We start from the raw sequence: 130215 nt of genomic DNA on the forward strand, positions 1-130215 counted from the left end.
TCAGCCCCTCTGTTTCTAGCCCTCTGTTCCAGCCCCTCTGTTTCAGCCCCTCTGTTTCAGCCCCTCTCTTTCTCGCGCTCTGTTTCAGCCCCTCTGTTTCTCGCCATCTGTTTCAGCCCATCTGTTTCTCGCCCTCTGTTTCAGCCTCTCTGTTTCTCGCCCTCTGTTTCAGCCCCTCTGTTTCAGCCACTCTGTTTCTCGCCCTCTGTTTCAGCCCCTCTGTTTCTCGCCCTCTGTTTCAGCCCCTCTGATTCAGCCCCTCTCTTTCAGCCCCTCTGATTCAGCCCCTCTGTTTCAGCCCCTCTGTTTCAGCCCCTCTGTTTCAGCCCGTCTGTTTTTCGCCCTCTGTTTCAGCCCCTCTGTTTCTCGCCCTCTGTTTCAGGCTCTCTGTTTCAGCCCGTCTGTTTCAGCCCCTCTGTTTCTCGCCCTCTGTTTCAGCCCCTCTGTTTCTCGCCCTCTGTTTCAGCCCCTGTGTTTAAACCCCTCTGTTTCGGTCCCTCTTTTTCTCGCCCTCTGTTTCTCGCCCTCTGTTTCAGCCCCTCTGTTTCTCGCCCTCTGTTTCAGCCCCTCTGATTCAGCCCCTCTGTTTCAGCCCCTCTCTTTCTCGCCCTCTGTTTCAGCCCCTCTGTTTCTCGCCCTCTGTTTCAGCCCATCTGTTTCTCGCCCTCTGTTTCAGCCTCTCTGTTTCTCGCCCTCTGTTTCAGCCCCTCTGTTTCAGCCCCTCTGTTTCTCGCCCTCTGTTTCAGCCCCTCTGTTTCTCGCCCTCTGTTTCAGCCCCTCTGATTCAGCCCCTCTCTTTCAGCCTCTCTAATTCAGCCCCTCTGTTTCAGCCCCTCTGTTTCAGAACCTCTGTTTCAGCCCCTCTGTTTCAGCCCATCTGTTTCTTGCCCTCTGTTTCAGCCCCTCTGTTTCTCGCCCTCTGTTTCAGGCTCTCTGTTTCAGCCCCTCTGTTTCTGCCCCTCTGTTTCAGCCCCTCTGTTTCTCGCCCTCTTATTCTCGCCCGCTGTTTCTGCCCGTTTGTTTCTCGCCCTCTGTTTCAGCCCCTCTGTTTCTCGTCCTCTGTTTCAGCCCCTCTGTTTCAGCCCCTCTGTTTCAGCCCCTCTTTTTCTCGCCCTCTGTTTCAGCCCCACTGTTTCTCGGCCTCTGTTTCAGCCCCTCTGTTTCTCGCCCTATGTTTCAGCCCCTCTGTTTCAGCCCCTCTGTTTCAGCTCCTCTGTTTGTCGCCCTCTGTTTCAGCCCCTCTGTTTCTCGCCCTCTGTTTCAGCCCCTCTGTTTCAGCCCCTCTGTTTGAGCCCCTCTGTTTCTCGCCCTCTGTTTCAGCCCCTGTGTTTCAGCCCCTCTGTTTCAGTCCATCTGTTTCTCGCCCTCTGTTTCTCGGCCTCTGTTTCAGCCCCTCTGTTTCTCGCCCTCTGTTTCAGCCCCTCTGTTTCTCGCCCTCTGTTTCAGCCCCTCTGTTTCTCGCCCTCTGTTTCAGCCCCTCTGTTTCTCGCCCTCCGTTTCAGCCTCTCTGTTTCTCGCCCTCTGTTTCAGCCCCTCTGTTTCAGCCCCTCTGTTTCTCGCCCTCTGTTTCAGCCCCTCTGTTTCTCGCCCTCTGTTTCAGCCCCTCTGTATCTCGCCCTCTGTTTCAGCCCCTCTGATTTAGCCCCTCTGTTTCTCCCCCTCTGTTTCAGCCCCTCTGTTTCTCGCCCTCTGTGTCTCGCCGTCTGTTTCAGCCCCTCTGTTCCTCGCCCTCTGTTTCAGCCCCTCTGTTTCTCGCCCTCTGTTTCAGACCCTCTGTATCTCGCCCTCTGTTTCAGCCCCTCTGATTCAGCCCCTCTGTTTCTCCCCCTCTGTTTCAGCCCCTCTGTTTCTCGCCCTCTGTTTCTCGCCGTCTGTTTCAGCCCCTCTGTTTCTCGCCCTCTGTTTCAGCCACTCTGTTTCAGCCCCTCTGTTTCTCGCCCTCTGTTTCAGCCCCTCTGTATCTCGCCCTCTGTTTCAGCCCCTCTGTATCTCGCCCTCTGTTTCAGCCCCTCTGATTCAGCCCCTCTGTTTCTCCCCCTCTGTTTCAGCCCCTCTGTTTCACGCCCTCTGTTTCAGCCCCTCTGTTTCAGCCCCTCTGTTTCAGCCCCTCTGTTTCTCGCCCTCTGTTTCAGCCCCTCTGTTTCTCGCCCTCTGTTTCAGCCCCTCTGTTTCTCGCCCTCTGTTTCAGCCCCTCTATTTCTCGCCCTCTGTTTCAGCCCCTCTGTTTCAGCCCCTCTGTTTCAGCCCCTCTCTTTCTCGCGCTCTGTTTCAGCCCCTCTGTTTCTCGCCATCTGTTTCAGCCCATCTGTTTCTCGCCCTCTGTTTCAGCCTCTCTGTTTCTCGCCCTCTGTTTCAGACCCTCTGTTTCAGCCACTCTGTTTCTCGCCCTCTGTTTCAGCCCCTCTGTTTCTCGCCCTCTGTTTCAGCCCCTCTGATTCAGCCCCTCTCTTTCAGCCCCTCTGATTCAGCCCCTCTGTTTCAGCCCCTCTGTTTCAGCCCCTCTGTTTCAGCCCCTCTGTTTTTCGCCCTCTGTTTCAGCCCCTCTGTTTCTCGCCCTCTGTTTCAGGCTCTCTGTTTCAGCCCGTCTGTTTCAGCAACTCTGTTTCTCGCCCTCTGTTTCAGCCCCTCTGTTTCTCGCCCTCTGTTTCAGCCCCTCTGTTTAAACCCCTCTGTTTCGGTCCCTCTTTTTCTCGCCCTCTGTTTCTCGCCCTCTGTTTCAGCCCCTCTGTTTCTCGCCCTCTGTTTCAGCCCCTCTGTTTCTCGCCCTCTGTTTCTCGCCGTCTGTTTCAGCCCCTCTGTTTCTCGCCCTCTGTTTCAGCCCCTCTGTTTCTCGCCCTCTGTTTCAGCCCATCTGTTTCTCGCCCTCTGTTTCAGCCTCTCTGTTTCTCGCCCTCTGTTTCAGCCCCTCTGTTTCAGCCCCTCTGTTTCTCGCCCTCTGTTTCAGCCCCTCTGTTTCTCGCCCTCTGTTTCAGCCCCTCTGATTCAGCCCCTCTCTTTCAGCCTCTCTAATTCAGCCCCTCTGTTTCAGCCCCTCTGTTTCAGAACCTCTGTTTCAGCCCCTCTGTTTCAGCCCATCTGTTTCTCGCCCTCTGTTTCAGCCCCTCTGTTTCTCGCCCTCTGTTTCAGGCTCTCTGTTTCAGCCTCTCTGTTTCAGCCCCTCTGTTTCAGCCCCTCTGTTTCTCGCCCTCTTATTCTCGCCCGCTGTTTCTGCCCGTTTGTTTCTCGCCCACTGTTTCAGCCCCTCTGTTTCTCGTCCTCTGTTTCAGCCCCTCTGTTTCAGCCCCTCTGTTTCAGCCCCTCTGTTTCTCGCCCTCTGTTTCAGCCCCACTGTTTCTCGGCCTCTGTTTCAGCCCCTCTGTTTCTCGCCCTATGTTTCAGCCCCTCTGTTTCAGCCCCTCTGTTTCAGCTCCTCTGTTTGTCGCCCTCTGTTTCAGCCCCTCTGTTTCTCGCCCTCTGTTTCAGCCCCTCTGTTTCAGCCCCTCTGTTTGAGCCCCTCTGTTTCTCGCCCTCTGTTTCAGCCCCTGTGTTTCAGCCCCTCTGTTTCAGTCCATCTGTTTCTCGACCTCTGTTTCTCGGCCTCTGTTTCAGCCCCTCTGTTTCTCGCCCTCTGTTTCAGCCCCTCTGTTTCTCGCCCTCTGTTTCAGCCCCTCTGTTTCTCGCCCTCTGTTTCAGCCCCTCTGTTTCTCGCCCTCCGTTTCAGCCCCTCTGTTTCAGCCCCTCTGTTTCTCGCCCTCTGTTTCAGCCCCTCTGTTTCTCGCCCTCTGTTTCAGCCCCTCTGTATCTCGCCCTCTGTTTCAGCCCCTCTGATTCAGCCCCTCTGTTTCTCCCCCTCTGTTTCAGCCCCTCTGTTTCTCGCCCTCTGTGTCTCGCCGTCTGTTTCAGCCCCTCTGTTCCTCGCCCTCTGTTTCAGCCCCTCTGTTTCTCGCCCTCTGTTTCAGCCCCTCTGTATCTCGCCCTCTGTTTCAGCCCCTCTGATTCAGCCCCTCTGTTTCTCCCCCTCTGTTTCAGCCCCTCTGTTTCTCGCCCTCTGTTTCTCGCCGTCTGTTTCAGCCCCTCTGTTTCTCGCCCTCTGTTTCAGCCCCTCTGTTTCTCGCCCTCCGTTTCAGCCTCTCTGTTTCTCGCCCTCTGTTTCAGCCACTCTGTTTCAGCCCCTCTGTTTCTCGCCCTCTGTTTCAGCCCCTCTGTATCTCGCCCTCTGTTTCAGCCCCTCTGTATCTCGCCCTCTGTTTCAGCCGCTCTGATTCAGCCCCTCTGTTTCTCCCCCTCTGTTTCAGCCCCTCTGTTTCACGCCCTCTGTTTCAGCCCCTCTGTTTCAGCCCCTCTGTTTCTCGCCCTCTGTTTCAGCCCCTCTGTTTCTCGCCCTCTGTTTCAGCCACTCTGTTTCTCGCCCTCTGTTTCAGCCCCTCTGTTTCTCGCCCTCTGTTTCAGCCCCTCTGATTCAGCCCCTCTCTTTCAGCCCCTCTGATTCAGCCCCTCTGTTTCAGCCCCTCTGTTTCAGCCCCTCTGTTTCAGCCCGTCTGTTTTTCGCCCTCTGTTTCAGCCCCTCTGTTTCTCGCCCTCTGTTTCAGGCTCTCTGTTTCAGCCCGTCTGTTTCAGCCCCTCTGTTTCTCGCCCTCTGTTTCAGCCCCTCTGTTTCTCGCCCTCTGTTTCAGCCCCTCTGTTTCTCGCCCTCTGTTTCAGCCCCTGTGTTTAAACCACTCTGTTTCGGTCCCTCTTTTTCTCGCCCTCTGTTTCTCGCCCTCTGTTTCAGCCCCTCTGTTTCTCGCCCTCTGTTTCAGCCCCTCTGTTTCAGCCCCTCTGTTTCAGCCCCTCTGTTTCAGCCCCTCTCTTTCTCGCCCTCTGTTTCAGCCCCTCTGTTTCTCGCCCTCTGTTTCAGCCCATCTGTTTCTCGCCCTCTGTTTCAGCCTCTCTGTTTCTCGCCCTCTGTTTCAGCCCCTCTGTTTCAGCCCCTCTGTTTCTCGCCCTCCGTTTCAGCCCCTCTGTTTCTCGCCCTCTGTTTCAGCCCCTCTGATTCAGCCCCTCTCTTTCAGCCTCTCTAATTCAGCCCCTCTGTTTCAGCCCCTCTGTTTCAGAACCTCTGTTTCAGCCCCTCTGTTTCAGCCCATCTGTTTCTCGCCCTCTGTTTCAGCCCCTCTGTTTCTCGCCCTCTGTTTCAGGCTCTCTGTTTCAGCCCCTCTGTTTCAGCCCCTCTGTTTCAGCCCCTCTGCTTCTCGCCCTCTTATTCTCGCCCGCTGTTTCTGCCCGTTTGTTTCTCGCCCTCTGTTTCAGCCCCTCTGTTTCTCGTCCTCTGTTTCAGCCCCTCTGTTTCAGCCCCTCTGTTTCAGCCCCTCTGTTTCTCGCCCTCTGTTTCAGCCCCACTGTTTCTCGGCCTCTGTTTCAGCCCCTCTGTTTCTCGCCCTATGTTTCAGCCCCTCTGTTTCAGCCCCTCTGTTTCAGCTCCTCTGTTTCTCGCCCTCTGTTTCAGCCCCTCTGTTTCTCGCCCTCTGTTTCAGCCCCTCTGTTTCAGCCCCTCTGTTTCAGCCCCACTGTTTCTCACCCTCTGTTTCAGTCCATCTGTTTCTCGCCCTCTGTTTCTCGGCCTCTGTTTCAGCCCCTCTGTTTCTCGCCCTCTGTTTCATCCCCTCTGTTTCTCGCCCTCTGTTTCAGCGCCTCTGTTTCTCGCCTTCTGTTTCAGCCCCTCTGATTCAGCCCCTCTGTTTCAGCCCTTCTGATTCTGCCCCTCTGTTTCAGCCCCTCTGTTTCAGCCCCTCTGTTTCAGCCCCTCTGTTTCATCCCCTCTGTTTCTCGCGCTCTGTTTCTCACCCTCTGTTTCTCGCCCTCTGTTTCAGCCCCTCTGTTTTTCGCCCTCTGTTTCAGCCCCTCTGTTTCAGCCCCTCTGTTTCTCGCCCTCTGTTTCTGCCCCGCTGTTTCTCGCCCTCTGTTTCAGCCCCTCTGTTTCTCGCAATCTGTTTCAGCCCCTCTGTTTCAGCCCCTCTGTTTCTCGCCCTCTGTTTCAGCCCCTTTGTTTCAGCCCTTCTGTTTCAGCCCCTCTGTTTCTCGCCCTCTGTTTTAGCCCCTCTGTTTCTCGCCCTCTGTTTCAGCCCCTCTTTTTCTCGCCCTCTGTTTCAGCCCCTTTGTTTCAGCCCCTCTGTTTCAGCCCCTCTGTTTCTCGCCCTCTGTTTCATCCCCACTGTTTCTCGCCCTCTGTATCAGCCCCTCTGTTTCTCGCCCTCTGTTACATCCCCTCTGTTTCAGCCACTCTGTTTCAGCCCCACTGTTTCTCGCCCTCTGTTTCTCGCCCTCTGTTTCTCGCCCTCTGTTTCAGCCCCTCTGTTTCTCGCCCTCTGTTTCAGCCCCTCTGTTACAGCCCCTCTGTTTCAGCCCCTCTGTTTCTCGCCCTCTGTTTCAGCCCCTCTGTTTCTCGCCCGCTGTTTTAGCCCCTCTGATTCAGTCCCTCTGATTCAGCCCCTCTGTTTCAGCCAATCTGTTTCAGTCCCTCTGTTTCTCGCCCTATGTTTCTCGCCCTCTGTTTTTCGCTCTCTGTTTCAGGCCCTCCGTTTCTCGCCCTCTATTTCTGCCACTCTGTTTCAGCCCCTCTGTTTCTCGCCCTCTGTTTCAGACCCTCTGTTTCTCGCCCTCTGTTTCAGCCCCTCTGTTTCAGCCCCTCTGTTTCTCGCCCTCTGTTTCAGCCACTCTGTTTCAGCCCCTCTGTTTCAGCCCCTCTGTTTCTCGCCCTCTGTTTCAGCCCCTCTGTTTCTCGCCCTCTGTTTCAGCCCCTCTTTTTCTCGTCCTCTGTTTCAGCACCTCTGTTTCAGCCCCTTTGTTTCAGCCCCTCTGTTTCAGCCCCTCTGTTTCTCGCCCTCTGTTTCAGCCCCACTGTTTCTCGCCCTCTGTATCAGCCCCTCTGTTTCTCACCCTCTGTTTCATCCCCTCTGTTTCAGCCACTCTGTTTCAGCCCCACTGTTTCTCGCCCTCTGTTTCAGCCCCTCTGTTTTTCGCCCTCTGTTTCAGCCCCTCTGTTTCTCGCCCTCTGTTTCAGCCCCTCTTTTCAGCCCCTCTGTTTCAGTCCCTCTGTTTCAGCCCCTATGTTTCAGCCCCTCTGTTTCAGCCCCACTGTTTCTCGCCCTCTGTTTCAGCCCCTGTATTTCACGCCCTCTGTTTCAGCCCCTCTGTTTCAGCCCCTCTGTTTCAGCCCCTCTGTTTCTCGCCCTCTGTTTCAGCCCCTCTGTTTCTTGCCCTCTGTTTCTCGCCCTCTGTTTCAGCCCCTCTGTTTCAGCCCCTCTGTTTCTCGCCCTCTGTTTCAGCCCCTCTGTTTCTCGCCCGCTGTTTTAGCCCCCCTGATTCAGTCCCTCTGATTCAGCCCCTCTGTTTCAGCCAATCTGTTTCAGTCCCTCTGTTTCTCGCCCTATGTTTCTCGCCCTCTGTTTTTCGCCCCCTGTTTCAGGCCCTCTGTTTCTCGCCCTCTATTTCTGCCACTCTGTTTCAGCCCCTCTGTTTCTCGCCCTCTGTTTCAGCCCCTCTGTTTCTCGCCCTCTGTTTCAGCCCCTCTGTTTCAGCCCCTCTGTTTCTCGCCCTCTGTTTCAGCCCCTCTGTTTCAGCCCCTCTGTTTCAGCCCCTCTGTTTCTCGCCCTCTGTTTTAGCCCCTCTGTTTCTCGCCCTCTGTTTCAGCCCCTCTTTTTCTCGCCCTCTGTTTCAGCCCCTCTGTTTCAGCCCCTTTGTTTCAGCCCCTCTGTTTCAGCCCCTCTGTTTCTCGCCCTCTGTTTCATCCCCACTGTTTCTCGCCCTCTGTATCAGCCCCTCTGTTTCTCGCCCTCTGTTTCATCCCCTCTGTTTCAGCCACTCTGTTTCAGCCCCACTGTTTCTCGACCTCTGTTTCAGCCCCTCTGTTTCTCGCCCTCTGTTTCAGCCCCTCTGTTTCTCGCCCTCTGTTTCAGCCCCTCTGTAACAGCCCCTCTGTTTCAGCCCCTCTGTTTCTCGCCCTCTGTTTCAGCCCCTCTGTTTCTCGCCCGCTGTTTTAGCCCCTCTGATTCAGTCCCTCTGATTCAGCCCCTCTGTTTCAGCCAATCTGTTTCAGTCCCTCTGTTTCTCGCCCTATGTTTCTCGCCCTCTGTTTTTCGCTCTCTGTTTCAGGCCCTCCGTTTCTCGCCCTCTGTTTCTGCCACTCTGATTCAGCCCCTCTGTTTCAGACCCTCTGTTCCTCGCCCTCTGTTTCAGCCCCTCTGTTTCAGCCCCTCTGTTTCTCGCCCTCTGTTTCAGCCCCTCTGTTTCTGCCCCTCTGTTTCAGCCCCTCTGTTTCTCGCCCTCTGTTTCAGCCCCTCTGTTTCTCGCCCTCTGTTTCAGCCCCTCTTTTTCTCGCCCTCTGTTTCAGCACCTCTGTTTCAGCCCCTTTGTTTCAGCCCCTCTGTTTCAGCCCCTCTGTTTCTCGCCCTCTGTTTCAGCCCCACTGTTTCTCGCCCTCTGTATCAGCCCCTCTGTTTCTCACCCTCTGTTTCATCCCCTCTGTTTCAGCCACTCTGTTTCAGCCCCACTGTTTCTCGCCCTCTGTTTCAGCCCCTCTGTTTTTCGCCCTCTGTTTCAGCCCCTCTGTTTCTCGCCCTCTGTTTCAGCCCCTCTTTTCAGCCCCTCTGTTTCAGCCCCTCTGTTTCAGCCCCTATGTTTCAGCCCCTCTGTTTCAGCCCCACTGTTTCTCGCCCTCTGGTTCAGCCCATCTGTTTCTCGCCATCTGTTTCAGCCTCTCTGTTTCTCGCCCTGTGTTTCAGCCCCTCTGTTTCAGCCCCTCTGTTTCTCGCCCTCTGTTTCAGCTCCTCTGTTTCTCGCCCTCTGTTTCAGCCTCTCTGATTCAGCCCCTCTCTTTCAGCCTCTCTAATTCAGCCCCTCTGTTTCAGCCCCTCTGTTTCAGAACCTCTGTTTCAGCCCCTCTGTTTCAGCCCATCTGTTTCTCGCCCTCTGTTTCAGCCCCTCTGTTTCTCGCCCTCTGTTTCAGGCTCTCTGTTTCAGCCCCTCTGTTTCAGCCCCTCTGTTTCAGCCCCTCTGTTTCTCGCCCTCTTATTCTCGCCCGCTGTTTCTGCCCATTTGTTTCTCGCCCTCTGTTTCAGCCCCTCTGTTTCTCGTCCTCTGTTTCAGCCCCTCTGTTTCAGCCCCTCTGTTTCAGCCCCTCTGTTTCTCGCCCTCTGTTTCAGCCCCACTGTTTCTCGGCCTCTGTTTCAGCCCCTCTGTTTCTCGCCCTATGTTTCAGCCCCTCTGTTTCAGCCCCTCTGTTTCAGCTCCTCTGTTTCTCGCCCTCTGTTTCAGCCCCTCTGTTTCTCGCCCTCTGTTTCAGCCCCTCTGTTTCAGCCCCTCTGTTTCAGCCCCACTGTTTCTCGCCCTCTGTTTCAGTCCATCTGTTTCTCGCCCTCTGTTTCTCGGCCTCTGTTTCAGCCCCTCTGTTTCTCGCCCTCTGTTTCATCCCCTCTGTTTCTCGCCCTCTGTTTCAGCGCCTCTGTTTCTCGCCTTCTGTTTCAGCCCCTCTGATTCAGCCCCTCTGTTTCAGCCCTTCTGATTCTGCCCCTCTGTTTCAGCCCCTCTGTTTCAGCCCCTCTGTTTCAGCCCCTCTGTTTCATCCCCTCTGTTTCTCGCCCTCTGTTTCTCACCCTCTGTTTCTCGCCCTCTGTTTCAGCCCCTCTGTTTTTCGCCCTCTGTTTCAGCCCCTCTGTTTCAGCCCCTCTGTTTCTCGCCCTCTCTTTCTGCCCCGCTGTTTCTCGCCCTCTGTTTCAGCCCCTCTGTTTCTCGCCTTCTGTTTCAGCCCCTCTGTTTCAGCCCCTCTGTTTCTCGCCCTCTGTTTCAGCCCCTCTGTTTCAGCCCCTCTGTTTCAGCCCCTCTGTTTCTCGCCCTCTGTTTTAGCCCCTCTGTTTCTCGCCCTCTGTTTCAGCCCCTCTTTTTCTCGCCCTCTGTTTCAGCCCCTCTGTTTCAGCCCCTTTGTTTCAGCCCCTCTGTTTCAGCCCCTCTGTTTCTCGCCCTCTGTTTCATCCCCACTGTTTCTCGCCCTCTGTATCAGCCCCTCTGTTTCTCGCCCTCTGTTTCATCCCCTCTGTTTCAGCCACTCTGTTTCAGCCCCACTGTTTCTCGACCTCTGTTTCAGCCCCTCTGTTTCTCGCCCTCTGTTTCAGCCCCTCTGTTTCTCGCCCTCTGTTTCAGCCCCTCTGTTACAGCCCCTCTGTTTCAGCCCCTCTGTTTCTCGCCCTCTGTTTCAGCCCCTCTGTTTCTCGCCCGCTGTTTTAGCCCCTCTGATTCAGTCCCTCTGATTCAGCCCCTCTGTTTCAGCCAATCTGTTTCAGTCCCTCTGTTTCTCGCCCTATGTTTCTCGCCCTCTGTTTTTCGCTCTCTGTTTCAGGCCCTCCGTTTCTCGCCCTCTATTTCTGCCACTCTGTTTCAGCCCCTCTGTTTCTCGCCCTCTGTTTCAGACCCTCTGTTTCTCGCCCTCTGTTTCAGCCCCTCTGTTTCAGCCCCTCTGTTTCTCGCCCTCTGTTTCAGCCCCTCTGTTTCAGCCCCTCTGTTTCAGCCCCTCTGTTTCTCGCCCTCTGTTTCAGCCCCTCTGTTTCTCGCCCTCTGTTTCAGCCCCTCTTTTTCTCGCCCTCTGTTTCAGCACCTCTGTTTCAGCCCCTTTGTTTCAGCCCCTCTGTTTCAGCCCCTCTGTTTCTCGCCCTCTGTTTCAGCCCCACTGTTTCTCGCCCTCTGTATCAGCCCCTCTGTTTCTCACCCTCTGTTTCATCCCCTCTGTTTCAGCCACTCTGTTTCAGCCCCACTGTTTCTCGCCCTCTGTTTCAGCCCCTCTGTTTTTCGCCCTCTGTTTCAGCCCCTCTGTTTCTCGCCCTCTGTTTCAGCCCCTCTTTTCAGCCCCTCTGTTTCAGTCCCTCTGTTTCAGCCCCTATGTTTCAGCCCCTCTGTTTCAGCCCCACTGTTTCTCGCCCTCTGTTTCAGCCCCTGTATTTCACGCCCTCTGTTTCAGCCCCTCTGTTTCAGCCCCTCTGTTTCAGCCCCTCTGTTTCTCGCCCTCTGTTTCAGCCCCTTTGTTTCTCGCCCTCTGTTTCAGCCCCTCTGTTTCATCCCCTCTGTTTCTCGCCCTCTGTTTCAGCCCCTCTGTTTCTCGCCTTCTGTTTCAGACCCTCTGATTCAGCCCCTCTGTTTCAGCCCCTCTGATTCAGCCCCTTTCTTTGAGCCCCTCTGATTCAGCCCCTCTCTTTCAGCCCCTCTGTTTCAGCCCCTCTGTTTCAGCCACTCTGTTTCAGCCACTCTGTTTCTCGCCCTCTGTTTCAGCCCCTCTGTTTCTCGCCCTCTGTTTCAGCCCTTCTGTTTCTCGCCCTCTGTTTCAGCCCCTCTGATTCAGCCCCTCCCTTTCAGCCCGTCTGTTTCAGCCCCTCTGTTTCAGCCCCTCTGTTTCTCGCCCTCTGTTTCAGCTCCTCTGTTTCTCGCCCTCTGTTTCAGGCTCTCTGTTTCAGCCCGTCTGTTTCAGCCCCTCTGTTTCAGCCCCTCTGTTTCTCGCCCTCTGTTTCTGTCCCTCTGATTTAGCCCCTCTGTTTCCGCCCCTCTTTTTCAGCCCCTCTGTTTCTGGCCCTCTGTTTCAGCCCCTCTGTTTCGCGCTCTCTGTTTCAGCCCCTCTGTTTCAGCCACTCTGTTTCTCGCCCTCTGTTTCTGCCCCTCTGTTTCTCGCCCTGTGTTTCAGCCACTCTGTTTCTCGCCCTCTGTTTCAGCCCCTCTGAATCAGCCCCTCTGATTCAGCTCCTCTGATTCTCGCCCTCGGTTTCAGCCCCTCCGTTTCTCGCCCTCTGTTTGAGCCCCTCTGTTTCTCGCCCTCAGTTTCAGCCCCTGGGTTTCAGCCCCTCTGTTTCAGTCCATCTGTTTCTCGCCCTCTGTTTCTCGGCCTCTGTTTCAGCCCCTCTGTTTCTCGCCCTCTGTTTCAGCCCCTCTGTTTCTCGCCCTCTGTTTCAGCCCCTCTGTTTCTCGCCCTCTGTTTCAGCCCCTCTGTTTCTCGCCCTCCGTTTCAGCCTCTCTGTTTCTCGCCCTCTGTTTCAGCCCCTCTGTTTCAGCCCCTCTGTTTCTCGCCCTCTGTTTCAGCCCCTCTGTTTCTCGCCCTCTTTTTCAGCCCCTCTGTATCTCGCCCTCTGTTTCAGCCCCTCTGATTCAGCCCCTCTGTTTCTCCCCCTCTGTTTCAGCCCCTCTGTTTCTCGCCCTCTGTGTCTCGCAGTCTGTTTCAGCCCCTCTGTTCCTCGCCCTCTGTTTCAGCCCCTCTGTTTCTCGCCCTCTGTTTCAGCCCCTCTGTATCTCGCCCTCTGTTTCTGCCCCTCTGATTCAGCCCCTCTGTTTCAGCTCCTCTGTTTCTCGGCCTCTGTTTCAGCCCCTCTGTTTCTCGCCCTCTGTTTCAGCCCCTCTGTTTCTCGCCCTCTGTTTCAGCCCCTCTGTTTCTCGCCCTCTGTTTCAGCCCCTCTGATTCAGCCCCTGTGTTTCAGCCCCTCTGTTTCGCCCCCTCTGTTCCAGCCCCTCTGTTTCTGCCGCTCTCTTTCAGCCACTCTGTTTCAGCCCCTCTGATTCAGCCCCTCTGTTTCTCCCCCTCTGTTTCAGCCCCTCTGTTTCACGCCCTCTGTTTCAGCCCCTCTGTTTCTCGCCCTCTGTTTCAGCCACTCTGTTTCTCGCCCTCTGTTTTAGCCCCTCTGTTTCTCGCCCTCTGTTTCAGCCCCTCTATTTCTCGCTCTCTGTTTCAGCCCCTCTGTTTCAGCCCCTCTGTTTCAGCCCCTCTGTTTCAGCCCCTCTGTTTCTCGCGCTCTGTTTCACCCCCTCTGTTTCTCGCCCTCTGTTTCAGCCCATCTGTTTTTCGCCCTCTGTTTCAGCCCCTGTGTTTAAACCCCTCTGTTTCAGGCCCTCTTTTTCTCGCCCTCTGTTTCAGCCCCCCTGTTTCAGCCCCTCTGTTTCAGCCCCTCTGTTTCTCGCCATCTGTTTCAGCCCATCTGTTTCTCGCCCTCTGTTTCAGCCTCTCTGTATCTCGCCATCTTTTTCAGCCCCTCTGTTTCAGCCACTCTGTTTCTCGCCCTCTGTTTCAGCCCCTCTGTTTCTCGCCCTCTGTTACAGCCCCTCTGATTCAGCCCCTCTCTTTCAGCCCCTCTGATTCAGCCCCTCTGTTTCAGGCCCTCTGTTTCAGCCCCTCTGTTTCAGCCACTCTGTTTCAGCCCGTCTGTTTCTCGCCCTCTGTTTCAGCCCCTCTGTTTCTCGCCCTCTGTTTCAGGCTCTCTGTTTCAGCCCGTCTGTTTCAGCCCCTCTGTTTCTCGCCCTCTGTTTCAGCCCCTCTGTTTCTCGCCCTCTGTTTCAGCCCCTCTGTTTCTCGCCCTCTGTTTCAGGCCCTGTGTTTAAACCCCTCTGTTTCGGTCCCTCTTTTTCTCGCCCTCTGTTTCTCGCCCTCTGTTTCAGCCCCTCTGTTTCTCGCCCTCTGTTTCAGCCCCTCTGTTTCAGCCCCTCTGTTTCAGCCCCTCTGTTTCAGCCCCTCTCTTTCTCGCCCTCTGTTTCAGCCCCTCTGTTTCTCGCCCTCTGTTTCAGCCTCTCTGTTTCTCGCCCTCTGTTTCAGCCCCTCTGTTTCAGCCCCTCTGTTTCTCGCCCTCTGTTTCAGCCCCTCTGTTTCTCGCCCTCTGTTTCAGCCCCTCTGATTCAGCCCCTCTCTTTCAGCCTCTCTAATTCAGCCCCTCTGTTTCAGCCCCTCTGTTTCAGCCCCTCGGTTTCAGCCCCTCTGTTTCAGCCCATCTGTTTCTCGCCCTCTGTTTCAGCCCCTCTGTTTCTCACCCTCTGTTCCAGGCTCTCTGTTTCAGCCCGTCTGTTTCAGCCCCTCTGTTTCAGCTCCTCTGTTTCTCGCCCTCTGTTTCAGCCCCTCTGTTTCTCGCCCTCTGTTTCAGCCCCTCTGTTTCAGCCCCTCTGTTTCAGCCCCACTGTTTCTCGCCCTCTGTTTCAGCCCCTTTGTTTCTCGCCCTCTGTTTCAGCCCCTCTGTTTCATCCCCTCTGTTTCTCGCCCTCTGTTTCAGCCCCTCTGTTTCTCGCCTTCTGTTTCAGCCCCTCTGATTCAGCCCCTCTGTTTCAGCCCCTCTGATTCAGCCCCTCTGTTTCAGCCCCTCTGTTTCAGCCCCTCTGTTTCAGCCCCTCTGTTTCATCCCCTCTGTTTCTCGCCCTCTGTTTCAAACCCTCTGTTTCTCGCCCTCTGTTTCAGCCCCTCTGTTTTTCGCCCTCTGTTTCAGCCCCTCTGTTTCAGCCCCTCTGTTTCTCGCCCTCTGTTTCTGCCCCGCTGTTTCTCGCCCTCTGTTTCAGCCCCTCTGTTTCTCGCCCTCAGTTTCAGCCCCTCTGATTCAGCCCCTCTCTTTCAGCCCCTCTGTTTCTCCCCCTCTGTTCCAGCCCCTCTGTTTCTGCCCCTCTGTTTCAGCCACTCTGTTTCAGCCCCTCTGTTTCAGCCCCTCTGTTTCTCGGCGTCTGTTTCTGCCCCTCTGTTTTTCGCCCTCTTTTTCAGCCCCTGTGTTTCAGCCCGTCTGTTTCAGCCACTCTGTTTCTCGCCCTCTGTTTCAGCCCCTCTGTTTCTCGCTCTCTGTTTCAGCCCCTCTGATTCAGCCCCTCTGTTTCAGCCCCTCTGTTTCAGCCCCTCTGTTTCTCGCCCTCTTTTTCAGCCCCTCTGTTTCTCGCCCTCTGTTTCAGCCCCTCTGTTTCAGCCGCTCTGTTTCAGCCCCTCTGTTTCTCACCCTCTGTTTCAGCCTCTCTGTTTCTCGCTCTCTGTTTCAGCCCCTCTGATTCAGCCCCTCTGTTTCAGCCCCTCTGAATCAGCCCCTCTGATTCAGCCCCTCTGTTTCAGCCCCTCTGTGTCAGCCCCCCTGTTTCTCGACCTCTTTTTCAGCCCCTCTGTTTCTCGCCCTCTGTTTCAGCCCCTCTGTTTCTCGACCTCTGTTTCAGCCCCTCTGATTCAGCCCCTGTGTTTCAGCCCCTCTGTTTCTCCCCCTCTGTTCCAGCCCCTCTGTTTCTGCCGCTCTCTTTCAGCCACTCTGTTTCAGCCCCTCTGATTCAGCCCCTCTGTTTCTCCCCCTCTGTTTCAGCCCCTCTGTTTCTCGCCCTCTGTTTCAGCCCCTCTGTTTCAGCCCCTCTGTTTCAGCCCCTCTGTTTCTCGCCCTCTGTTTCAGCCCCTCTGTTTCTCGCCCTCTGTTTCAGCCCCTCTATTTCTCGCTCTCTGTTTCAGCCCCTCTGTTTCAGCCCCTCTGTTTCAGCCCCTCTGTTTCAGCCCCTTTGTTTCTCGCGCTCTGTTTCACCCCCTCTGTTTCTCGCCCTCTGTTTCAGCCCATCTGTTTTTCACCCTCTGTTTCAGCCCCTGTGTTTAAACCCCTCTGTTTCAGGCCCTCTTTTTCTCGCCCTCTGTTTCAGCCCCCCTGTTTCAGCCCCTCTGTTTCAGCCCCTCTGTTTCTCGCCCTCTGTTTCAGCCCCTCTGTTTCTCGCCATCTGTTTCAGCCCATCTGTTTCTCGCCCTCTGTTTCAGCCTCTCTGTTTCTCGCCATCTGTTTCAGCCCCTCTGTTTCAGCCACTCTGTTTCTCGCCCTCTGTTTCAGCCCCTCTGTTTCTCGCCCTCTGTTACAGCCCCTCTGATTCAGCCCCTCTCTTTCAGCCCCTCTGATTCAGCCCCTCTGTTTCAGCCCCTCTGTTTCAGCCCATCTGTTTCAGCCCCTCTGTTTCAGCCCGTCTGTTTCTCGCCCTCTGTTTCAGCCCCTCTGTTTCTCGCCCTCTGTTTCAGGCTCTCTGTTTCAGCCCGTCTGTTTCAGCCCCTCTGTTTCTCGCCCTCTGTTTCAGCCCCTCTGTTTCTCGCCCTCTGTTTCAGCCCCTCTGTTTCTCGCCCTCTGTTTCAGGCCCTGTGTTTAAACCCCTCTGTTTCGGTCCCTCTTTTTCTCGCCCTCTGTTTCTCGCCCTCTGTTTCAGCCCCTCTGTTTCTCGCCCTCTGTTTCAGCCCCACTGTTTCAGCCCCTCTGTTTCAGCCCCTCTATTTCAGCCCCTCTCTTTCTCGCCCTCTGTTTCAGCCCCTCTGTTTCTCGCCCTCTGTTTCAGCCTCTCTGTTTCTCGCCCTCTGTTTCAGCCCCTCTGTTTCAGCCCCTCTGTTTCTCGCCCTCTGTTTCAGCCCCTCTGTTTCTCGCCCTCTGTTTCAGCCCCTCTGATTCAGCCCCTCTCTTTCAGCCTCTCTAATTCAGCCCCTCTGTTTCAGCCCCTCTGTTTCAGCCCCTCGGTTTCAGCCCCTCTGTTTCAGCCCATCTGTTTCTCGCCCTCTGTTTCAGCACCTCTGTTTCTCGCCCTCTGTTTTAGGCTCTCTGTTTCAGCCCGTCTGTTTTAGCCCCTCTGTTTCAGCCCCTCTGTTTCACGCCCGCTGTTTCTGCCCGTTTGTTTCTCGCCCTCTGTTTCAGCCCCTCTGTTTCAGCCCCTCTGATTCAGCCCCTCTGATTCAGCCCCTCTGTTTCTCGTCCTCTGTTTCAGCCCCTCTGTTTCTGCCTCTCTGTTTCAGCCCCTCTGTTTCACGCCCGCTGTTTCTGCCCGTTTGTTTCTCGCCCTCTGTTTCAGCCCCTCTGTTTCAGCCCCTCTGATTCAGCCCCTCTGATTCAGCCCCTCTGTTTCTCGTCCTCTGTTTCAGCCCCTCTGTTTCTGCCTCTCTGTTTCAGCCCCTCTGCTTCTCGCCCTCTATTTCAGCCCCACTGTTTCTCGGCCTCTGTTTCAGCCCCTCTGTTTCTCGCCCTATGTTTCAGCCCCTCTGTTTCAGCCCCTCTGTTTCTCGCCCTCTGTTTCAGCCCCTCTGTTTCAGCCCCTCTGTTTCAGCCCCACTGTTTCTCGCCCTCTGTTTCAGCCCCTTTGTTTCTCGCCCTCTGTTTCAGCCCCTCTGTTTCATCCCCTCTGTTTCTCGCCCTCTGTTTCAGCCCCTCTGTTTCTCGCCCTCTGTTTCAGCCCCTCTGTTTCTCGCCCTCTGTTTCAGCCCCTCTGATTCAGCCCCTCTCTTTCAGCCTCTCTAATTCAGCCCCTCTGTTTCAGCCCCTCTGTTTCAGCCCCTCGGTTTCAGCCCCTCTGTTTCAGCCCATCTGTTTCTCGCCCTCTGTTTCAGCACCTCTGTTTCTCGCCCTCTGTTTTAGGCTCTCTGTTTCAGCCCGTCTGTTTTAGCCCCTCTGTTTCAGCCCCTCTGTTTCACGCCCGCTGTTTCTGCCCGTTTGTTTCTCGCCCTCTGTTTCAGCCCCTCTGTTTCAGCCCCTCTGATTCAGCCCCTCTGATTCAGCCCCTCTGTTTCTCGTCCTCTGTTTCAGCCCCTCTGTTTCTGCCTCTCTGTTTCAGCCCCTCTGCTTCTCGCCCTCTATTTCAGCCCCACTGTTTCTCGGCCTCTGTTTCAGCCCCTCTGTTTCTCGCCCTATGTTTCAGCCCCTCTGTTTCAGCCCCTCTGTTTCAGCTCCTCTGTTTCTCGCCCTCTGTTTCAGCCCCTCTGTTTCTCGCCCTCTGTTTCAGCCCCTCTGTTTCAGCCCCTCTGTTTCAGCCCCACTGTTTCTCGCCCTCTGTTTCAGCCCCTTTGTTTCTCGCCCTCTGTTTCAGCCCCTCTGTTTCATCCCCTCTGTTTCTCGCCCTCTGTTTCAGCCCCTCTGTTTCTCGCCTTCTGTTTCAGACCCTCTGATTCAGCCCCTCTGTTTCAGCCCCTCTGATTCAGCCCCTTTCTTTGAGCCCCTCTGATTCAGCCCCTCTCTTTCAGCCCCTCTGTTTCAGCCCCTCTGTTTCAGCCACTCTGTTTCAGCCACTCTGTTTCTCGCCCTCTGTTTCAGCCCCTCTGTTTCTCGCCCTCTGTTTCAGCCCTTCTGTTTCTCGCCCTCTGTTTCAGCCCCTCTGATTCAGCCCCTCCCTTTCAGCCCGTCTGTTTCAGCCCCTCTGTTTCAGCCCCTCTGTTTCTCGCCCTCTGTTTCAGCTCCTCTGTTTCTCGCCCTCTGTTTCAGGCTCTCTGTTTCAGCCCGTCTGTTTCAGCCCCTCTGTTTCAGCCCCTCTGTTTCTCGCCCTCTGTTTCTGTCCCTCTGATTTAGCCCCTCTGTTTCCGCCCCTCTTTTTCAGCCCCTCTGTTTCTGGCCCTCTGTTTCAGCCCCTCTGTTTCGCGCTCTCTGTTTCAGCCCCTCTGTTTCAGCCACTCTGTTTCTCGCCCTCTGTTTCTGCCCCTCTGTTTCTCGCCCTGTGTTTCAGCCACTCTGTTTCTCGCCCTCTGTTTCAGCCCCTCTGATTCAGCTCCTCTGTTTCAGCCCCTCTGAATCAGCCCCTCTGATTCAGCTCCTCTGATTCTCGCCCTCGGTTTCAGCCCCTCCGTTTCTCGCCCTCTGTTTGAGCCCCTCTGTTTCTCGCCCTCTGTTTCAGCCCCTGTGTTTCAGCCCCTCTGTTTCAGTCCATCTGTTTCTCGCCCTCTGTTTCTCGGCCTCTGTTTCAGCCCCTCTGTTTCTCGCCCTCTGTTTCAGCCCCTCTGTTTCTCGCCCTCTGTTTCAGCCCCTCTGTTTCTCGCCCTCTGTTTCAGCCCCTCTGTTTCTCGCCCTCCGTTTCAGCCTCTCTGTTTCTCGCCCTCTGTTTCAGCCCCTCTGTTTCAGCCCCTCTGTTTCTCGCCCTCTGTTTCAGCCCCTCTGTTTCTCGCCCTCTTTTTCAGCCCCTCTGTATCTCGCCCTCTGTTTCAGCCCCTCTGATTCAGCCCCTCTGTTTCTCCCCCTCTGTTTCAGCCCCTCTGTTTCTCGCCCTCTGTGTCTCGCAGTCTGTTTCAGCCCCTCTGTTCCTCGCCCTCTGTTTCAGCCCCTCTGTTTCTCGCCCTCTGTTTCAGCCCCTCTGTATCTCGCCCTCTGTTTCAGCCCCTCTGATTCAGCCCCTCTGTTTCAGCTCCTCTGTTTCTCGGCCTCTGTTTCAGCCCCTCTGTTTCTCGCCCTCTGTTTCAGCCCCTCTGTTTCTCGCCCTCTGTTTCAGCCCCTCTGTTTCTCGCCCTCTGTTTCAGCCCCTCTGTTTCTCGCCCTCCGTTTCAGCCTCTCTGTTTCTCGCCCTCTGTTTCAGCCCCTCTGTTTCAGCCCCTCTGTTTCTCGCCCTCTGTTTCAGCCCCTCTGTTTCTCGCCCTCTGTTTCAGCCCCTCTGTATCTCGCCCTCTGTTTCAGCCCCTCTGATTCAGCCCCTCTGTTTCTCCCCCTCTGTTTCAGCTCCTCTGTTTCTCGCCCTCTGTGTCTCGCCGTCTGTTTCAGCCCCTCTGTTCCTCGCCCTCTGTTTCAGCCCCTCTGTTTCTCGCCCTCTGTTTCAGTCCCTCTGTATCTCGCCCTCTGTTTCAGCCCCTCTGATTCAGCCCCTCTGTTTCTCCCCCTCTGTTTCAGCCCCTCTGTTTCTCGCCCTCTGTTTCTCGCCGTCTGTTTCAGCCCCTCTGTTTCTCGCCCTCTGTTTCAGCCCCTCTGTTCCTCGCCCTCCGTTTCAGCCTCTCTGTTTCTCGCCCTCTGTTTCAGCCACTCTGTTTCAGCCCCTCTGTTTCTCGCCCTCTGTTTCAGCCCCTCTGTATCTCGCCCTCTGTTTCAGCCCCTCTGTATCTCGCCCTCTGTTTCAGCCCCTCTGATTCAGCCCCTCTGTTTCTCCCCCTCTGTTTCAGCCCCTCTGTTTCACGCCCTCTGTTTCAGCCCCTCTGTTTCAGCCCCTCTGTTTCAGCCCCTCTGTTTCTCGCCCTCTGTTTCAGCCCCTCTGTTTCTCGCCCTCTGTTTCAGCCCCTCTGTTTCTCGCCCTCTGTTTCAGCCCCTCTATTTCTCGCCCTCTGTTTCAGCCCCTCTGTTTCAGCCCCTCGGTTTCAGCCCCTCTGTTTCAGCCCCTCTGTTTCTCGCGCTCTGTTTCACCCCCTCTGTTTCTCGCCCTCTGTTTCAGCCCCTCTGTTTTTCGCCCTCTGTTTCAGCCCCTGTGTTTAAACCCCTCTGTTTCAGTCCCTCTTTTTCTCGCCCTCTGTTTCAGCCCCTCTGTTTCTAGCCCTCTGTTCCAGCCCCTCTGTTTCAGCCCCTCTGTTTCAGCCCCTCTCTTTCTCGCGCTCTGTTTCAGCCCCTCTGTTTCTCGCCATCTGTTTCAGCCCATCTGTTTCTCGCCCTCTGTTTCAGCCTCTCTGTTTCTCGCCCTCTGTTTCAGCCCCTCTGTTTCTCGCCCTCCGTTTCAGCCTCTCTGTTTCTCGCCCTCTGTTTCAGCCCCTCTGTTTCAGCCCCTCTGTTTCTCGCCCTCTGTTTCAGCCCCTCTGTTTCTCGCCCTCTTTTTCAGCCCCTCTGTATCTCGCCCTCTGTTTCAGCCCCTCTGATTCAGCCCCTCTGTTTCTCCCCCTCTGTTTCAGCCCCTCTGTTTCTCGCCCTCTGTGTCTCGCAGTCTGTTTCAGCCCCTCTGTTCCTCGCCCTCTGTTTCAGCCCCTCTGTTTCTCGCCCTCTGTTTCAGCCCCTCTGTATCTCGCCCTCTGTTTCAGCCCCTCTGATTCAGCCCCTCTGTTTCAGCTCCTCTGTTTCTCGGCCTCTGTTTCAGCCCCTCTGTTTCTCGCCCTCTGTTTCAGCCCCTCTGTTTCTCGCCCTCTGTTTCAGCCCCTCTGTTTCTCGCCCTCTGTTTCAGCCCCTCTGTTTCTCGCCCTCCGTTTCAGCCTCTCTGTTTCTCGCCCTCTGTTTCAGCCCCTCTGTTTCAGCCCCTCTGTTTCTCGCCCTCTGTTTCAGCCCCTCTGTTTCTCGCCCTCTGTTTCAGCCCCTCTGTATCTCGCCCTCTGTTTCAGCCCCTCTGATTCAGCCCCTCTGTTTCTCCCCCTCTGTTTCAGCTCCTCTGTTTCTCGCCCTCTGTGTCTCGCCGTCTGTTTCAGCCCCTCTGTTCCTCGCCCTCTGTTTCAGCCCCTCTGTTTCTCGCCCTCTGTTTCAGTCCCTCTGTATCTCGCCCTCTGTTTCAGCCCCTCTGATTCAGCCCCTCTGTTTCTCCCCCTCTGTTTCAGCCCCTCTGTTTCTCGCCCTCTGTTTCTCGCCGTCTGTTTCAGCCCCTCTGTTTCTCGCCCTCTGTTTCAGCCCCTCTGTTCCTCGCCCTCCGTTTCAGCCTCTCTGTTTCTCGCCCTCTGTTTCAGACACTCTGTTTCAGCCCCTCTGTTTCTCGCCCTCTGTTTCAGCCCCTCTGTATCTCGCCCTCTGTTTCAGCCCCTCTGTATCTCGCCCTCTGTTTCAGCCCCTCTGATTCAGCCCCTCTGTTTCTCCCCCTCTGTTTCAGCCCCTCTGTTTCACGCCCTCTGTTTCAGCCCCTCTGTTTCAGCCCCTCTGTTTCAGCCCCTCTGTTTCTCGCCCTCTGTTTCAGCCCCTCTGTTTCTCGCCCTCTGTTTCAGCCCCTCTGTTTCTCGCCCTCTGTTTCAGCCCCTCTATTTCTCGCCCTCTGTTTCAGCCCCTCTGTTTCAGCCCCTCGGTTTCAGCCCCTCTGTTTCAGCCCCTCTGTTTCTCGCGCTCTGTTTCACCCCCTCTGTTTCTCGCCCTCTATTTCAGCCCCTCTGTTTTTCGCCCTCTGTTTCAGCCCCTGTGTTTAAACCCCTCTGTTTCAGTCCCTCTTTTTCTCGCCCTCTGTTTCAGCCCCTCTGTTTCTCGCCCTCTGTTTCAGCCCCTCTGTTTCTAGCCCTCTGTTCCAGCCCCTCTGTTTCAGCCCCTCTGTTTCAGCCCCTCTCTTTCTCGCGCTCTGTTTCAGCCCCTCTGTTTCTCGCCATCTGTTTCAGCCCATCTGTTTCTCGCCCTCTGTTTCAGCCTCTCTGTTTCTCGCCCTCTGTTTCAGACCCTCTGTTTCAGCCACTCTGTTTCTCGCCCTCTGTTTCAGCCCCTCTGTTTCTCGCCCTCTGTTTCAGCCCCTCTGATTCAGCCCCTCTCTTTCAGCCCCTCTGATTCAGCCCCTCTGTTTCAGCCCCTCTGTTTCAGCCCCTCTGTTTCAGCCCGTCTGTTTTTCGCCCTCTGTTTCAGCCCCTCTGTTTCTCGCCCTCTGTTTCAGGCTCTCTGTTTCAGCCCGTCTGTTTCAGCCCCTCTGTTTCTCGCCCTCTGTTTCAGCCCCTCTGTTTCTCGCCCTCTGTTTCAGCCCCTCTGTTTCTCGCCCTCTGTTTCAGCCCCTGTGTTTAAACCCCTCTGTTTCGGTCCCTCTTTTTCTCGCCCTCTGTTTCTCGCCCTCTGTTTCAGCCCCTCTGTTTCTCGCCCTCTGTTTCAGCCCATCTGTTTCTCGCCCTCTGTTTCAGCCTCTCTGTTTCTCGCCCTCTGTTTCAGCCCCTCTGTTTCAGCCCCTCTGTTTCTCGCCCTCTGTTTCAGCCCCTCTGTTTCTCGCCCTCTGTTTCAGCCCCTCTGATTCAGCCCCTCTCTTTCAGCCTCTCTAATTCAGCCCCTCTGTTTCAGCCCCTCTGTTTCAGAACCTCTGTTTCAGCCCCTCTGTTTCAGCCCATCTGTTTCTCGCCCTCTGTTTCAGCCCCTCTGTTTCTCGCCCTCTGTTTCAGGCTCTCTGTTTCAGCCCCTCTGTTTCAGCCCCTCTGTTTCAGCCCCTCTGTTTCTCGCCCTCTTATTCTCGCCCGCTGTTTCTGCCCGTTTGTTTCTCGCCCTCTGTTTCAGCCCCTCTGTTTCTCGTCCTCTGTTTCAGCCCCTCTGTTTCAGCCCCTCTGTTTCAGCCCCTCTGTTTCTCGCCCTCTGTTTCAGCCCCACTGTTTCTCGGCCTCTGTTTCAGCCCCTCTGTTTCTCGCCCTATGTTTCAGCCCCTCTGTTTCAGCCCCTCTGTTTCAGCTCCTCTGTTTCTCGCCCTCTGTTTCAGCCCCTCTGTTTCTCGCCCTCTGTTTCAGCCCCTCTGTTTCAGCCCCTCTGTTTCAGCCCCACTGTTTCTCACCCTCTGTTTCAGTCCATCTGTTTCTCGCCCTCTGTTTCTCGGCCTCTGTTTCAGCCCCTCTGTTTCTCGCCCTCTGTTTCATCCCCTCTGTTTCTCGCCCTCTGTTTCAGCGCCTCTGTTTCTCGCCTTCTGTTTCAGCCCCTCTGATTCAGCCCCTCTGTTTCAGCCCTTCTGATTCTGCCCCTCTGTTTCAGCCCCTCTGTTTCAGCCCCTCTGTTTCAGCCCCTCTGTTTCATCCCCTCTGTTTCTCGCCCTCTGTTTCTCACCCTCTGTTTCTCGCCCTCTGTTTCAGCCCCTCTGTTTTTCGCCCTCTGTTTCAGCCCCTCTGTTTCAGCCCCTCTGTTTCTCGCCCTCTGTTTCTGCCCCGCTGTTTCTCGCCCTCTGTTTCAGCCCCTCTGTTTCAGCCCCTTTGTTTCAGCCCTTCTGTTTCAGCCCCTCTGTTTCTCGCCCTCTGTTTTAGCCCCTCTGTTTCTCGCCCTCTGTTTCAGCCCCTCTTTTTCTCGCCCTCTGTTTCAGCCCCTTTGTTTCAGCCCCTCTGTTTCAGCCCCTCTGTTTCTCGCCCTCTGTTTCATCCCCACTGTTTCTCGCCCTCTGTATCAGCCCCTCTGTTTCTCGCCCTCTGTTTCATCCCCTCTGTTTCAGCCACTCTGTTTCAGCCCCACTGTTTCTCGCCCTCTGTTTCAGCCCCTCTGTTTCTCGCCCTCTGTTTCAGCCCCTCTGTTTCTCGCCCTCTGTTTCAGCCCCTCTGTTACAGCCCCTCTGTTTCAGCCCCTCTGTTTCTCGCCCTCTGTTTCAGCCCCTCTGTTTCTCGCCCGCTGTTTTAGCCCCTCTGATTCAGTCCCTCTGATTCAGCCCCTCTGTTTCAGCCAATCTGTTTCAGTCCCTCTGTTTCTCGCCCTATGTTTCTCGCCCTCTGTTTTTCGCTCTCTGTTTCAGGCCCTCCGTTTCTCGCCCTCTATTTCTGCCACTCTGTTTCAGCCCCTCTGTTTCTCGCCCTCTGTTTCAGACCCTCTGTTTCTCGCCCTCTGTTTCAGCCCCTCTGTTTCAGCCCCTCTGTTTCTCGCCCTCTGTTTCAGCCCCTCTGTTTCAGCCCCTCTGTTTCAGCCCCTCTGTTTCTCGCCCTCTGTTTCAGCCCCTCTGTTTCTCGCCCTCTGTTTCAGCCCCTCTTTTTCTCGTCCTCTGTTTCAGCACCTCTGTTTCAGCCCCTTTGTTTGAGCCCCTCTGTTTCAGCCCCTCTGTTTCTCGCCCTCTGTTTCAGCCCCACTGTTTCTCGCCCTCTGTATCAGCCCCTCTGTTTCTCACCCTCTGTTTCATCCCCTCTGTTTCAGCCACTCTGTTTCAGCCCCACTGTTTCTCGCCCTCTGTTTCAGCCCCTCTGTTTTTCGCCCTCTGTTTCAGCCCCTCTGTTTCTCGCCCTCTGTTTCAGCCCCTCTTTTCAGCCCCTCTGTTTCAGTCCCTCTGTTTCAGCCCCTATCTTTCAGCCCCTCTGTTTCAGCCCCACTGTTTCTCGCCCTCTGTTTCAGCCCCTGTATTTCACGCCCTCTGTTTCAGCCCCTCTGTTTCAGCCCCTCTGTTTCAGCCCCTCTGTTTCTCGCCCTCTGTTTCAGCCCCTCTGTTTCTTGCCCTCTGTTTCTCGCCCTCTGTTTCAGCCCCTCTGTTTCAGCCCCTCTGTTTCTCGCCCTCTGTTTCAGCCCCTCTGTTTCTCGCCCGCTGTTTTAGCCCCTCTGATTCAGTCCCTCTGATTCAGCCCCTCTGTTTCAGCCAATCTGTTTCAGTCCCTCTGTTTCTCGCCCTATGGTTCTCGCCCTCTGTTTTTCGCCCCCTGTTTCAGGCCCTCTGTTTCTCGCCCTCTATTTCTGCCACTCTGTTTCAGCCCCTCTGTTTCTCGCCCTCTGTTTCAGCCCTTCTGTTTCTCGCCCTCTGTTTCAGCCCCTCTGTTTCAGCCCCTCTGTTTCTCGCCCTCTGTTTCAGCCCCTCTGTTTCAGCCCCTCTGTTTCAGCCCCTCTGTTTCTCGCCCTCTGTTTTAGCCCCTCTGTTTCTCGCCCTCTGTTTCAGCCCCTCTTTTTCTCGCCCTCTGTTTCAGCCCCTCTGTTTCAGCCCCTTTGTTTCAGCCCCTCTGTTTCAGCCCCTCTGTTTCTCGCCCTCTGTTTCATCCCCACTGTTTCTCGCCCTCTGTATCAGCCCCTCTGTTTCTCGCCCTCTGTTTCATCCCCTCTGTTTCAGCCACTCTGTTTCAGCCCCACTGTTTCTCGCCCTCTGTTTCAGCCCCTCTGTTTCTCGCCCTCTGTTTCAGCCCCTCTGTTTCTCGCCCTCTGTTTCAGCCCCTCTGTAACAGCCCCTCTGTTTCAGCCCCTCTGTTTCTCGCCCTCTGTTTCAGCCCCTCTGTTTCTCGCCCGCTGTTTTAGCCCCTCTGATTCAGTCCCTCTGATTCAGCCCCTCTGTTTCAGCCAATCTGTTTCAGTCCCTCTGTTTCTCGCTCTATGTTTCTCGCCCTCTGTTTTTCGCTCTCTGTTTCAGGCCCTCCGTTTCTCGCCCTCTGTTTCTGCCACTCTGATTCAGCCCCTCTGTTTCAGACCCTCTGTTCCTCGCCCTCTGTTTCAGCCCCTCTGTTTCAGCCCCTCTGTTTCTCGCCCTCTGTTTCAGCCCCTCTGTTTCTGCCCCTCTGTTTCAGCCCCTCTGTTTCTCGCCCTCTGTTTCAGCCCCTCTGTTTCTCGCCCTCTGTTTCAGCCCCTCTTTTTCTCGCCCTCTGTTTCAGCACCTCTGTTTCAGCCCCTTTGTTTCAGCCCCTCTGTTTCAGCCCCTCTGTTTCTCGCCCTCTGTTTCAGCCCCACTGTTTCTCGCCCTCTGTATCAGCCCCTCTGTTTCTCACCCTCTGTTTCATCCCCTCTGTTTCAGCCACTCTGTTTCAGCCCCACTGTTTCTCGCCCTCTGTTTCAGCCCCTCTGTTTTTCGCCCTCTGTTTCAGCCCCTCTGTTTCTCGCCCTCTGTTTCAGCCCCTCTTTTCAGCCCCTCTGTTTCAGCCCCTCTGTTTCAGCCCCTATGTTTCAGCCCCTCTGTTTCAGCCCCACTGTTTCTCGCCCTCTGGTTCAGCCCATCTGTTTCTCGCCCTCTGTTTCAGCCTCTCTGTTTCTCGCCCTGTGTTTCAGCCCCTCTGTTTCAGCCCCTCTGTTTCTCGCCCTCTGTTTCAGCTCCTCTGTTTCTCGCCCTCTGTTTCAGCCTCTCTGATTCAGCCCCTCTCTTTCAGCCTCTCTAATTCAGCCCCTCTGTTTCAGCCCCTCTGTTTCAGAACCTCTGTTTCAGCCCCTCTGTTTCAGCCCATCTGTTTCTCGCCCTCTGTTTCAGCCCCTCTGTTTCTCGACCTCTGTTTCAGGCTCTCTGTTTCAGCCCCTCTGTTTCAGCCCCTCTGTTTCAGCCCCTCTGTTTCTCGCCCTATTATTCTCGCCCGCTGTTTCTGCCCATTTGTTTCTCGCCCTCTGTTTCAGCCCCTCTGTTTCTCGTCCTCTGTTTCAGCCCCTCTGTTTCAGCCCCTCTGTTTCAGCCCCTCTGTTTCTCGCCCTCTGTTTCAGCCCCACTGTTTCTCGGCCTCTGTTTCAGCCCCTCTGTTTCTCGCCCTATGTTTCAGCCCCTCTGTTTCAGCCCCTCTGTTTCAGCTCCTCTGTTTCTCGCCCTCTGTTTCAGCCCCTCTGTTTCTCGCCCTCTGTTTCAGCCCCTCTGTTTCAGCCCCACTGATTCTCGCCCTCTGTTTCAGTCCATCTGTTTCTCGCCCTCTGTTTCTCGGCCTCTGTTTCAGCCCCTCTGTTTCTCGCCCTCTGTTTCATCCCCTCTGTTTCTCGCCCTCTGTTTCAGCGCCTCTGTTTCTCGCCTTCTGTTTCAGCCCCTCTGATTCAGCCCCTCTGTTTCAGCCCTTCTGATTCTGCCCCTCTGTTTCAGCCCCTCTGTTTCAGCCCCTCTGTTTCAGCCCCTCTGTTTCATCCCCTCTGTTTCTCGCCCTCTGTTTCTCACCCTCTGTTTCTCGCCCTCTGTTTCAGCCCCTCTGTTTTTCGCCCTCTGTTTCAGCCCCTCTGTTTCAGCCCCTCTGTTTCTCGCCCTCTCTTTCTGCCCCGCTGTTTCTCGCCCTCTGTTTCAGCCCCTCTGTTTCTCGCCTTCTGTTTCAGCCCCTCTGTTTCAGCCCCTCTGTTTCTCGCCCTCTGTTTCAGCCCCTCTGTTTCAGCCCCTCTGTTTCAGCCCCTCTGTTTCTCGCCCTCTGTTTTAGCCCCTCTGTTTCTCGCCCTCTGTTTCAGCCCCTCTTTTTCTCGCCCTCTGTTTCAGCCCCTCTGTTTCAGCCCCTTTGTTTCAGCCCCTCTGTTTCAGCCCCTCTGTTTCTCGCCCTCTGTTTCATCCCCACTGTTTCTCGCCCTCTGTATCAGCCCCTCTGTTTCTCGCCCTCTGTTTCATCCCCTCTGTTTCAGCCACTCTGTTTCAGCCCCACTGTTTCTCGACCTCTGTTTCAGCCCCTCTGTGTCTCGCCCTCTGTTTCAGCCCCTCTGTTTCTCGCCCTCTGTTTCAGCCCCTCTGTTACAGCCCCTCTGTTTCAGCCCCTCTGTTTCTCGCCCTCTGTTTCAGCCCCTCTGTTTCTCGCCCGCTGTTTTAGCCCCTCTGATTCAGTCCCTCTGATTCAGCCCCTCTGTTTCAGCCAATCTGTTTCAGTCCCTCTGTTTCTCGCCCTATGTTTCTCGCCCTCTGTTTTTCGCTCTCTGTTTCAGGCCCTCCGTTTCTCGCCCTCTATTTCTGCCACTCTGTTTCAGCCCCTCTGTTTCTCGCCCTCTGTTTCAGACCCTCTGTTTCTCGCCCTCTGTTTCAGCCCCTCTGTTTCAGCCCCTCTGTTTCTCGCCCTCTGTTTCAGCCCCTCTGTTTCAGCCCCTCTGTTTCAGCCCCTCTGTTTCTCGCCCTCTGTTTCAGCCCCTCTGTTTCTCGCCCTCTGTTTCAGCCCCTCTTTTTCTCGCCCTCTGTTTCAGCACCTCTGTTTCAGCCCCTTTGTTTCAGCCCCTCTGTTTCAGCCCCTCTGTTTCTCGCCCTCTGTTTCAGCCCCACTGTTTCTCGCCCTCTGTATCAGCCCCTCTGTTTCTCACCCTCTGTTTCATCCCCTCTGTTTCAGCCACTCTGTTTCAGCCCCACTGTTTCTCGCCCTCTGTTTCAGCCCCTCTGTTTTTCGCCCTCTGTTTCAGCCCCTCTGTTTCTCGCCCTCTGTTTCAGCCCCTCTTTTCAGCCCCTCTGTTTCAGTCCCTCTGTTTCAGCCCCTATGTTTCAGCCCCTCTGTTTCAGCCCCACTGTTTCTCGCCCTCTGTTTCAGCCCCTGTATTTCACGCCCTCTGTTTCAGCCCCTCTGTTTCAGCCCCTCTGTTTCAGCCCCTCTGTTTCTCGCCCTCTGTTTCAGCCCCTCTGTTTCTTGCCCTCTGTTTCTCGCCCTCTGTTTCAGCCCCTCTGTTTCAGCCCCTCTGTTTCTCGCCCTCTGTTTCAGCCCCTCTGTTTCAGAACCTCTGTTTCAGCCCCTCTGTTTCAGCCCATCTGTTTCTCGCCCTCTGTTTCAGCCCCTCTGTTTCTCGCCCTCTGTTTCAGGCTCTCTGTTTCAGCCCCTCTGTTTCAGCCCCTCTGTTTCAGCCCCTCTGTTTCTCGCCCTCTTATTCTCGCCCGCTGTTTCTGCCCGTTTGTTTCTCGCCCTCTGTTTCAGCCCCTCTGTTTCTCGTCCTCTGTTTCAGCCCCTCTGTTTCAGCCCCTCTGTTTGAGCCCCTCTGTTTCTCGCCCTCTGTTTCAGCCCCACTGTTTCTCGGCCTCTGTTTCAGCCCCTCTGTTTCTCGCCCTATGTTTCAGCCCCTCTGTTTCAGCCCCTCTGTTTCAGCTCCTCTGTTTCTCGCCCTCTGTTTCAGCCCCTCTGTTTCTCGCCCTCTGTTTCAGCCCCTCTGTTTCAGCCCCTCTGTTTCAGCCCCACTGATTCTCGCCCTCTGTTTCAGTCCATCTGTTTCTCGCCCTCTGTTTCTCGGCCTCTGTTTCAGCCCCTCTGTTTCTCGCCCTCTGTTTCATCCCCTCTGTTTCTCGCCCTCTGTTTCAGCGCCTCTGTTTCTCGCCTTCTGTTTCAGCCCCTCTGATTCAGCCCCTCTGTTTCAGCCCTTCTGATTCTGCCCCTCTGTTTCAGCCCCTCTGTTTCAGCCCCTCTGTTTCAGCCCCTCTGTTTCATCCCCTCTGTTTCTCGCCCTCTGTTTCTCACCCTCTGTTTCTCGCCCTCTGTTTCAGCCCCTCTGTTTTTCGCCCTCTGTTTCAGCCCCTCTGTTTCAGCCCCTCTGTTTCTCGCCCTCTCTTTCTGCCCCGCTGTTTCTCGCCCTCTGTTTCAGCCCCTCTGTTTCTCGCCTTCTGTTTCAGCCCCTCTGTTTCAGCCCCTCTGTTTCTCGCCCTCTGTTTCAGCCCCTCTGTTTCAGCCCCTCTGTTTCAGCCCCTCTGTTTCTCGCCCTCTGTTTTAGCCCCTCTGTTTCTCGCCCTCTGTTTCAGCCCCTCTTTTTCTCGCCCTCTGTTTCAGCCCCTCTGTTTCAGCCCCTTTGTTTCAGCCCCTCTGTTTCAGCCCCTCTGTTTCTCGCCCTCTGTTTCATCCCCACTGTTTCTCGCCCTCTGTATCAGCCCCTCTGTTTCTCGCCCTCTGTTTCATCCCCTCTGTTTCAGCCACTCTGTTTCAGCCCCACTGTTTCTCGACCTCTGTTTCAGCCCCTCTGTTTCTCGCCCTCTGTTTCAGCCCCTCTGTTTCTCGCCCTCTGTTTCAGCCCCTCTGTTACAGCCCCTCTGTTTCAGCCCCTCTGTTTCTCGCCCTCTGTTTCAGCCCCTCTGTTTCTCGCCCGCTGTTTTAGCCCCTCTGATTCAGTCCCTCTGATTCAGCCCCTCTGTTTCAGCCAATCTGTTTCAGTCCCTCTGTTTCTCGCCCTATGTTTCTCGCCCTCTGTTTTTCGCTCTCTGTTTCAGGCCCTCCGTTTCTCGCCCTCTATTTCTGCCACTCTGTTTCAGCCCCTCTGTTTCTCGCCCTCTGTTTCAGACCCTCTGTTTCTCGCCCTCTGTATCAGCCCCTCTGTTTCTCACCCTCTGTTTCATCCCCTCTGTTTCAGCCACTCTGTTTCAGCCCCACTGTTTCTCGCCCTCTGTTTCAGCCCCTCTGTTTTTCGCCCTCTGTTTCAGCCCCTCTGTTTCTCGCCCTCTGTTTCAGCCCCTCTTTTCAGCCCCTCTGTTTCAGTCCCTCTGTTTCAGCCCCTATCTTTCAGCCCCTCTGTTTCAGCCCCACTGTTTCTCGCCCTCTGTTTCAGCCCCTGTATTTCACGCCCTCTGTTTCAGCCCCTCTGTTTCAGCCCCTCTGTTTCAGCCCCTCTGTTTCTCGCCCTCTGTTTCAGCCCCTCTGTTTCTTGCCCTCTGTTTCTCGCCCTCTGTTTCAGCCCCTCTGTTTCAGCCCCTCTGTTTCTCGCCCTCTGTTTCAGCCCCTCTGTTTCTCGCCCGCTGTTTTAGCCCCTCTGATTCAGTCCCTCTGATTCAGCCCCTCTGTTTCAGCCAATCTGTTTCAGTCCCTCTGTTTCTCGCCCTATGGTTCTCGCCCTCTGTTTTTCGCCCCCTGTTTCAGGCCCTCTGTTTCTCGCCCTCTATTTCTGCCACTCTGTTTCAGCCCCTCTGTTTCTCGCCCTCTGTTTCAGCCCCTCTGTTTCTCGCCCTCTGTTTCAGCCCCTCTGTTTCAGCCCCTCTGTTTCTCGCCCTCTGTTTCAGCCCCTCTGTTTCAGCCCCTCTGTTTCAGCCCCTCTGTTTCTCGCCCTCTGTTTTAGCCCCTCTGTTTCTCGCCCTCTGTTTCAGCCCCTCTTTTTCTCGCCCTCTGTTTCAGCCCCTCTGTTTCAGCCCCTTTGTTTCAGCCCCTCTGTTTCAGCCCCTCTGTTTCTCGCCCTCTGTTTCATCCCCACTGTTTCTCGCCCTCTGTATCAGCCCCTCTGTTTCTCGCCCTCTGTTTCATCCCCTCTGTTTCAGCCACTCTGTTTCAGCCCCACTGTTTCTCGCCCTCTGTTTCAGCCCCTCTGTTTCTCGCCCTCTGTTTCAGCCCCTCTGTTTCTCGCCCTCTGTTTCAGCCCCTCTGTAACAGCCCCTCTGTTTCAGCCCCTCTGTTTCTCGCCCTCTGTTTCAGCCCCTCTGTTTCTCGCCCGCTGTTTTAGCCCCTCTGATTCAGTCCCTCTGATTCAGCCCCTCTGTTTCAGCCAATCTGTTTCAGTCCCTCTGTTTCTCGCTCTATGTTTCTCGCCCTCTGTTTTTCGCTCTCTGTTTCAGGCCCTCCGTTTCTCGCCCTCTGTTTCTGCCACTCTGATTCAGCCCCTCTGTTTCAGACCCTCTGTTCCTCGCCCTCTGTTTCAGCCCCTCTGTTTCAGCCCCTCTGTTTCTCGCCCTCTGTTTCAGCCCCTCTGTTTCTGCCCCTCTGTTTCAGCCCCTCTGTTTCTCGCCCTCTGTTTCAGCCCCTCTGTTTCTCGCCCTCTGTTTCAGCCCCTCTTTTTCTCGCCCTCTGTTTCAGCACCTCTGTTTCAGCCCCTTTGTTTCAGCCCCTCTGTTTCAGCCCCTCTGTTTCTCGCCCTCTGTTTCAGCCCCACTGTTTCTCGCCCTCTGTATCAGCCCCTCTGTTTCTCACCCTCTGTTTCATCCCCTCTGTTTCAGCCACTCTGTTTCAGCCCCACTGTTTCTCGCCCTCTGTTTCAGCCCCTCTGTTTTTCGCCCTCTGTTTCAGCCCCTCTGTTTCTCGCCCTCTGTTTCAGCCCCTCTTTTCAGCCCCTCTGTTTCAGCCCCTCTGTTTCAGCCCCTATGTTTCAGCCCCTCTGTTTCAGCCCCACTGTTTCTCGCCCTCTGGTTCAGCCCATCTGTTTCTCGCCCTCTGTTTCAGCCTCTCTGTTTCTCGCCCTGTGTTTCAGCCCCTCTGTTTCAGCCCCTCTGTTTCTCGCCCTCTGTTTCAGCTCCTCTGTTTCTCGCCCTCTGTTTCAGCCTCTCTGATTCAGCCCCTCTCTTTCAGCCTCTCTAATTCAGCCCCTCTGTTTCAGCCCCTCTGTTTCAGAACCTCTGTTTCAGCCCCTCTGTTTCAGCCCATCTGTTTCTCGCCCTCTGTTTCAGCCCCTCTGTTTCTCGCCCTCTGTTTCAGGCTCTCTGTTTCAGCCCCTCTGTTTCAGCCCCTCTGTTTCAGCCCCTCTGTTTCTCGCCCTCTTATTCTCGCCCGCTGTTTCTGCACATTTGTTTCTCGCCCTCTGTTTCAGCCCCTCTGTTTCTCGTCCTCTGTTTCAGCCCCTCTGTTTCAGCCCCTCTGTTTCAGCCCCTCTGTTTCTCGCCCTCTGTTTCAGCCCCACTGTTTCTCGGCCTCTGTTTCAGCCCCTCTGTTTCTCGCCCTATGTTTCAGCCCCTCTGTTTCAGCCCCTCTGTTTCAGCTCCTCTGTTTCTCGCCCTCTGTTTCAGCCCCTCTGTTTCTCGCCCTCTGTTTCAGCCCCTCTGTTTCAGCCCCACTGATTCTCGCCCTCTGTTTCAGTCCATCTGTTTCTCGCCCTCTGTTTCTCGGCCTCTGTTTCAGCCCCTCTGTTTCTCGCCCTCTGTTTCATCCCCTCTGTTTCTCGCCCTCTGTTTCAGCGCCTCTGTTTCTCGCCTTCTGTTTCAGCCCCTCTGATTCAGCCCCTCTGTTTCAGCCCTTCTGATTCTGCCCCTCTGTTTCAGCCCCTCTGTTTCAGCCCCTCTGTTTCAGCCCCTCTGTTTCATCCCCTCTGTTTCTCGCCCTCTGTTTCTCACCCTCTGTTTCTCGCCCTCTGTTTCAGCCCCTCTGTTTTTCGCCCTCTGTTTCAGCCCCTCTGTTTCAGCCCCTCTGTTTCTCGCCCTCTCTTTCTGCCCCGCTGTTTCTCGCCCTCTGTTTCAGCCCCTCTGTTTCTCGCCTTCTGTTTCAGCCCCTCTGTTTCAGCCCCTCTGTTTCTCGCCCTCTGTTTCAGCCCCTCTGTTTCAGCCCCTCTGTTTCAGCCCCTCTGTTTCTCGCCCTCTGTTTTAGCCCCTCTGTTTCTCGCCCTCTGTTTCAGCCCCTCTTTTTCTCGCCCTCTGTTTCAGCCCCTCTGTTTCAGCCCCTTTGTTTCAGCCCCTCTGTTTCAGCCCCTCTGTTTCTCGCCCTCTGTTTCATCCCCACTGTTTCTCGCCCTCTGTATCAGCCCCTCTGTTTCTCGCCCTCTGTTTCATCCCCTCTGTTTCAGCCACTCTGTTTCAGCCCCACTGTTTCTCGACCTCTGTTTCAGCCCCTCTGTTTCTCGCCCTCTGTTTCAGCCCCTCTGTTTCTCGCCCTCTGTTTCAGCCCCTCTGTTACAGCCCCTCTGTTTCAGCCCCTCTGTTTCTCGCCCTCTGTTTCAGCCCCTCTGTTTCTCGCCCGCTGTTTTAGCCCCTCTGATTCAGTCCCTCTGATTCAGCCCCTCTGTTTCAGCCAATCTGTTTCAGTCCCTCTGTTTCTCGCCCTATGTTTCTCGCCCTCTGTTTTTCGCTCTCTGTTTCAGGCCCTCCGTTTCTCGCCCTCTATTTCTGCCACTCTGTTTCAGCCCCTCTGTTTCTCGCCCTCTGTTTCAGACCCTCTGTTTCTCGCCCTCTGTTTCAGCCCCTCTGTTTCAGCCCCTCTGTTTCTCGCCCTCTGTTTCAGCCCCTCTGTTTCAGCCCCTCTGTTTCAGCCCCTCTGTTTCTCGCCCTCTGTTTCAGCCCCTCTGTTTCTCGCCCTCTGTTTCAGCCCCTCTTTTTCTCGCCCTCTGTTTCAGCACCTCTGTTTCAGCCCCTTTGTTTCAGCCCCTCTGTTTCAGCCCCTCTGTTTCTCGCCCTCTGTTTCAGCCCCACTGTTTCTCGCCCTCTGTATCAGCCCCTCTGTTTCTCACCCTCTGTTTCATCCCCTCTGTTTCAGCCACTCTGTTTCAGCCCCACTGTTTCTCGCCCTCTGTTTCAGCCCCTCTGTTTTTCGCCCTCTGTTTCAGCCCCTCTGTTTCTCGCCCTCTGTTTCAGCCCCTCTTTTCAGCCCCTCTGTTTCAGTCCCTCTGTTTCAGCCCCTATGTTTCAGCCCCTCTGTTTCAGCCCCACTGTTTCTCGCCCTCTGTTTCAGCCCCTGTATTTCACGCCCTCTGTTTCAGCCCCTCTGTTTCAGCCCCTCTGTTTCAGCCCCTCTGTTTCTCGCCCTCTGTTTCAGCCCCTCTGTTTCTTGCCCTCTGTTTCTCGCCCTCTGTTTCAGCCCCTCTGTTTCAGCCCCTCTGTTTCTCGCCCTCTGTTTCAGCCCCTCTGTTTCAGAACCTCTGTTTCAGCCCCTCTGTTTCAGCCCATCTGTTTCTCGCCCTCTGTTTCAGCCCCTCTGTTTCTCGCCCTCTGTTTCAGGCTCTCTGTTTCAGCCCCTCTGTTTCAGCCCCTCTGTTTCAGCCCCTCTGTTTCTCGCCCTCTTATTCTCGCCCGCTGTTTCTGCCCGTTTGTTTCTCGCCCTCTGTTTCAGCCCCTCTGTTTCTCGTCCTCTGTTTCAGCCCCTCTGTTTCAGCCCCTCTGTTTGAGCCCCTCTGTTTCTCGCCCTCTGTTTCAGCCCCACTGTTTCTCGGCCTCTGTTTCAGCCCCTCTGTTTCTCGCCCTATGTTTCAGCCCCTCTGTTTCAGCCCCTCTGTTTCAGCTCCTCTGTTTCTCGCCCTCTGTTTCAGCCCCTCTGTTTCTCGCCCTCTGTTTCAGCCCCTCTGTTTCAGCCCCTCTGTTTCAGCCCCACTGATTCTCGCCCTCTGTTTCAGTCCATCTGTTTCTCGCCCTCTGTTTCTCGGCCTCTGTTTCAGCCCCTCTGTTTCTCGCCCTCTGTTTCATCCCCTCTGTTTCTCGCCCTCTGTTTCAGCGCCTCTGTTTCTCGCCTTCTGTTTCAGCCCCTCTGATTCAGCCCCTCTGTTTCAGCCCTTCTGATTCTGCCCCTCTGTTTCAGCCCCTCTGTTTCAGCCCCTCTGTTTCAGCCCCTCTGTTTCATCCCCTCTGTTTCTCGCCCTCTGTTTCTCACCCTCTGTTTCTCGCCCTCTGTTTCAGCCCCTCTGTTTTTCGCCCTCTGTTTCAGCCCCTCTGTTTCAGCCCCTCTGTTTCTCGCCCTCTCTTTCTGCCCCGCTGTTTCTCGCCCTCTGTTTCAGCCCCTCTGTTTCTCGCCTTCTGTTTCAGCCCCTCTGTTTCAGCCCCTCTGTTTCTCGCCCTCTGTTTCAGCCCCTCTGTTTTTGCCCCTCTGTTTCAGCCCCTCTGTTTCTCGCCCTCTGTTTTAGCCCCTCTGTTTCTCGCCCTCTGTTTCAGCCCCTCTTTTTCTCGCCCTCTGTTTCAGCCCCTCTGTTTCAGCCCCTTTGTTTCAGCCCCTCTGTTTCAGCCCCTCTGTTTCTCGCCCTCTGTTTCATCCCCACTGTTTCTCGCCCTCTGTATCAGCCCCTCTGTTTCTCGCCCTCTGTTTCATCCCCTCTGTTTCAGCCACTCTGTTTCAGCCCCACTGTTTCTCGACCTCTGTTTCAGCCCCTCTGTTTCTCGCCCTCTGTTTCAGCCCCTCTGTTTCTCGCCCTCTGTTTCAGCCCCTCTGTTACAGCCCCTCTGTTTCAGCCCCTCTGTTTCTCGCCCTCTGTTTCAGCCCCTCTGTTTCTCGCCCGCTGTTTTAGCCCCTCTGATTCAGTCCCTCTGATTCAGCCCCTCTGTTTCAGCCAATCTGTTTCAGTCCCTCTGTTTCTCGCCCTATGTTTCTCGCCCTCTGTTTTTCGCTCTCTGTTTCAGGCCCTCCGTTTCTCGCCCTCTATTTCTGCCACTCTGTTTCAGCCCCTCTGTTTCTCGCCCTCTGTTTCAGACCCTCTGTTTCTCGCCCTCTGTTTCAGCCCCTCTGTTTCAGCCCCTCTGTTTCTCGCCCTCTGTTTCAGCCCCTCTGTTTCAGCCCCTCTGTTTCAGCCCCTCTGTTTCTCGCCCTCTGTTTCAGCCCCTCTGTTTCTCGCCCTCTGTTTCAGCCCCTCTTTTTCTCGCCCTCTGTTTCAGCACCTCTGTTTCAGCCCCTTTGTTTCAGCCCCTCTGTTTCAGCCCCTCTGTTTCTCGCCCTCTGTTTCAGCCCCACTGTTTCTCGCCCTCTGTATCAGCCCCTCTGTTTCTCACCCTCTGTTTCATCCCCTCTGTTTCAGCCACTCTGTTTCAGCCCCACTGTTTCTCGCCCTCTGTTTCAGCCCCTCTGTTTTTCGCCCTCTGTTTCAGCCCCTCTGTTTCTCGCCCTCTGTTTCAGCCCCTCTTTTCAGCCCCTCTGTTTCAGTCCCTCTGTTTCAGCCCCTATGTTTCAGCCCCTCTGTTTCAGCCCCACTGTTTCTCTCCCTCTGTTTCAGCCCCTGTATTTCACGCCCTCTGTTTCAGCCCCTCTGTTTCAGCCCCTCTGTTTCAGCCCCTCTGTTTCTCGCCCTCTGTTTCAGCCCCTCTGTTTCTTGCCCTCTGTTTCTCGCCCTCTGTTTCAGCCCCTCTGTTTCAGCCCCTCTGTTTCTCGCCCTCTGTTTCAGCCCCTCTGTTTCTCGCCCGCTGTTTTAGCCCCTCTGATTCAGTCCCTCTGATTCAGCCCCTCTGTTTCAGCCAATCTGTTTCAGTCCCTCTGTTTCTCGCCCTATGTTTCTCGCCCTCTGTTTTTCGCCCCCTGTTTCAGGCCCTCTGTTTCTCGCCCTCTATTTCTGCCACTCTGTTTCAGCCCCTCTGTTTCTCGCCCTCTGTTTCAGCCCCTCTGTTTCTCGCCCTCTGTTTCAGCCCCTCTGTTTCAGCCCCTCTGCTTCTCGCCCTCTGTTTCAGCCCCTCTGTTTCAGCCCCTCTGTTTCAGCCCCTCTGTTTCTCGCCCTCTGTTTTAGCCCCTCTGTTTCTCGCCCTCTCTTTCAGCCCCTCTTTTTCTCGCCCTCTGTTTCAGCCCCTCTGTTTCAGCCCCTTTGTTTCAGCCCCTCTGTTTCAGCCCCTCTGTTTCTCGCCCTCTGTTTCATCCCCACTGTTTCTCGCCCTCTGTATCAGCCCCTCTGTTTCTCGCCCTCTGTTTCATCCCCTCTGTTTCAGCCACTCTGTTTCAGCCCCACTGTTTCTCGCCCTCTGTTTCAGCCCCTCTGTTTCTCGCCCTCTGTTTCAGCCCCTCTGTTTCTCGCCCTCTGTTTCAGCCCCTCTGTTACAGCCCCTCTGTTTCAGCCCCTCTGTTTCTCGCCCTCTGTTTCAGCCCCTCTGTTTCTCGCCCGCTGTTTTAGCCCCTCTGATTCAGTCCCTCTGATTCAGCCCCTCTGTTTCAGCCAATCTGTTTCAGTCCCTCTGTTTCTCGCCCTATGTTTCTCGCCCTCTGTTTTTCGCTCTCTGTTTCAGGCCCTCCGTTTCTCGCCCTCTATTTCTGCCACTCTGTTTCAGCCCCTCTGTTTCAGACCCTCTGTTCCTCGCCCTCTGTTTCAGCCCCTCTGTTTCAGCCCCTCTGTTTCTCGCCCTCTGTTTCAGCCCCTCTGTTTCTGCCCCTCTGTTTCAGCCCCTCTGTTTCTCGCCCTCTGTTTCAGCCCGTCTGTTTCTCGCCCTCTGTTTCAGCCCCTCTTTTTCTCGCCCTCTGTTTCAGCACCTCTGTTTCAGCCCCTTTGTTTCAGCCCCTCTGTTTCAGCCCCTCTGTTTCTCGCCCTCTGTTTCAGCCCCACTGTTTCTCGCCCTCTGTATCAGCCCCTCTGTTTCTCAACCTCTGTTTCATCCCCTCTGTTTCAGCCCCTCTGTTTCAGCCCCACTGTTTCTCGCCCTCTGTTTCAGCCCCTCTGTTTTTCGCCCTCTGTTTCAGCCCCTCTGTTTCTCGCCCTCTGTTTCAGCCCCTCTTTTCAGCCCCTCTGTTTCAGTCCCTCTGTTTCAGCCCCTATGTTTCAGCCCCTCTGTTTCAGCCCCACTGTTTCTCGCCCTCTGTTTCAGCCCCTGTATTTCACGCCCTCTGTTTCAGCCCCTCTGTTTCAGCCCCTCTGTTTCAGCCCCTCTGTTTCTCGCCCTCTGTTTCAGCCCCTCTGTTTCTTGCCCTCTGTTTCTCGCCCTCTGTTTCAGCCCCTCTGTTTCAGCCCCTCTGTTTCTCGCCCTCTGTTTCAGCCCCTCTGTTTCTCGCCCGCTGTTTTAGCCCCTCTGATTCAGTCCCTCTGATTCAGCCCCTCTGTTTCAGCCAATCTGTTTCAGTCCCTCTGTTTCTCGCCCTATGTTTCTCGCCCTCTGTTTTTCGCCCCCTGTTTCAGGCCCTCTGTTTCTCGCCCTCTATTTCTGCCACTCTGTTTCAGCCCCTCTGTTTCTCGCCCTCTGTTTCAGCCCCTCTGTTTCTCGCCCTCTGTTTCAGCCCCTCTGTTTCAGCCCCTCTGTTTCTCGCCCTCTGTTTCAGCCCCTCTGTTTCAGCCCCTCTGTTTCAGCCCCTCTGTTTCTCGCCCTCTGTTTTAGCCCCTCTGTTTCTCGCCCTCTGTTTCAGCCCCTCTTTTTCTCGCCCTCTGTTTCAGCCCCTCTGTTTCAGCCCCTTTGTTTCAGCCCCTCTGTTTCAGCCCCTCTGTTTCTCGCCCTCTGTTTCATCCCCACTGTTTCTCGCCCTCTGTATCAGCCCCTCTGTTTCTCGCCCTCTGTTTCATCCCCTCTGTTTCAGCCACTCTGTTTCAGCCCCACTGTTTCTCGCCCTCTGTTTCAGCCCCTCTGTTTCTCGCCCTCTGTTTCAGCCCCTCTGTTTCTCGCCCTCTGTTTCAGCCCCTCTGTTACAGCCCCTCTGTTTCAGCCCCTCTGTTTCTCGCCCTCTGTTTCAGCCCCTCTGTTTCTCGCCCGCTGTTTTAGCCCCTCTGATTCAGTCCCTCTGATTCAGCCCCTCTGTTTCAGCCAATCTGTTTCAGTCCCTCTGTTTCTCGCCCTATGTTTCTCGCCCTCTGTTTTTCGCTCTCTGTTTCAGGCCCTCCGTTTCTCGCCCTCTATTTCTGCCACTCTGTTTCAGCCCCTCTGTTTCAGACCCTCTGTTCCTCGCCCTCTGTTTCAGCCCCTCTGTTTCAGCCCCTCTGTTTCTCGCCCTCTGTTTCAGCCCCTCTGTTTCTGCCCCTCTGTTTCAGCCCCTCTGTTTCTCGCCCTCTGTTTCAGCCCCTCTGTTTCTCGCCCTCTGTTTCAGCCCCTCTTTTTCTCGCCCTCTGTTTCAGCACCTCTGTTTCAGCCCCTTTGTTTCAGCCCCTCTGTTTCAGCCCCTCTGTTTCTCGCCCTCTGTTTCAGCCCCACTGTTTCTCGCCCTCTGTATCAGCCCCTCTGTTTCTCACCCTCTGTTTCATCCCCTCTGTTTCAGCCACTCTGTTTCAGCCCCACTGTTTCTCGCCCTCTGTTTCAGCCCCTCTGTTTTTCGCCCTCTGTTTCAGCCCCTCTGTTTCTCGCCCTCTGTTTCAGCCCCTCTTTTCAGCCCCTCTGTTTCAGCCCCTCTGTTTCAGTCCCTCTGTTTCAGCCCCTCTGTTTCTCGCCCTCTGTTTCAGCCCCTCTGTTTCTTGCCCTCTGTTTCTCGCCCTCTGTTTCAGCCCCTCTGTTTCAGCCCCTCTGTTTCAGCCCCTCTGTTTCTCGCCCTCTGTTTCAGCCCCTCTGTTTCTCGCCCGCTGTTTTAGCCCCTCTGATTCAGTCCCTCTGATTCAGCCCCTCTGTTTCAGCCAATCTGTTTCAGTCCCTCTGTTTCTCGCCCTATGTTTCTCGCCCTCTGTTTTTCGCCCCCTGTTTCAGGCCCTCTGTTTCTCGCCCTCTATTTCTGCCACTCTGTTTCAGCCCCTCTGTTTCTCGCCCTCTGTTTCAGCCCCTCTGTTTCTCGCCCTCTGTTTCAGCCCCTCTGTTTCAGCCCCTCTGTTTCTCGCCCTCTGTTTCAGCCCCTCTGTTTCAGCCCCTCTGTTTCAGCCCCTCTGTTTCTCGCCCTCTGTTTTAGCCCCTCTGTTTCTCGCCCTCTGTTTCAGCCCCTCTTTTTCTCGCCCTCTGTTTCAGCCCCTCTGTTTCAGCCCCTTTGTTTCAGCCCCTCTGTTTCAGCCCCTCTGTTTCTCGCCCTCTGTTTCAGCCCCACTGTTTCTCGCCCTCTGTATCAGCCCCTCTGTTTCTCGCCCTCTGTTTCATCCCCTCTGTTTCAGCCACTCTGTTTCAGCCCCACTGTTTCTCGCCCTCTGTTTCAGCCCCTCTGTTTCAGCCACTCTGTTTCAGCCCCTCTGTTTCTCGCCCTCTGTTTCAGCCCCTCTGTTACAGCCCCTCTGTTTCAGCCCCTCTGTTTCTCGCCCTCTGATTTAGCCCCTCTGTTTCAGCCAATCTGTTTCAGTCCCTCTGTTTCTCGCCCTATGTTTCTCGCCCTCTGTTTTCGCCCTCTGTTTCAGGCCCTCCGTTTCTCGCCCTGTATTTCTGCCACTCTGTTTCAGCCCCTCTGTTTCTCGCCCTCTGTTTCAGCCCCTCTGTTTCTCGCCCTCTGTTTCAGCCCCTCTGTTTCAGCCCCTCTGTTTCTCGCCCTCTGTTTCAGCCCCTCTGTTTCAGCCCCTCTGTTTCAGCCCCTCTGTTTCTCGCCCTCTGTTTCAGCCCCTCTGTTTCTCGCCCTCTGTTTCAGCCCCTCTTTTTCTCGCCCTCTGTTTCAGCACCTCTGTTTCAGCCCCTTTGTTTCAGGCCCTCTGTTTCAGCCCCTCTGTTTCTCGCCCTCTGTTTCAGCCCCACTGTTTCTCGCCCTCTGTATCAGCCCCTCTGTTTCTCGCCCTCTGTTTCATCCCCTCTGTTTAAGCCACTCTGTTTCAGCCCCACTGTTTCTCGCCCTCTGTTTCAGCCCCTCTGTTTCTCGCCCTCTGTTTCAGCCCCTCTGTTTCTCGCCCTCTGTTTCAGCCACTCTTTTCAGCCCCTCTGTTTCAGCCCCTCTGTTTCAGCCCCTATGTTTCAGCCCCTCTGTTTCAGCCCCACTGTTTCTCGCCCTCTGTTTCAGCCCCTGTATTTCACGCCCTCTGTTTCAGCCCCTCTGTTTCAGCCCCTCTGTTTCAGCCCCTCTGTTTCTCGCCCTCTGTTTCAGCCCCTCTGTTTCTTGCCCTCTGTTTCTCGCCCTCTGATTCAGCCCCTCTGTTTCAGCCCCTCTGTTTCAGCCCCTCTGTTTCTCGCCCTCTGTTTCAGCCCCTCTGTTTCTCGCCCGCTGTTTTATCCCCTCTGATTCAGTCCCTCTGATTCAGCCCCTCTGTTTCAGCCAATCTGTTTCAGTCCCTCTGTTTCTCGCCCTATGTTTCTCGCCCTCTGTTTTTCGCCCTCTGTTTCAGGCCCTCTGTTTCTCGCCATCTATTTCTGCCACTCTGTTTCAGCCCCTCTGTTTCTCGCCCCCTGTTTCTGCCCCTCTGTTTCTCGCCCTCTGTTTCAGCCCCTCTGTTTCAGCCCCTCTGTTTCTCGCCCTCTGTTTCAGCCCCTCTGTTTCAGCCCCTCTGTTTCAGCCCCTCTGTTTCTCGCCCTCTGTTTCAGCCCGTCTGTTTCTCGCCCACTGTTTCAGCCCCTCTTTTTCTCGCCCTCTGTTTCAGAACCTCTGTTTCAGCCCCTTTGTTTCAGCCCCTCTGTTTCAGCCCCTCTGTTTCTCGCCCTCTGTTTCAGCCCCACTGTTTCTCGCCCTCTGTATCAGCCCCTCTGTTTCTCGCCCTCTGTTTCATCCCCTCTGTTTCAGCCACTCTGTTTCAGCCCCACTGTCTCTCGCCCTCTGTTTCAGCCCCTCTGTTTCTCGCCCTCTGTTTCAGCCCCTCTGTTTCTCGCCCTCTGTTTCAGCCCCTCTTTTCAGCCCCTCTGTTTCAGCCCCTCTGTTTCAGCCCCTCTGTTTGAGTCCCTATGTTTCTCGCCCTAACGTTTCTCGCCCTCTGTTTCTCGCCCTGTATTTCAGCCCCTCTGTTTCTCGCCCTCTGTTTCAGCCCCTCTGTTTCTCGCTCTCTGTTTCAGCCCCTCTGTTTCAGCCCCTCTGTTTCAGCCCCTCTGTTTTTGCCCTCTGTTTCAGCCCCTCTGTTTCTCGCCCTCTGTTTCAGCCCCTCTGATTCAGTCCCTCTGATTCAGCCCCTCTGTTTCAGCCCCTCTGTTTCAGCCCCTCTGTTTCTCGCCCTCTGTTTCTCGCCCTCTGTTTCTTGCCCTCTGTTTCTCGCCCTCTGTTTCAGCCCCTCTGTTTCAGCTCCTATGTTTCAGCCCCTCTGTTTCAGCCCCACTGTTTCTCGCCCTCTGTTTCAGCCCCTGTATTTCACGCCCTCATTTTCAGCCCCTCTGTTTCAGCCCCTCTGTTTCAGCCCCTCTGTTTCTCGCCCTCTGTTTCAGCCCCTCTGTTTCTTGCCCTCTGTTTCTCGCCCTCTGTTTCAGCCCCTCTGTTTCAGCCCCTCTGTTTCAGCCCCTCTGTTTCAGCCCCTCTGTTTCTCGCCCTCTGTTTCAGCCCCTCTGTTTCTCGCCCGCTGTTTTAGCCCCTCTGATTCAGTCCCTCTGATTCAGCCCCTCTGTTTCAGCCAATCTGTTTTAGTCCCTCTGTTTCTCGCCCTATGTTTCTCGCCCTCTGTTTTTCGCCCTCTGTTTCAGGCCCTCCGTTTCTCGCCCTGTATTTCTGCCACTCTGTTTCAGCCCCTCTGTTTCTCGCCCTCTGTTTCAGCCCCGCAGTTTCTCGCCCTCTGTTTCAGCCCCTCTGTTTCAGCCCCTCTGTTTCTCGCCCTCTGTTTCAGCCCCTCTGTTTCAGCCCCTCTGTTTCAGCCCCTCTGTTTCTCGCCCTCTGTTTCAGCCCCTCTGTTTCTCGCCCTCTGTTTCAGCCCCTCTTTTTCTCGCCCTCTGTTTCAGCACCTCTGTTTCAGCCCCTTTGTTTCAGGCCCTCTGTTTCAGCCCCTCTGTTTCTCGCCCTCTGTTTCAGCCCCACTGTTTCTCGCCCTCTGTATCAGCCCCTCTGTTTCTCGCCCTCTGTTTCATCCCCTCTGTTTAAGCCACTCTGTTTCAGCCCCACTGTTTCTCGCCCTCTGTTTCAGCCCCTCTGTTTCTCGCCCTCTGTTTCAGCCCCTCTGTTTCTCGCCCTCTGTTTCAGCCACTCTTTTCAGCCCCTCTGTTTCAGCCCCTCTGTTTCAGGCCCTATGTTTCAGCCCCTCTGTTTCAGCCCCACTGTTTCTCGCCCTCTGTTTCAGCCCCTGTATTTCACGCCCTCTGTTTCAGCCCCTCTGTTTCAGCCCCTCTGTTTCAGCCCCTCTGTTTCTCGCCCTCTGTTTCAGCCCCTCTGTTTCTTGCCCTCTGTTTCTCGCCCTCTGTTTCAGCCCCTCTGTTTCAGCCCCTCTGTTTCAGCCCCTCTGTTTCTCGCCCTCTGATTCAGCCCCTCTGTTTCAGCCCCTCTGTTTCAGCCCCTCTGTTTCTCGCCCTCTGTTTCTCGCCCTCTGTTTCTTGCCCTCTGTTTCTCGCCCTCTGTTTCAGCCCCTCTGTTTCAGCCCCTATGTTTCAGCCCCTCTGTTTCAGCCCCACTGTTTCTCGCCCTCTGTTTCAGCACCTGTATTTCACGCCCTCTGTTTCAGCCCCTCTGTTTCAGCCCCTCTGTTTCAGCCCCTCTGTTTCTCGCCCTCTGTTTCAGCCCCTCTGTTTCTTGCCCTCTGTTTCTCGCCCTCTGTTTCAGCCCCTCTGTTTCAGCCCCTCTGTTTCAGCCCCTCTGTTTCTCGCCCTCTGTTTCAGCCCCTCTGTTTCTCGCCCGCTGTTTTAGCCCCTCTGATTCAGTCCCTCTGATTCAGCCCCTCTGTTTCAGCCAATCTGTTTCAGTCCCTCTGTTTCTCGCCCTATGTTTCTCGCCCTCTGTTTTTCGCCCCCTGTTTCAGGCCCTCTGTTTCTCGCCCTCTATTTCTGCCACTCTGTTTCAGCCCCTCTGTTTCTCGCCCTCTGTTTCAGCCCCTCTGTTTCTCGCCCTCTGTTTCAGCCCCTCTGTTTCAGCCCCTCTGTTTCTCGCCCTCTGTTTCAGCCCCTCTGTTTCAGCCCCTCTGTTTCAGCCCCTCTGTTTCTCGCCCTCTGTTTTAGCCCCTCTGTTTCTCGCCCTCTGTTTCAGCCCCTCTTTTTCTCGCCCTCTGTTTCAGCCCCTCTGTTTCAGCCCCTTTGTTTCAGCCCCTCTGTTTCAGCCCCTCTGTTTCTCGCCCTCTGTTTCATCCCCACTGTTTCTCGCCCTCTGTATCAGCCCCTCTGTTTCTCGCCCTCTGTTTCATCCCCTCTGTTTCAGCCACTCTGTTTCAGCCCCACTGTTTCTCGCCCTCTGTTTCAGCCCCTCTGTTTCTCGCCCTCTGTTTCAGCCCCTCTGTTTCTCGCCCTCTGTTTCAGCCCCTCTGTTACAGCCCCTCTGTTTCAGCCCCTCTGTTTCTCGCCCTCTGTTTCAGCCCCTCTGTTTCTCGCCCGCTGTTTTCGCCCCTCTGATTCAGTCCCTCTGATTCAGCCCCTCTGTTTCAGCCAATCTGTTTCAGTCCCTCTGTTTCTCGCCCTATGTTTCTCGCCCTCTGTTTTTCGCTCTCTGTTTCAGGCCCTCCGTTTCTCGCCCTCTATTTCTGCCACTCTGTTTCAGCCCCTCTGTTTCTCGCCCTCTGTTTCAGCCCCTCTGTTTCAGCCCCTCTGTTTCTCGCCCTCTGTTTCAGCCCCTCTGTTTCTCGCCCGCTGTTTTAGCCCCTCTGATTCAGTCCCTCTGATTCAGCCCCTCTGTTTCAGCCAATCTGTTTCAGTCCCTCTGTTTCTCGCCCTATGTTTCTCGCCCTCTGTTTTTCGCCCCCTGTTTCAGGCCCTCTGTTTCTCGCCCTCTATTTCTGCCACTCTGTTTCAGCCCCTCTGTTTCTCGCCCTCTGTTTCAGCCCCTCTGTTTCTCGCCCTCTGTTTCAGCCCCTCTGTTTCAGCCCCTCTGTTTCTCGCCCTCTGTTTCAGCCCCTCTGTTTCAGCCCCTCTGTTTCAGCCCCTCTGTTTCTCGCCCTCTGTTTTAGCCCCTCTGTTTCTCGCCCTCTGTTTCAGCCCCTCTTTTTCTCGCCCTCTGTTTCAGCCCCTCTGTTTCAGCCCCTTTGTTTCAGCCCCTCTGTTTCAGCCCCTCTGTTTCTCGCCCTCTGTTTCATCCCCACTGTTTCTCGCCCTCTGTATCAGCCCCTCTGTTTCTCGCCCTCTGTTTCATCCCCTCTGTTTCAGCCCCTCTGTTTCAGCCCCTCTGTTTCAGCCCCTCTGTTTCAGCCCCTCTGTTTCTCGCCCGCTGTTTTAGCCCCTCTGATTCAGTCCCTCTGATTCAGCCCCTCTGTTTCAGCCAATCTGTTTCAGTCCCTCTCTTTCTCGCCCTATGTTTCTCGCCCTCTGTTTTTCGCCCCCTGTTTCAGGCCCTCTGTTTCTCGCCCTCTATTTCTGCCACTCTGTTTCAGCCCCTCTGTTTCTCGCCCTCTGTTTCAGCCCCTCTGTTTCTCGCCCTCTGTTTCAGCCCCTCTGTTTCAGCCCCTCTGTTTCTCGCCCTCTGTTTCAGCCCCTCTGTTTCAGCCCCTCTGTTTCAGCCCCTCTGTTTCTCGCCCTCTGTTTTAGCCCCTCTGTTTCTCGCCCTCTGTTTCAGCCCCTCTTTTTCTCGCCCTCTGTTTCAGCCCCTCTGTTTCAGCCCCTTTGTTTCAGCCCCTCTGTTTCAGCCCCTCTGTTTCTCGCCCTCTGTTTCATCCCCACTGTTTCTCGCCCTCTGTATCAGCCCCTCTGTTTCTCGCCCTCTGTTTCATCCCCTCTGTTTCAGCCACTCTGTTTCAGCCCCACTGTTTCTCGCCCTCTGTTTCAGCCCCTCTGTTTCTCGCCCTCTGTTTCAGCCCCTCTGTTTCTCGCCCTCTGTTTCAGCCCCTCTGTTACAGCCCCTCTGTTTCAGCCCCTCTGTTTCTCGCCCTCTGTTTCAGCCCCTCTGTTTCTCGCCCGCTGTTTTAGCCCCTCTGATTCAGTCCCTCTGATTCAGCCCCTCTGTTTCAGCCAATCTGTTTCAGTCCCTCTGTTTCTCGCCCTATGTTTCTCGCCCTCTGTTTTTCGCTCTCTGTTTCAGGCCCTCCGTTTCTCGCCCTGTATTTCTGCCACTCTGTTTCAGCCCCTCTGTTTCTCGCCCTCTGTTTCAGACCCTCTGTTTCTCGCCCTCTGTTTCAGCCCCTCTGTTTCAGCCCCTCTGTTTCTCGCCCTCTGTTTCAGCCCCTCTGTTTCAGCCCCTCTGTTTCAGCCCCTCTGTTTCTCGCCCTCTGTTTCAGCCCCTCTGTTTCTCGCCCTCTGTTTCAGCCCCTCTTTTTCTCGCCCTCTGTTTCAGCACCTCTGTTTCAGCCCCTTTGTTTCAGCCCCTCTGTTTCAGCCCCTCTGTTTCTCGCCCTCTGTTTCAGCCCCACTGTTTCTCGCCCTCTGTATCAGCCCCTCTGTTTCTCACCCTCTGTTTCATCCCCTCTGTTTCAGCACCTCTGTTTCAGCCCCTTTGTTTCAGCCCCTCTGTTTCAGCCCCTCTGTTTCTCGCCCTCTGTTTCAGCCCCACTGTTTCTCGCCCTCTGTTTCAGCCCCTCTTTTAAGCCCCTCTGTTTCAGCCCCTCTGTTTCAGCCCCTATGTTTCAGCCCCTCTGTTTCAGCCCCACTGTTTCTCGCCCTCTGTTTCAGCCCCTGTATTTCACGCCCTCTGTTTCAGCCCCTCTGTTTCAGCCCCTCTGTTTCAGCCCCTCTGTTTCTCGCCCTCTGTTTCAGCCCCTCTGTTTCTTGCCCTCTGTTTCTCGCCCTCTGTTTCAGCCCCTCTGTTTCAGCCCCTCTGTTTCTCGCCCTCTGTTTCAGCCCCTCTGTTTCTCGCCCGCTGTTTTAGCCCCTCTGATTCAGTCCCTCTGATTCAGCCCCTCTGTTTCAGCCAATCTGTTTCAGTCCCTCTGTTTCTCGCCCTATGTTTCTCGCCCTCTGTTTTTCGCCCCCTGTTTCAGGCCCTCTGTTTCTCGCCCTCTATTTCTGCCACTCTGTTTCAGCCCCTCTGTTTCTCGCCCTCTGTTTCAGCCCCTCTGTTTCTCGCCCTCTGTTTCAGCCCCTCTGTTTCAGCCCCTCTGTTTCTCGCCCTCTGTTTCAGCCCCTCTGTTTCAGCCCCTCTGTTTCAGCCCCTCTGTTTCTCGCCCTCTGTTTTAGCCCCTCTGTTTCTCGCCCTCTGTTTCAGCCCCTCTTTTTCTCGCCCTCTGTTTCAGCCCCTCTGTTTCAGTCCCTTTGTTTCAGCCCCTCTGTTTCAGCCCCTCTGTTTCTCGCCCTCTGTTTCATCCCCACTGTTTCTCGCCCTCTGTATCAGCCCCTCTGTTTCTCGCCCTCTGTTTCATCCCCTCTGTTTCAGCCACTCTGTTTCAGCCCCTCTGTTTCTCGCCCTCTGTTTCAGCCCCTCTGTTTCTCGCCCTCTGTTTCAGCCCCTCTGTTACAGCCCCTCTGTTTCAGCCCCTCTGTTTCTCGCCCTCTGTTTCAGCCCCTCTGTTTCAGCCCGTCTGTTTCAGCCCCTCTGTTTCACGCCCTCTGTTTCAGGCCCTCTGTTTCTGGCCCTCTGTTTCAGCCCCTCTGTTTCTCGACCTCTGTTTCAGCCCCCTGTTTCAGCCCCTCTGTTTCCGCCCCTCTGTTTCAGCCCCTCTGTTTCTCGCCCTCTGTTTCTCGCCCTCTGTTTCAGCCCCTCTTTTTCTCGCCCTCTGTTTCAGCACCTCTGTTTCAGCCCCTTTGTTTCAGCCCCTCTGTTTCAGCCCCTCTGTTTCTCGCCCTCTGTTTCAGCCCCACTGTTTCTCGCCCTCTGTATCAGCCCCTCTGTTTCTCGCCCTCTGTTTCATCCCCTCTGTTTAAGCCACTCTGTTTCAGCCCCACTGTTTCTCACCCTCTGTTTCAGCCCCTCTGTTTCTCGCCCTCTGTTTCAGCCCCTCTGTTTCTCGCCCTCTGTTTCAGCCACTCTTTTCAGCCCCTCTGTTTCAGCCCCTCTGTTTCTCGCCCTCTGTTTCAGCCCCTCTGTTTCAGCCCCACTGTTTCTCGCCCTCTGTTTCAGCCCCTGTATTTCACGCCCTCTGTTTCAGCCCCTCTGTTTCAGCCCCTCTGTCTCAGCCCCTCTGTTTCTCGCCCTCTGTTTCAGCCCCTCTGTTTCTTGCCCTCTGTTTCTCGCCCTCTGTTTCAGCCCCTCTGTTTCAGCCCCTCTGTTTCAGACCCTCTGTTTCTCGCCCTCTGTTTCAGCCCCTCTGTTTCTCGCCCGCTATTTTAGCCCCTCTGATTCAGTCCCTCTGATTCAACCCCCTTGTTTCAGCCAATCTGTTTCAGTCCCTCTGTTTCTCGCCCTATGTTTCTCGCCCTCTGTTTTTCGCCCTCTGTTTCAGGCCCTCTGTTTCTCGCCATCTATTTCTGCCACTCTGTTTCAGCCCCTCTGTTTCTCGCCCTCTGTTTCTGCCCCTCTGTTTCTCGCCCTCTGTTTCAGCCCCTCTGTTTCAGCCCCTCTGTTTCTCGCCCTCTGTTTCAGCCCCTCTGTTTCAGCCCCTCTGTTTCAGCCCCTCTGTTTCTCGCCCTCTGTTTCAGCCCCTCTGTTTCTCGCCCTCTGTTTCAGCCCCTCTTTTTCTCGCCCTCTGTTTCAGCACCTCTGTTTCAGCCCCTTTGTTTCAGCCACTCTGTTTCAGCCCCTCTGTTTCTCGCCCTCTGTTTCAGCCCCACTGTTTCTCGCCCTCTGTATCAGCCCCTCTGTTTCTCGCCCTCTGTTTCATCCCCTCTGTTACAGCCACTCTGTTTCAGCCCCACTGTTTCTCGCCCTCTGTTTCAGCCCCTCTGTTTCTCGCCCTCTGTTTCAGCCCCTCTGTTTCTCGCCCTCTGTTTCAGCCCCTCTTTTCAGCTCCTCTGTTTCAGCCCCTCTGTTTCAGCCCCTCTGTTTGAGTCCCTATGTTTCTCGCCCTAATGTTTCTCGCCCTCTGTTTCTCGCCCTGTATTTCAGCCCCTCTGTTTCTCGCCCTCTGTTTCAGCCCCTCTGTTTCTCGCCCTCTGTTTCAGCCCCTCTGATTCAGCCCCTCTGTTTCAGCCCCACTGTTTCAGCCCCTCTGTTTCTCGCCCTCTGTTTCAGCCCTTCTGTTTCTCGCCCTCTGTTTCAGCCCCTCTGTTTCCACCCCCCAGTTTCAGACCCTCTGTTTCTCGCCCCCTGTTTCAGACCCTCTGTTTCTCGCCCTCTGTTTCAGCCCCTCTGTTTCATCCCCTCTGTTTCAGCCCTTCTGTTTCTCGCCCTCTATTTCAGCCCCTCTGTTTCTCGCCCTCTGTTTCAGCCCCTCTGTTTCAGCCTCGCAGTTTCAGCCCCTCTGTTTCTCGCCCTATGTTTCAGCCCCTGTGTTTCTCGCCCTCTGTTTCAGCCCCTCTGTTTCAGCCCCTCTGTTTCTCGCCCTCTGTTTCTGCCCCTCTGTTTCTCGCCCTCTGTTTCAGCCCCTCTGATTCTCGCCCTCTGTTTCAGCCCCTCTGTTTCTCGCCCTCTGTTTCTGCCCCTCTGTTTCTCGCCCTCTGTTTCAGCCCCTCTGTTTCAGCCCCTCTGTTTCAGCCCCTCTGTTTCAGCCCCTCTGTTTCTCGCCCTCTGTTTCAGCCCCTCTGTTCTGGCCCTCTGTTTCAGCCCCTCTGTTTCTCGCCCTCTGTTTCAGCCCCTCTGTTTCAGCGCCTCTGTTTCAGCCCCTCTGTTTCAGCCCCTCTGTTTCTCGCCCTCTGTTTCAGCCCCTCTGTTTCTCGCCCTCTGTTTCAGCCCCTCTGATTCAGCCCTTCTGATTCTCGCACTCTGTTTCAGCCACTCTGTTACTCGCCCTCTGTTTCAGCCCCTCTGTTTCTCGCCCTCTGTTTCAGCCCCTCTGTTACAGCCCCTCTTTTTCAGGCCCTCTGTTTCTCGCCCTCTGTTTCATCCCCTCTGTTTCAGCCCGTCTGTTTCAGCCCCTCTGTTTCACGCCCTCTGTTTCAGGCCCTCTGTTTCTGGCCCTCTGTTTCAGCCCCTCTGATTCTCGCCCTCTGTTTCAGCCCCTCTGTTTCTCGCCCTCTGTTTCAGGCTCTCTGTTTCAGCCCCTCTGTTTCAGCCCCTCTGTTTCAGCCCCTCTGTTTCTCGCCCTCTTTTTCTCGCCCGCTGTTTCTGCCCGTTTGTTTCTCGCCCTCTGTTTCAGCCCCTCTGTTTCTCGTTCTCTGTTTCAGCCCCTCTGTTTCAGCCCCTCTGTTTCAGCCGCTCTGTTTCTCGCCCTCTGTTTCAGCCCCACTGTTTCTCGGCCTCTGTTTCAGCCCCTCTGTTTCTCGCCCTATGTTTCAGCCCCTCTGTTTCAGCCCCTCTGTTTCAGCTCCTCTGTTTCTCGCCCTCTGTTTCAGCCCCTCTGTTTCAGCCCCTCTGTTTCAGCCCCACTGTTTCTCGCCCTCTGTTTCAGCCCCTTTGTTTCTCGCCCTCTGTTTCAGCCCCTCTGTTTCATCCCCTCTGTTTCTCGCCCTCTGTTTCAGCCCCTCTGTTTCTCGCCTTCTGTTTCAGCCCCTCTGATTCAGCCCCTCTGTTTCAGCCCCTCTGATTCAGCCCCTCTGTTTCAGCCCCTCTGTTTCAGCCCCTCTGTTTCAGCCCCTCTGTTTCATCCCCTCTGTTTCTCGCCCTCTGTTTCTCACCCTCTGTTTCTCGCCCTCTGTTTCAGCCCCTCTGTTTTTCGCCCTCTGTTTCAGCCCCTCTGTTTCAGCCCCTCTGTTTCTCGCCCTCTGTTTCTGCCCCGCTGTTTCTCGCCCTCTGTTTCAGCTCCTCTGTTTCTCGCCCTCTGTTTCAGCCCCTCTGATTCAGCCCCTCTCTTTCAGCCCCTCTGTTTCTCCCCCTCTGTTCCAGCCCCTCTGTTTCTGCCCCTCTGTTTCAGCCATTCTGTTTCAGCCCCTCTGATTCAGCCCCACTCATTCAGCCCCTCTGTTTCAGCCCCTCTGTTTCAGCCCCTCTGTTTCTCGGCGTCTGTTTCTGCCCCTCTGTTTTTCGCCCTCTTTTTCAGCCCCTGTGTTTCAGCCCGTCTGTTTCAGCCACTCTGTTTCTCGCCCTCTGTTTCAGCCCCTCTGTTTCTCACTCTCTGTTTCAGCCCCTCTGATTCAGCCCCTCTGTTTCAGCCCCTCTGTTTCAGCCCCTCTGTTTCTCGCCCTCTTTTTCAGCCCCTCTGTTTCTCGCCCTCTGTTTCAGCCCCTCTGTTTCAGCCGCTCTGTTTCAGCCCCTCTGTTTCTCACCCTCTGTTTCAGCCTCTCTGTTTCTCGCTCTCTGTTTCAGCCCCTCTGTTTCTTCCCCTCTGTTTCAGCCCCTCTATTTCAGCCCCTCTGTTTCAGCCTCTCTGTTTCAGCCCCTCTGATTCAGCCCCTCTGTTTCAGCCCCTCTGAATCAGCCCCTCTGATTCAGCCCCTCTGTTTCAGCCCCTCCGTGTCAGCCCCCCTGTTTCTCGCCCTCTTTTTCAGCCCCTCTGTTTCTCGCCCTCTGTTTCTCTCCCTCTGTTTCTCGCCCTCTGTTTCAGCCCCTATATTTCTCGCCCTCTGTTTCAGCCCCTCTGTTTCAGCCCCTCTGTTTCAGCCGCTCTGTTTCAGCCCCTCTATTTCTCGCCCTCTGTTTCAGCCCCTCTGTTTCAGCCCCTCTGTTTCACCCCCTCTGTTTCAGCCCCTCTGTTTTTCGCCCTCTGTTTCAGCACCTGTGTTTAAACCCCTCTGTTTCAGCCCCTCTGTTTCTCGCCCTCTGTTCCAGACCCTCTGTTTCAGCCCCTCTGTTTCAGCCCCTCTCTTTCTCGCCCTCTGTTTCAGCCCCTCTGTTTCTCGCCATCTGTTTCAGCCCATCTGTTTCTCGCCCTCTGTTTCAGCCTCTCTGTTTCTCGCCCTCTGTTTCAGCCCCTCTGTTTCAGCCCCTCTGTTTCTCGCCCTCTGATTCAGCCCCTCTGTTTCTCGCCCTCTGTTTCTCGCCCTCTGTTTCAGCCCCTCTGTTTCTCGCCCTCTGTTTCAGCCCCTCTGATTCAGCCCCTCTCTTTCAGCCCCTCTGTTTCTCGCCCTCTGTTTCAGCCCCTCTGTTTCTCGCCCTCCGTTTCAGCCTCTCTGTTTCTCGCCCTCTGTTTCAGCCACTCTGTTTCAGCCCCTCTGTTTCTCGCCCTCTGTTTCAGCCCCTCTGTATCTCGCCCTCTGTTTCAGCCCCTCTGTATCTCGCCCTCTGTTTCAGCCCCTCTGTTACAGCCCCTCTTTTTCAGCCCCTCTGTTTCTCGCCCTCTGTTTCAGCCCCTCTGTTTCAGCCCGTCTGTTTCAGCCCCTCTGTTTCACGCCCTCTGTTTCAGGCCCTCTGTTTCTGGCCCTCTGTTTCAGCCCCTCTGTTTCTCGCCCTCTGTTTCAGCCCCTCTGTTTCTCGCCCTCTGTTTCAGGCTCTCTGTTTCAGCCCCTCTGTTTCAGCCCCTCTGTTTCAGCCCCTCTGTTTCTCGCCCTCTTTTTCTCGCCCGCTGTTTCTGCCCGTTTGTTTCTCGCCCTCTGTTTCAGCCCCTCTGTTTCTCGTTCTCTGTTTCAGCCCCTCTGTTTCAGCCCCTCTGTTTCTCGCCCTCTGTTTCAGCCCCACTGTTTCTCGGCCTCTGTTTCAGCCCCTCTGTTTCTCGCCCTATGTTTCAGCCCCTCTGTTTCAGCCCCTCTGTTTCAGCTCCTCTGTTTCTCGCCCTCTGTTTCAGCCCCTCTGTTTCTCGCCCTCTGTTTCAGCCCCTCTGTTTCAGCCCCTCTGTTTCAGCCCCACTGTTTCTCGCCCTCTGTTTCAGCCCCTTTGTTTCTCGCCCTCTGTTTCAGCCCCTCTGTTTCAGCTCCTCTGTTTCTCGCCCTCTGTTTCAGCCCCTCTGTTTCTCGCCCTCTGTTTCAGCCCCTCTGTTTCAGCCCCTCTGTTTCAGCCCCACTGTTTCTCGCCCTCTGTTTCAGCCCCTTTGTTTCTCGCCCTCTGATTCAGCCCCTCTGTTTCTCGCCCTCTGTTTCTCGCCCTCTGTTTCAGCCCCTCTGATTCAGCCCCTCTCTTTCAGCCCCTCTGTTTCTCGCCCTCTGTTTCTCGCCCTCCGTTTCAGCCTCTCTGTTTCTCGCCCTCTGTTTCAGCCACTCTGTTTCAGCCCCTCTGTTTCTCGCCCTCTGTTTCAGCCCCTCTGTATCTCGCCCTCTGTTTCAGCCCCTCTGTATCTCGCCCTCTGTTTCAGCCCCTCTGTTACAGCCCCTCTTTTTCAGCCCCTCTGTTTCTCGCCCTCTGTTTCAGCCCCTCTGTTTCAGCCCGTCTGTTTCAGCCCCTCTGTTTCACGCCCTCTGTTTCAGGCCCTCTGTTTCTGGCCCTCTGTTTCAGCCCCTCTGTTTCTCGCCCTCTGTTTCAGCCCCTCTGTTTCTCACCCTCTGTTTCAGGCTCTCTGTTTCAGCCCCTCTGTTTCTCGCCCTCTTTTTCTCGCCCGCTGTTTCTGCCCGTTTGTTTCTCGCCCTCTGTTTCAGCCCCTCTGTTTCTCGTTCTCTGTTTCAGCCCCTCTGTTTCAGCCCCTCTGTTTCAGCCCCTCTGTTTCTCGCCCTCTGTTTCAGCCCCACTGTTTCTCGGCCTCTGTTTCAGCCCCTCTGTTTCTCGCCCTATGTTTCAGCCCCTCTGTTTCAGCCCCTCTGTTTCAGCTCCTCTGTTTCTCGCCCTCTGTTTCAGCCCCTCTGTTTCTCACCCTCTGTTTCAGCCCCTCTGTTTCAGCCCCTCTGTTTCAGCCCCACTGTTTCTCGCCCTCTGTTTCAGCCCCTTTGTTTCTCGCCCTCTGTTTCAGCCCCTCTGTTTCATCCCCTCTGTTTCTCGCCCTCTGTTTCAGCCCCTCTGTTTCTCGCCTTCTGTTTCAGCCCCTCTGATTCAGCCCCTCTGTTTCAGCCCCTCTGATTCAGCCCCTCTGTTTCAGCCCCTCTGTTTCAGCCCCTCTGTTTCAGCCCCTCTGTTTCATCCCCTCTGTTTCTCGCCCTCTGTTTCTCACCCTCTGTTTCTCGCCCTCTGTTTCAGCCCCTCTGTTTTTCGCCCTCTGTTTCAGCCCCTCTGTTTCAGCCCCTCTGTTTCTCGCCCTCTGTTTCTGCCCCGCTGTTTCTCGCCCTCTGTTTCAGCCCCTCTGTTTCTCGCCCTCTGTTTCAGCCCCTCTGATTCAGCCCCTCTCTTTCAGCCCCTCTGTTTCTCCCCCTCTGTTCCAGCCCCTCTGTTTCTGCCCCTCTGTTTCAGCCACTCTGTTTCAGCCCCTCTGATTCAGCCCCTCTGATTCAGCCCCACTCATTCAGCCCCTCTGTTTCAGCCCCTCTGTTTCAGCCCCTCTGTTTCTCGGCGTCTGTTTCTGCCCCTCTGTTTTTCGCCCTCTTTTTCAGACCCTGTGTTTCAGCCCGTCTGTTTCAGCCACTCTGTTTCTCGCCCTCTGTTTCAGCCCCTCTGTTTCTCACTCTCTGTTTCAGCCCCTCTGATTCAGCCCCTCTGTTTCAGCCCCTCTGTTTCAGCCCCTCTGTTTCTCGCCCTCTGTTTCAGCCCCTCTGTTTCAGCCGCTCTGTTTCAGCCCCTCTGTTTCTCACCCTCTGTTTCAGCCTCTCTGTTTCTCGCTCTCTGTTTCAGCCCCTCTGTTTCTTCCCCTCTGTTTCAGCCCCTCTATTTCAGCCCCTCTGTTTCAGCCTCTCTGTTTCAGCCCCTCTGATTCAGCCCCTCTGTTTCAGCCCCTCCGTGTCAGCCCCCCTGTTTCTCGCCCTCTTTTTCAGCCCCTCTGTTTCTCGCCCTCTGTTTCTCTCCCTCTGTTTCTCGCCCTCTGTTTCAGCCCCTCTATTTCTCGCCCTCTGTTTCAGCCCCTCTGTTTCAGCCCCTCTGTTTCAGCCCCTCTATTTCTCGCCCTCTGTTTCAGCCCCTCTGTTTCAGCCCCTCTGTTTCACCCCCTCTGTTTCAGCCCCTCTGTTTTTCGCCCTCTGTTTCAGCACCTGTGTTTAAACCCCTCAGTTTCAGCCCCTCTGTTTCTCGCCCTCTGTTCCAGCCCCTCTGTTTCAGCCCCTCTGTTTCAGCCCCTCTCTTTCTCGCCCTCTGTTTCAGCCCCTCTGTTTCTCGCCATCTGTTTCAGCCCATCTGTTTCTCGCCCTCTGTTTCAGCCTCTCTGTTTCTCGCCCTCTGTTTCAGCCCCTCTGTTTCAGCCCCTCTGTTTCTCGCCCTCTGATTCAGCCCCTCTTTTTCTCGCCCTCTGTTTCTCGCCCTCTGTTTCAGCCCCTCTGTTTCTCGCCCTCTGTTTCAGCCCCTCTGATTCAGCCCCTCTCTTTCAGCCCCTCTGTTTCTCGCCCTCTGTTTCAGCCCCTCTGTTTCTCGCCCTCCGTTTCAGCCTCTCTGTTTCTCGCCCTCTGTTTCAGCCACGCTGTTTCAGCCCCTCTGTTTCTCGCCCTCTGTTTCAGCCCCTCTGTATCTCGCCCTCTGTTTCAGCCCCTCTGTATCTCGCCCTCTGTTTCAGCCCCTCTGATTCAGCCCCTCTGTTTCTCCCCCTCTGTTTCAGCCCCTCTGTTTCACGCCCTCTGTTTCAGCCCCTCTGTTTCAGCCCCTCTGTTTCAGCCCCTCTGTTTCTCGCCCTCTGTTTCAGCCCCTCTGTTTCTCGCCCTCTGTTTCAGCCCCTCTGTATCTCGCCCTCTGTTTCAGCCCCTCTATTTCTCGCCCTCTGTTTCAGCCCCTCTGTTTCAGCCCCTCTGTTTCAGCCCCTCTGTTTCAGCCCCTCTGTCTCTCGCGCTCTGTTTCACCCCCTCTGTTTCTCGCCCTCTGTTTCAGCCCCTCTGTTTTTCGCCCTCTGTTTCAGCCCCTGTGTTTAAACCCCTCTGTTTCAGTCCCTCTTTTTCTCGCCCTCTGTTTCAGCCCCTCTGTTTCTCGCCCTCTGTTTCAGCCCCTCTGTTTCAGCCCGTGTTTTTCTCGCCCTCTGTTTCAGCCCCTCTGTTTCTCGCCCTCTGTTTCAGGCTCTCTGTTTCAGCCCGTCTGTTTCAGCCCCTCTGTTTCTCGCCCTCTGTTTCAGCCCCTCTGTTTCTCGCCCTCTGTTTCAGCGCCTCTGTTTCTCGCCCTCTGTTTCAGCCCCTGTGTTTAAACCCCTCTGTTTCGGTCCCTCTTTTTCAAGCCCTCTGTTTCTCGCCCTCTGTTTCAGCCCCTCTGTTTCTCGCCCTCTGTTTCAGCCCGTCTGTTTCAGCCCCTCTGTTTCAGCCCCTCTGTTTCAGCCCCTCTCTTTCTCGCCCTCTGTTTCAGCCCCTCTGTTTCTCGCCCTCTGTTTCAGTCTCTCTGTTTCTCGCCCTCTGTTTCAGCCCCTCTGTTTCAGCCCCTCTGTTTCTCGCCCTCTGTTTCAGCCCCTCTGTTTCTCGCCCACTGTTTCAGCCCGTCTGATTCAGCCCCTCTCTTTTAGCCTCTCTAATTCAGCCCCTCTGTTTCAGCCTCTCTCTTTCAGAACCTCTGTTTCAGCCCCTCTGTTTCAGCCCATCTGTTTCTCGCCCTCTGTTTCAGCCCCTCTGTTTCTCGCCCTCTGTTTCAGGCTCTCTGTTTCAGCCCCTCTGTTTCAGCCCCTCTGTTTCAGCCCCTCTGTTTCTCGCCCTCTTTTTCTCGCCCGCTGTTTCTGCCCGTTTGTTTCTCGCCCTCTGTTTCAGCCCCTCTGTTTCTCGTTCTCTGTTTCAGCCCCTCTGTTTCTGGCCCTCTGTTTCAGCCCCTCTGTTTCTCGCCCTCTGTTTCAGCCCCACTGTTTCTCGGCCTCTGTTTCAGCCCCTCTGTTTCTCGCCCTATGTTTCAGCCCCTCTGTTTCAGCCCCTCTGTTTCAGCTCCTCTGTTTCTCGCCCTCTGTTTCAGCCCCTCTGTTTCTCGCCCTCTGTTTCAGCCCCTCTGTTTCAGCCCCTCTGTTTCAGCCCCACTGTTTCTCGCCCTCTGTTTCAGCCCCTTTGTTTCTCGCCCTCTGTTTCAGCCACTCTGTTTCATCCCCTCTGTTTCTCGCCCTCTGTTTCAGCCCCTCTGTTTCTCGCCTTCTGTTTCAGCCCCTCTGATTCAGCCCCTCTGTTTCAGCCCCTCTGATTCAGCCCCTCTGTTTCAGCCCCTCTGTTTCAGCCCCTCTGTTTCAGCCCCTCTGTTTCATCCCCTCTGTTTCTCGCCCTCTGTTTCTCACCCTCTGTTTCTCGCCCTCTGTTTCAGCCCCTCTGTTTTTCGCCCTCTGTTTCAGCCCCTCTGTTTCAGCCCCTCTGTTTCTCGCCCTCTGTTTCTGCCCCGCTGTTTCTCGCCCTCTGTTTCAGCCCCTCTGTTTCTCGCCCTCTGTTTCAGCCCCTCTGATTCAGCCCCTCTCTTTCAGCCCCTCTGTTTCTCGCCCTCTGTTTCAGCCCCTCTGTTTCTCGCCCTCCGTTTCAGCCTCTCTGTTTCTCGCCCTCTGTTTCAGCCACGCTGTTTCAGCCCCTCTGTTTCTCGCCCTCTGTTTCAGCCCCTCTGTATCTCGCCCTCTGTTTCAGCCCCTCTGTATCTCGCCCTCTGTTTCAGCCCCTCTGATTCAGCCCCTCTGTTTCTCCCCCTCTGTTTCAGCCCCTCTGTTTCACGCCCTCTGTTTCAGCCCCTCTGTTTCAGCCCCTCTGTTTCAGCCCCTCTGTTTCTCGCCCTCTGTTTCAGCCCCTCTGTTTCTCGCCCTCTGTTTCAGCCCCTCTGTATCTCGCCCTCTGTTTCAGCCCCTCTATTTCTCGCCCTCTGTTTCAGCCCCTCTGTTTCAGCCCCTCTGTTTCAGCCCCTCTGTTTCAGCCCCTCTGTCTCTCGCGCTCTGTTTCACCCCCTCTGTTTCTCGCCCTCTGTTTCAGCCGCTCTGTTTTTCGCCCTCTGTTTCAGCCCCTGTGTTTAAACCCCTCTGTTTCAGTCCCTCTTTTTCTCGCCCTCTGTTTCAGCCCCTCTGTTTCTCGCCCTCTGTTTCAGCCCCTCTGTTTCAGCCCGTGTTTTTCTCGCCCTCTGTTTCAGCCCCTCTGTTTCTCGCCCTCTGTTTCAGGCTCTCTGTTTCAGCCCGTCTGTTTCAGCCCCTCTGTTTCTCGCCCTCTGTTTCAGCCCCTCTGTTTCTCGCCCTCTGTTTCAGCGCCTCTGTTTCTCGCCCTCTGTTTCAGCCCCTGTGTTTAAACCCCTCTGTTTCGGTCCCTCTTTTTCAAGCCCTCTGTTTCTCGCCCTCTGTTTCAGCCCCTCTGTTTCTCGCCCTCTGTTTCAGCCCCTCTGTTTCAGCCCCTCTGTTTCTCGCCCTCTGTTTCTGCCCCGCTGTTTCTCGCCCTCTGTTTCAGCTCCTCTGTTTCTCGCCCTCTGTTTCAGCCCCTCTGATTCAGCCCCTCTCTTTCAGCCCCTCTGTTTCTCCCCCTCTGTTCCAGCCCCTCTGTTTCTGCCCCTCTGTTTCAGCCATTCTGTTTCAGCCCCTCTGATTCAGCCCCACTCATTCAGCCCCTCTGTTTCAGCCCCTCTGTTTCAGCCCCTCTGTTTCTCGGCGTCTGTTTCTGCCCCTCTGTTTTTCGCCCTCTTTTTCAGCCCCTGTGTTTCAGCCCGTCTGTTTCAGCCACTCTGTTTCTCGCCCTCTGTTTCAGCCCCTCTGTTTCTCACTCTCTGTTTCAGCCCCTCTGATTCAGCCCCTCTGTTTCAGCCCCTCTGTTTCAGCCCCTCTGTTTCTCGCCCTCTTTTTCAGCCCCTCTGTTTCTCGCCCTCTGTTTCAGCCCCTCTGTTTCAGCCGCTCTGTTTCAGCCCCTCTGTTTCTCACCCTCTGTTTCAGCCTCTCTGTTTCTCGCTCTCTGTTTCAGCCCCTCTGTTTCTTCCCCTCTGTTTCAGCCCCTCTATTTCAGCCCCTCTGTTTCAGCCTCTCTGTTTCAGCCCCTCTGATTCAGCCCCTCTGTTTCAGCCCCTCTGAATCAGCCCCTCTGATTCAGCCCCTCTGTTTCAGCCCCTCCGTGTCAGCCCCCCTGTTTCTCGCCCTCTTTTTCAGCCCCTCTGTTTCTCGCCCTCTGTTTCTCTCCCTCTGTTTCTCGCCCTCTGTTTCAGCCCCTATATTTCTCGCCCTCTGTTTCAGCCCCTCTGTTTCAGCCCCTCTGTTTCAGCCGCTCTGTTTCAGCCCCTCTATTTCTCGCCCTCTGTTTCAGCCCCTCTGTTTCAGCCCCTCTGTTTCACCCCCTCTGTTTCAGCCCCTCTGTTTTTCGCCCTCTGTTTCAGCACCTGTGTTTAAACCCCTCTGTTTCAGCCCCTCTGTTTCTCGCCCTCTGTTCCAGACCCTCTGTTTCAGCCCCTCTGTTTCAGCCCCTCTCTTTCTCGCCCTCTGTTTCAGCCCCTCTGTTTCTCGCCATCTGTTTCAGCCCATCTGTTTCTCGCCCTCTGTTTCAGCCTCTCTGTTTCTCGCCCTCTGTTTCAGCCCCTCTGTTTCAGCCCCTCTGTTTCTCGCCCTCTGATTCAGCCCCTCTGTTTCTCGCCCTCTGTTTCTCGCCCTCTGTTTCAGCCCCTCTGTTTCTCGCCCTCTGTTTCAGCCCCTCTGATTCAGCCCCTCTCTTTCAGCCCCTCTGTTTCTCGCCCTCTGTTTCAGCCCCTCTGTTTCTCGCCCTCCGTTTCAGCCTCTCTGTTTCTCGCCCTCTGTTTCAGCCACTCTGTTTCAGCCCCTCTGTTTCTCGCCCTCTGTTTCAGCCCCTCTGTATCTCGCCCTCTGTTTCAGCCCCTCTGTATCTCGCCCTCTGTTTCAGCCCCTCTGTTACAGCCCCTCTTTTTCAGCCCCTCTGTTTCTCGCCCTCTGTTTCAGCCCCTCTGTTTCAGCCCGTCTGTTTCAGCCCCTCTGTTTCACGCCCTCTGTTTCAGGCCCTCTGTTTCTGGCCCTCTGTTTCAGCCCCTCTGTTTCTCGCCCTCTGTTTCAGCCCCTCTGTTTCTCGCCCTCTGTTTCAGGCTCTCTGTTTCAGCCCCTCTGTTTCAGCCCCTCTGTTTCAGCCCCTCTGTTTCTCGCCCTCTTTTTCTCGCCCGCTGTTTCTGCCCGTTTGTTTCTCGCCCTCTGTTTCAGCCCCTCTGTTTCTCGTTCTCTGTTTCAGCCCCTCTGTTTCAGCCCCTCTGTTTCTCGCCCTCTGTTTCAGCCCCACTGTTTCTCGGCCTCTGTTTCAGCCCCTCTGTTTCTCGCCCTATGTTTCAGCCCCTCTGTTTCAGCCCCTCTGTTTCAGCTCCTCTGTTTCTCGCCCTCTGTTTCAGCCCCTCTGTTTCTCGCCCTCTGTTTCAGCCCCTCTGTTTCAGCCCCTCTGTTTCAGCCCCACTGTTTCTCGCCCTCTGTTTCAGCCCCTTTGTTTCTCGCCCTCTGTTTCAGCCCCTCTGTTTCAGCTCCTCTGTTTCTCGCCCTCTGTTTCAGCCCCTCTGTTTCTCGCCCTCTGTTTCAGCCCCTCTGTTTCAGCCCCTCTGTTTCAGCCCCACTGTTTCTCGCCCTCTGTTTCAGCCCCTTTGTTTCTCGCCCTCTGATTCAGCCCCTCTGTTTCTCGCCCTCTGTTTCTCGCCCTCTGTTTCAGCCCCTCTGATTCAGCCCCTCTCTTTCAGCCCCTCTGTTTCTCGCCCTCTGTTTCTCGCCCTCCGTTTCAGCCTCTCTGTTTCTCGCCCTCTGTTTCAGCCACTCTGTTTCAGCCCCTCTGTTTCTCGCCCTCTGTTTCAGCCCCTCTGTATCTCGCCCTCTGTTTCAGCCCCTCTGTATCTCGCCCTCTGTTTCAGCCCCTCTGTTACAGCCCCTCTTTTTCAGCCCCTCTGTTTCTCGCCCTCTGTTTCAGCCCCTCTGTTTCAGCCCGTCTGTTTCAGCCCCTCTGTTTCACGCCCTCTGTTTCAGGCCCTCTGTTTCTGGCCCTCTGTTTCAGCCCCTCTGTTTCTCGCCCTCTGTTTCAGCCCCTCTGTTTCTCACCCTCTGTTTCAGGCTCTCTGTTTCAGCCCCTCTGTTTCTCGCCCTCTTTTTCTCGCCCGCTGTTTCTGCCCGTTTGTTTCTCGCCCTCTGTTTCAGCCCCTCTGTTTCTCGTTCTCTGTTTCAGCCCCTCTGTTTCAGCCCCTCTGTTTCAGCCCCTCTGTTTCTCGCCCTCTGTTTCAGCCCCACTGTTTCTCGGCCTCTGTTTCAGCCCCTCTGTTTCTCGCCCTATGTTTCAGCCCCTCTGTTTCAGCCCCTCTGTTTCAGCTCCTCTGTTTCTCGCCCTCTGTTTCAGCCCCTCTGTTTCTCACCCTCTGTTTCAGCCCCTCTGTTTCAGCCCCTCTGTTTCAGCCCCACTGTTTCTCGCCCTCTGTTTCAGCCCCTTTGTTTCTCGCCCTCTGTTTCAGCCCCTCTGTTTCATCCCCTCTGTTTCTCGCCCTCTGTTTCAGCCCCTCTGTTTCTCGCCTTCTGTTTCAGCCCCTCTGATTCAGCCCCTCTGTTTCAGCCCCTCTGATTCAGCCCCTCTGTTTCAGCCCCTCTGTTTCAGCCCCTCTGTTTCAGCCCCTCTGTTTCATCCCCTCTGTTTCTCGCCCTCTGTTTCTCACCCTCTGTTTCTCGCCCTCTGTTTCAGCCCCTCTGTTTTTCGCCCTCTGTTTCAGCCCCTCTGTTTCAGCCCCTCTGTTTCTCGCCCTCTGTTTCTGCCCCGCTGTTTCTCGCCCTCTGTTTCAGCCCCTCTGTTTCTCGCCCTCTGTTTCAGCCCCTCTGATTCAGCCCCTCTCTTTCAGCCCCTCTGTTTCTCCCCCTCTGTTCCAGCCCCTCTGTTTCTGCCCCTCTGTTTCAGCCACTCTGTTTCAGCCCCTCTGATTCAGCCCCTCTGATTCAGCCCCACTCATTCAGCCCCTCTGTTTCAGCCCCTCTGTTTCAGCCCCTCTGTTTCTCGGCGTCTGTTTCTGCCCCTCTGTTTTTCGCCCTCTTTTTCAGACCCTGTGTTTCAGCCCGTCTGTTTCAGCCACTCTGTTTCTCGCCCTCTGTTTCAGCCCCTCTGTTTCTCACTCTCTGTTTCAGCCCCTCTGATTCAGCCCCTCTGTTTCAGCCCCTCTGTTTCAGCCCCTCTGTTTCTCGCCCTCTTTTTCAGCCCCTCTGTTTCTCGCCCTCTGTTTCAGCCCCTCTGTTTCAGCCGCTCTGTTTCAGCCCCTCTGTTTCTCACCCTCTGTTTCAGCCTCTCTGTTTCTCGCTCTCTGTTTCAGCCCCTCTGTTTCTTCCCCTCTGTTTCAGCCCCTCTATTTCAGCCCCTCTGTTTCAGCCTCTCTGTTTCAGCCCCTCTGATTCAGCCCCTCTGTTTCAGCCCCTCCGTGTCAGCCCCCCTGTTTCTCGCCCTCTTTTTCAGCCCCTCTGTTTCTCGCCCTCTGTTTCTCTCCCTCTGTTTCTCGCCCTCTGTTTCAGCCCCTCTATTTCTCGCCCTCTGTTTCAGCCCCTCTGTTTCAGCCCCTCTGTTTCAGCCCCTCTATTTCTCGCCCTCTGTTTCAGCCCCTCTGTTTCAGCCCCTCTGTTTCACCCCCTCTGTTTCAGCCCCTCTGTTTTTCGCCCTCTGTTTCAGCACCTGTGTTTAAACCCCTCAGTTTCAGCCCCTCTGTTTCTCGCCCTCTGTTCCAGCCCCTCTGTTTCAGCCCCTCTGTTTCAGCCCCTCTCTTTCTCGCCCTCTGTTTCAGCCCCTCTGTTTCTCGCCATCTGTTTCAGCCCATCTGTTTCTCGCCCTCTGTTTCAGCCTCTCTGTTTCTCGCCCTCTGTTTCAGCCCCTCTGTTTCAGCCCCTCTGTTTCTCGCCCTCTGATTCAGCCCCTCTTTTTCTCGCCCTCTGTTTCTCGCCCTCTGTTTCAGCCCCTCTGTTTCTCGCCCTCTGTTTCAGCCCCTCTGATTCAGCCCCTCTCTTTCAGCCCCTCTGTTTCTCGCCCTCTGTTTCAGCCCCTCTGTTTCTCGCCCTCCGTTTCAGCCTCTCTGTTTCTCGCCCTCTGTTTCAGCCACGCTGTTTCAGCCCCTCTGTTTCTCGCCCTCTGTTTCAGCCCCTCTGTATCTCGCCCTCTGTTTCAGCCCCTCTGTATCTCGCCCTCTGTTTCAGCCCCTCTGATTCAGCCCCTCTGTTTCTCCCCCTCTGTTTCAGCCCCTCTGTTTCACGCCCTCTGTTTCAGCCCCTCTGTTTCAGCCCCTCTGTTTCAGCCCCTCTGTTTCTCGCCCTCTGTTTCAGCCCCTCTGTTTCTCGCCCTCTGTTTCAGCCCCTCTGTATCTCGCCCTCTGTTTCAGCCCCTCTATTTCTCGCCCTCTGTTTCAGCCCCTCTGTTTCAGCCCCTCTGTTTCAGCCCCTCTGTTTCAGCCCCTCTGTCTCTCGCGCTCTGTTTCACCCCCTCTGTTTCTCGCCCTCTGTTTCAGCCCCTCTGTTTTTCGCCCTCTGTTTCAGCCCCTGTGTTTAAACCCCTCTGTTTCAGTCCCTCTTTTTCTCGCCCTCTGTTTCAGCCCCTCTGTTTCTCGCCCTCTGTTTCAGCCCCTCTGTTTCAGCCCGTGTTTTTCTCGCCCTCTGTTTCAGCCCCTCTGTTTCTCGCCCTCTGTTTCAGGCTCTCTGTTTCAGCCCGTCTGTTTCAGCCCCTCTGTTTCTCGCCCTCTGTTTCAGCCCCTCTGTTTCTCGCCCTCTGTTTCAGCGCCTCTGTTTCTCGCCCTCTGTTTCAGCCCCTGTGTTTAAACCCCTCTGTTTCGGTCCCTCTTTTTCAAGCCCTCTGTTTCTCGCCCTCTGTTTCAGCCCCTCTGTTTCTCGCCCTCTGTTTCAGCCCGTCTGTTTCAGCCCCTCTGTTTCAGCCCCTCTGTTTCAGCCCCTCTCTTTCTCGCCCTCTGTTTCAGCCCCTCTGTTTCTCGCCCTCTGTTTCAGTCTCTCTGTTTCTCGCCCTCTGTTTCAGCCCCTCTGTTTCAGCCCCTCTGTTTCTCGCCCTCTGTTTCAGCCCCTCTGTTTCTCGCCCACTGTTTCAGCCCGTCTGATTCAGCCCCTCTCTTTTAGCCTCTCTAATTCAGCCCCTCTGTTTCAGCCTCTCTCTTTCAGAACCTCTGTTTCAGCCCCTCTGTTTCAGCCCATCTGTTTCTCGCCCTCTGTTTCAGCCCCTCTGTTTCTCGCCCTCTGTTTCAGGCTCTCTGTTTCAGCCCCTCTGTTTCAGCCCCTCTGTTTCAGCCCCTCTGTTTCTCGCCCTCTTTTTCTCGCCCGCTGTTTCTGCCCGTTTGTTTCTCGCCCTCTGTTTCAGCCCCTCTGTTTCTCGTTCTCTGTTTCAGCCCCTCTGTTTCTGGCCCTCTGTTTCAGCCCCTCTGTTTCTCGCCCTCTGTTTCAGCCCCACTGTTTCTCGGCCTCTGTTTCAGCCCCTCTGTTTCTCGCCCTATGTTTCAGCCCCTCTGTTTCAGCCCCTCTGTTTCAGCTCCTCTGTTTCTCGCCCTCTGTTTCAGCCCCTCTGTTTCTCGCCCTCTGTTTCAGCCCCTCTGTTTCAGCCCCTCTGTTTCAGCCCCACTGTTTCTCGCCCTCTGTTTCAGCCCCTTTGTTTCTCGCCCTCTGTTTCAGCCACTCTGTTTCATCCCCTCTGTTTCTCGCCCTCTGTTTCAGCCCCTCTGTTTCTCGCCTTCTGTTTCAGCCCCTCTGATTCAGCCCCTCTGTTTCAGCCCCTCTGATTCAGCCCCTCTGTTTCAGCCCCTCTGTTTCAGCCCCTCTGTTTCAGCCCCTCTGTTTCATCCCCTCTGTTTCTCGCCCTCTGTTTCTCACCCTCTGTTTCTCGCCCTCTGTTTCAGCCCCTCTGTTTTTCGCCCTCTGTTTCAGCCCCTCTGTTTCAGCCCCTCTGTTTCTCGCCCTCTGTTTCTGCCCCGCTGTTTCTCGCCCTCTGTTTCAGCCCCTCTGTTTCTCGCCCTCTGTTTCAGCCCCTCTGATTCAGCCCCTCTCTTTCAGCCCCTCTGTTTCTCGCCCTCTGTTTCAGCCCCTCTGTTTCTCGCCCTCCGTTTCAGCCTCTCTGTTTCTCGCCCTCTGTTTCAGCCACGCTGTTTCAGCCCCTCTGTTTCTCGCCCTCTGTTTCAGCCCCTCTGTATCTCGCCCTCTGTTTCAGCCCCTCTGTATCTCGCCCTCTGTTTCAGCCCCTCTGATTCAGCCCCTCTGTTTCTCCCCCTCTGTTTCAGCCCCTCTGTTTCACGCCCTCTGTTTCAGCCCCTCTGTTTCAGCCCCTCTGTTTCAGCCCCTCTGTTTCTCGCCCTCTGTTTCAGCCCCTCTGTTTCTCGCCCTCTGTTTCAGCCCCTCTGTATCTCGCCCTCTGTTTCAGCCCCTCTATTTCTCGCCCTCTGTTTCAGCCCCTCTGTTTCAGCCCCTCTGTTTCAGCCCCTCTGTTTCAGCCCCTCTGTCTCTCGCGCTCTGTTTCACCCCCTCTGTTTCTCGCCCTCTGTTTCAGCCCCTCTGTTTTTCGCCCTCTGTTTCAGCCCCTGTGTTTAAACCCCTCTGTTTCAGTCCCTCTTTTTCTCGCCCTCTGTTTCAGCCCCTCTGTTTCTCGCCCTCTGTTTCAGCCCCTCTGTTTCAGCCCGTGTTTTTCTCGCCCTCTGTTTCAGCCCCTCTGTTTCTCGCCCTCTGTTTCAGGCTCTCTGTTTCAGCCCGTCTGTTTCAGCCCCTCTGTTTCTCGCCCTCTGTTTCAGCCCCTCTGTTTCTCGCCCTCTGTTTCAGCGCCTCTGTTTCTCGCCCTCTGTTTCAGCCCCTGTGTTTAAACCCCTCTGTTTCGGTCCCTCTTTTTCAAGCCCTCTGTTTCTCGCCCTCTGTTTCAGCCCCTCTGTTTCTCGCCCTCTGTTTCAGCCCGTCTGTTTCAGCCCCTCTGTTTCAGCCCCTCTGTTTCAGCCCCTCTCTTTCTCGCCCTCTGTTTCAGCCCCTCTGTTTCTCGCCCTCTGTTTCAGTCTCTCTGTTTCTCGCCCTCTGTTTCAGCCCCTCTGTTTCAGCCCCTCTGTTTCTCGCCCTCTGTTTCAGCCCCTCTGTTTCTCGCCCACTGTTTCAGCCCGTCTGATTCAGCCCCTCTCTTTTAGCCTCTCTAATTCAGCCCCTCTGTTTCAGCCTCTCTCTTTCAGAACCTCTGTTTCAGCCCCTCTGTTTCAGCCCATCTGTTTCTCGCCCTCTGTTTCAGCCCCTCTGTTTCTCGCCCTCTGTTTCAGGCTCTCTGTTTCAGCCCCTCTGTTTCAGCCCCTCTGTTTCAGCCCCTCTGTTTCTCGCCCTCTTTTTCTCGCCCGCTGTTTCTGCCCGTTTGTTTCTCGCCCTCTGTTTCAGCCCCTCTGTTTCTCGTTCTCTGTTTCAGCCCCTCTGTTTCTGGCCCTCTGTTTCAGCCCCTCTGTTTCTCGCCCTCTGTTTCAGCCCCACTGTTTCTCGGCCTCTGTTTCAGCCCCTCTGTTTCTCGCCCTATGTTTCAGCCCCTCTGTTTCAGCCCCTCTGTTTCAGCTCCTCTGTTTCTCGCCCTCTGTTTCAGCCCCTCTGTTTCTCGCCCTCTGTTTCAGCCCCTCTGTTTCAGCCCCTCTGTTTCAGCCCCACTGTTTCTCGCCCTCTGTTTCAGCCCCTTTGTTTCTCGCCCTCTGTTTCAGCCACTCTGTTTCATCCCCTCTGTTTCTCGCCCTCTGTTTCAGCCCCTCTGTTTCTCGCCTTCTGTTTCAGCCCCTCTGATTCAGCCCCTCTGTTTCAGCCCCTCTGATTCAGCCCCTCTGTTTCAGCCCCTCTGTTTCAGCCCCTCTGTTTCAGCCCCTCTGTTTCATCCCCTCTGTTTCTCGCCCTCTGTTTCTCACCCTCTGTTTCTCGCCCTCTGTTTCAGCCCCTCTGTTTTTCGCCCTCTGTTTCAGCCCCTCTGTTTCAGCCCCTCTGTTTCTCGCCCTCTGTTTCTGCCCCGCTGTTTCTCGCCCTCTGTTTCAGCCCCTCTGTTTCTCGCCCTCTGTTTCAGCCCCTCTGATTCAGCCCCTCTCTTTCAGCCCCTCTGTTTCTCCCCCTCTGTTCCAGCCCCTCTGTTTCTGCCCCTCTGTTTCAGCCACTCTGTTTCAGCCCCTCTGATTCAGCCCCTCTGATTCAGCCCCACTCATTCAGCCCCTCTGTTTCAGCCCCTCTGTTTCAGCCCCTCTGTTTCTCGGCGTCTGTTTCTGCCCCTCTGTTTTTCGCCCTCTTTTTCAGCCCCTGTGTTTCAGCCCGTCTGTTTCAGCCACTCTGTTTCTCGCCCTCTGTTTCAGCCCCTCTGTTTCTCGCTCTCTGTTTCAGCCCCTCTGATTCAGCCCCTCTGTTTCAGCCCCTCTGTTTCAGCCCCTCTGTTTCTCGCCCTCTTTTTCAGCCCCTCTGTTTCTCGCCCTCTGTTTCAGCCCCTCTGTTTCAGCCGCTCTGTTTCAGCCCCTCTGTTTCTCACCCTCTGTTTCAGCCTCTCTGTTTCTCGCTCTCTGTTTCAGCCCCTCTGTTTCAGCCCCTCTGATTCAGCCCCTCTGTTTCAGCCCCTCTGAATCAGCCCCTCTGATTCAGCCCCTCTGTTTCAGCCCCTCTGTGTCAGCCCCCCTGTTTCTCGCCCTCTTTTTCAGCCCCTCTGTTTCTCGCCCTCTGTTTCAGCCCCTCTGTTTCTCGACCTCTGTTTCAGCCCCTCTGATTCAGCCCCTGTGTTTCAGCCCCTCTGTTTCTCCCCCTCTGTTCCAGCCCCTCTGTTTCTGCCGCTCTCTTTCAGCCACTCTGTTTCAGCCCCTCTGATTCAGCCCCTCTGTTTCTCCCCCTCTGTTTCAGCCCCTCTGTTTCACGCCCTCTGTTTCAGGCCCCTCTGTTTCAGCCCCTCTGTTTCAGCCCCTCTGTTTCTCGCCCTCTGTTTCAGCCCCTCTGTTTCTCGCCCTCTGTTTCAGCCACTCTGTTTCTCGCCCTCTGTTTCAGCCCCTCTATTTCTCGCTCTCTGTTTCAGCCCCTCTGTTTCAGCCCCTCTGTTTCAGCCCCTCTGTTTCAACCCCTCTGTTTCTCGCGCTCTGTTTCACCCCCTCTGTTTCTTGCCCTCTGTTTCAGCCCATCTGTTTTTCGCCCTCTGTTTCAGCACATGTGTTTAAACCCCTCTGTTTCAGGCCCTCTTTTTCTCGCCCTCTGTTTCAGCCCCCCTGTTTCAGCCCCTCTGTTTCAGCCCCTCTGTTTCTCGCCCTCTGTTTCAGCCCCTCTGTTTCTCGCCATCTGTTTCAGCCCATCTGTTTCTCGCCCTCTGTTTCAGCCTCTCTGTTTCTCGCCATCTGTTTCAGCCCCTCTGTTTCAGCCACTCTGTTTCTCGCCCTCTGTTTCAGCCCCTCTGTTTCTCGCCCTCTGTTACAGCCCCTCTGATTCAGCCCCTCTCTTTCAGCCCCTCTGATTCAGCCCCTCTGTTTCAGCCCCTCTGTTTCAGCCCCTCTGTTTCAGCCCCTCTGTTTCAGCCCGTCTGTTTCTCGCCCTCTGTTTCAGCCCCTCTGTTTCTCGCCCTCTGTTTCAGGCTCTCTGTTTCAGCCCGTCTGTTTCAGCCCCTCTGTTTCTCGCCCTCTGTTTCAGCCCCTCTGTTTCTCGCCCTCTGTTTCAGCCCCTCTGTTTCTCGCCCTCTGTTTCAGGCCCTGTGTTTAAACCCCTCAGTTTCGGTCCCTCTTTTTCTCGCCCTCTGTTTCTCGCCCTCTGTTTCAGCCCCTCTGTTTCTCGCCCTCTGTTTCAGCCCCTCTGTTTCAGCCCCTCTGTTTCAGCCCCTCTGTTTCAGCCCCTCTCTTTCTCGCCCTCTGTTTCAGCCCCTCTGTTTCTCGCCCTCTGTTTCAGCCTCTCTGTTTCTCGCCCTCTGTTTCAGCCCCTCTGTTTCAGCCCCTCTGTTTCTCGCCCTCTGTTTCAGCCCCTCTGTTTCTCGCCCTCTGTTTCAGCCCCTCTGATTCAGCCCCTCTCTTTCAGCCTCTCTAATTCAGCCCCTCTGTTTCAGCCCCTCTGTTTCAGCCCCTCGGTTTCAGCCCCTCTGTTTCAGCCCATCTGTTTCTCGCCCTCTGTTTCAGCCCCTCTGTTTCTCGCCCTCTGTTTCAGGCTCTCTGTTTCAGCCCGTCTGTTTCAGCCCCTCTGTTTCAGCCCCACTGTTTCTCGCCCTCTGTTTCAGCCCCTTTGTTTCTCGCCCTCTGTTTCAGCCCCTCTGTTTCATCCCCTCTGTTTCTCGCCCTCTGTTTCAGCCCCTCTGTTTCTCGCCTTCTGTTTCAGCCCCTCTGATTCAGCCCCTCTGTTTCAGCCCCTCTGATTCAGCCCCTCTGTTTCAGCCCCTCTGTTTCAGCCCCTCTGTTTCAGCCCCTCTGTTTCATCCCCTCTGTTTCTCGCCCTCTGTTTCTCACCCTCTGTTTCTCGCCCTCTGTTTCAGCCCCTCTGTTTTTCGCCCTCTGTTTCAGCCCCTCTGTTTCAGCCCCTCTGTTTCTCGCCCTCTGTTTCTGCCCCGCTGTTTCTCGCCCTCTGTTTCAGCCCCTCTGTTTCTCACCCTCTGTTTCAGCCCCTCTGATTCAGCCCCTCTCTTTCAGCCCCTCTGTTTCTCCCCCTCTGTTCCAGCCCCTCTGTTTCTGCCCCTCTGTTTCAGCCACTCTGTTTCAGCCCCTCTGATTCAGCCCCTCTGATTCAGCCCCACTCATTCAGCCCCTCTGTTTCAGCCCCTCTGTTTCAGCCCCACTGTTTCTCGGCGTCTGTTTCTGCCCCTCTGTTTTTCGCCCTCTTTTTCAGCCCCTGTGTTTCAGCCCGTCTGTTTCAGCCACTCTGTTTCTCGCCCTCTGTTTCAGCCCCTCTGTTTCTCGCTCTCTGTTTCAGCCCCTCTGATTCAGCCCCTCTGTTTCAGCCCCTCTGTTTCAGCCCCTCTGTTTCTCGCCCTCTTTTTCAGCCCCTCGGTTTCTCGCCCTCTGTTTCAGCCCCTCTGTTTCAGCCGCTCTGTTTCAGCCCCTCTGTTTCTCACCCTCTGTTTCAGCCTCTCTGTTTCTCGCTGTCTTTTTCAGCCCCTCTGTTTCTTCCCCTCTGTTTCAGCCCCTCTATTTCAGCCCCTCTGTTTCAGCCTCTCTGTTTCAGCCCCTCTGATTCAGCCCCTCTGTTTCAGCCCCTCTGAATCAGCCCCTCTGTTTCAGCCCCTCTGTTTCAGCCCCTCTGTGTCAGCCCCCCTGTTTCTCGCCCTCTTTTTCAGCCCCTCTGTTTCTCGCCCTCTGTTTCAGCCCCTCTGTTTCTCGACCTCTGTTTCAGCCCCTCTGATTCAGCACCTGTGTTTCAGCCCCTCTGTTTCTCCCCCTCTGTTCCAGCCCCTCTGTTTCTGCCGCTCTCTTTCAGCCACTCTGTTTCAGCCCCTCTGATTCAGCCCCTCTGTTTCTCCCCCTCTGTTTCAGCCCCTCTGTTTCACGCCCTCTGTTTCAGCCCCTCTGTTTCAGCCCCTCTGTTTCAGCCCCTCTGTTTCTCGCCCTCTGTTTCAGCCCCTCTGTTTCTCGCCCTCTGTTTCAGCCCCTCTGTTTCTCGCCCTCTGTTTCAGCCCCTCTATTTCTCGCTCTCTGTTTCAGCCCCTCTGTTTCAGCCCCTCTGTTTCAGCCCCTCTGTTTCAGCCCCTCTGTTTCTCGCGCTCTGTTTCACCCCCTCTGTTTCTCGCCCTCTGTTTCAGCCCATCTGTTTTTCGCCCTCTGTTTCAGACCCTGTGTTTAAACCCCTCTGTTTCAGGCCCTCTTTTTCTCGCCCTCTGTTTCAGCCCCCCTGTTTCAGCCCCTCTGTTTCAGCCCCTCTGTTTCTCGCCATCTGTTTCAGCCCATCTGTTACTCGCCCTCTGTTTCAGCCTCTCTGTTTCTCGCCATCTGTTTCAGCCCCTCTGTTTCAGCCACTCTGTTTCTCGCCCTCTGTTTCAGCCCCTCTGTTTCTCGCCCTCTGTTACAGCCCCTCTGATTCAGCCCCTCTCTTTCAGCCCCTCTGATTCAGCCCCTCTGTTTCAGCCCCTCTGTTTCAGCCCCTCTGTTTCAGCCCCTCTGTTTCAGCCCGTCTGTTTCTCGCCCTCTGTTTCAGCCCCTCTGTTTCTCGCCCTCTGTTTCAGGCTCTCTGTTTCAGCCCGTCTGTTTCAGCCCCTCTGTTTCTCGCCCTCTGTTTCAGCCCCTCTGTTTCTCGCCCTCTGTTTCAGCCCCTCTGTTTCTCGCCCTCTGTTTCAGGCCCTGTGTTTCAGCCCCTCTGTTTCAGCCCCTCTGTTTCAGCCCCTCTCTTTCTCGCCCTCTGTTTCAGCCCCTCTGTTTCTCGCCCTCTGTTTCAGCCTCTCTGTTTCTCGCCCTGTGTTTCAGCCCCTCTGTTTCAGCCCCTCTGTTTCTCGCCCTCTGTTTCAGCCCCTCTGTTTCTCGCCCTCTGTTTCAGCCCCTCTGATTCAGCCCCTCTCTTTCAGCCTCTCTAATTCAGCCCCTCTGTTTCAGCCCCTCTGTTTCAGCCCCTCGGTTTCAGCCCCTCTGTTTCAGCCCATCTGTTTCTCGCCCTCTGTTTCAGCCCCTCTGTTTCTCGCCCTCTGTTTCAGGCTCTCTGTTTCAGCCCGTCTGTTTTAGCCCCTCTGTTTCAGCCCCTCTGTTTCACGCCCGCTGTTTCTGCCCGTTTGTTTCTCGCCCTCTGTTTCAGCCCCTCTGTTTCAGCCCCTCTGATTCAGCCCCTCTGATTCAGCCCCTCTGTTTCTCGTCCTCTGTTTCAGCCCCTCTGTTTCTGCCCCTCTGTTTCAGCCCCTCTGTTTCTCGCCCTCTATTCCAGCCCCACTGTTTCTCGGCCTCTGTTTCAGCCCCTCTGTTTCTCGCCCTATGTTTCAGCCCCTCTGTTTCAGCCCCTCTGTTTCAGCTCCTCTGTTTCTCGCCCTCTGTTTCAGCCCCTCTGTTTCTCGCCCTCTGTTTCAGCCCCTCTGTTTCAGCCCCTCTGTTTCAGCCCCACTGTTTCTCGCCCTCTGTTTCAGCCCCTTTGTTTCTCGCCCTCTGTTTCAGCCCCTCTGTTTCATCCCCTCTGTTTCTCGCCCTCTGTTTCAGCCCCTCTGTTTCTCGCCTTCTGTTTCAGACCCTCTGATCCAGCCCCTCTGTTTCAGCCCCTCTGATTCAGCCCCTTTCTTTGAGCCCCTCTGATTCAGCCCCTCTCTTTCAGCCCCTCTGTTTCAGCCCCTCTCTTTCAGCCCCTCTGTTTCAGCCCCTCTGTTTCTCGCCCTCTGTTTCAGCCCCTCTGTTTCTCGCCCTCTGTTTCAGCCCTTCTGTTTCTCGCCCTCTGTTTCAGCCCCTCTGATTCAGCCCCTCCCTTTCAGCCCGTCTGTTTCAGCCCCTCTGTTTCTCGCCCTCTGTTTCAGCTCCTCTGTTTCTCGCCCTCTGTTTCAGGCTCTCTGTTTCAGCCCGTCTGTTTCAGCCCCTCTGTTTCAGCCCCTCTGTTTCTCGCCCTCTGTTTCTGTCCCTCTGATTTAGCCCCTCTGTTTCCGCCCCTCTTTTTCAGCCCCTCTGTTTCTGGCCCTCTGTTTCAGCCCCTCTGTTTCGCGCTCTCTGTTTCAGCCCCTCTGTTTCAGCCACTCTGTTTCTCGCCCTCTGTTTCTGCCCCTCTGTTTCTCGCCCTGTGTTTCAGCCACTCTGTTTCTCGCCCTCTGTTTCAGCCCCTCTGATTCAGCTCCTCTGTTTCAGCCCCTCTGAATCAGCCCCTCTGATTCAGCTCCTCTGATTCTCGCCCTTGGTTTCAGCCCCTCCGTTTCTCGCCCTCTGTTTGAGCCCCTCTGTTTCTCGCCCTCTGTTTCAGCCCCTGTGTTTCAGCCCCTCTGTTTCAGTCCATCTGTTTCTCGCCCTCTGTTTCTCGGCCTCTGTTTCAGCCCCTCTGTTTCTCGCCCTCTGTTTCAGCCCCTCTGTTTCTCGCCCTCTGTTTCAGCCCCTCTGTTTCTCGCCCTCTGTTTCAGCCCCTCTGTTTCTCGCCCTCCGTTTCAGCCTCTCTGTTTCTCGCCCTCTGTTTCAGCCCCTCTGTTTCAGCCCCTCTGTTTCTCGCCCTCTGTTTCAGCCCCTCTGTTTCTCGCCCTCTGTTTCAGCCCCTCTGTATCTCGCCCTCTGTTTCAGCCCCTCTGATTCAGCCCCTCTGTTTCTCCCCCTCTGTTTCAGCCCCTCTGTTTCTCGCCCTCTGTGTCTCGCCGTCTGTTTCAGCCCCTCTGTTCCTCGCCCTCTGTTTCAGCCCCTCTGTTTCTCGCCCTCTGTTTCAGCCCCTCTGTATCTCGCTCTCTGTTTCAGCCCCTCTGATTCAGCCCCTCTGTTTCTCCCCCTCTGTTTCAGCCCCTCTGTTTCTCGCCCTCTGTTTCTCGCCGTCTGTTTCAGCCCCTCTGTTTCTCGCCCTCTGTTTCAGCCCCTCTGTTTCTCGCCCTCTGTTTCAGCCCCTCTGTATCTCGCCCTCTGTTTCAGCCCCTCTGTATCTCGCCCTCTGTTTCAGCCCCTCTGATTCAGCCCCTCTGTTTCTCCCCCTCTGTTTCAGCCCCTCTGTTTCACGCCCTCTGTTTCAGCCCCTCTCTTTCAGCCCCTCTGTTTCAGCCCCTCTGTTTCTCGCCCTCTGTTTCAGCCCCTCTGTTTCTCGCCCTCTGTTTCAGCCCCTCTGTTTCTCGCCCTCTGTTTCAGCCCCTCTATTTCTCGCCCTCTGTTTCAGCCCCTCTGTTTCAGCCCCTCGGTTTCAGCCCCTCTGTTTCAGCCCCACTGTTTCTCGCGCTCTGTTTCACCCCCTCTGTTTCTCGCCCTCTGTTTCAGCCCCTCTGTTTTTCGCCCTCTGTTTCAGCCCCTGTGTTTAAACCCCTCTGTTTCAGTCCCTCTTTTTCTCGCCCTCTGTTTCAGCCCCTCTGTTTCTCGCCCTCTGTTTCAGCCCCTCTGTTTCAGCCCCACTGTTTCTCGCCCTCTGTTTCAGCCCCTCTGTTTCTCGCCCTCTGTTTCAGCCCCTCTCTTTCTCGCGCTCTGTTTCAGCCCCTCTGTTTCTCGCCATCTGTTTCAGCCCATCTGTTTCTCGCCCTCTGTTTCAGCCTCTCTGTTTCTCGCCCTCTGTTTCAGCCCCTCTGTTTCAGCCACTCTGTTTCTCGCCCTCTGTTTCAGCCCCTCTGTTTCTCGCCCTCTGTTTCAGCCCCTCTGATTCAGCCCCTCTCTTTCAGCCCCTCTGATTCAGCCCCTCTGTTTCAGCCCCTCTGTTTCAGCCCCTCTGTTTCAGCCCGTCTGTTTTTCGCCCTCTGTTTCAGCCCCTCTGTTTCTCGCCCTCTGTTTCAGGCTCTCTGTTTCAGCCCCTCTGTTTCAGCCCCTCTGTTTCTCGCCCGCTGTTTCAGCCCCTCTGTTTCTCGCCCTCTGTTTCAGCCCCTCTGTTTCTCGCCCTCTGTTTCAGCCCCTGTGTTTAAACCCCTCTGTTTCGGTCCCTCTTTTTCTCGCCCTCTGTTTCTCGCCCTCTGTTTCAGCCCCTCTGTTTCTCGCCCTCTGTTTCAGCCCCTCTGTTTCAGCCCCTCTGTTTCAGCCCCTCTGTTTCTCGCCCTCTGTTTCAGCCCCTCTGTTTCTCGCCCTCTGTTTCAGCCCATCTGTTTCTCGCCCTCTGTTTCAGCCTCTCTGTTTCTCGCCCTCTGTTTCAGCCCCTCTGTTTCAGCCCCTCTGTTTCTCGCCCTCTGTTTCAGCCCCTCTGTTTCTCGCCCTCTGTTTCAGCCCCTCTGATTCAGCCCCTCTCTTTCAGCCTCTCTAATTCAGCCCCTCTGTTTCAGCCCTCTGTTTCAGAACCTCTGTTTCAGCCCCTCTGTTTCAGCCCATCTGTTTCTCGCCCTCTGTTTCAGCCCCTCTGTTTCTCGCCCTCTGTTTCAGGCTCTCTGTTTCAGCCCCTCTGTTTCAGCCCCTCTGTTTCAGCCCCTCAGTTTCTCGCCCTCTTATTCTCGCCCGCTGTTTCTGCCCGTTTGTTTCTCGCCCTCTGTTTCAGCCCCTCTGTTTCTCGTCCTCTGTTTCAGCCTCTCTGTTTCAGCCCCTCTGTTTCAGCCCCTCTGTTTCTCGCCCTCTGTTTCAGCCCCACTGTTTCTCGGCCTCTGTTTCAGCCCCTCTATTTCTCGCCCTATGTTTCAGCCCCTCTGTTTCAGCCCCTCTGTTTCAGCTCCTCTGTTTCTCGCCCTCTGTTTCAGCCCCTCTGTTTCTCGCCCTCTGTTTCAGCCCCTCTGTTTCTCGCCCTCTGTTTGAGCCCCTCTGTTTCTCGCCCTCTGTTTCAGCCCCTGTGTTTCAGCCCCTCTGTTTCAGTCCATCTGTTTCTCGCCCTCTGTTTCTCGGCCTCTGTTTCAGCCCCTCTGTTTCTCGCCCTCTGTTTCAGCCCCTCTGTTTCTCGCCCTCTGTTTCAGCCCCTCTGTTTCTCGCCCTCTGTTTCAGCCCCTCTGTTTCTCGCCCTCCGTTTCAGCCTCTCTGTTTCTCGCCCTCTGTTTCAGCCCCTCTGTTTCAGCCCCTCTGTTTCTCGCCCTCTGTTTCAGCCCCTCTGTTTCTCGCCCTCTGTTTCAGCCCCTCTGTTTCTCGCCCTCTGTTTCAGCCCCTCTGATTCAGCCCCTCTGTTTCTCCCCCTCTGTTTCAGCCCCTCTGTTTCTCGCCCTCTGTGTCTCGCCGTCTGTTTCAGCCCCTCTGTTCCTCGCCCTCTGTTTCAGCCCCTCTGTTTCTCGCCCTCTGTTTCAGCCCCTCTGTATCTCGCCCTCTGTTTCAGCCCCTCTGATTCAGCCCCTCTGTTTCTCCCCCTCTGTTTCAGCCCCTCTGTTTCTCGCCCTCTGTTTCTCGCCGTCTGTTTCAGCCCCTCTGTTTCTCGCCCTCTGTTTCAGCCCCTCTGTTTCTCGCCCTCCGTTTCAGCCTCTCTGTTTCTCGCCCTCTGTTTCAGCCACTCTGTTTCAGCCCCTCTGTTTCTCGCCCTCTGTTTCAGCCCCTCTGTATCTCGCCCTCTGTTTCAGCCCCTCTGTATCTCGCCCTCTGTTTCAGCCCCTCTGATTCAGCCCCTCTGTTTCTCCCCCTCTGTTTCAGCCCCTCTGTTTCACGCCCTCTGTTTCAGCCCCTCTGTTTCAGCCCCTCTGTTTCAGCCCCTCTGTTTCTCGCCCTCTGTTTCAGCCCCTCTGTTTCTCGCCCTCTGTTTCAGCCCCTCTGTTTCTCGCCCTCTGTTTCAGCCCCTCTATTTCTCGCCCTCTGTTTCAGCCCCTCTGTTTCAGCCCCTCGGTTTCAGCCCCTCTGTTTCAGCCCCTCTGTTTCTCGCGCTCTGTTTCACCCCCTCTGTTTCTCGCCCTCTGTTTCAGCCCCTCTGTTTTTCGCCCTCTGTTTCAGCCCCTGTGTTTAAACCCCTCTGTTTCAGTCCCTCTTTTTCTCGCCCTCTGTTTCAGCCCCTCTGTTTCTCGCCCTCTGTTTCAGCCCCTCTGTTTCTAGCCCTCTGTTCCAGCCCCTCTGTTTCAGCCCCTCTGTTTCTCGCCCTCTGTTTCAGCCCCTCTCTTTCTCGCGCTCTGTTTCAGCCCCTCTGTTTCTCGCCATCTGTTTCAGCCCATCTGTTTCTCGCCCTCTGTTTCAGCCTCTCTGTTTCTCGCCCTCTGTTTCAGCCCCTCTGTTTCAGCCACTCTGTTTCTCGCCCTCTGTTTCAGCCCCTCTGTTTCTCGCCCTCGGTTTCAGCCCCTCTGATTCAGCCCCTCTCTTTCAGCCCCTCTGATTCAGCCCCTCTGTTTCAGCCCCTCTGTTTCAGCCCCTCTGTTTCAGCCCGTCTGTTTTTCGCCCTCTGTTTCAGCCCATCTGTTTCTCGCCCTCTGTTTCAGGCTCTCTGTTTCAGCCCGTCTGTTTCAGCCCCTCTGTTTCTCGCCCTCTGTTTCAGCCCCTCTGTTTCTCGCCCTCTGTTTCAGCCCCTCTGTTTCTCGCCCTCTGTTTCAGCCCCTGTGTTTAAACCCCTCTGTTTCGGTCCCTCTTTTTCTCGCCCTCTGTTTCTCGCCCTCTGTTTCAGCCCCTCTGTTTCTCGCCCTCTGTTTCAGCCCCTCTGTTTCAGCCCCTCTGTTTCAGCCCCTCTCTTTCTCGCCCTCTGTTTCAGCCCCTCTGTTTCTCGCCCTCTGTTTCAGCCCATCTGTTTCTCGCCCTCTGTTTCAGCCTCTCTGTTTCTCGCCCTCTGTTTCAGCCCCTCTGTTTCTCGTCCTCTGTTTCAGCCCCTCTGTTTCAGCCCCTCTGTTTCAGCCCCTCTGTTTCTCGCCCTCTGTTTCAGCCCCACTGTTTCTCGGCCTCTGTTTCAGCCCCTCTGTTTCTCGCCCTATGTTTCAGCCCCTCTGTTTCAGCCCCTCTGTTTCAGCTCCTCTGTTTCTCGCCCTCTGTTTCAGCCCCTCTGTTTCTCGCCCTCTGTTTCAGCCCCTCTGTTTCAGCCCCTCTGTTTGAGCCCCTCTGTTTCTCGCCCTCTGTTTCAGCCCCTGTGTTTCAGCCCCTCTGTTTCAGTCCATCTGTTTCTCGCCCTCTGTTTCTCGGCCTCTGTTTCAGCCCCTCTGTTTCTCGCCCTCTGTTTCAGCCCCTCTGTTTCTCGCCCTCTGTTTCAGCCCCTCTGTTTCTCGCCCTCTGTTTCAGCCCCTCTGTTTCTCGCCCTCCGTTTCAGCCTCTCTGTTTCTCGCCCTCTGTTTCAGCCCCTCTGTTTCAGCCCCTCTGTTTCTCGCCCTCTGTTTCAGCCCCTCTGTTTCTCGCCCTCTGTTTCAGCCCCTCTGTATCTCGCCCTCTGTTTCAGCCCCTCTGATTCAGCCCCTCTGTTTCTCCCCCTCTGTTTCAGCCCCTCTGTTTCTCGCCCTCTGTGTCTCGCCGTCTGTTTCAGCCCCTCTGTTCCTCGCCCTCTGTTTCAGCCCCTCTGTTTCTCGCCCTCTGTTTCAGCCCCTCTGTATCTCGCCCTCTGTTTCAGCCCCTCTGATTCAGCCCCTCTGTTTCTCCCCCTCTGTTTCAGCCCCTCTGTTTCTCGCCCTCTGTTTCTCGCCGTCTGTTTCAGCCCCTCTGTTTCTCGCCCTCTGTTTCAGCCCCTCTGTTTCTCGCCCTCCGTTTCAGCCTCTCTGTTTCTCGCCCTCTGTTTCAGCCACTCTGTTTCAGCCCCTCTGTTTCTCGCCCTCTGTTTCAGCCCCTCTGTATCTCGCCCTCTGTTTCAGCCCCTCTGTATCTCGCCCTCTGTTTCAGCCCCTCTGATTCAGCCCCTCTGTTTCTCCCCCTCTGTTTCAGCCCCTCTGTTTCACGCCCTCTGTTTCAGCCCCTCTCTTTCAGCCCCTCTGTTTCAGCCCCTCTGTTTCTCGCCCTCTGTTTCAGCCCCTCTGTTTCTCGCCCTCTGTTTCAGCCCCTCTGTTTCTCGCCCTCTGTTTCAGCCCCTCTATTTCTCGCCCTCTGTTTCAGCCCCTCTGTTTCAGCCCCTCGGTTTCAGCCCCTCTGTTTCAGCCCCTCTGTTTCTCGCGCTCTGTTTCACCCCCTCTGTTTCTCGCCCTCTGTTTCAGCCCCTCTGTTTTTCGCCCTCTGTTTCAGCCCCTGTGTTTAAACCCCTCTGTTTCAGTTCCTCTTTTTCTCGCCCTCTGTTTCAGCCCCTCTGTTTCTCGCCCTCTGTTTCAGCCCCTCTGTTTCAGCCCCACTGTTTCTCGCCCTCTGTTTCAGCCCCTCTGTTTCTCGCCCTCTGTTTCAGCCCCTCTCTTTCTCGCGCTCTGTTTCAGCCCCTCTGTTTCTCGCCATCTGTTTCAGCCCATCTGTTTCTCGCCCTCTGTTTCAGCCTCTCTGTTTCTCGCCCTCTGTTTCAGCCCCTCTGTTTCAGCCACTCTGTTTCTCGCCCTCTGTTTCAGCCCCTCTGTTTCTCGCCCTCTGTTTCAGCCCCTCTGATTCAGCCCCTCTCTTTCAGCCCCTCTGATTCAGCCCCTCTGTTTCAGCCCCTCTGTTTCAGCCCCTCTGTTTCAGCCCGTCTGTTTTTCGCCCTCTGTTTCAGCCCCTCTGTTTCTCGCCCTCTGTTTCAGGCTCTCTGTTTCAGCCCCTCTGTTTCAGCCCCTCTGTTTCTCGCCCTCTGTTTCAGCCACTCTGTTTCTCGCCCTCTGTTTCAGCCCCTCTGTTTCTCGCCCTCTGTTTCAGCCCCTCTGTTTCAGCCCCTCTGTTTCAGCCCCTCTGTTTCAGCCCCTCTCTTTCTCGCCCTCTGTTTCAGCCCCTCTGTTTCTCGCCCTCTGTTTCAGCCCATCTGTTTCTCGCCCTCTGTTTCAGCCTCTCTGTTTCTCGCCTTCTGTTTCAGCCCCTCTGTTTCAGCCCCTCTGTTTCTCGCCCTCTGTTTCAGCCCCTCTGTTTCTCGCCCTCTGTTTCAGCCCCTCTGATTCAGCCCCTCTCTTTCAGCCTCTCTAATTCAGCCCCTCTGTTTCAGCCCCTCTGTTTCAGAACCTCTGTTTCAGCCCCTCTGTTTCAGCCCATCTGTTTCAGCCCCTCTGTTTCAGCCCCTCTGTTTCTCGCCCTCTGTTTCAGGCTCTCTGTTTCAGCCCCTCTGTTTCAGCCCCTCTGTTTCAGCCCCTCTGTTTCTCGCCCTCTTATTCTCGCCCGCTGTTTCTGCCCGTTTGTTTCTCGCCCTCTGTTTCAGCCCCTCTGTTTCTCGTCCTCTGTTTCAGCCCCTCTGTTTCAGCCCCTCTGTTTCAGCCCCTCTGTTTCTCGCCCTCTGTTTCAGCCCCACTGTTTCTCGGCCTCTGTTTCAGCCCCTCTGTTTCTCGCCCTATGTTTCAGCCCCTCTGTTTCAGCCCCTCTGTTTCAGCTCCTCTGTTTCTCGCCCTCTGTTTCAGCCCCTCTGTTTCAGCCCCTCTGTTTCAGCCCCACTGTTTCTCGCCCTCTGTTTCAGTCCATCTGTTTCTCGCCCTCTGTTTCTCGGCCTCTGTTTCAGCCCCTCTGTTTCTCGCCCTCTGTTTCATCCCCTCTGTTTCTCGCCCTCTGTTTCAGCGCCTCTGTTTCTCGCCTTCTGTTTCAGCCCCTTTGATTCAGCCCCTCTGTTTCAGCCCTTCTGATTCTGCCCCTCTGTTTCAGCCCCTCTGTTTCAGCCCCTCTGTTTCAGCCCCTCTGTTTCATCCCCTCTGTTTCTCGCCCTCTGTTTCTCACCCTCTGTTTCTCGCCCTCTGTTTCAGCCCCTCTGTTTTTCGCCCTCTGTTTCAGCCCCTCTGTTTCAGCCCCTCTGTTTCTCGCCCTCTGTTTCTGTCCCGCTGTTTCTCGCCCTCTGTTTCAGCCCCTCTGTTTCTCGCCCTCTGTTTCAGCCCCTCTGATTCAGCCCCTCTCTTTCAGCCCCTCTGTTTCTCCCCCTCTGTTCCAGCCCCTCTGTTTCTGCCCCTCTGTTTCTGCCACTCTGTTTCAGCCCCTCTGATTCAGCCCCTCTGATTCAGCCCCACTCATTCAGCCCCTCTGTTTCAGCCCCTCTGTTTCAGCCCCTCTGTTTCTCGGCCTCTGTTTCTGCCCCTCTGTTTTTCGCCCTCTTTTTCAGCCCCTGTGTTTCAGCCCGTCTGTTTCAGCCACTCTGTTTCTCGCCCTTTGTTTCAGCCCCTCTGTTTCTCACTCTCTGTTTCAGCCCCACTGATTCAGCCCCTCTGTTTCAGCCCCTCTGTTTGAGCCCCTCTGTTTCTCGCCCTCTTTTTCAGCCCCTCTGTTTCTCGCCCTCTTTTTCAGCCCCTCTGTTTCAGCCGCTCTGTTTCAGCCCCTCTGTTTCTCACCCTCTGTTTCAGCCTCTCTGTTTCTCGCTCTCTGTTTCAGCCCCTCTGTTTCTTCCCCTCTGTTTCAGCCCCTCTATTTCAGCACCTCTGTTTCAGCCCCTCTGTTTCAGCCCCTCTGATTCAGCCCCTCTGTTTCAGCCCCTCTGAATCAGCCCCTCTGATTCAGCCCCTCCGTTTCAGCCCCTCTGTGTCAGCCCCCCTGTTTCTCGCCCTCTTTTTCAGCCCCTCTGTTTCTCGCCCTCTGTTTCAGCCCCTCTGTTTCTCGACCTCTGTTTCAGCCCATCTGATTCAGCCCCTGTGTTTCAGCCCCTCTGTTTCTCCCCCTCTGTTCCAGCCCCTCTGTTTCTGCCCCTCTCTTTCAGCCACTCTGTTTCAGCCCCTCTGATTCAGCCCCTCTGTTTCTCCCCCTCTGTTTCAGCCCCTCTGTTTCACGCCCTCTGTTTCAGCCCCTCTGTTTCAGCCCCTCTGTTTCTCGCCCTCTGTTTCAGCCCCTCTGTTTCTCGCACTCTGTTTCAGCCCCTCTGTTTCTCGCCCTCTGTTTCAGCCCCTCTATTTCTCGCTCTCTGTTTCAGCCCCTCTGTTTCAGCCCCTCTGTTTCAGCCCCTCTGTTTCTCGCGCTCTGTTTCACCCCCTCTGTTTCTCGCCCTCTGTTTCAGCCCCTCTGTTTCTCGCCCTCTGTTCCAGCCCCTCTGTTTCAGCCCCTCTGTTTCAGCCCCTCTCTTTCTCGCCCTCTGTTTCAGCCCCTCTGTTTCTCGCCATCTGTTTCAGCCCATCTGTTTCTCGCCCTCTGTTTCAGCCTCTCTGTTTCTCGCCCTCTGTTTCAGCCCCTCTGTTTCAGCCACTCTGTTTCTCGCCCTCTGTTTCAGCCCCTCTGTTTCTCGCCCTCTGTTTCAGCCCCTCTGATTCAGCCCCTCTCTTTCAGCCCCTCTGATTCAGCCCCTCTGTTCCAGCCCCTCTGTTTCAGCCCCTCTGTTTCAGCCCTTCTGTTTCAGCCCGTCTGTTTCTCGCCCTCTGTTTCAGCCCCTCTGTTTCTCGCCCTCTGTTTCAGGCTCTCTGTTTCAGCGCGTCTGTTTCAGCCCCTCTGTTTCTCGCCCTCTGTTTCAGCCCCTCTGTTTCTCGCCCTCTGTTTCAGCCCCTCTGTTTCTCGCCCTCTGTTTCAGCCCCTCTGTTTCTCGCCCTCTGTTTCTCGCCCTCTGTTTCAGCCCCTCTGTTTCTCGCCCTCTGTTTCAGCCCCTCTGTTTCTCGCCCTCTGTTTCAGCCCCTCTGTTTCAGCCTCTCTGTTTCTCGCCCTCTGTTTCAGCCCCTCTGTTTCAGCCCCTCTGTTTCTCGCCCTCTGTTTCAGCCCCTCTGTTTCTCGCCCTCTGTTTCAGCCCCTCTGATTCAGCCCCTCTCTTTCAGCCTCTCTAATTCAGCCCCTCTGTTTCAGCCCCTCTGTTTCAGCACCTCGGTTTCAGCCCCTCTGTTTCAGCCCATCTGTTTCTCGCCCTCTGTTTCAGCCCCTCTGTTTCTCGCCCTCTGTTTCAGGCTCTCTGTTTCAGCCCGTCTGTTTTAGCCCCTCTGTTTCAGCCCCTCTGTTTCTCGCCCGCTGTTTCTGCCCGTTTGTTTCTCGCCCTCTGTTTCAGCCCCTCTGTTTCAGCCCCTCTGATTCAGCCCCTCTGATTCAGCCCCTCTGTTTCTCGTCCTCTGTTTCAGCCCCTCTGTTTCAGCCCCTCTCTTTCAGCCCCTCTGTTTCTCGCCCTCTATTTCAGCCCCACTGTTTCTCGGCCTCTGTTTCAACCCCTCTGTTTCTCGCCCTATGTTTCAGCCCCTCTGTTTCAGCCCCTCTGTTTCAGCTCCTCTGTTTCTCGCCCTCTGTTTCAGCCCCTCTGTTTCTCGCCCTCTGTTTCAGCCCCTCTGTTTCAGCCCCTCTGTTTCAGCCCCACTGTTTCTCGCCCTCTGTTTCAGACCCTTTGTTTCTCGCCCTCTGTTTCAGCCCCTCTGTTTCATCCCCTCTGTTTCTCGCCCTCTGATTCAGCCCCTCTGTTTCTCGCCTTCTGTTTCAGCCCCTCTGATTCAGCCCCTCTGTTTCAGCCCCTCTGATTCAGCCCCTCTCTTTCAGCCACTCTGTTTCAGCCCCTCTGTTTCAGCCCCTCTGTTTCATCCCCTCTGTTTCTCGCCCTCTGTTTCTCACCCTCTGTTTCTCGCCCTCTGTTTCAGCCCCTCTGTTTTTCGCCCTCTGTTTCAGCCCCTCTGTTTCAGCCCCTCTGTTTCTCGCCCTCTGTTTCTGTCCCGCTGTTTCTCGCCCTCTGTTTCAGCCCCTCTGTTTCTCGACCTCTGTTTCAGCCCCTCTGATTCAGCCCCTCTCTTTCAGCCCCTCTGTTTCTCCCCCTCTGTTCCAGCCCCTCTGTTTCTGCCCCTCTGTTTCAGCCACTCTGTTTCAGCCCCTCTGATTCAGCCCCTCTGATTCAGCCTCACTCATTCAGCCCCTCTGTTTCAGCCCCTCTGTTTCAGCCCCTCTGTTTCGCGGCCTCTGTTTCTGCCCCTCTGTTTTTCGCCCTCTTTTTCAGCCGCTGTGTTTCAGCCCGTCTGTTTCAGCCACTCTGTTTCTCGCCCTCTGTTTCAGCCCCTCTGTTTCTCACTCTCTGTTTCAGCCCCTCTGATTCTGCCCCTCTGTTTCAGCCCCTCTGTTTCAGCCCCTCTGCTTCTCGCCCTCTTTTTCAGCCCCTCTGTTTCTCGCCCTCTGTTTCAGCCCCTCTGTTTCAGACGCTCTGTTTCAGCCCCTCTGTTTCTCGCCCTCTGTTTCAGCCCCTCTGTTTCTCGCCCTCTGTTTCAGCCTCTCTGTTTCTCGCTCTCTGTTTCAGCCCCTCTGTTTCTTCCCCTCTGTTTCAGCCCCTCTATTTCAGCCCCTCTGTTTCAGCCCCTCTGTTTCAGCCCCTCTGATTCAGCCCCTCTGTTTCAGCCCCTCTGAATCAGCCCCTCTGATTCAGCCCCTCTGTTTCAGCCCCCCTGTGTCAGCCCCCCTGTTTCTCGCCCTCTTTTTCAGCCCCTCTGTTTCTCGCCCTCTGTTTCAGCCCCTCTGTTTCTCGCCCTCTGTTTCAGCCCCTCTGATTCAGCCCCTGTGTTTCAGCCCCTCTGTTTCTCCCCCTCTGTTCCAGCCCCTCTGTTTCTTCGCCTCTCTTTCAGCCACTCTGTTTCAGCCCCTCTGATTCAGCCCCTCTGATTCAGCCCCACTCATTCAGACCCTCTGTTTCAGCCCCTCTGTTTCAGCCCCTCTGTTTCTCGGCCTCTGTTTCAGCCCCTCTGTTTTTCGCCCTCTTTTTCAGCCCCTCAGTTTCAGCCCGTCTGTTTCAGCCACTCTGTTTCTCGCCCTCTGTTTCAGCCCCTCTGTTTCTCGCTCTCTGTTTCAGCCCCTCTGATTCAGCCCCTCTGTTTCAGCCCCTCTGTTTCAGCCCCTCTGTTTCTCTCCCTCTTTATCAGCGCCTCTGTTTCTCGCCCTCTGTTTCAGCCCCTCTGTTTCAGCCGCTCTGTTTCAGCCCCTCTGTTTCTCGCCATCTGTTTCAGCCCATCTGTTTCTCGCCCTCTGTTTCAGCCTCTCTGTTTCTCGCCCTCTGTTTCAGACCCTCTGTTTCAGCCCCCCTGTTTCTCGCCCTCTGTTTCAGCACCTCTGTTTCAGCCCCTCTGTTCCAGCCCCACTGTTTCTTCGCCTCTCTTTCAGCCACTCTGTTTCAGCCCCTCTGATTCAGCCCCTCTGATTCAGCCCCACTCATTCAGACCCTCTGTTTCAGCCCCTCTGTTTCAGCCCCTCTGTTTCTCGGCCTCTGTTTCAGCCCCTCTGTTTTTCACCCACTTTTTCAGCCCCTCAGTTTCAGCCCGTCTGTTTCAGCCACTCTGTTTCTCGCCCTCTGTTTCAGCCCCTCTGTTTCTCGCTCTCTGTTTCAGCCCCTCTGATTCAGCCCCTCTGTTTCAGCCCCTCTGTTTCACCCCCTCTGTTTCTCGCCCTCTTTATCAGCGCCTCTGTTTCTCGCCCTCTGTTTCAGCCCCTCTGTTTCAGCCGCTCTGTTTCAGCCCCTCTGTTTCTCGCCATCTGTTTCAGCCCATCTGTTTCTCGCCCTCTGTTTCAGCCTCTCTGTTTCTCGACCTCTGTTTCAGCCCCTCTGTTTCAGCCCCCCTGTTTCTCGCCCTCTGTTTCAGCACCTCTGTTTCAGCCCCTCTGTTCCAGCCCCTCTGTTTCTTCGCCTCTCTTTCAGCCACTCTGTTTCAGCCCCTCTGATTCAGCCCCTCTGTTTCAGCCCCACTCATTCAGACCCTCTGTTTCAGCCCCTCTGTTTCAGCCCCTCTGTTTCTCGGCCTCTGTTTCAGCCCCTCTGTTTTTCGCCCTCTTTTTCAGCCCCTCAGTTTCAGCCCGTCTGTTTCAGCCACTCTGTTTCTCGCCCTCTGTTTCAGCCCCTCTGTTTCTCGCTCTCTGTTTCAGCCCCTCTGAATCAGCCCCTCTGTTTCTCGCCCTCTTTATCAGCGCATCTGTTTCTCGCCCTCTGTTTCAGCCCCTCTGTTTCAGCCCCTCTGTTTCTCGCCCTCTTTATCAGCGCCTCTGTTTCTCGCCCTCTGTTTCAGCCCCTCTGTTTCAGCCGCTCTGTTTCAGCCCCTCTGTTTCTCGCCCTCTGTTTCAGCCCCTCTGTTTCAGCCGCTCTGTTTCAGCCCCTCTGTTTCTCGCCATCTGTTTCAGCCCATCTGTTTCTCGCCCTCTGTTTCAGCCTCTCTGTTTCTCGCCCTCTGTTTCAGCCCCTCTGTTTCAGCCCCCCTGTTTCTCGCCCTCTGTTTCAGCACCTCTGTTTCTCGCCTCTGTTTCAGCCCCTCTGATTCAGCCCCTCTCTTTCAGCCCCTCTGCTTCAGCCCCTCTGTTTCAGCCCCTCTGTTTCAGCCTCTCTGTTTCAGCCCCTCTGTTTCAGCCCGTCTGTTTCTCGCCCTCTGTTTCAGCCCCTCTGTTTCTCGCCCTCTGTCTCAGGCTCTCTGTTTCAGCCCGTCTGTTTCAGCCCCTCTGTTTCAGCCCCTTTGTTTCTCGCCCTCTGTTTCAACCCCTCTGTTTCTCGCCCTCGGTTTCAGCCCCTCTGTTTCTCGCCCTCTGTTTCAGCCCCTCTGATTCAGCCCCTCTCTTTCAGCCCCTCTGATTCAGCCCCTCTGTTTCAGCCCCTCTGTTTCAGCCCCTCTGTTTCAGCCCCGCTGTTTCAGCCCCTCTGTTTCTCGCCCTATGTTTCAGCCCCTCCGTTTCAGCCCCTCTGTTTCAGCTCCTCTGTTTCTCGCCCTCTGTTACAGCCCCTCTGTTTCTCGCCCTCTGTTTCAGCCCGTCTGTTTCTCGCCCTCTGTTTCAGCCCCTCTGTTTCTCGCCCTCTGTTTCAGGCTCTCTGTTTCAGCGCGTCTGTTTCAGCCCCTCTGTTTCTCGCCCTCTGTTTCAGCCCCTCTGTTTCTCGCCCTCTGTTTCAGCCCCTCTGTTTCTCGCCCTCTGTTTCAGCCCCTCTGTTTCACGCCCTCTGTTTCTCGCCCTCTGTTTCAGCCCCTCTGTTTCTCGCCCTCTGTTTCAGCCCCTCTGTTTCAGCCCCTCTGTTTCAGCCCCTCTGTTTCAGCCTCTCTCTTTCTCGCCCTCTGTATCAGCCCCTCTGTTTCTCGCCCTCTGTTTCAGCCTCTCTGTTTCTCGCCCTCTGTTTCAGCCCCTCTGTTTCAGCCCCTCTGTTTCTCGCCCTCTGTTTCAGCCCCTCTGTTTCTCGCCCTCTGTTTCAGCCCCTCTGATTCAGCCCCTCTCTTTCAGCCTCTCTAATTCAGCCCCTCTGTTTCAGCCCCTCTGTTTCAGCACCTCGGTTTCAGCCCCTCTGTTTCAGCCCATCTGTTTCTTGCCCTCTGTTTCAGCCCCTCTGTTTCTCACCCTCTGTTTCAGGCTCTCTGTTTCAGCCCGTCTGTTTTAGCCCCTCTGTTTCAGCCCCTCTGTTTCTCGCCCGCTGTTTCTGCCCGTTTGTTTCTCGCCCTCTGTTTCAGCCCCTCTGTTTCAGCCCCTCTGATTCAGCCCCTCTGATTCAGCCCCTCTGTTTCTCGTCCTCTGTTTCAGCCCCTCTGTTTCAGCCCCTCTCTTTCAGCCCCTCTGTTTCTCGCCCTCTATTTCAGCCCCACTGTTTCTCGGCCTCTGTTTCAACCCCTCTGTTTCTCGCCCTATGTTTCAGCCCCTCTGTTTCAGCCCCTCTGTTTCAGCTCCTCTGTTTCTCGCCCTCTGTTTCAGCCCCTCTGTTTCTCGCCCTCTGTTTCAGCCCCTCTGTTTCAGCCCCTCTGTTTCAGCCCCACTGTTTCTCGCCCTCTGTTTCAGCCCCTTTGTTTCTCGCCCTCTGTTTCAGGCTCTCTGTTTCAGCCCGTCTGTTTCAGCCCCTCTGTTTCTCGCCCTCTGTTTCAGCCCCTCTGTTTCTCGCCCTCTGTTTCAGCCCCTCTGTTTCTCGCCCTCTGTTTCAGCCCCTCTTTTTCTCGCCATCTGTTTCAGCACCTCTTTTTCAGCCCCTTTGTTTCAGCCCCTCTGTTTCAGCCCCTCTGTTTCTCGCCCTCTGTTTCAGCCCCACTGTTTCTCGCCCTCTGTTTCAGCCCCTCTGTTTATCGCCCTCTGTTTCATCCCCTCTGTTTCAGCCACTCTGTTTGAGCCCCACTGTTTCTCGCCCTCTGTTTCAGCCCCTTTGTTTCTCGCCCTCTGTTTCAGCCCCTCTGTTTCTCGCCCTCTGTTTCAGCCCCTCTTTTCAGCCCCTCTGTTTCAGCCCCTCTGTTTCAGCCCCTCTGTTTCAGTCCCTCTGTTTCTCGCCGTCTGTTTCTCGCCCTGTATTTCAGCCCCTCTGTTTCTTGCCCTCTGTTTCAGCCCCTCTGTTTCTCGCCCTCTGTTTCAGCCCCTCTGTTTCAGCGCCTCTGTTTCAGCCCCTCTGTTTCAGCCCCTCTGTTTCTCGCCCACTGTTTCAGCCCCTCAGTTTCTCGCCCTCTGTTTCAGCCCCTCTGATTCAGCCCCTCTGATTCTCGCACTCTGTTTCAGCCACTCTGTTTCTCGCCCTCTGTTTCAGCCCCTCTGTTTCTCGCCCTCTGTTTCAGCCCCTCTGTTACAGCCCCTCTGTTTCAGCCCCTCTGTTTCTCGCCCTCTGTTTCAGCCCCTCTGTTTCAGCCCGTCTGTTTCAGCCCCTCTGTTTCACGCCCTCTGTTTCAGGCCCTCTGTTTCTGGGCCTCGGTTTCAGCCCCTCTGTTTCTCGCCCTCTGTTTCAGCCCCTCTGTTTCAGCCCCTCTGTTTCAGTCCCTCTGTTTCTCGCCCTCTGTTTCTTGCCCTCTGTTTCAGCCCCTCTGTTTCTCGCCCTCTGTTTCAGACCCTCTGTTTCAGCCCCTCTGTTTCTCGCCCTCTGTTTCTGCCCCTATGTTTCAGCCCCTCTGTTTCTCGCCCTCTGTTTTAGCTTCTCTGTTTCTGGCCCTCTGTTTCAGCCCCTCTGTTTCTCGCCCTCTGTTTCAGCCCCTATGTTTCTCGCTCTCTGTTTCTGCCCCTCTGTTTCTCGCCCTCTGTTTCAGCCCCTCTGTTTCAGCCCCTCTGTTTCTCGCCCTCTGTTTCAGCCCCTCTGTTTCTGGCCCTCTGTTTCAGCACCTCTATTTCTCGCCCTCTGTTTCAGCCCCTCTGTTTCAGCCCCTCTGTTTCAGCCCCTCTGTTTCAGTCCCTCTGTTTCTCACCCTCTGTTTCTCGCCCTCTGTTTCAGCCCTTCTGTTTCTCGCCCTCTGTTTCAGCCCCTCTGTTTCAGCCCCTCTGTTTCAGCCCCACTATTTCTCGCCCTCTGTTTCAGCCCCTCTGTTTCTTGCCCTCTGTTTCTCGCTCTCTGTTTCAGCCCCTCTGTTTCAGCCCCTCTGTTTCAGCCCCTCTGTTTTTCGCCCTCTGTTTCAGCCCCTCTGTTTCTCGCCCTCTGTTTCAGCCCCTCTGATTCAGTCCCGCTGATTCAGCCCCTCTGTTTCAGCCCCTCTGTTTCAGCCCCTCTGTTTCTCGCCCTCTGTTTCTCGCCCTCTGTTTCTTGCCCTCTGTTTCTCGCCCTCTGTTTCAGCCCCTCTGTTTCAGCCCCTATGTTTCTGCCCCTGTGTTTCAGCCCCACTGTTTCTCGCCCTCTGTTTCAGCACCTGTATTTCACGCCCTCTGTTTCAGCCCCTCTGTTTCAGCCCCTCTGTTTCAGCCCCTCTGTTTCTCGCCCTCTGTTTTAGCCCCTCTGTTTCTTGCCCTCTGTTTCTCGCCCTCTGTTTCAGCCCCTCTGTTTCAGCCCCTCTGTTTCAGCCCCTCTGTTTCAGCCCCTCTGTTTCTCGCCCTCTGTTTCAGCCCCTCTGTTTCTCGCCCGCTGTTTTAGCCCCTCTGATTCAGTCCCTCTGATTCAGCCCCTCTGTTTCAGCCAATCTGTTTCAGTCCCTCTGTTTCTCGCCCTATGTTTCTCGCCCTCTGTTTTTCGCTCTCTGTTTCAGGCCCTCCGTTTCTCGCCCTCTATTTCTGCCTCTCTGTTTCAGCCCCTCTGTTTCTCACCCTCTGTTTCAGACCCTCTGTTTCTCGCCCTCTGTTTCAGCCCCTCTGTTTCAGCCCCTCTGTTTCTCGCCCTCTGTCTCAGGCTCTCTGTTTCAGCCCGTCTGTTTCAGCCCCTCTGTTTCAGCCCCTTTGTTTCTCGCCCTCTGTTTCAACCCCTCTGTTTCTCGCCCTCGGTTTCAGCCCCTCTGTTTCTCGCCCTCTGTTTCAGCCCCTCTGATTCAGCCCCTCTCTTTCAGCCCCTCTGATTCAGCCCCTCTGTTTCAGCCCCTCTGTTTCAGCCCCTCTGTTTCAGCCCCGCTGTTTCAGCCCCTCTGTTTCTCGCCCTATGTTTCAGCCCCTCCGTTTCAGCCCCTCTGTTTCAGCTCCTCTGTTTCTCGCCCTCTGTTACAGCCCCTCTGTTTCTCGCCCTCTGTTTCAGCCCGTCTGTTTCTCGCCCTCTGTTTCAGCCCCTCTGTTTCTCGCCCTCTGTTTCAGGCTCTCTGTTTCAGCGCGTCTGTTTCAGCCCCTCTGTTTCTCGCCCTCTGTTTCAGCCCCTCTGTTTCTCGCCCTCTGTTTCAGCCCCTCTGTTTCTCGCCCTCTGTTTCAGCCCCTCTGTTTCACGCCCTCTGTTTCTCGCCCTCTGTTTCAGCCCCTCTGTTTCTCGCCCTCTGTTTCAGCCCCTCTGTTTCAGCCCCTCTGTTTCAGCCCCTCTGTTTCAGCCTCTCTCTTTCTCGCCCTCTGTATCAGCCCCTCTGTTTCTCGCCCTCTGTTTCAGCCTCTCTGTTTCTCGCCCTCTGTTTCAGCCCCTCTGTTTCAGCCCCTCTGTTTCTCGCCCTCTGTTTCAGCCCCTCTGTTTCTCGCCCTCTGTTTCAGCCCCTCTGATTCAGCCCCTCTCTTTCAGCCTCTCTAATTCAGCCCCTCTGTTTCAGCCCCTCTGTTTCAGCACCTCGGTTTCAGCCCCTCTGTTTCAGCCCATCTGTTTCTTGCCCTCTGTTTCAGCCCCTCTGTTTCTCACCCTCTGTTTCAGGCTCTCTGTTTCAGCCCGTCTGTTTTAGCCCCTCTGTTTCAGCCCCTCTGTTTATCGCCCGCTGTTTCTGCCCGTTTGTTTCTCGCCCTCTGTTTCAGCCCCTCTGTTTCAGCCCCTCTGATTCAGCCCCTCTGATTCAGCCCCTCTGTTTCTCGTCCTCTGTTTCAGCCCCTCTGTTTCAGCCCCTCTCTTTCAGCCCCTCTGTTTCTCGCCCTCTATTTCAGCCCCACTGTTTCTCGGCCTCTGTTTCAACCCCTCTGTTTCTCGCCCTATGTTTCAGCCCCTCTGTTTCAGCCCCTCTGTTTCAGCTCCTCTGTTTCTCGCCCTCTGTTTCAGCCCCTCTGTTTCTCGCCCTCTGTTTCAGCCCCTCTGTTTCAGCCCCTCTGTTTCAGCCCCACTGTTTCTCGCCCTCTGTTTCAGCCCCTTTGTTTCTCGCCCTCTGTTTCAGGCTCTCTGTTTCAGCCCGTCTGTTTCAGCCCCTCTGTTTCTCGCCCTCTGTTTCAGCCCCTCTGTTTCTCGCCCTCTGTTTCAGCCCCTCTGTTTCTCGCCCTCTGTTTCAGCCCCTCTTTTTCTCGCCATCTGTTTCAGCACCTCTTTTTCAGCCCCTTTGTTTCAGCCCCTCTGTTTCAGCCCCTCTGTTTCTCGCCCTCTGTTTCAGCCCCACTGTTTCTCGCCCTCTGTTTCAGCCCCTCTGTTTATCGCCCTCTGTTTCATCCCCTCTGTTTCAGCCACTCTGTTTGAGCCCCACTGTTTCTCGCCCTCTGTTTCAGCCCCTTTGTTTCTCGCCCTCTGTTTCAGCCCCTCTGTTTCTCGCCCTCTGTTTCAGCCCCTCTTTTCAGCCCCTCTGTTTCAGCCCCTCTGTTTCAGCCCCTCTGTTTCAGTCCCTCTGTTTCTCGCCGTCTGTTTCTCGCCCTGTATTTCAGCCCCTCTGTTTCTTGCCCTCTGTTTCAGCCCCTCTGTTTCTCGCCCTCTGTTTCAGCCCCTCTGTTTCAGCGCCTCTGTTTCAGCCCCTCTGTTTCAGCCCCTCTGTTTCTCGCCCACTGTTTCAGCCCCTCAGTTTCTCGCCCTCTGTTTCAGCCCCTCTGATTCAGCCCCTCTGATTCTCGCACTCTGTTTCAGCCACTCTGTTTCTCGCCCTCTGTTTCAGCCCCTCTGTTTCTCGCCCTCTGTTTCAGCCCCTCTGTTACAGCCCCTCTGTTTCAGCCCCTCTGTTTCTCGCCCTCTGTTTCAGCCCCTCTGTTTCAGCCCGTCTGTTTCAGCCCCTCTGTTTCACGCCCTCTGTTTCAGGCCCTCTGTTTCTGGGCCTCGGTTTCAGCCCCTCTGTTTCTCGCCCTCTGTTTCAGCCCCTCTGTTTCAGCCCCTCTGTTTCAGTCCCTCTGTTTCTCGCCCTCTGTTTCTTGCCCTCTGTTTCAGCCCCTCTGTTTCTCGCCCTCTGTTTCAGACCCTCTGTTTCAGCCCCTCTGTTTCTCGCCCTCTGTTTCTGCCCCTATGTTTCAGCCCCTCTGTTTCTCGCCCTCTGTTTTAGCTTCTCTGTTTCTGGCCCTCTGTTTCAGCCCCTCTGTTTCTCGCCCTCTGTTTCAGCCCCTATGTTTCTCGCTCTCTGTTTCTGCCCCTCTGTTTCTCGCCCTCTGTTTCAGCCCCTCTGTTTCAGCCCCTCTGTTTCTCGCCCTCTGTTTCAGCCCCTCTGTTTCTGGCCCTCTGTTTCAGCACCTCTATTTCTCGCCCTCTGTTTCAGCCCCTCTGTTTCAGCCCCTCTGTTTCAGCCCCTCTGTTTCAGTCCCTCTGTTTCTCACCCTCTGTTTCTCGCCCTCTGTTTCAGCCCTTCTGTTTCTCGCCCTCTGTTTCAGCCCCTCTGTTTCAGCCCCTCTGTTTCAGCCCCACTATTTCTCGCCCTCTGTTTCAGCCCCTCTGTTTCTTGCCCTCTGTTTCTCGCTCTCTGTTTCAGCCCCTCTGTTTCAGCCCCTCTGTTTCAGCCCCTCTGTTTTTCGCCCTCTGTTTCAGCCCCTCTGTTTCTCGCCCTCTGTTTCAGCCCCTCTGATTCAGTCCCGCTGATTCAGCCCCTCTGTTTCAGCCCCTCTGTTTCAGCCCCTCTGTTTCTCGCCCTCTGTTTCTCGCCCTCTGTTTCTTGCCCTCTGTTTCTCGCCCTCTGTTTCAGCCCCTCTGTTTCAGCCCCTATGTTTCTGCCCCTGTGTTTCAGCCCCACTGTTTCTCGCCCTCTGTTTCAGCACCTGTATTTCACGCCCTCTGTTTCAGCCCCTCTGTTTCAGCCCCTCTGTTTCAGCCCCTCTGTTTCTCGCCCTCTGTTTTAGCCCCTCTGTTTCTTGCCCTCTGTTTCTCGCCCTCTGTTTCAGCCCCTCTGTTTCAGCCCCTCTGTTTCAGCCCCTCTGTTTCAGCCCCTCTGTTTCTCGCCCTCTGTTTCAGCCCCTCTGTTTCTCGCCCGCTGTTTTAGCCCCTCTGATTCAGTCCCTCTGATTCAGCCCCTCTGTTTCAGCCAATCTGTTTCAGTCCCTCTGTTTCTCGCCCTATGTTTCTCGCCCTCTGTTTTTCGCTCTCTGTTTCAGGCCCTCCGTTTCTCGCCCTCTATTTCTGCCTCTCTGTTTCAGCCCCTCTGTTTCTCACCCTCTGTTTCAGACCCTCTGTTTCTCGCCCTCTGTTTCAGCCCCTCTGTTTCAGCCCCTCTGTTTCTCGCCCTCTGTTTCAGCCCCTCTGTTTCAGCCCCTCTGTTTCAGCCCCTCTTTTTCTCGCCCTCTGTTTCAGCCCCTCTGTTTCTCGCCCTCTGTTTCAGCCCCTCTTTTTCTCGCCCTCTGTTTCAGCACCTCTGTTTCAGCCCCTTTGTTTCAGCCCCTCTGTTTCAGCCCCTCTGTTTCTCGCCCTCTGTTTCAGCCCCACTGTTTCTCGCCCTCTGTATCAGCCCCTCTGTTTCTCGCCCTCTGTTTCATCCCCTCTGTTTCAGCCACTCTGTTTCAGCCCCACTGTTTCTCGCCCTCTGTTTCAGCCCCTCTGTTTTTCGCCCTCTGTTTCAGCCCCTCTGTTTCTCGCCCTCTGTTTCAGCCCCTCTTTTCAGCCCCTCTGTTTCAGCCCCTCTGTTTCAGCCCCTATGTTTCAGCCCCTCTGTTTCAGCCCCACTGTTTCTCGCCCTCTGTTTCAGCCCCTGTATTTCACGCCCTCTGTTTCAGCCCCTCTGTTTCAGCCCCTCTGTTTCAGCCCCTCTGTTTCTCGCCCTCTGTTTCAGCCCCTCTGTTTCTTGCCCTCTGTTTCTCGCCCTCTGTTTCAGCCCCTCTGTTTCAGCCCCTCTGTTTCAGTCCCTCTGTTTCTCACCCTCTGTTTCTCGCCCTCTGTTTCAGCCCTTCTGTTTCTCGCCCTCTGTTTCAGCCCCTCTGTTTCAGCCCCTCTGTTTCAGCCCCACTATTTCTTGCCCTCTGTTTCAGCCCCTCTGTTTCTTGCCCTCTGTTTCTCGCTCTCTGTTTCAGCCCCTCTGTTTCAGCCCCTCTGTTTTTCGCCCTCTGTTTCAGCCCCTCTGTTTCTCGCCCTCTGTTTCAGCCCCTCTGATTCAGTCCCTCTGATTCAGCCCCTCTGTTTCAGCCCCTCTGTTTCAGCCCCTCTGTTTCTCGCCCTCTGTTTCTCGCCCTCTGTTTCTTGCCCTCTGTTTCTCGCCCTCTGTTTCAGCCCCACTGTTTCAGCCCCTATGTTTCAGCCCCTCTGTTTCAGCCCCACTGTTTCTCGCCCTCTGTTTCAGCACCTGTATTTCATGCCCTCTGTTTCAGCCCCTCTGTTTCAGCCCCTCTGTTTCAGCCCCTCTGTTTCTCGCCCTCTGTTTCAGCCCCTCTGTTTCTTGCCCTCTGTTTCTCGCCCTCTGTTTCAGCCCCTCTGTTTCAGCCCCTCTGTTTCAGCCCCTCTGTTTCTCGCCCTCTGTTTCAGCCCCTCTGTTTCTCGCCCGCTGTTTTAGCCCCTCTGATTCAGTCCCTCTGATTCAGCCCCTCTGTTTGAGCCAATCTGTTTCAGTCCCTCTGTTTCTCGCCCTATGTTTCTCGCCCTCTGTTTTTCGCTCTCTGTTTCAGGCCCTCCGTTTCTCGCCCTCTATTTCTGCCTCTCTGTTTCAGCCCCTCTGTTTCTCGCCCTCTGTTTCAGCCCCTCTGTTTCAGCCCCTCTGTTTCTCGCCCACTGTTTCAGCCCTTCTGTTTCAGCCCCTCTGTTTCAGCCCCTCTGTTTCTCGCCCTCTGTTTCAGCCCCTCTGTTTCTCGCCCTCAGTTTCAGCCCCTCTTTTTCTCGCCCTCTGTTTCAGCACCTCTGTTTCAGCCCCTTTGTTTCAGCCCCTCTGTTTCAGCCCCTCTGTTTCTCGCCCTCTGTTTCAGCCCCACTGTTTCTCGCCCTCTGTATCAGCCCCTCTGTTTCTCGCCCTCTGTTTCATCCCCTCTGTTTCAGCCACTCTGTTTCAGCCCCACTGTTTCTCGCCCTCTGTTTCAGCCCCTCTGTTTCTCGCCCTCTGTTTCAGCCCCTCTGTTTCTCGCCCTCTGTTTCAGCCCCTCTTTTCAGCCCCTCTGTTTCAGCCCCTCTGTTTCAGCCCCTATGTTTCAGCCCCTCTGTTTCAGCCCCACTGTTTCAGCCCCACTGTTTCTCGCCCTCTGTTTCAGCCCCTGTATTCCACGCCCTCTGTTTCAGCCCCTCTGTTTCAGCCCCTCTGTTTCAGCCCCTCTGTTTCTCGCCCTCTGTTTCAGCCCCTCTGTTTCTTGCACTCTGTTTCTCGCCCTCTGTTTCAGCCCCTCTGTTTCAGCCCCTCTGTTTCAGCCCCTCTGTTTCTCGCCCTCTGTTTCAGCCCCTCTGTTTCTCGCCCGCTGTTTTAGCCCCTCTGATTCAGTCCCTCTGATTCAGCCCCTCTGTTTCAGCCAATCTGTTTCAGTCCCTCTGTTTCTCGCCCTATGTTTCTCGCCCTCTGTTTTTCGCCCTCTGTTTCAGGCCCTCTGTTTCTCGCCCTCTATTTCTGCCACTCTGTTTCAGCCCCTCTGTTTCTCGCCCTCTGTTTCAGCCCCTCTGTTTCTCGCCCTCTGTTTCAGCCCCTCTGTTTCAGCCCCTCTGTTTCTCGCCCTCTGTTTCAGCCCCTCTGTTTCAGCCCCTCTGTTTCTCGCCCTCTGTTTCAGCCCCTCTGTTTCTCGCCCTCTGTTTCAGCCCCTCTTTTTCTCGACCTCTGTTTCAGCACCTCTGTTTCAGCCCCTTTGTTTCAGCCCCTCTGTTTCAGCCCCTCTGTTTCTCGCCCTCTGTTTCAGCCCCACTGTTTCTCGCCCTCTGTATCAGCCCCTCTGTTTCTCGCCCTCTGTTTCAGCCCCTCTGTTTCAGCCCCTCTGTTTCTCGCCCTCTGTTTCAGCCCCTCTGTTTCAGCCCCTCTGTTTCTCGCCCTCTGTTTCAGCCCCTCTGTTTCTTGCCCTCTGTTTCTCGCCCTCTGTTTCAGCCCCTCTGTTTCTCGCCCTCTGTTTCAGCCCCTCTGTTTCAGCCCCTCTGTTTCTGCCACTCTGTTTCAGCCCCTCTGTTTCTCGCCCTCTGTTTCAGCCCCTCTGTTTCTCGCCCTCTGTTTCAGCCCCTCTGTTTCAGCCCCTCTGTTTCTCGCCCTCTGTTTCAGCCCCTCTGTTTCAGCCCCTCTGTTTCTCGCCCTCTGTTTCAGCCCCTCTGTTTCTCGCCCTCTGTTTCAGCCCCTCTTTTTCTCGACCTCTGTTTCAGCACCTCTGTTTCAGCCCCTTTGTTTCAGCCCCTCTGTTTCAGCCCCTCTGTTTCTCGCCCTCTGTTTCAGCCCCACTGTTTCTCGCCCTCTGTATCAGCCCCTCTGTTTCTCGCCCTCTCTTTCATCCCCTCTGTTTCAGCCACTCTGTTTCAGCCCCACTGTTTCTCGCCCTCTGTTTCAGTCCCTCTGTTTCTCGCCCTCTGTTTCAGCCCCTCTGTTTCTCGCCCTCTGTTTCAGCCCCTCTTTTCAGCCCCTCTGTTTCAGCCCCTCTGTTTCAGCCCCTCTGTTTCAGTCCCTATGTTTCTCGCCCTCTGTTTCAGGCCCTCTGTTTCTGGCCCTCTGTTTCAGCCCCTCTGTTTCTCGCCCTCTGTTTCAGCCCCTCTGTTTCTCGCCCTCTGTTTCAGCCCCTCTGTTACAGCCCCTCTGTTTCAGCCCCTCTGTTTCTCGCCCTCTGTTTCAGCCCCTCTGTTACAGCCCCTCTGTTTCAGCCCCTCTGTTTCTCGCCCTCTGTTTCAGCCCCTCTGTTTCAGCCCGTCTGTTTCAGCCCCTCTGTTTCACGCCCTCTGTTTCAGGCCCTCTGTTTCTGGCCCTCTGTTTCAGCCCCTCTGTTTCTCGCCCTCTGTTTCAGCCCCCTGTTTCAGCCCCTCTGTTTCAGCCCCTCTGTTTCAGTCCCTCTGTTTCTCGCCCTCTGTTTCTCGCCCTCTGTTTCAGCCCCTCTGTTTCTCGCCCTCTGTTTCAGCCCCTCTGTTTCAGCCCCTCTGTTTCTCGCCCTCTGTTTCAGCCCCTCTGTTTCAGCCCCTCTGTTTCTCGCCCTCTGTTTTAGCCCCTCTGTTTCTGGCCCTCTGTTTCAGCCCCTCTGTTTCTCGCCCTCTGTTTCAGCCCCTATGTTTCTCGCCCTCTGTTTCAGCCCCTCTGTTTCAGCACCTCTGATTCAGCCCCTCTGATTCAGCCCCTCTGTTTCAGCCCCACTGTTTCAGCCCCTCTGTTTCTCGCCCTCTGTTTCAGCCCTTCTGTTTCTCGCCCTCTGTTTCAGCCCCTCTGTTTTTCGCCCTCTGTTTCAGCGCCTCTGTTTCTCACCCACTGTTTCAGCCCCTCTGATTCAGCCCCTCTGTTTGAGCCCCTCTAATTCAGCCCCTCTGATTCAGCCCCTCTGTTTCAGCCTCTCTGTTTTTCGCCCACTGTTTCAGCCCCTCTGTTTCTCACCCTCTGTTTCAGCCCCTCTGATTCAGCCCCTCTGTTTCAGCCCCTCTGATTCAGCCCCTCTGATTCAGCCCCTGTTTCTCGCCCTCTGTTTCAGCCCCTCTGTTTTTCGCCCACTGTTTCAGCCCCTATGTTTCTCGCCCTCTGTTTCAGCCCCTCTGATTCAGCCCCTCTGATTCAGCCCCTTTGTTTCCCGCCCCTCTGTTTCCCGCCCCTCTGTTTCAGCCCCTCTGTTTCCACCCCCCAGTTTCAGACCCTCTGTTTCTCGCCCCCTGTTTCAGACGCTCTGTTTCTCGCCCTCTGTTTCAGCCCCTCTGTTTCACCCCCTCTGTTTCAGCCCCTCTGTTTCTCGCCCTCTATTTCAGCCCCTCTGTTTCTCGCCCTCTGTTTCAGCCCCTCTGTTTCAGCCCCGCAGTTTCAGCCCCTCTGTTTCTCGCCCTATGTTTCAGCCCCTGTGTTTCTCGCCCTCTGTTTCAGCCCCTCTGTTTCAGCCCCTCTGTTTCAGCCCCTCTGTTTCTCGCCCTCTTTTTCTGCCCCTCTGTTTCTCGCCCTCTGTTTCAGCCCCTCTGATTCAGCCCCTCTGATTCTCGCCCTCTGTTTCAGCCCCTCTGTTTCTCGCCCTCTGTTTCTGCCCCTCTGTTTCTCGCCCTCTGTTTCAGCCCCTCTGTTTCAGCCCCTCTGTTTCAGCCCCTCTGTTTCAGCCCCTCTGTTTCTCGCCCTCTGTTTCAGCCCCTCTGTTTCTGGCCCTCTGTTTCAGCCCCTCTGTTTCTCGCCCTCTGTTTCAGCCCCTCTGTTTCAGCGCCTCTGTTTCAGCCCCTCTGTTTCAGCCCCTCTGTTTCTCGCCCTCTGTTTCAGCCCCTCTGTTTCTCGCCCTCTGTTTCAGCCCCTCTGATTCAGCCCCTCTGATTCTCGCACTCTGTTTCAGCCACTCTGTTTCTCGCCCTCTGTTTCAGCCCCTCTGTTTCTCGCCCTCTATTTCAGTCCCTCTGTTACAGCCCCTCTTTCTCAGCCCCTCTGTTTCTCGCCCTCTGTTTCAGCCCCTCGTTTCAGCCCGTCTGTTTCAGCCCCTCTGTTTCACGCCCTCTGTTTCAGGCCCTCTGTTTCTGGCCCTCTGTTTCAGCCCCTCTGTTTCTCGCCCTCTGTTTCAGCCCCTCTGTTTCAGTCCCTCTGTTTCTCGCCCTCTGTTTCTCGCCCTCTGTTTCAGCCCCTCTGTTTCTCGCCCTCTGTTCCAGCCCCTCTGTTTCAGCCCCTCTGTTTCTCGCCCTCTGTTTCAGCCCCTCTGTTTCAGCCCCTCTGTTTCTCGCCCTCTGTTTCAGCCCCTCTGTTTCAGTCCCTATGTTTCTCGCCCTAATGTTTCTCGCCCTCTGTTTCTCGCCCTGTATTTCAGCCCCTCTGTTTCTCGCCCTCTGTTTCAGCCCCTCTGTTTCTCGCCCTCTGTTTCAGCCCCTCTGTTTCTGAGCCTCTGTTTCAGCCCCTCTGTTTTAGCCCCTCTTTTTCTCGCCCTCTGTTTCAGCCCCTCTGTTTCTCGCCCTCTGTTTCAGCCCCTCTGATTCAGCCCCTCTGATTCTCGCACTCAGTTTCAGCCTCTCTGTTTCTCGCCCTCTGTTTCAGCCCCTCTGTTTCTCGCCCTCTGTTTCAGCCCCTCTGTTACAGCCCCTCTGTTTCAGCCCTTCTGTTTCTCGCCCTCTGTTTCAGCCCCTCTGTTTCAGCCCGTCTGTTTCAGCCCCTCTGTTTCACGCCGTCTGTTTCAGCCCCTCTGTTTCTCGCCCTCTGTTTCTCACCCTCTGTTTCTCGCCCTCTGTTTCAGCCCCTCTGTTTTTCGCCCTCTGTTTCAGCCCCACTGTTTTTCGCCCTCTGTTTCAGCCCCACTGTTTTTCGCCCTCTGTTTCAGCCCCTCTGCTTCAGCCCCTCTTTTTCAGCCCTTCTGTTTCAGTCCCTCTGTTTCTCGCCATCTGTTTCTCGACCTCTGTTTCAGCCCCTCTGTTTCTCGCCCTCTGTTTCAGCCCCTCTGTTTCAGCACCTCTGTTTCTCGCCCTCTGTTTCAGCCCCTCTGTTTCAGCCCTTCTGTTTCTCGCCCTCTGTTTCAGCCCCTCTCTTTCTGGCCCTCTGTTTCAGCCCCTCTGTTTCTCGCCCTCTGTTTCAGCCCCTCTGTTTCAGCACCTCTAATTCAGCCCCTCTGATTCAGCCCCTCTGTTTCAGCCCCACTGTTTCAGCCCCTCTGTTTCTCGCCCTCTGTTTCAGCCCTTCTGTTTCTCGCCCTCTGTTTCAGCCCCTCTGTTTCCACCCCCCAGTTTCAGACCCTCTGTTTCTCGCCCCCTCTTTCAGACCCTCTGTTTCTCGCCCTCTGTTTCAGCCCCTCTGTTTCATCCCCTCATTTTCAGCCCTTCTGTTTCTCGCCCTCTATTTCAGCCCCTCTGTTTCTCGCCCTCTGTTTCAGCCCCTCTGTTTCAGCCCCGCAGTTTCAGCCCCTCTGTTTCTCGCCCTATGTTTCAGCCCCTGTGTTTCTCGCCCTCTGTTTCAGCCCCTCTGTTTCAGCCCCTCTGTTTCTCGCCCTCTGTTTCTGCCCCTCTGTTTCTCGCCCTCTGTTTCAGCCCCTCTGATTCAGCCCCTCTGATTCTCGCCCTCTGTTTCAGCCCCTCTGTTTCTCGCCCTCTGTTTCTGCCCCTCTGTTTCTCGCCCTCTGTTTCAGCCCCTCTGTTTCAGCCCCTCTGTTTCAGCCCCTCTGTTTCAGCCCCTCTGTTTCTCGCCCTCTGTTTCAGCCCCTCTGTTCTGGCCCTCTGTTTCAGCCCCTCTGTTTCTCGCCCTCTGTTTCAGCCCCTCTGTTTCAGCGCCTCTGTTTCAGCCCCTCTGTTTCAGCCCCTCTGTTTCTCGCCCTCTGTTTCAGCCCCTCTGTTTCTCGCCCTCTGTTTCAGCCCCTCTGATTCAGCCCCTCTGATTCTCGCACTCTGTTTCAGCCACTCTGTTACTCGCCCTCTGTTTCAGCCCCTCTGTTTCTCGCCCTCTGTTTCAGCCCCTCTGTTACAGCCCCTCTTTTTCAGCCCCTCTGTTTCTCGCCCTCTGTTTCAGCCCCTCTGTTTCAGCCCGTCTGTTTCAGCCCCTCTGTTTCACGCCCTCTGTTTCAGCCCCTCTGTTTCAGCCCCTCTGTTTCAGCCCCTCTGTTTCAGCCCCTCTGTTTCTCGCGCTCTGTTTCACCCCCTCTGTTTCAGCCCCTCTGTTTTTCGCCCTCTGTTTCAGCACCTGTGTTTAAACCCCTCTGTTTCAGCCCCTCTGTTTCTCGCCCTCTGTTCCAGCCCCTCTGTTTCAGCCCCTCTGTTTCAGCCCCTCTCTTTCTCGCCCTCTGTTTCAGCCCCTCTGTTTCTCGCCATCTGTTTCAGCCCAACTGTTTCTCGCCCTCTGTTTCAGCCTCTCTGTTTCTCGCCCTCTGTTTCAGCCCCTCTGTTTCAGCCCCTCTGTTTCTCGCCCTCTGATTCAGCCCCTCTGTTTCTCGCCCTCTGTTTCTCGCCCTCTGTTTCAGCCCCTCTGTTTCTCGCCCTCTGTTTCAGCCCCTCTGATTCAGCCCCTCTCTTTCAGCCCCTCTGTTTCTCGCCCTCTGTTTCAGCCCCTCTGTTTCTCGCCCTCCGTTTCACCCTCTCTGTTTCTCGCCCTCTGTTTCAGCCACTCTGTTTCAGCCCCTCTGTTTCTCGCCCTCTGTTTCAGCCCCTCTGTATCTCGCCCTCTGTTTCAGCCCCTCTGTATCTCGCCCTCTGTTTCAGCCCCTCTGATTCAGCCCCTCTGTTTCTCCCCCTCTGTTTCAGCCCCTCTGTTTCACGCCCTCTGTTTCAGCCCCTCTGTTTCAGCCCCTCTGTTTCAGCCCCTCTGTTTCAGCCCCTCTGTTTCAGCCCCTCTGTTTCTCGCCCTCTGTTTCAGCCCCTCTGTTTCTCGCCCTCTGTTTCAGCCCCTCTATTTCTCGCCCTCTGTTTCAGCCCCTCTGTTTCAGCCCCTCTGTTTCAGCCCCTCTGTTTCAGCCCCTCTGTCTCTCGCGCTCTGTTTCACCCCCTCTGTTTCTCGCCCTCTGTTTCAGCCCCTCTGTTTTTCGCCCTCTGTTTCAGCCCCTGTGTTTAAACCCCTCTGTTTCAGTCCCTCTTTTTCTCGCCCTCTGTTTCAGCCCCTCTGTTTCTCGCCCTCTGTTTCAGCCCCTCTGTTTCTCGCCCTCTGTTCCAGCCCCTTTGTTTCAGCCCCTCTGTTTCAGCCCCTCTCTTTCTCGCGCTCTGTTTCAGCCCCTCTGTTTCTCGCCATCTGTTTCAGCCCATCTGTTTCTCGCCCTCTGTTTCAGCCTCTCTGTTTCTCGCCCTCTGTTTCAGCCCCTCTGTTTCAGCCCCTCTGTTTCTCGCCCTCTGTTTCAGCCCCTCTGATTCAGCCCCTCTCTTTCAGCCCCTCTGATTCAGCCCCTCTGTTTCAGCCCCTCTGTTTCAGCCCGTCTGTTTCTCGCCCTCTGTTTCAGCCCCTCTGTTTCTCGCCCTCTGTTTCAGGCTCTCTGTTTCAGCCCGTCTGTTTCAGCCCCTCTGTTTCTCGACCTCTGATTCAGCCCCTCTGTTTCTCGCCCTCTGTTTCAGCCCCTCTGTTTCTCGCCCTCTGTTTCAGCCCCTGTGTTTAAACCCCTCTGTTTCGGTCCCTCTTTTTCAAGCCCTCTGTTTCTCGCCCTCTGTTTCAGCCCCTCTGTTTCTCGCCCTCTGTTTCAGCCCCTCTGTTTCAGCCCCTCTGTTTCAGCCCCTCTGTTTCAGCCCCTCTCTTTCTCGCCCTCTGTTTCAGCCCCTCTGTTTCTCGCCCTCTGTTTCAGTCTCTCTGTTTCTCGCCCTCTGTTTCAGCCCCTCTGTTTCAGCCCCTCTGTTTCTCGCCCTCTGTTTCAGCCCCTCTGTTTCTCGCCCTCTGTTTCAGCCCCTCTGATTCAGCCCCTCTCTTTCAGCCTCTCTAATTCAGCCCCTCTGTTTCAGCCCCTCTGTTTCAGAACCTCTGTTTCAGCCCCTCTGTTTCAGCCCATCTGTTTCTCGCCCTCTGTTTCAGCCCCTCTGTTTCTCGCCCTCTGTTTCAGGCTCTCTGTTTCAGCCCGTCTGTTTCAGCCCCTCTGTTTCATCCCCTCTGTTTCTCGCCCTCTTTTCCTCGCACGCTGTTTCTGCCCGTTTGTTTCTCGCCCTCTGTTTCAGCCCCTCTGTTTCTCGTTCTCTGTTTCAGCCCCTCTGTTTCAGCCCCTCTGTTTCAGCCCCTCTGTTTCTCGCCCTCTGTTTCAGCCCCACTGTTTCTCGGCCTCTGTTTCAGCCCCTCTGTTTCTCAGTCTCTGTTTCAGCCCCTTTGTTTCTCGCCCTCTGTTTCAGCCCCTCTGTTTCAGCCCCTCTGTTTCTCGCCTTCTGTTTCAGCCCCTCTGATTCAGCCCCTCTGTTTCAGCCCCTCTGATTCAGCCCCTCTGTTTCAGCCCCTCTGTTTCAGCCCCTCTGTTTCAGCCCCTCTGTTTCATCCCCTCTGTTTCTCGCCCTCTGTTTCTCACCCTCTGTTTCTCGCCCTCTGTTTCAGCCCCTCTGTTTTTCGCCCTCTTTTTCAGCCCCTCTGTTTCAGCCCCTCTGTTTCTCGCCCTCTGTTTCTGCCCCGCTGTTTCTCGCCCTCTGTTTCAGCCCCTCTGTTTCTCGCCCTCTGTTTCAGCCCCTCTGATTCAGCCCCTCTCTTTCAGCCCCTCTGTTTCTCCCCCTCTGTTCCAGCCCCTCTGTTTCTGCCCCTCTGTTTCAGCCACTCTGTTTCAGCCCCTCTGATTCAGCCCCTCTGATTCAGCCCCACTCATTCAGCCCCTCTGTTTCAGCCCCTCTGTTTCAGCCCCTCTGTTTCTCGGCGTCTGTTTCTGCCCCTCTGTTTTTCGCCCTCTTTTTCAGCCCCTGTGTTTCAGCCCGTCTGTTTCAGCCACTCTGTTTCTCGCCCTCTGTTTCAGCCCCTCTGTTTCTCGCTCTCTGTTTCAGCCCCTCTGATTCAGCCCCTCTGTTTCAGCCCCTCTGTTTCTCGCCCTCTTTTTCAGCCCCTCTGTTTCTCGCCCTCTGTTTCAGCCCCTCTGTTTCAGCCGCTCTGTTTCAGCCCCTCTGTTTCTCACCCTCTGTTTCAGCCTCTCTGTTTCTCGCTCTCTGTTTCAGCCCCTCTGTTTCAGCCCCTCTGATTCAGCCCCTCTGTTTCAGCCCCTCTGAATCAGCCCCTCTGATTCAGCCCCTCTGTTTCAGCCCCACTGTGTCAGCCCCCCTGTTTCTCGCCCTCTTTTTCAGCCCCTCTGTTTCTCGCCCTCTGTTTCAGCCCCTCTGTTTCTCGACCTCTGTTTCAGCCCCTCTGATTCAGCCCCTGTGTTTCAGCCCCTCTGTTTCTCCCCCTCTGTTCCAGCCCCTCTGTTTCTGCCGCTCTCTTTCAGCCACTCTGTTTCAGCCCCTCTGATTCAGCCCCTCTGTTTCTCCCCCTCTGTTTCAGCCCCTCTGTTTCACGCCCTCTGTTTCAGCCCCTCTGTTTCAGCCCCTCTGTTTCAGCCCCTCTGTTTCTCGCCCTCTGTTTCAGCCCCTCTGTTTCTCGCCCTCTGTTTCAGCCCCTCTGTTTCTCGCCCTCTGTTTCAGCCCCTCTATTTCTCGCTCTCTGTTTCAGCCCCTCTGTTTCAGCCCCTCTGTTTCAGCCCCTCTGTTTCAGCCCCTCTGTTTCTCGCGCTCTGTTTCACCCCCTCTGTTTCTCGCCCTCTGTTTCAGCCCATCTGTTTTTCGCCCTCTGTTTCAGCCCCTGTGTTTAAACCCCTCTGTTTCAGGCCCTCTTTTTCTCGCCCTCTGTTTCAGCCCCCCTGTTTCAGCCCCTCTGTTTCAGCCCCTCTGTTTCTCGCCCTCTGTTTCAGCCCCTCTGTTTCTCGCCATCTGTTTCAGCCCATCTGTTTCTCGCCCTCTGTTTCAGCCTCTCTGTTTCTCGCCATCTGTTTCAGCCCCTCTGTTTCAGCCACTCTGTTTCTCGCCCTCTGTTTCAGCCCCTCTGTTTCTCGCCCTCTGTTACAGCCCCTCTGATTCAGCCCCTCTCTTTCAGCCCCTCTGATTCAGCCCCTCTGTTTCAGCCCCTCTGTTTCAGCCCCTCTGTTTCAGCCCCTCTGTTTCAGCCCGTCTGTTTCTCGCCCTCTGTTTCAGCCCCTCTGTTTCTCGCCCTCTGTTTCAGGCTCTCTGTTTCAGCCCGTCTGTTTCAGCCCCTCTGTTTCTCGCCCTCTGTTTCAGCCCCTCTGTTTCTCGCCCTCTGTTTCAGCCCCTCTGTTTCTTGCCCTCTGTTTCAGGCCCTGTGTTTAAACCCCTCTGTTTCGGTCCCTCTTTTTCTCGCCCTCTGTTTCTCGCCCTCTGTTTCAGCCCCTCTGTTTCTCGACCTCTGTTTCAGCCCCTCTGTTTCAGCCCCTCTGTTTCAGCCCCTCTGTTTCAGCCCCTCTCTTTCTCGCCCTCTGTTTCAGCCCCTCTGTTTCTCGCCCTCTGTTTCAGCCTCTCTGTTTCTCGCCCTCTGTTTCAGCCCCTCTGTTTCAGCCCCTCTGTTTCTCGCCCTCTGTTTCAGCCCCTCTGTTTCTCGCCCTCTGTTTCAGCCCATCTGTTTTTCGCCCTCTGTTTCAGCCCCTGTGTTTAAACCCCTCTGTTTCAGGCCCTCTTTTTCTCGCCCTCTGTTTCAGCCCCCCTGTTTCAGCCCCTCTGTTTCAGCCCCTCTGTTTCTCGCCCTCTGTTTCAGCCCCTCTGTTTCTCGCCATCTGTTTCAGCCCATCTGTTTCTCGCCCTCTGTTTCAGCCTCTCTGTTTCTCGCCATCTGTTTCAGCCCCTCTGTTTCAGCCCCTCTGTTTCTCGCCCTCTGTTTCAGCCCCTCTGTTTCTCGCCCTCTGTTTCAGCCCCTCTGATTCAGCCCCTCTCTTTCAGCCTCTCTAATTCAGCCCCTCTGTTTCAGCCCCTCTGTTTCAGCCCCTCGGTTTCAGCCCCTCTGTTTCAGCCCATCTGTTTCTCGCCCTCTGTTTCAGCCCCTCTGTTTCTCGCCCTCTGTTTCAGCCCCTCTGTTTCTCGCCCTCTGTTTCACCCCCTCTGTTTCAGCCCCTCTGTTTCTCGCCCTCTGTTTCAGCCCCTCTGTTTCAGCCCCTCTGTTTCAGCCCCACTGTTTCTCGCCCTCTGTTTCAGCCCCTTTGTTTCTCGCCCTCTGTTTCAGCCCCTCTGTTTCATCCCCTCTGTTTCTCGCCCTCTGTTTCAGCCCCTCTGTTTCTCGCCTTCTGTTTCAGCCCCTCTGATTCAGCCCCTCTGTTTCAGCCCCTCTGATTCAGCCCCTCTGTTTCAGCCCCTCTGTTTCAGCCCCTCTGTTTCAGCCCCTCTGTTTCATCCCCTCTGTTTCTCGCCCTCTGTTTCTCACCCTCTGTTTCTCGCCCTCTGTTTCAGCCCCTCTGTTTCTGGCCCTCTGTTTCAGCCCCTCTGTTTCTCGCCCTCTGTTTCAGCCCCTCTGTTTCAGCACCTCTAATTCAGCCCCTCTGATTCAGCCCCTCTGTTTCAGCCCCACTGTTTCAGCCCCTCTGTTTCTCGCCCTCTGTTTCAGCCCTTCTGTTTCTCGCCCTCTGTTTCAGCCCCTCTGTTTCCACCCCCCAGTTTCAGACCCTCTGTTTCTCGCCCCCTCTTTCAGACCCTCTGTTTCTCGCCCTCTGTTTCAGCCCCTCTGTTTCATCCCCTCTGTTTCAGCCCTTCTGTTTCTCGCCCTCTATTTCAGCCCCTCTGTTTCTCGCCCTCTGTTTCAGCCCCTCTGTTTCAGCCCCGCAGTTTCAGCCCCTCTGTTTCTCGCCCTATGTTTCAGCCCCTGTGTTTCTCGCCCTCTGTTTCAGCCCCTCTGTTTCAGCCCCTCTGTTTCTCGCCCTCTGTTTCTGCCCCTCTGTTTCTCGCCCTCTGTTTCAGCCCCTCTGATTCAGCCCCTCTGATTCTCGCCCTCTGTTTCAGCCCCTCTGTTTCTCGCCCTCTGTTTCTGCCCCTCTGTTTCTCGCCCTCTGTTTCAGCCCCTCTGTTTCAGCCCCTCTGTTTCAGCCCCTCTGTTTCAGCCCCTCTGTTTCTCGCCCTCTGTTTCAGCCCCTCTGTTCTGGCCCTCTGTTTCAGCCCCTCTGTTTCTCGCCCTCTGTTTCAGCCCCTCTGTTTCAGCGCCTCTGTTTCAGCCCCTCTGTTTCAGCCCCTCTGTTTCTCGCCCTCTCTTTCAGCCCCTCTGTTTCTCGCCCTCTGTTTCAGCCCCTCTGATTCAGCCCCTCTGATTCTCGCACTCTGTTTCAGCCACTCTGTTACTCGCCCTCTGTTTCAGCCCCTCTGTTTCTCGCCCTCTGTTTCAGCCCCTCTGTTACAGCCCCTCTTTTTCAGCCCCTCTGTTTCTCGCCCTCTGTTTCAGCCCCTCTGTTTCAGCCCGTCTGTTTCAGCCCCTCTGTTTCACGCCCTCTGTTTCAGCCCCTCTGTTTCAGCCCCTCTGTTTCAGCCCCTCTGTTTCAGCCCCTCTGTTTCTCGCGCTCTGTTTCACCCCCTCTGTTTCAGCCCCTCTGTTTTTCGCCCTCTGTTTCAGCACCTGTGTTTAAACCCCTCTGTTTCAGCCCCTCTGTTTCTCGCCCTCTGTTCCAGCCCCTCTGTTTCAGCCCCTCTGTTTCAGCCCCTCTCTTTCTCGCCCTCTGTTTCAGCCCCTCTGTTTCTCGCCATCTGTTTCAGCCCAACTGTTTCTCGCCCTCTGTTTCAGCCTCTCTGTTTCTCGCCCTCTGTTTCAGCCCCTCTGTTTCAGCCCCTCTGTTTCTCGCCCTCTGATTCAGCCCCTCTGTTTCTCGCCCTCTGTTTCTCGCCCTCTGTTTCAGCCCCTCTGTTTCTCGCCCTCTGTTTCAGCCCCTCTGATTCAGCCCCTCTCTTTCAGCCCCTCTGTTTCTCGCCCTCTGTTTCAGCCCCTCTGTTTCTCGCCCTCTGTTTCAGCCACTCTGTTTCAGCCCCTCTGTTTCTCGCCCTCTGTTTCAGCCCCTCTGTATCTCGCCCTCTGTTTCAGCCCCTCTGTATCTCGCCCTCTGTTTCAGCCCCTCTGATTCAGCCCCTCTGTTTCTCCCCCTCTGTTTCAGCCCCTCTGTTTCACGCCCTCTGTTTCAGCCCCTCTGTTTCAGCCCCTCTGTTTCAGCCCCTCTGTTTCTCGCCCTCTGTTTCAGCCCCTCTGTTTCTCGCCCTCTGTTTCAGCCCCTCTGTTTCTCGCCCTCTGTTTCAGCCCCTCTATTTCTCACCCTCTGTTTCAGCCCCTCTGTTTCAGCCCCTCTGTTTCAGCCCCTCTGTTTCAGCCCCTCTGTCTCTCGCGCTCTGTTTCACCCCCTCTGTTTCTCGCCCTCTGTTTCAGCCCCTCTGTTTTTCGCCCTCTGTTTCAGCCCCTGTGTTTAAACCCCTCTGTTTCAGTCCCTCTTTTCTCGCCCTCTGTTTCAGCCCCTCTGTTTCTCGCCCTCTGTTTCAGCCCCTCTGTTTCTCGCCCTCTGTTCCAGCCCCTTTGTTTCAGCCCCTCTGTTTCAGCCCCTCTCTTTCTCGCGCTCTGTTTCAGCCCCTCTGTTTCTCGCCATCTGTTTCAGCCCATCTGTTTCTCGCCCTCTGTTTCAGCCTCTCTGTTTCTCGCCCTCTGTTTCAGCCCCTCTGTTTCAGCCCCTCTGTTTCTCGCCCTCTGTTTCAGCCCCTCTGATTCAGCCCCTCTCTTTCAGCCCCTCTGATTCAGCCCCTCTGTTTCAGCCCCTCTGTTTCAGCCCGTCTGTTTCTCGCCCTCTGTTTCAGCCCCTCTGTTTCTCGCCCTCTGTTTCAGGCTCTCTGTTTCAGCCCGTCTGTTTCAGCCCCTCTGTTTCTCGCCCTCTGTTTCAGCCCCTCTGTTTCTCGCCCTCTGTTTCAGCCCCTCTGTTTCTCGCCCTCTGTTTCAGCCCCTGTGTTTAAACCCCTCTGTTTCGGTCCCTCTTTTTCAAGCCCTCTGTTTCTCGCCCTCTGTTTCAGCCCCTCTGTTTCTCGCCCTCTGTTTCAGCCCCTCTGTTTCAGCCCCTCTGTTTCAGCCCCTCTGTTTCAGCCCCTCTCTTTCTCGCCCTCTGTTTCAGCCCCTCTGTTTCTCGCCCTCTGTTTCAGTCTCTCTGTTTCTCGCCCTCTGTTTCAGCCCCTCTGTTTCAGCCCCTCTGTTTCTCGCCCTCTGTTTCAGCCCCTCTGTTTCTCGCCCTCTGTTTCAGCCCCTCTGATTCAGCCCCTCTCTTTCAGCCTCTCTAATTCAGCCCCTCTGTTTCAGCCCCTCTGTTTCAGAACCTCTGTTTCAGCCCCTCTGTTTCAGCCCATCTGTTTCTCGCCCTCTGTTTCAGCCCCTCTGTTTCTCGCCCTCTGTTTCAGGCTCTCTGTTTCAGCCCGTCTGTTTCAGCCCCTCTGTTTCATCCCCTCTGTTTCTCGCCCTCTTTTCCTCGCCCGCTGTTTCTGCCCGTTTGTTTCTCGCCCTCTGTTTCAGCCCCTCTGTTTCTCGTTCTCTGTTTCAGCCCCTCTGTTTCAGCCCCTCTGTTTCAGCCCCTCTGTTTCTCGCCCTCTGTTTCAGCCCCACTGTTTCTCGGCCTCTGTTTCAGCCCCTCTGTTTCTCACTCTCTGTTTCAGCTCCTCTGTTTCAGCCCCTCTGTTTCAGCTCCTCTGTTCCTCGCCCTCTGTTTCAGCTCCTCTGTTCCTCGCCCTCTGTTTCAGCCCCTCTGTTTCTCGCCCTCTGTTTCAGCCCCACTGTTTCTCGCCCTCTGTTTCAGCCCCTTTGTTTCTCGCCCTCTGTTTCAGCCCCTCTGTTTCAGCCCCTCTGTTTCTCGCCTTCTGTTTCAGCCCCTCTGATTCAGCCCCTCTGTTTCAGCCCCTCTGATTCAGCCCCTCTGTTTCAGCCCCTCTGTTTCAGCCCCTCTGTTTCAGCCCCTCTGTTTCATCCCCTCTGTTTCTCGCCCTCTGTTTCTCACCCTCTGTTTCTCGCCCTCTGTTTCAGCCCCTCTGTTTTTCGCCCTCTTTTTCAGCCCCTCTGTTTCAGCCCCTCTGTTTCTCGCCCTCTGTTTCTGCCCCGCTGTTTCTCGCCCTCTGTTTCAGCCCCTCTGTTTCTCGCCCTCTGTTTCAGCCCCTCTGATTCAGCCCCTCTCTTTCAGCCCCTCTGTTTCTCCCCCTCTGTTCCAGCCCCTCTGTTTCTGCCCCTCTCTTTCAGCCACTCTGTTTCAGCCCCTCTGATTCAGCCCCTCTGATTCAGCCCCACTCATTCAGCCCCTCTGTTTCAGCCCCTCTGTTTCAGCCCCTCTGTTTCTCGGCGTCTGTTTCTGCCCCTCTGTTTTTCGCCCTCTTTTTCAGCCCCTGTGTTTCAGCCCGTCTGTTTCAGCCACTCTGTTTCTCGCCCTCTGTTTCAGCCCCTCTGTTTCTCGCTCTCTGTTTCAGCCCCTCTGATTCAGCCCCTCTGTTTCAGCCCCTCTGTTTCAGCCCCTCTGTTTCTCGCCCTCTTTTTCAGCCCCTCTGTTTCTCGCCCTCTGTTTCAGCCCCTCTGTTTCAGCCGCTCTGTTTCAGCCCCTCTGTTTCTCACCCTCTGTTTCAGCCTCTCTGTTTCTCGCTCTCTGTTTCAGCCCCTCTGTTTCAGCCCCTCTGATTCAGCCCCTCTGTTTCAGCCCCTCTGAATCAGCCCCTCTGATTCAGCCCCTCTGTTTCAGCCCCTCTGTGTCAGCCCCCCTGTTTCTCGCCCTCTTTTTCAGCCCCTCTGTTTCTCGCCCTCTGTTTCAGCCCCTCTGTTTCTCGACCTCTGTTTCAGCCCCTCTGATTCAGCCCCTGTGTTTCAGCCCCTCTGTTTCTCCCCCTCTGTTCCAGCCCCTCTGTTTCTGCCGCTCTCTTTCAGCCACTCTGTTTCAGCCCCTCTGATTCAGCCCCTCTGTTTCTCCCCCTCTGTATCAGCCCCTCTGTTTCACGCCCTCTGTTTCAGCCCCTCTGTTTCAGCCCCTCTGTTTCAGCCCCTCTGTTTCTCGCCCTCTGTTTCAGCCCCTCTGTTTCTCGCCCTCTGTTTCAGCCCCTCTGTTTCAGCCCCTCTGTTTCAGCCCCACTGTTTCTCGCCCTCTGTTTCAGCCCCTTTGTTTCTCGCCCTCTGTTTCAGCCCCTCTGTTTCATCCCCTCTGTTTCTCGCCCTCTGTTTCAGCCCCTCTGTTTCTCGCCTTCTGTTTCAGCCCCTCTGATTCAGCCCCTCTGTTTCAGCCCCTCTGATTCAGCCCCTCTGTTTCAGCCCCTCTGTTTCAGCCCCTCTGTTTCAGCCCCTCTGTTTCATCCCCTCTGTTTCTCGCCCTCTGTTTCTCACCCTCTGTTTCTCGCCCTCTGTTTCAGCCCCTCTGTTTCTGGCCCTCTGTTTCAGCCCCTCTGTTTCTCGCCCTCTGTTTCAGCCCCTCTGTTTCAGCACCTCTAATTCAGCCCCTCTGATTCAGCCCCTCTGTTTCAGCCCCACTGTTTCAGCCCCTCTGTTTCTCGCCCTCTGTTTCAGCCCTTCTGTTTCTCGCCCTCTGTTTCAGCCCCTCTGTTTCCACCCCCCAGTTTCAGACCCTCTGTTTCTCGCCCCCTCTTTCAGACCCTGTGTTTCTCGCCCTCTGTTTCAGCCCCTCTGTTTCATCCCCTCTGTTTCAGCCCTTCTGTTTCTCGCCCTCTATTTCAGCCCCTCTGTTTCTCGCCCTCTGTTTCAGCCCCTCTGTTTCAGCCCCGCAGTTTCAGCCCCTCTGTTTCTCGCCCTATGTTTCAGCCCCTGTGTTTCTCGCCCTCTGTTTCAGCCCCTCTGTTTCTCGCCCTCTGTTTCTGCCCCTCTGTTTCTCGCCCTCTGTTTCAGCCCCTCTGATTCAGCCCCTCTGATTCTCGCCCTCTGTTTCAGCCCCTCTGTTTCTCGCCCTCTGTTTCTGCCCCTCTGTTTCTCGCCCTCTGTTTCAGCCCCTCTGTTTCAGCCCCTCTGTTTCAGCCCCTCTGTTTCAGCCCCTCTGTTTCTCGCCCTCTGTTTCAGCCCCTCTGTTCTGGCCCTCTGTTTCAGCCCCTCTGTTTCTCGCCCTCTGTTTCAGCCCCTCTGTTTCAGCGCCTCTGTTTCAGCCCCTCTGTTTCAGCCCCTCTGTTTCTCGCCCTCTCTTTCAGCCCCTCTGTTTCTCGCCCTCTGTTTCAGCCCCTCTGATTCAGCCCCTCTGATTCTCGCACTCTGTTTCAGCCACTCTGTTACTCGCCCTCTGTTTCAGCCCCTCTGTTTCTCGCCCTCTGTTTCAGCCCCTCTGTTACAGCCCCTCTTTTTCAGCCCCTCTGTTTCTCGCCCTCTGTTTCAGCCCCTCTGTTTCAGCCCGTCTGTTTCAGCCCCTCTGTTTCACGCCCTCTGTTTCAGCCCCTCTGTTTCAGCCCCTCTGTTTCAGCCCCTCTGTTTCAGCCCCTCTGTTTCTCGCGCTCTGTTTCACCCCCTCTGTTTCAGCCCCTCTGTTTTTCGCCCTCTGTTTCAGCACCTGTGTTTAAACCCCTCTGTTTCAGCCCCTCTGTTTCTCGCCCTCTGTTCCAGCCCCTCTGTTTCAGCCCCTCTGTTTCAGCCCCTCTCTTTCTCGCCCTCTGTTTCAGCCCCTCTGTTTCTCGCCATCTGTTTCAGCCCAACTGTTTCTCGCCCTCTGTTTCAGCCTCTCTGTTTCTCGCCCTCTGTTTCAGCCCCTCTGTTTCAGCCCCTCTGTTTCTCGCCCTCTGATTCAGCCCCTCTGTTTCTCGCCCTCTGTTTCTCGCCCTCTGTTTCAGCCCCTCTGTTTCTCGCCCTCTGTTTCAGCCCCTCTGATTCAGCCCCTCTCTTTCAGCCCCTCTGTTTCTCGCCCTCTGTTTCAGCCCCTCTGTTTCTCGCCCTCCGTTTCAGCCTCTCTGTTTCTCGCCCTCTGTTTCAGCCACTCTGTTTCAGCCCCTCTGTTTCTCGCCCTCTGTTTCAGCCCCTCTGTATCTCGCCCTCTGTTTCAGCCCCTCTGTATCTCGCCCTCTGTTTCAGCCCCTCTGATTCAGCCCCTCTGTTTCTCCCCCTCTGTTTCAGCCCCTCTGTTTCACGCCCTCTGTTTCAGCCCCTCTGTTTCAGCCCCTCTGTTTCAGCCCCTCTGTTTCTCGCCCTCTGTTTCAGCCCCTCTGTTTCTCGCCCTCTGTTTCAGCCCCTCTGTTTCTCGCCCTCTGTTTCAGCCCCTCTATTTCTCACCCTCTGTTTCAGCCCCTCTGTTTCAGCCCCTCTGTTTCAGCCCCTCTGTTTCAGCCCCTCTGTCTCTCGCGCTCTGTTTCACCCCCTCTGTTTCTCGCCCTCTGTTTCAGCCCCTCTGTTTTTCGCCCTCTGTTTCAGCCCCTGTGTTTAAACCCCTCTGTTTCAGTCCCTCTTTTCTCGCCCTCTGTTTCAGCCCCTCTGTTTCTCGCCCTCTGTTTCAGCCCCTCTGTTTCTCGCCCTCTGTTCCAGCCCCTTTGTTTCAGCCCCTCTGTTTCAGCCCCTCTCTTTCTCGCGCTCTGTTTCAGCCCCTCTGTTTCTCGCCATCTGTTTCAGCCCATCTGTTTCTCGCCCTCTGTTTCAGCCTCTCTGTTTCTCGCCCTCTGTTTCAGCCCCTCTGTTTCAGCCCCTCTGTTTCTCGCCCTCTGTTTCAGCCCCTCTGATTCAGCCCCTCTCTTTCAGCCCCTCTGATTCAGCCCCTCTGTTTCAGCCCCTCTGTTTCAGCCCGTCTGTTTCTCGCCCTCTGTTTCAGCCCCTCTGTTTCTCGCCCTCTGTTTCAGGCTCTCTGTTTCAGCCCGTCTGTTTCAGCCCCTCTGTTTCTCGCCCTCTGTTTCAGCCCCTCTGTTTCTCGCCCTCTGTTTCAGCCCCTCTGTTTCTCGCCCTCTGTTTCAGCCCCTGTGTTTAAACCCCTCTGTTTCGGTCCCTCTTTTTCAAGCCCTCTGTTTCTCGCCCTCTGTTTCAGCCCCTCTGTTTCTCGCCCTCTGTTTCAGCCCCTCTGTTTCAGCCCCTCTGTTTCAGCCCCTCTGTTTCAGCCCCTCTCTTTCTCGCCCTCTGTTTCAGCCCCTCTGTTTCTCGCCCTCTGTTTCAGTCTCTCTGTTTCTCGCCCTCTGTTTCAGCCCCTCTGTTTCAGCCCCTCTGTTTCTCGCCCTCTGTTTCAGCCCCTCTGTTTCTCGCCCTCTGTTTCAGCCCCTCTGATTCAGCCCCTCTCTTTCAGCCTCTCTAATTCAGCCCCTCTGTTTCAGCCCCTCTGTTTCAGAACCTCTGTTTCAGCCCCTCTGTTTCAGCCCATCTGTTTCTCGCCCTCTGTTTCAGCCCCTCTGTTTCTCGCCCTCTGTTTCAGGCTCTCTGTTTCAGCCCGTCTGTTTCAGCCCCTCTGTTTCATCCCCTCTGTTTCTCGCCCTCTTTTCCTCGCCCGCTGTTTCTGCCCGTTTGTTTCTCGCCCTCTGTTTCAGCCCCTCTGTTTCTCGTTCTCTGTTTCAGCCCCTCTGTTTCAGCCCCTCTGTTTCAGCCCCTCTGTTTCTCGCCCTCTGTTTCAGCCCCACTGTTTCTCGGCCTCTGTTTCAGCCCCTCTGTTTCTCACTCTCTGTTTCAGCTCCTCTGTTTCAGCCCCTCTGTTTCAGCTCCTCTGTTCCTCGCCCTCTGTTTCAGCTCCTCTGTTCCTCGCCCTCTGTTTCAGCCCCTCTGTTTCTCGCCCTCTGTTTCAGCCCCACTGTTTCTCGCCCTCTGTTTCAGCCCCTTTGTTTCTCGCCCTCTGTTTCAGCCCCTCTGTTTCAGCCCCTCTGTTTCTCGCCTTCTGTTTCAGCCCCTCTGATTCAGCCCCTCTGTTTCAGCCCCTCTGATTCAGCCCCTCTGTTTCAGCCCCTCTGTTTCAGCCCCTCTGTTTCAGCCCCTCTGTTTCATCCCCTCTGTTTCTCGCCCTCTGTTTCTCACCCTCTGTTTCTCGCCCTCTGTTTCAGCCCCTCTGTTTTTCGCCCTCTTTTTCAGCCCCTCTGTTTCAGCCCCTCTGTTTCTCGCCCTCTGTTTCTGCCCCGCTGTTTCTCGCCCTCTGTTTCAGCCCCTCTGTTTCTCGCCCTCTGTTTCAGCCCCTCTGATTCAGCCCCTCTCTTTCAGCCCCTCTGTTTCTCCCCCTCTGTTCCAGCCCCTCTGTTTCTGCCCCTCTCTTTCAGCCACTCTGTTTCAGCCCCTCTGATTCAGCCCCTCTGATTCAGCCCCACTCATTCAGCCCCTCTGTTTCAGCCCCTCTGTTTCAGCCCCTCTGTTTCTCGGCGTCTGTTTCTGCCCCTCTGTTTTTCGCCCTCTTTTTCAGCCCCTGTGTTTCAGCCCGTCTGTTTCAGCCACTCTGTTTCTCGCCCTCTGTTTCAGCCCCTCTGTTTCTCGCTCTCTGTTTCAGCCCCTCTGATTCAGCCCCTCTGTTTCAGCCCCTCTGTTTCAGCCCCTCTGTTTCTCGCCCTCTTTTTCAGCCCCTCTGTTTCTCGCCCTCTGTTTCAGCCCCTCTGTTTCAGCCGCTCTGTTTCAGCCCCTCTGTTTCTCACCCTCTGTTTCAGCCTCTCTGTTTCTCGCTCTCTGTTTCAGCCCCTCTGTTTCAGCCCCTCTGATTCAGCCCCTCTGTTTCAGCCCCTCTGAATCAGCCCCTCTGATTCAGCCCCTCTGTTTCAGCCCCTCTGTGTCAGCCCCCCTGTTTCTCGCCCTCTTTTTCAGCCCCTCTGTTTCTCGCCCTCTGTTTCAGCCCCTCTGTTTCTCGACCTCTGTTTCAGCCCCTCTGATTCAGCCCCTGTGTTTCAGCCCCTCTGTTTCTCCCCCTCTGTTCCAGCCCCTCTGTTTCTGCCGCTCTCTTTCAGCCACTCTGTTTCAGCCCCTCTGATTCAGCCCCTCTGTTTCTCCCCCTCTGTTTCAGCCCCTCTGTTTCACGCCCTCTGTTTCAGCCCCTCTGTTTCAGCCCCTCTGTTTCAGCCCCTCTGTTTCTCGCCCTCTGATTCAGCCCCTCTGTTTCTCGCACTCTGTTTCAGCCACTCTGTTACTCGCCCTCTGTTTCAGCCCCTCTGTTTCTCGCCCTCTGTTTCAGCCCCTCTGTTACAGCCCCTCTTTTTCAGCCCCTCTGTTTCTCGCCCTCTGTTTCAGCCCCTCTGTTTCAGCCCGTCTGTTTCAGCCCCTCTGTTTCACGCCCTCTGTTTCAGCCCCTCTGTTTCAGCCCCTCTGTTTCAGCCCCTCTGTTTCAGCCCCTCTGTTTCTCGCTCTCTGTTTCAGCCCCTCTGTTTCAGCCCCTCTGTTTCAGCCCCTCTGTTTCAGCCCCTCTGTTTCAGCCCCTCTGTTTCTCGCGCTCTGTTTCACCCCCTCTGTTTCTCGCCCTCTGTTTCAGCCCATCTGTTTTTCGCCCTCTGTTTCAGCCCCTGTGTTTAAACACCTCTGTTTCAGGCCCTCTTTTTCTCGCCCTCTGTTTCAGCCCCCCTGTTTCAGCCCCTCTGTTTCCGCCCCTCTGTTTCTCGCCATCTGTTTCAGCCCATCTGTTTCTCGCCCTCTGTTTCAGCCTCTCTGTTTCTCGCCATCTGTTTCAGCCCCTCTGTTTCAGCCACTCTGTTTCTCGCCCTCTGTTTCAGCCCCTCTGTTTCTCGCCCTCTGTTACAGCCCCTCTGATTCAGCCCCTCTCTTTCAGCCCCTCTGATTCAGCCCCTCTGTTTCAGCCCCTCTGTTTCAGCCCCTCTGTTTCAGCCCCTCTGTTTCAGCCCGTCTGTTTCTCGCCCTCTGTTTCAGCCCCTCTGTTTCTCGCCCTCTGTTTCAGGCTCTCTGTTTCAGCCCGTCTGTTTCAGCCCCTCTGTTTCTCGCCCTCTGTTTCAGCCCCTCTGTTTCTCGCCCTCTGTTTCAGCCCCTCTGTTTCTTGCCCTCTGTTTCAGGCCCTGTGTTTAAACCCCTCTGTTTCGGTCCCTCTTTTTCTCGCCCTCTGTTTCTCGCCCTCTGTTTCAGCCCCTCTGTTTCTCGCCCTCTGTTTCAGCCCCTCTGTTTCAGCCCCTCTGTTTCAGCCGCTCTGTTTCAGCCCCTCTCTTTCTCGCCCTCTGTTTCAGCCCCTCTGTTTCTCGCCCTCTGTTTCAGCCTCTCTGTTTCTCGCCCTCTGTTTCAGCCCCTCTGTTTCAGCCCCTCTGTTTCTCGCCCTCTGTTTCAGCCCCTCTGTTTCTCGCCCTCTGTTTCAGCCCATCTGTTTTTCGCCCTCTGTTTCAGCCCCTGTGTTTAAACCCCTCTGTTTCAGGCCCTCTTTTTCTCGCCCTCTGTTTCAGCCCCCCTGTTTCAGCCCCTCTGTTTCAGCCCCTCTGTTTCTCGCCCTCTGTTTCAGCCCCTCTGTTTCTCGCCATCTGTTTCAGCCCATCTGTTTCTCGCCCTCTGTTTCAGCCTCTCTGTTTCTCGCCATCTGTTTCAGCCCCTCTGTTTCAGCCCCTCTGTTTCTCGCCCTCTGTTTCAGCCCCTCTGTTTCTCGCCCTCTGTTTCAGCCCCTCTGATTCAGCCCCTCTCTTTCAGCCTCTCTAATTCAGCCCCTCTGTTTCAGCCCCTCTGTTTCAGCCCGTCGGTTTCAGCCCCTCTGTTTCAGCCCATCTGTTTCTCGCCCTCTGTTTCAGCCCCTCTGTTTCAGCCCCACTGTTTCTCGCCCTCTGTTTCAGCCCCTTTGTTTCTCGCCCTCTGTTTCAGCCCCTCTGTTTCATCCCCTCTGTTTCTCGCCCTCTGTTTCAGCCCCTCTGTTTCTCGACTTCTGTTTCAGCCCCTCTGATTCAGCCCCTCTGTTTCAGCCCCTCTGATTCAGCCCCTCTGTTTCAGCCCCTCTGTTTCAGTCCCTCTGTTTCAGCCCCTCTGTTTCATCCCCTCTGTTTCTCGCCCTCTGTTTCAGCCCCTCTGTTTTTCGCCCTCTGTTTCAGCCCCTCTGTTTCAGCCCCTCTGTTTCTCGCCCTCTGTTTCTGCCCCGCTGTTTCTCGCCCTCTGTTTCAGCCCCTCTGTTTCTCGCCCTCTGTTTCAGCCCCTCTGATTCAGCCCCTCTCTTTCAGCCCCTCTGTTTCTCCCCCTCTGTTCCAGCCCCTCTGTTTCTGCCCCTCTGTTTCAGCCACTCTGTTCCAGCCCCTCTGATTCAGCCCCTCTGATTCAGCCCCACTCATTCAGCCCCTCTGTTTCAGCCCCTCTGTTTCAGCCCCTCTGTTTCTCGGCGTCTGTTTCTGCCCCTCTGTTTTTCGCCCTCTTTTTCAGCCCCTGTGTTTCAGCCCGTCTGTTTCAGCCACTCTGTTTCTCGCCCTCTGTTTCAGCCCCTCTGTTTCTCGCTCTCTGTTTCAGCCCCTCTGATTCAGCCCCTCTGTTTCAGCCCCTCTGTTTCAGCCCCTCTGTTTCTCGCCCTCTTTTTCAGCCCCTCTGTTTCTCGCCCTCTGTTTCAGCCGCTCTGTTTCAGCCCCTCTGTTTCTCACCCTCTGTTTCAGCCTCTCTGTTTCTCGCTCTCTGTTTCAGCCCCTCTGTTTCTTCCCCTCTGTTTCAGCCCCTCTATTTCAGCCCCTCTGTTTCAGCCTCTCTGTTTCAGCCCCTCTGATTCAGCCCCTCTGTTTCAGCCCCTCTGAATCAGCCCCTCTGATTCAGCCCCTCTGTTTCAGCCCCTCTGTGTCAGCCCCCCTGTTTCTCGCCCTCTTTTTCAGCCCCTCTGTTTCTCGCCCTCTGTTTCAGCCCCTCTGTTTCTCGACCTCTGTTTCAGCCCCTCTGATTCAGCCCCTGTGTTTCAGCCCCTCTGTTTCTCCCCCTCTGTTCCAGCCCCTCTGTTTCTGCCGCTCTCTTTCAGCCACTCTGTTTCAGCCCCTCTGATTCAGCCCCTCTGTTTCTCCCCCTCTGTTTCAGCCCCTCTGTTTCACGCCCTCTGTTTCAGCCCCTCTGTTTCAGCCCCTCTGTTTCAGCCCCTCTGTTTCTCGCCCTCTGTTTCAGCCCCTCTGTTTCTCGCCCTCTCTTTCAGCCCCTCTGTTTCTCGCCCTCTGTTTCAGCCCCTCTATTTCTCGCTCTCTGTTTCAGCCCCTCTGTTTCAGCCCCTCTGTTTCAGCCCCTCTGTTTCAGCCCCTCTGTTTCTCGCGCTCTGTTTCACCCCCTCTGTTTCTCGCCCTCTGTTTCAGCCCATCTCTTTTTCGCCCTCTGTTTCAGCCCCTGTGTTTAAACCCCTCTGTTTCAGGCCCTCTTTTTCTCGCCCTCTGTTTCAGCCCCCCTGTTTCAGCCCCTCTGTTTCAGCCCCTCTGTTTCTCGCCCTCTGTTTCAGCCCCTCTGTTTCTCGCCATCTGTTTCAGCCCATCTGTTTCTCGCCCTCTGTTTCAGCCTCTCTGTTTCTCGCCATCTGTTTCAGCCCCTCTGTTTCAGCCACTCTGTTTCTCGCCCTCTGTTTCAGCCCCTCTGTTTCTCGCCCTCTGTTACAGCCCCTCTGATTCAGCCCCTCTCTTTCAGCCCCTCTGATTCAGCCCCTCTGTTTCAGCCCCTCTGTTTCAGCCACTCTGTTTCAGCCCCTCTGTTTCAGCCCGTCTGTTTCTCGCCCTCTGTTTCAGCCCCTCTGTTTCTCGCCCTCTGTTTCAGGCTCTCTGTTTCAGCCCGTCTGTTTCAGCCCCTCTGTTTCTCGCCCTCTGTTTCAGCCCCTCTGTTTCTCGCCCTCTGTTTCAGCCCCTCTGTTTCTCGCCCTCTGTTTCAGGCCTTGTGTTTAAACCCCTCTGTTTCGGTCCCTCTTTTTCAAGCCCTCTGTTTCTCGCCCTCTGTTTCAGCCCCTCTGTTTCTCGCCCTCTGTTTCAGCCCCTCTGTTTCAGCCCCTCTTTTTCAAGCCCTCTGTTTCTCGCCCTCTGTTTCAGCCCCTCTGTTTCTCGCCCTCTGTTTCAGCCCCTCTGTTTCAGCCCCTCTGTTTCAGCCCCTCTGTTTCAGCCCCTCTCTTTCTCGCCCTCTGTTTCAGCCCCTCTGTTTCTCGCCCTCTGTTTCAGTCTCTCTGTTTCTCGCCCTCTGTTTCAGCCCCTCTGTTTCAGCCCCTCTGTTTCTCGCCCTCTGTTTCAGCCCCTCTGTTTCTCGCCCTCTGTTTCAGCCCCTCTGATTCAGCCCCTCTCTTTCAGCCTCTCTAATTCAGCCCCTCTGTTTCAGCCCCTCTGTTTCAGAACCTCTGTTTCAGCCCCTCTGTTTCAGCCCATCTGTTTCTCGCCCTCTGTTTCAGCCCCTCTGTTTCTCGCCCTCTGTTTAAGCCCCCCTGTTTCAGCCCCTCTGTTTCAGCCCCTCTGTTTCTCGCCCTCTGTTTCAGCCCCTCTGTTTCTCGCCATCTGTTTCAGCCCATCTGTTTCTCGCCCTCTGTTTCAGCCTCTCTGTTTCTCGCCATCTGTTTCAGCCCCTCTGTTTCAGCCACTCTGTTTCTCGCCCTCTGTTTCAGCCCCTCTGTTTCTCGCCCTCTGTTACAGCCCCTCTGATTCAGCCCCTCTCTTTCAGCCCCTCTGATTCAGCCCCTCTGTTTCAGCCCCTCTGTTTCAGCCCCTCTGTTTCAGCCCCTCTGTTTCAGCCCGTCTGTTTCTCGCCCTCTGTTTCAGCCCCTCTGTTTCTCGCCCTCTGTTTCAGGCTCTCTGTTTCAGCCCGTCTGTTTCAGCCCCTCTGTTTCTCGCCCTCTGTTTCAGCCCCTCTGTTTCTCGCCCTCTGTTTCAGCCCCTCTGTTTCTCGCCCTCTGTTTCAGGCCCTGTGTTTAAACCCCTCTGTTTCGGTCCCTCTTTTTCTCGCCCTCTGTTTCTCGCCCTCTGTTTCAGCCCCTCTGTTTCTCGCCCTCTGTTTCAGCCCCTCTGTTTCAGCCCCTCTGTTTCAGCCCCTCTGTTTCAGCCCCTCTCTTTCTCGCCCTCTGTTTCAGCCCCTCTGTTTCTCGCCCTCTGTTTCAGCCTCTCTGTTTCTCGCCCTCTGTTTCAGCCCCTCTGTTTCAGCCCCTCTGTTTCTCGCCCTCTGTTTCAGCCCCTCTGTTTCTCGCCCTCTGTTTCAGCCCATCTGTTTTTCGCCCTCTGTTTCAGCCCCTGTGTTTAAACCCCTCTGTTTCAGGCCCTCTTTTTCTCGCCCTCTGTTTCAGCCCCCCTGTTTCAGCCCCTCTGTTTCAGCCCCTCTGTTTCTCGCCCTCTGTTTCAGCCCCTCTGTTTCTCGCCATCTGTTTCAGCCCATCTGTTTCTCGCCCTCTGTTTCAGCCTCTCTGTTTCTCGCCATCTGTTTCAGCCCCTCTGTTTCAGCCCCTCTGTTTCTCGCCCTCTGTTTCAGCCCCTCTGTTTCTCACCCTCTGTTTCAGCCCCTCTGATTCAGCCCCTCTCTTTCAGCCTCTCTAATTCAGCCCCTCTGTTTCAGCCCCTCTGTTTCAGCCCCTCGGTTTCAGCCCCTCTGTTTCAGCCCATCTGTTTCTCGCCCTCTGTTTCAGCCCCTCTGTTTCTCGCCCTCTGTTTCAGGCTATCTGTTTCAGCCCGTCTGTTTCAGCCCCTCTGTTTCAGCTCCTCTGTTTCTCGCCCTCTGTTTCAGCCCCTCTGTTTCTCGCCCTCTGTTTCAGCCCCTCTGTTTCAGCCCCTCTGTTTCAGCCCCACTGTTTCTCGCCCTCTGTTTCAGCCCCTTTGTTTCTCGCCCTCTGTTTCAGCCCCTCTGTTTCATCCCCTCTGATTCTCGCCCTCTGTTTCAGCCCCTCTGTTTCTCGCCTTCTGTTTCAGCCCCTCTGATTCAGCCCCTCTGTTTCAGCCCCTCTGATTCAGCCCCTCTGTTTCAGCCCCTCTGTTTCAGCCCCTCTGTTTCAGCCCCTCTGTTTCATCCCCTCTGTTTCTCGCCCTCTGTTTCTCACCCTCTGTTTCTCGCCCTCTGTTTCAGCCCCTCTGTTTTTCGCCCTCTGTTTCAGCCCCTCTGTTTCAGCCCCTCTGTTTCTCGCCCTCTGTTTCTGCCCCGCTGTTTCTCGCCCTCTGTTTCAGCCCCTCTGTTTCTCGCCCTCTGTTTCAGCCCCTCTGATTCAGCCCCTCTCTTTCAGCCCCTCTGTTTCTCCCCCTCTGTTGCAGCCCCTCTGTTTCTGCCCCTCTCTTTCAGCCACTCTGTTTCAGCCCCTCTGATTCAGCCCCTCTGATTCAGCCCCACTCATTCAGCCCCTCTGTTTCAGCCCCTCTGTTTCAGCCCCTCTGTTTCTCGGCGTCTGTTTCTGCCCCTCTGTTTTTCGCCCTCTTTTTCAGCCCCTGTGTTTCAGCCCGTCTGTTTCAGCCACTCTGTTTCTCGCCCTCTGTTTCAGCCCCTCTGTTTCTCGCTCTCTGTTTCAGCCCCTCTGATTCAGCCCCTCTGTTTCAGCCCCTCTGTTTCAGCCCCTCTGTTTCTCGCCCTCTTTTTCAGCCCCTCTTTTTCTCGCCCTCTGTTTCAGCCCCTCTGTTTCAGCCGCTCTGTTTCAGCCCCTCTGTTTCTCACCCTCTGTTTCAGCCTCTCTGTTTCTCTCTCTCTGTTTCAGCCCCTCTGTTTCAGCCCCTCTGATTCAGCCCCTCTGTTTCAGCCCCTCTGAATCAGCCCCTCTGATTCAGCCCCTCTGTTTCAGCCCCTCTGTGTCAGCCCCCCTGTTTCTCGCCCTCTTTTTCAGCCCCTCTGTTTCTCGCCCTCTGTTTCAGCCCCTCTGTTTCTCGACCTCTGTTTCAGCCCCTCTGATTCAGCCCCTGTGTTTCAGCCCCTCTGTTTCTCCCCCTCTGTTCCAGCCCCTCTGTTTCTGCCGCTCTCTTTCAGCCACTCTGTTTCAGCCCCTCTGATTCAGCCCCTCTGTTTCTCCCCCTCTGTTTCAGCCCCTCTGTTTCACGCCCTCTGTTTCAGCCCCTCTGTTTCAGCCCCTCTGTTTCAGCCCCTCTGTTTCTCGCCCTCTGTTTCAGCCCCTCTGTTTCTCGCCCTCTGTTTCAGCCCCTCTGTTTCTCGCCCTCTGTTTCAGCCCCTCTATTTCTCGCTCTCTGTTTCAGCCCCTCTGTTTCAGCCCCTCTGTTTCAGCCCCTCTGTTTCAGCCCCTCTGTTTCTCGCGCTCTGTTTCACCCGCTCTGTTTCTCGCCCTCTGTTTCAGCCCATCTGTTTTTCGCCCTCTGTTTCAGCCCCTGTGTTTAAACCCCTCTGTTTCAGGCCCTCTTTTTCTCGCCCTCTGTTTCAGCCCCCCTGTTTCAGCCCCTCTGTTTCAGCCCCTCTGTTTCTCGCCCTCTGTTTCAGCCCCTCTGTTTCTCGCCATCTGTTTCAGCCCATCTGTTTCTCGCCCTCTGTTTCAGCCTCTCTGTTTCTCGCCATCTGTTTCAGCCCCTCTGTTTCAGCCACTCTGTTTCTCGCCCTCTGTTTCAGCCCCTCTGTTTCTCGCCCTCTGTTACAGCCCCTCTGATTCAGCCCCTCTCTTTCAGCCCCTCTGATTCAGCCCCTCTGTTTCAGCCCCTCTGTTTCAGCCCCTCTGTTTCAGCCCCTCTGTTTCAGCCCGTCTGTTTCTCGCCCTCTGTTTCAGCCCCTCTGTTTCTCGCCCTCTGTTTCAGGCTCTCTGTTTCAGCCCGTCTGTTTCAGCCCCTCTGTTTCTCGCCCTCTGTTTCAGCCCCTCTGTTTCTCGCCCTCTGTTTCAGCCCCTCTGTTTCTCGCCCTCTGTTTCAGGCCCTGTGTTTAAACCCCTCTGTTTCGGTCCCTCTTTTTCTCGCCCTCTGTTTCTCGCCCTCTGTTTCAGCCCCTCTGTTTCTCGCCCTCTGTTTCAGCCCCTCTGTTTCAGCCCCTCTGTTTCAGCCCCTCTGTTTCAGCCCCTCTCTTTCTCGCCCTCTGTTTCAGCCCCTCTGTTTCTCGCCCTCTGTTTCAGGCTCTCTGTTTCTCGCCCTCTGTTTCAGCCCCTCTGTTTCAGCCCCACTGTTTCTCGCCCTCTGTTTCAGCCCCTCTGTTTCTCGCCCTCTGTTTCAGCCCATCTGTTTTTCGCCCTCTGTTTCAGCCCCTGTGTTTAAACCCCTCTGTTTCAGGCCCTCTTTTTCTCGCCCTCTGTTTCAGCCCCCCTGTTTCAGCCCCTCTGTTTCAGCCCCTCTGTTTCTCGCCCTCTGTTTCAGCCCCTCTGTTTCTCGCCATCTGTTTCAGCCCATCTGTTTCTCGCCCTCTGTTTCAGCCTCTCTGTTTCTCGCCATCTGTTTCAGCCCCTCTGTTTCAGCCCCTCTGTTTCTCGCCCTCTGTTTCAGCCCCTCTGTTTCTCGCCCTCTGTTTCAGCCCCTCTGATTCAGCCCCTCTCTTTCAGCCTCTCTAATTCAGCCCCTCTGTTTCAGCCCCTCTGTTTCAGCCCCTCGGTTTCAGCCCATCTGTTTCAGCCCATCTGTTTCTCGCCCTCTGTTTCAGCCCCTCTGTTTCTCGCCCTCTGTTTCAGGCTATCTGTTTCAGCCCGTCTGTTTCAGCCCCTCTGTTTCAGCTCCTCTGTTTCTCGCCCTCTGTTTCAGCCCCTCTGTTTCTCGCCCTCTGTTTCAGCCCCTCTGTTTCAGCCCCTCTGTTTCAGCCCCACTGTTTCTCGCCCTCTGTTTCAGCCCCTTTGTTTCTCGCCCTCTGTTTCAGCCCCTCTGTTTCATCCCCTCTGATTCTCGCCCTCTGTTTCAGCCCCTCTGTTTCTCGCCTTCTGTTTCAGCCCCTCTGATTCAGCCCCTCTGTTTCAGCCCCTCTGATTCAGCCCCTCTGTTTCAGCCCCTCTGTTTCAGCCCCTCTGTTTCAGCCCCTCTGTTTCATCCCCTCTGTTTCTCGCCCTCTGTTTCTCACCCTCTGTTTCTCGCCCTCTGTTTCAGCCCCTCTGTTTTTCGCCCTCTGTTTCAGCCCCTCTGTTTCAGCCCCTCTGTTTCTCGCCCTCTGTTTCTGCCCCGCTGTTTCTCGCCCTCTGTTTCAGCCCCTCTGTTTCTCGCCCTCTGTTTCAGCCCCTCTGATTCAGCCCCTCTCTTTCAGCCCCTCTGTTTCTCCCCCTCTGTTCCAGCCCCTCTGTTTCTGCACCTCTCTTTCAGCCACTCTGTTTCAGCCCCTCTGATTCAGCCCCTCTGATTCAGCCCCACTCATTCAGCCCCTCTGTTTCAGCCACTCTGTTTCAGCCCCTCTGTTTCTCGGCCTCTGTTTCTGCCCCTCTGTTTTTCGCCCTCTTTTTCAGCCCCTGTGTTTCAGCCCGTCTGTTTCAGCCACTCTGTTTCTCGCCCTCTGTTTCAGCCCCTCTGTTTCTCGCTCTCTGTTTCAGCCCCTCTGATTCAGCCCCTCTGTTTCAGCCCCTCTGTTTCAGCCCCTCTGTTTCTCGCCCTCTTTTTCAGCCCCTCTGTTTCTCGCCCTCTGTTTCAGCCCCTCTGTTTCAGCCGCTCTGTTTCAGCCCCTCTGTTTCTCACCCTCTGTTTCAGCCTCTCTGTTTCTCGCTCTCTGTTTCAGCCCCTCTGTTTCTTCCCCTCTGTTTCAGCCCCTCTATTTCAGCCCCTCTGTTTCAGCCTCTCTGTTTCAGCCCCTCTGATTCAGCCCCTCTGTTTCAGCCCCTCTGAATCAGCCCCTCTGATTCAGCCCCTCTGTTTCAGCCCCTCTGTGTCAGCCCCCCTGTTTCTCGCCCTCTTTTTCAGCCCCTCTGTTTCTCGCCCTCTGTTTCAGCCCCTCTGTTTCTCGACCTCTGTTTCAGCCCCTCTGATTCAGCCCCTGTGTTTCAGCCCCTCTGTTTCTCCCCCTCTGTTCCAGCCCCTCTGTTTCTGCCGCTCTCTTTCAGCCACTCTGTTTCAGCCCCTCTGATTCAGCCCCTCTGTTTCTCCCCCTCTGTTTCAGCCCCTCTGTTTCACGCCCTCTGTTTCAGCCCCTCTGTTTCAGCCCCTCTGTTTCAGCCCCTCTGTTTCTCGCCCTCTGTTTCAGCCCCTCTGTTTCTCGCCCTCTGTTTCAGCCCCTCTGTTTCTCGCCCTCTGTTTCAGCCCCTCTATTTCTCGCTCTCTGTTTCAGCCCCTCTGTTTCAGCCCCTCTGTTTCAGCCCCTCTGTTTCAGCACCTCTGTTTCTCGCGCTCTGTTTCACCCCCTCTGTTTCTCGCCCTCTGTTTCAGGCCCTCTTTTTCTCGCTTTCTGTTTCAGCCCCCCTGTTTCAGCCCCTCTGTTTCAGCCCCTCTGTTTCTCGCCCTCTGTTTCAGCCCCTCTGTTTCTCGCCCTCTGTTTCAGCCCCTGTGTTTAAACCCCTCTGTTTCGGTCCCTCTTTTTCAAGCCCTCTGTTTCTCGCCCTCTGTTTCAGCCCCTCTGTTTCTCGCCCTCTGTTACAGCCCCTCTGATTCAGCCCCTCTGTTTCAGCCCCTCTGTTTCAGCCCCTCTGTTTCAGCCCCTCTGTTTCAGCCCGTCTGTTTCTCGCCCTCTGTTTCAGCCCCTCTGTTTCTCGCCCTCTGTTTCAGGCTCTCTGTTTCAGCCCGTCTGTTTCAGCCCCTCTGTTTCTCGCCCTCTGTTTCAGCCCCTCTGTTTCTCGCCCTCTGTTTCAGGCCTTGTGTTTAAACCCCTCTGTTTCGGTCCCTCTTTTTCAAGCCCTCTGTTTCTCGCCCTCTGTTTCAGACCCTCTGTTTCTCGCCCTCTGTTTCAGCCCCTCTGTTTCAGCCCCTCTTTTTCAAGCCCTCTGTTTCTCGCCCTCTGTTTCAGCCCCTCTGTTTCTCGCCCTCTGTTTCAGCCCCTCTGTTTCAGCCCCTCTGTTTCAGCCCCTCTCTTTCTCGCCCTCTGTTTCAGCCCCTCTGTTTCTCGCCCTCTGTTTCAGTCTCTCTGTTTCTCGCCCTCTGTTTCAGCCCCTCTGTTTCAGCCCCTCTGTTTCTCGCCCTCTGTTTCAGCCCCTCTGTTTCTCGCCCTCTGTTTCAGCCCCTCTGATTCAGCCCCTCTCTTTCAGCCTCTCTAATTCAGCCCCTCTGTTTCAGCCCCTCTGTTTCAGAACCTCTGTTTCAGCCCCTCTGTTTCAGCCCATCTGTTTCTCGCCCTCTGTTTCAGCCCCTCTGTTTCTCGCCCTCTGTTTCAGGCTCTCTGTTTCAGCCCGTCTGTTTCAGCCCCTCTGTTTCAGCCCCTCTGTTTCTCGCCCTCTTTTTCTCGCCCGCTGTTTCTGCCCGTTTGTTTCTCGCCCTCTGTTTCAGCCCCTCTGTTTCTCGTTCTCTGTTTCAGCCCCGCTGTTTCAGCCCCTCTGTTTCAGCCCCTCTGTTTCTCGCCCTCTGTTTCAGCCCCACTGTTTCTCGGCCTCTGTTTCAGCCCCTCTGTTTCTCGCCCTATGTTTCAGCCCCTCTGTTTCAGCCCCTCTGTTTCAGCTCCTCTGTTTCTCGCCCTCTGTTTCAGCCCCTCTGTTTCTCGCCCTCTGTTTCAGCCCCTCTGTTTCAGCCCCTCTGTTTCAGCCCCACTGTTTCTCGCCCTCTGTTTCAGCCCCTTTGTTTCTCGCCCGCTGTTTCAGCCCCTCTGTTTCATCCCCTCTGTTTCTCGCCCTCTGTTTCAGCCCCTCTGTTTCTCGCCTTCTGTTTCAGCCCCTCTGATTCAGCCCCTCTGTTCAGGCCCTCTGATTCAGCCCCTCTGTTTCAGCCCCTCTGTTTCAGCCCCTCTGTTTCAGCCCCTCTGTTTCATCCACTCTGTTTCTCGCCCTCTGTTTCTCACCCTCTGTTTCTCGCCCTCTGTTTCAGCCCCTCTGTTTTTCGCCCTCTGTTTCAGCCCCTCTGTTTCAGCCCCTCTGTTTCTCGCCCTCTGTTTCTGCCCCGCTGTTTCTCGCCCTCTGTTTCAGCCCCTCTGTTTCTCGCCCTCTGTTTCAGCCCCTCTGATTCAGCCCCTCTCTTTCAGCCCCTCTGTTTCTCCCCCTCTGTTCCAGCCCCTCTGTTTCTCGCGCTCTGTTTCACCCCCTCTGTTTCTCGCCCTCTGTTTCAGGCCCTCTTTTTCTCGCCCTCTGTTTCAGCCCCCCTGTTTCAGCCCCTCTGTTTCAGCCCCTCTGTTTCTCGCCCTCTGTTTCAGCCCCTCTGTTTCTCGCCATCTGTTTCAGCCCATCTGTTTCTCGCCCTCTGTTTCAGCCTCTCTGTTTCTCGCCATCTGTTTCAGCCCCTCTGTTTCAGCCACTCTGTTTCTCGCCCTCTGTTACAGCCCCTCTGATTCAGCCCCTCTCTTTCAGCCCCTCTGATTCAGCCCCTCTGTTTCAGCCCCTCTGTTTCAGCCCCTCTGTTTCAGCCCCTCTGTTTCAGCCCGTCTGTTTCTCGCCCTCTGTTTCAGCCCCTCTGTTTCTCGCCCTCTGTTTCAGGCTCTCTGTTTCAGCCCGTCTGTTTCAGCCCCTCTGTTTCTCGCCCTCTGTTTCAGCCCCTCTGTTTCTCGCCCTCTGTTTCAGCCCCTCTGTTTCTCGCCCTCTGTTTCAGGCCTTGTGTTTCAGCCCCTCTGTTTCAGCCCCTCTTTTTCAAGCCCTCTGTTTCTCGCCCTCTGTTTCAGCCCCTCTGTTTCTCGCCCTCTGTTTCAGCCCCTCTGTTTCTCGCCATCTGTTTCAGCCCATCTGTTTCTCGCCCTCTGTTTCAGCCTCTCTGTTTCTCGCCATCTGTTTCAGCCCCTCTGTTTCAGCCACTCTGTTTCTCGCCCTCTGTTTCAGCCCCTCTGTTTCTCGCCCTCTGTTACAGCCCCTCTGATTCAGCCCCTCTCTTTCAGCCCCTCTGATTCAGCCCCTCTGTTTCAGCCCCTCTGTTTCAGCCCCTCTGTTTCAGCCCCTCTGTTTCAGCCCGTCTGTTTCTCGCCCTCTGTTTCAGCCCCTCTGTTTCTCGCCCTCTGTTTCAGGCTCTCTGTTTCAGCCCGTCTGTTTCAGCCCCTCTGTTTCTCGCCCTCTGTTTCAGCCCCTCTGTTTCTCGCCCTCTGTTTCAGCCCCTCTGTTTCTCGCCCTCTGTTTCAGGCCTTGTGTTTAAACCCCTCTGTTTCGGTCCCTCTTTTTCAAGCCCTCTGTTTCTCGCCCTCTGTTTCAGCCCCTCTGTTTCTCGCCCTCTGTTTCAGCCCCTCTGTTTCAGCCCCTCTTTTTCAAGCCCTATGTTTCTCGCCCTCTGTTTCAGCCCCTCTGTTTCTCGCCCTCTGTTTCAGCCCCTCTGTTTCAACCCCTCTGTTTCAGCCCCTCTCTTTCTCGCCCTCTGTTTCAGCCCCTCTGTTTCTCGCCCTCTGTTTCAGTCTCTCTGTTTCTCGCCCTCTGTTTCAGCCCCTCTGTTTCAGCCCCTCTGTTTCAGCCCCTCTTTTTCAAGCACTCTGTTTCTCGCCCTCTGTTTCAGCCCCTCTGATTCAGCCCCTCTCTTTCAGCCTCTCTAATTCAGCCCCTCTGTTTCAGCCCCTCTGTTTCAGAACCTCTGTTTCAGCCCCTCTGTTTCAGCCCATCTGTTTCTCGCCCTCTGTTTCAGCCCCTCTGTTTCTCGCCCTCTGTTTCAGGTTCTCTGTTTCAGCCCGTCTGTTTCAGCCCCTCTGTTTCAGCCCCTCTGTTTCTCGCCCTCTTTTTCTCGCCCGCTGTTTCTGCCCGTTTGTTTCTCGCCCTCTGTTTCAGCCCCTCTGTTTCTCGTTCTCTGTTTCAGCCCCGCTGTTTCAGCCCCTCTGTTTCAGCCCCTCTGTTTCTCGCCCTCTGTTTCAGCCCCACTGTTTCTCGGCCTCTGTTTCAGCCCCTCTGTTTCTCGCCCTATGTTTCAGCCCCTCTGTTTCAGCCCCTCTGTTTCAGCTCCTCTGTTTCTCGCCCTCTGTTTCAGCCCCTCTGTTTCTCGCCCTCTGTTTCAGCCCCTCTGTTTCAGCCCCTCTGTTTCAGCCCCACTGTTTCTCGCCCTCTGTTTCAGCCCCTTTGTTTCTCGCCCTCTGTTTCAGCCCCTCTGTTTCATCCCCTCTGTTTCTCGCCCTCTGTTTCAGCCCCTCTGTTTCTCGCCTTCTGTTTCAGCCCCTCTGATTCAGCCCCTCTGTTCAGGCCCTCTGATTCAGCCCCTCTGTTTCAGCCCCTCTGTTTCAGCCCCTCTGTTTCAGCCCCTCTGTTCCATCACCTCTGTTTCTCGCCCTCTGTTTCTCACCCTCTGTTTCTCGCCCTCTGTTTCAGCCCCTCTGTTTTTCGCCCTCTGTTTCAGCCCCTCTGTTTCAGCCCCTCTGTTTCTCGCCCTCTGTTTCTGCCCCGCTGTTTCTCGCCCTCTGTTTCAGCCCCTCTGTTTCTCGCCCTCTGTTTCAGCCCCTCTGATTCAGCCCCTCTCTTTCAGCCCCTCTGTTTCTCCCCCTCTGTTCCAGCCCCTCTGTTTCTCGCGCTCTGTTTCACCCCCTCTGTTTCTCGCCCTCTGTTTCAGGCCCTCTTTTTCTCGCCCTCTGTTTCAGCCCCCCTGTTTCAGCCCCTCTGTTTCAGCCCCTCTGTTTCTCGCCCTCTGTTTCAGCCCCTCTGTTTCTCGCCATCTGTTTCAGCCCATCTGTTTCTCGCCCTCTGTTTCAGCCTCTCTGTTTCTCGCCATCTGTTTCAGCCCCTCTGTTTCAGCCACTCTGTTTCTCGCCCTCTGTTTCAGCCCCTCTGTTTCTCGCCCTCTGTTACAGCCCCTCTGATTCAGCCCCTCTCTTTCAGCCCCTCTGATTCAGCCCCTCTGTTTCAGCCCCTCTGTTTCAGCCCCTCTGTTTCAGCCCCTCTGTTTCAGCCCGTCTGTTTCTCGCCCTCTGTTTCAGCCCCTCTGTTTCTCGCCCTCTGTTTCAGGCTCTCTGTTTCAGCCCGTCTGTTTCAGCCCCTCTGTTTCTCGCCCTCTCTTTCAGCCCCTCTGATTCAGCCCCTCTCTTTCAGCCCCTCTGTTTCTCCCCCTCTGTTCCAGCCCCTCTGATTCAGCCCCTCTCTTTCAGCCTCTCTAATTCAGCCCCTCTGTTTCAGCCCCTCTGTTTCAGCCCCTCGGTTTCAGCCCCTCTGTTTCAGCCCATCTGTATCTCGCCCTCTGTTTCAGCCCCTCTGTTTCTCGCCCTTTGTTTCAGGCTATCTGTTTCAGCCCGTCTGTTTCAGCCCCTCTGTTTCAGCTCCTCTGTTTCTCGCCCTCTGTTTCAGCCCCTCTGTTTCTCGCCCTCTGTTTCAGCCCCTCTGTTTCAGCCCCTCTGTTTCTCGCCCTCTGTTTCAGCCCCTCTGTTTCTCGCCCTCTGTTACAGCCCCTCTGATTCAGCCCCTCTGTTTCAGCCCCTCTGTTTCAGCCCCTCTGTTTCAGCCCGTCTGTTTCTCGCCCTCTGTTTCAGCCCCTCTGTTTCTCGCCCTCTGTTTCAGGCTCTCTGTTTCAGCCCGTCTGTTTCAGCCCCTCTGTTTCTCGCCCTCTGTTTCAGCCCCTCTGTTTCTCGCCCTCTGTTTCAGGCCTTGTGTTTAAACCCCTCTGTTTCGGTCCCTCTTTTTCAAGCCCTCTGTTTCTCGCCCTCTGTTTCAGCCCCTCTGTTTCTCGCCCTCTGTTTCAGCCCCTCTGTTTCAGCCCCTCTTTTTCAAGCCCTCTGTTTCTCGCCCTCTGTTTCAGCCCCTCTGTTTCTCGCCCTCTGTTTCAGCCCCTCTGTTTCAGCCCCTCTGTTTCAGCCCCTCTCTTTCTCGCCCTCTGTTTCAGCCCCTCTGTTTCTCGCCCTCTGTTTCAGTCTCTCTGTTTCTCGCCCTCTGTTTCAGCCCCTCTGTTTCAGCCC

The sequence above is a fragment of the Chiloscyllium punctatum genome, chromosome 10 (assembly GCF_047496795.1).
Source record: "Chiloscyllium punctatum isolate Juve2018m chromosome 10, sChiPun1.3, whole genome shotgun sequence".
Taxonomy (NCBI): Eukaryota; Metazoa; Chordata; class Chondrichthyes; order Orectolobiformes; family Hemiscylliidae; genus Chiloscyllium; species Chiloscyllium punctatum.